General features: G+C 29.3%; 9 protein-coding genes and 1 long non-coding RNA gene across 23 annotated transcripts in view; 3 read left to right on the top strand and 7 right to left on the bottom strand.

The window, feature by feature from the left end:
• Nucleotides 1–22,729, top strand: part of LOC145942469 (octopamine receptor beta-2R) — a 118,334-nt gene extending 95,605 nt beyond the window's left edge. For 4 of the 7 annotated variants that reach the window (XM_083049216.1, XM_083049221.1, XM_083049220.1 and 1 more), the window contains 3 exons: nucleotides 5,109–6,433; nucleotides 8,474–8,704; nucleotides 16,886–22,729. In XM_083049216.1, the coding sequence (XP_082905342.1) occupies nucleotides 5,439–6,433; nucleotides 8,474–8,704; nucleotides 16,886–16,976 (1,317 nt within the window). In that variant the 5' untranslated portion in view covers nucleotides 5,109–5,438 and the 3' untranslated portion in view covers nucleotides 16,977–22,729. Of the gene's footprint in view, nucleotides 1–3,708; nucleotides 4,020–5,108; nucleotides 6,434–8,473; nucleotides 8,721–16,885 lie in introns of those variants that run through there. The other 3 variants (XM_083049215.1, XM_083049217.1, XM_083049222.1) reach the window with 2 other exon arrangements.
• A 7,755-nt stretch (nucleotides 22,730–30,484) lies between these two features.
• LOC145942417 (venom serine protease 34-like) lies at nucleotides 30,485–37,228 on the bottom strand. Its single transcript, XM_083049111.1, has 8 exons — nucleotides 37,125–37,228; nucleotides 36,063–36,277; nucleotides 34,070–34,279; nucleotides 33,295–33,493; nucleotides 31,255–31,449; nucleotides 31,023–31,174; nucleotides 30,736–30,892; nucleotides 30,485–30,644 (listed from the first exon to the last, which is right to left on the bottom strand). The coding sequence occupies exons 1-8, from the start codon at nucleotides 37,132–37,134 to the stop codon at nucleotides 30,619–30,621; spliced, it is 1,164 nt and encodes a 387-aa protein (XP_082905237.1). The 5' UTR covers nucleotides 37,135–37,228; the 3' UTR covers nucleotides 30,485–30,618.
• A 2,595-nt stretch (nucleotides 37,229–39,823) lies between these two features.
• LOC145942418 (uncharacterized) lies at nucleotides 39,824–40,708 on the bottom strand. Its single transcript, XR_014426355.1, has 2 exons — nucleotides 40,502–40,708; nucleotides 39,824–40,093 (listed from the first exon to the last, which is right to left on the bottom strand). It is a non-coding gene; the product is annotated as an uncharacterized LOC145942418 (long non-coding RNA).
• A 1,546-nt stretch (nucleotides 40,709–42,254) lies between these two features.
• On the bottom strand, nucleotides 42,255–50,357 carry LOC145942502 (F-box only protein 21-like). 3 transcript variants are annotated; one of them, XM_083049299.1, is made up of 9 exons: nucleotides 50,045–50,357; nucleotides 46,393–46,731; nucleotides 45,865–46,300; nucleotides 45,587–45,729; nucleotides 44,313–44,451; nucleotides 43,605–43,691; nucleotides 43,243–43,305; nucleotides 43,026–43,084; nucleotides 42,629–42,810 (listed from the first exon to the last, which is right to left on the bottom strand). In XM_083049299.1, the coding sequence occupies exons 1-9, from the start codon at nucleotides 50,197–50,199 to the stop codon at nucleotides 42,774–42,776; spliced, it is 1,458 nt and encodes a 485-aa protein (XP_082905425.1). In that variant the 5' UTR covers nucleotides 50,200–50,357; the 3' UTR covers nucleotides 42,629–42,773. The 3 variants fall into 3 exon arrangements, with proteins under 3 accessions (XP_082905424.1, XP_082905425.1, XP_082905426.1); XM_083049300.1 differs by having other exon boundaries at nucleotides 42,671–42,810; nucleotides 43,026–43,055; XM_083049298.1 differs by having other exon boundaries at nucleotides 42,255–42,810; nucleotides 43,026–43,305.
• A 5,827-nt stretch (nucleotides 50,358–56,184) lies between these two features.
• Nucleotides 56,185–66,265, bottom strand: LOC145942501 (uncharacterized). Of its 4 annotated transcripts, none has more exons than XM_083049294.1 (16): nucleotides 66,231–66,265; nucleotides 65,534–65,583; nucleotides 64,579–64,783; nucleotides 64,172–64,343; nucleotides 62,788–62,963; nucleotides 62,546–62,704; nucleotides 60,826–60,986; nucleotides 60,011–60,348; nucleotides 59,207–59,318; nucleotides 58,992–59,127; nucleotides 58,753–58,892; nucleotides 58,472–58,669; nucleotides 58,173–58,325; nucleotides 57,613–57,773; nucleotides 57,247–57,463; nucleotides 56,185–56,522 (listed from the first exon to the last, which is right to left on the bottom strand). In XM_083049294.1, the coding sequence occupies exons 1-16, from the start codon at nucleotides 66,248–66,250 to the stop codon at nucleotides 56,386–56,388; spliced, it is 2,535 nt and encodes an 844-aa protein (XP_082905420.1). In that variant the 5' UTR covers nucleotides 66,251–66,265; the 3' UTR covers nucleotides 56,185–56,385. The 4 variants fall into 4 exon arrangements, with proteins under 4 accessions (XP_082905420.1, XP_082905421.1, XP_082905422.1 ...); XM_083049295.1 differs by lacking the exon at nucleotides 66,231–66,265 and adding an exon at nucleotides 65,776–65,804; XM_083049296.1 differs by lacking the exon at nucleotides 66,231–66,265 and adding an exon at nucleotides 65,709–65,785.
• Nucleotides 66,266–67,456: 1,191 nt separating this feature from the next.
• Nup133 (nuclear pore complex protein Nup133) lies at nucleotides 67,457–72,641 on the bottom strand. Its single transcript, XM_083049293.1, has 4 exons — nucleotides 72,413–72,641; nucleotides 71,815–72,154; nucleotides 68,772–71,616; nucleotides 67,457–68,694 (listed from the first exon to the last, which is right to left on the bottom strand). Exons 1-4 carry the CDS (start codon nucleotides 72,505–72,507, stop codon nucleotides 68,561–68,563), a joined length of 3,414 nt encoding a protein of 1,137 aa, XP_082905419.1. The 5' UTR covers nucleotides 72,508–72,641; the 3' UTR covers nucleotides 67,457–68,560.
• A 2,831-nt stretch (nucleotides 72,642–75,472) lies between these two features.
• LOC145942677 (uncharacterized) lies at nucleotides 75,473–79,508 on the top strand. 2 transcript variants are annotated; one of them, XM_083049623.1, is made up of 4 exons: nucleotides 75,473–77,985; nucleotides 78,339–78,390; nucleotides 78,495–78,698; nucleotides 78,910–79,508. In XM_083049623.1, exons 1-3 carry the CDS (start codon nucleotides 76,142–76,144, stop codon nucleotides 78,696–78,698), a joined length of 2,100 nt encoding a protein of 699 aa, XP_082905749.1. In that variant the 5' UTR covers nucleotides 75,473–76,141; the 3' UTR covers nucleotides 78,910–79,508. The 2 variants fall into 2 exon arrangements, with proteins under 2 accessions (XP_082905749.1, XP_082905748.1); XM_083049622.1 differs by lacking the exon at nucleotides 78,910–79,508 and having other exon boundaries at nucleotides 78,495–78,901.
• Nucleotides 79,509–79,844: 336 nt separating this feature from the next.
• On the bottom strand, nucleotides 79,845–107,560 carry Hyd (E3 ubiquitin-protein ligase hyd). The gene is made up of 36 exons (XM_083049133.1): nucleotides 107,360–107,560; nucleotides 106,188–106,388; nucleotides 104,622–104,943; nucleotides 104,323–104,531; nucleotides 103,517–103,683; nucleotides 102,277–102,476; nucleotides 101,919–102,187; nucleotides 101,236–101,390; nucleotides 100,763–101,032; nucleotides 99,868–99,981; nucleotides 99,474–99,767; nucleotides 99,246–99,400; nucleotides 98,899–99,184; nucleotides 98,424–98,558; nucleotides 98,132–98,299; nucleotides 97,905–98,037; nucleotides 97,543–97,765; nucleotides 97,212–97,450; nucleotides 96,831–96,955; nucleotides 95,690–95,925; nucleotides 95,398–95,564; nucleotides 93,750–94,084; nucleotides 93,220–93,628; nucleotides 91,745–92,093; nucleotides 91,172–91,511; nucleotides 89,620–89,852; nucleotides 88,984–89,490; nucleotides 86,153–86,332; nucleotides 85,692–86,063; nucleotides 84,939–85,124; nucleotides 84,732–84,854; nucleotides 83,352–83,561; nucleotides 82,881–83,236; nucleotides 82,589–82,795; nucleotides 82,000–82,378; nucleotides 79,845–80,319 (listed from the first exon to the last, which is right to left on the bottom strand). The coding sequence occupies exons 1-36, from the start codon at nucleotides 107,419–107,421 to the stop codon at nucleotides 80,107–80,109; spliced, it is 8,529 nt and encodes a 2,842-aa protein (XP_082905259.1). The 5' UTR covers nucleotides 107,422–107,560; the 3' UTR covers nucleotides 79,845–80,106.
• A 1,696-nt stretch (nucleotides 107,561–109,256) lies between these two features.
• On the top strand, nucleotides 109,257–114,971 carry LOC145942408 (leucine-rich repeat flightless-interacting protein 2). Of its 2 annotated transcripts, none has more exons than XM_083049094.1 (9): nucleotides 109,257–109,715; nucleotides 110,413–110,576; nucleotides 111,556–111,682; nucleotides 111,841–111,980; nucleotides 112,138–112,401; nucleotides 112,517–112,661; nucleotides 113,924–114,049; nucleotides 114,182–114,396; nucleotides 114,505–114,971. In XM_083049094.1, the coding sequence occupies exons 2-9, from the start codon at nucleotides 110,493–110,495 to the stop codon at nucleotides 114,613–114,615; spliced, it is 1,212 nt and encodes a 403-aa protein (XP_082905220.1). In that variant the 5' UTR covers nucleotides 109,257–109,715; nucleotides 110,413–110,492; the 3' UTR covers nucleotides 114,616–114,971. The 2 variants fall into 2 exon arrangements, with proteins under 2 accessions (XP_082905220.1, XP_082905219.1); XM_083049093.1 differs by having other exon boundaries at nucleotides 109,257–109,832.
• Nucleotides 114,972–119,501: 4,530 nt separating this feature from the next.
• LOC145942407 (TOX high mobility group box family member 4-A) lies at nucleotides 119,502–141,255 on the bottom strand. The gene is made up of 10 exons (XM_083049092.1): nucleotides 141,156–141,255; nucleotides 134,123–134,254; nucleotides 132,447–132,562; nucleotides 125,523–125,829; nucleotides 124,398–124,516; nucleotides 124,046–124,181; nucleotides 123,608–123,919; nucleotides 122,447–122,539; nucleotides 120,815–121,086; nucleotides 119,502–120,585 (listed from the first exon to the last, which is right to left on the bottom strand). The coding sequence occupies exons 1-10, from the start codon at nucleotides 141,165–141,167 to the stop codon at nucleotides 120,519–120,521; spliced, it is 1,566 nt and encodes a 521-aa protein (XP_082905218.1). The 5' UTR covers nucleotides 141,168–141,255; the 3' UTR covers nucleotides 119,502–120,518.
• Between the last annotated feature and the right edge of the window lie 2,924 nt (nucleotides 141,256–144,179).

Raw genomic sequence — 144,179 nt, 5'->3', positions numbered from 1 at the left:
TTAATATATACAGGGTGTCCCATTCTAACTTTTGGGTTAAAATTTCTTAAAAACCAAGGCTTGCATCGAAAAATGTTTTATACAAAAGTTGTAGGATTTCGAGAGGACATTTTGTTGTAAACATAGTCTTATTCCAGGTGGAGGCATTTTCGAGATTTTGAAGTCATCATTACTTTTTTAAACGGAATCACTATAATTTTCTTATATAAATCGATTCATCATAATATATGGCGTAAAAAATTGTTAGAATTAAATAGTCGAGAATGAATGATTTACGAGATATTTTATGCTTTATTCTGACACATTTTGACAAAAAATATGAAATATCTTGTATATATTCATTTTTTAATCTTACTCTAATAATGTTTTGTGTAGACTGAGGTAAATCAATTAATGTAAGAAAAATATAGTCTTGTGATTAAAAAAATTTGTAATTTGCAATGTGCACTGCACATTTTTTTTTTAAATAACTATGTTTTTTTTGCACCAATTGATTTATCTCATTACTCCATGCAGAAAATTATTAAAGATTATCGAAAAGTGAGTATATTACGAGATATTTCATATTTTTTGTCAAAATGTGTCAGAATCAGTGTTGGGTAGTATCTAGATACCTACCTAGATATAATATCTAGATACATTTTGCATATCTGAGTCTGTATCTGAGATATATTCGAATTAAAATCTGTATCTGTATCTAGATACAAAACATATAGTATCTGAATTGCTTTCCTCAGATACATTTTTAGATACATTTTCACATATTTCTTTAAATTGATCAATTCTTTAAATTTTTAAAAGATGAAGACCTCGTAAGAAACAGCTGACAATGCTATCGACATTCTCTATTTGTTAGACAAGCAAAAATATATTGCGTCAATATATCACACGTTTTCCTCATATGAAACATTTGTTTTTAAGTTTAAAGTTTAACACAATTATATATCGTCATTAAAATACCGGTTGAATACCGGAATACCGATTATTTAGCATTGGTGATCAAATTTTAGTTTAATTTAAAATCACAGAGAAATAGTTTCAGTGTGTGTGACGATATCTTTGAGACATTTTTGATGAGTTAAGACTAATAAAATCGTAAACAAAAAATATTAATAAATAATAGATTTATTCAGTATATTTTGTGCATATTTATCATTATTATGATAAAATTTAATTTAAAAGTATCTGATATGTATCTGAGATATTTTTAAAATATCTGAGTATTTGTATCTATATACATTTTAATTTGTATCTGTGTCTAGATACATTTTTTCACGTGTATCTGTATCGAGATTTATTTTAAATATATCTTACTCATCACTGGTCAGAAAATGAAGCATAAAATATCGTATACCATTCACTTTTCGACTATTCAACTCTAACAATTTTTTACCATATATTACCATATATACGAGGAATCGATTTATGTAAGAAAATTATAGTGGTTCCGTTTAAAAAAGTAATGATGATCTCGAAATTTCGAAAACGCCTCCACCTGGAATAAGACTATTTTTACGACAAAATGTCTCCCTCGAAATCCTACAACTTTTGTATAAAACATTTTTCGATAAAAGCCTTGGTTTTCAAGAATTCAACTCGAAAGTTAAAATGGGACACCTTGTATAATTATTATATAGTTACATATACGAGGTGTGATCAAAAAGTACAGAATATCTGAATAAAAATAAATGTATTAAAATAAAAATTACAAACTGCAATTAGTTCTTCTCAAAATATTCTCCCCCGTTTTCCACTCATTTATTCCAACGTTTCGGCCACTTTCTAAAATAATATTAAAAGTCTTTTTTCGTAAGTGTCTCTAATTGCGCTTTCGTGGCTGCTTCGATCTTTGGAATTGACTAACGCTTCCCTCTCTTTCATTATTATTTTTACTTTGGGAAAGAGCCAACAGAAGTCGCACGGTGCCAAATATGACGAATACGAATAAGCATATATAATAATTTTTTATATATATTAACGTAGTTCACATGATCCATATTTACAACAAATTTTTAAAAAAATGGATTTTTACACAACCGATCTTTACGTAACTAAACTACTGACTGATCAAATCAAAACGAGTTGAAATTTGTCACATATTATAAGAAGAGGGAATCCAATTAGATTGCAAGAGGGAAAACCGAAATTCCCCTTTTTCTACTATACATATAGCGATATTCACGGATTTTTTGACACTTTAAACTTAAAATAAGAATTAAGTAGGATTACATCTTTAATCATGTAAAATTAGATTTTATTTCATAGTGACAAATATGTTTCATTATATTTTATTTCTTGTAAGATTTGCTGTGACAAATATTAAATAATGTAGAAATTATATTTAATAATTATCTACAACTAAATAAATTTTCGGTATACTTATAAGTTATATAATATATTAAATATATTAAAATAATTATATATTTTATTAAAAATTTTCTCTCTCTCTCTCTCTCTCTCTCTCTCTCTCTCTCTCTCTCTCTCTCTCTCTCTCTCTCTCTCTCTCTCTCTCTCTCTCTCATTCTCTGCAGAAAAAAATATGTGACAGAATGAAATTTATGTCGGTTTAACGAAATATTCATATTTAAATCTTTAATTTCGTATAAAGCTATTTATTCTACTTGTGTGTGTTGTTAATAAAGCAAAATTTTATCAAAAATGTATAGCATATCTTCTTCTCATATGATTTAGGGAAAAGTATGTTAAATCGTACTCTACAGGTAAATATTAAAATTGCAATAAAACTATCAAAGAATAAATTAAAAATTTTTTTATTTATTTGGAACTATAGTTCTTTGTCAACGATATACGCTAAACATTAACACAATTTATTATTGTTTCATATCGTAAATTAAAATTTTTTTTAAGTAGTATGTGGTATGATTTACAATACCGATTTGCTAAATTGTAATAAACCTATGAGTTTTTAAATCGTGCCTCTAACAATAAAATTAAAAAATTGTAACAAAAATAAAGTTTCATTTTCTACAAAAGTTCTCAATCTGCAACAGAACATATAGAATGTCATATTTATAATCATAATTCTCTTCAAAAATTTAACAAAATACTTTTTGTATCACACAAAAATATAAATAAGTATTATCTCAATATAATTATAAAGATATTTTGTTCAGTTGTCCATGTATGTAAATATAGAGAAAAAAAAGTAATGCCTAAGTAAAAAAATAAATTTTAATCGTACCAGTATGATATAGGAAAAAATTAGTGGTACGTTTTACCGAACTTTCATTGTTTAGTCAAAGTAAATTTAAAAAATCTTAAACCTTAAAAATTAAAACATTTTACCGATTTTTCAACGCTTTCATATACAGGATCAAATAAGATGAAGAAATGCTTTAATAATAAGTTTAATTATTTATCTTTCTCAATCTGATGGCTTAGGCCCGGGGTGCCGAATATTACATGAAAATCACACAAAATAAATTTATGAACGCCACTCATCAACGCATCGTTTGAGAAGGAAACAAACATTGCGGCATTTGAGCGAAACTAGCTGCGATACAACAGCGTTAACATCTTAAAGTATTTTAACTCTGTTTAAGAAATACAGTGGAGGTACGATTTACCGAACGATATGATTTAGCATATTTTCCTCTATATTGATTTTGAAGTCGGCACGCGCTCGTGGAAGAATAAAAATAATATCTTCTCGCAAATAACAAGTTTTTCTTCCGCTGTCTTCTGCAGGGCTGACCAATGCTACCGTCAGACTAATTGACCCAAATGTACTGCAAAAATAGTGGATCATAAATTACACGGTCTTGACGAGAGTGCACTTGACACAGCACTGTCGCTATATATGATTACTGTACAGAGAAAGAGACAGAAGGACATGGAGGAGAGAAACAGAGTGACAAAGAGGAATAGTGGGCAGAAGGAGGGAAAAAAGAGGACATTCCATTGAAGATTGCCAGCTCTCTTCCGACGTGTCCTCATTTTGAGTAGAAACGAATGGAAAACTGCCGTACCCTCGAAGAAATTATAACAAAGTCGAAACGGTTATATGTCAAATGATCATATAATCACATAAATTTGTTGCATTTTAGATAATTTAAATTGATTTATACCATATTTGACGAAAGAAAAACTGCAGCACTAAAAAGATTTTCATGATATTCACATTTTGTTTTAAATTTTAACAAATTTTACACATGTAAATTTTTAATAATTTTAATAATACTTAATAATTAATTATATAAAAATATGAAAATGTTATAATTTTTAAAATTTATTTTTTTCTGTCTATATTTCATATTCTTTTAAATTTATCTTCTGTTTAAAGTAATATTATGTTACAATACTAATTGTAAGTGTGCTAAATTCTTTCTTACATAAAAATACATTATACAAAAGCTAAATAGATTTAAATATAAAGTTCTTATGAAAATTTCTTAAACAATATTTGAAAGATCTAATAATGATATTTCTAAGATCCCCCCAATCCAATAGAAAAAAATCCAAATTATTCATCAATTTTCACATATTTAATTTATCAAGTATATAAACGAATTAATTACTTTATATATAAAACACTAAATCCATAACAAAACACAATTTAGAAACTCATTAACTACGTAAACTCGTCAAATTATAATATATACTAATTTCTGTTTTATTTTTATCATATAAATAGAAAATTATGAAATTTGATTTCATAAAGATTTCGACATTTTAATTAATAAAGATTTTATGTACAGTAATTAAATCGGACAAACACAACTCAATAATATTAATATAATATTAAATATAACGTTGAAAGAAAACTTCTCAATAATTTTACATATATCGTAGTATTAAAAATATTTGATAATGAAATATTATGTATAATGAAATATTTCTCAAATATTTTTTTAAAAGTGTTTTCATGTTTACTGCTATATAATTTTGTTTTTTATGATTTTTTTTGTCACGTTTAAATTAAAGTTACCTTGCAGCTGGTACACTTTAATAAAGAAAAAAGTGCTTTTCTGAATAACTGAATTACATCTACTCATCTACCCGCTTGCATCACAATATTTCTCGTAGATTAAAAAGAATCCCTTTTTTGATTTTCTTTTATATAAAATGTTTTCTTTTTTCATTTGCAGATATAGAAGAGTGCATGCGCAACAGCAAAATAAGATTGTACCAGAAGCTATAGCCAAAGCTTTTTTACGAGGCGCCTCTTCTAAACTAATTTCATGAATCTCGTAAAGCCAATTACAAATTGACAAATAAGGCTAAGAAAGACAAATGTGTAAGACTGGAACATTCTTTTCCTCGAATCAAAAATGAATGTCTGCCTTGCGCGTCGATTGATTGGGACTTCCGTCACCTAAAACCTAAAACCACTAATCCTAAAATTACCTTCTGGTTGAAGAAAGATCAACGAGTGGTCGACGCTCGGTGACGGCAGGGAAGACCGTCATTGAGCGAGAATGACCGCAAAAACGACATTCAACCCAACGGAGATCACTTCGTTCGATATGACATCGATGCTGGATGTTACTTCGACCGAGGAAAATCTCTACGCCAATAACACCGAGGTAGACGCAGTGGAGATCAACTGGCCGGACGTGCCAACAGTCATCATGAAGGTCTGCATCCTCGGTTCGATCATCACCACGGCCCTGTTCGGTAACCTCCTCGTGATGGTGTCCGTGATGCGACACAGAAAACTACGGATCATAACAAACTACTTCGTGGTCTCGCTAGCATTGGCGGACATGCTTGTGGCAATGTTCGCGATGACCTTCAACGCCAGCGTCCAGATAACTGGCAGGTGGCTCTTTGGCTACTTCATGTGCGATGTTTGGAACTCCCTGGATGTATACTTCAGCACTAGTTCGATACTTCATCTGATGTGTATCTCGGTGGATCGATATTACGCGATCGTGAAGCCGCTTAAATATCCCATTAACATGACGAAAAAAGTGGTGGCATTTATGTTGCTCGCTTGCTGGCTGGCGCCAGCCATCATCTCTTTTGTGCCAATCTTCTACGGTTGGTACACTACGGAAGAGAACAATGTGCATAGGCACAAGCATCCGGAACTGTGCGAATTCAAGGTCAACAGAATATACGCCATACTTTCCTCGAGTATATCCTTCTGGATACCCTGCACCATCATGATGGTCACATACTTTGCTATATTCAAAGAGGCTAACAAGCAGGAGAAGCAGATGCATAGCAGAATGGGCAATGCTATGTTGCTCAGTCATAGACCAAGCAAGGATCTTAATAATTTAAACGGAGAATTGAATAGCGGCGGATCATCGAAAACCTTAACGCTGAACGAGATTAACACCGAACATTTGCACACACCCACGAAAGATAAACACATGATGAAAATGAAGAGAGAACATAAAGCGGCAAGAACGCTAAGTATTATTATGGGTACCTTCATTCTCTGTTGGCTGCCATTTTTCCTTTGGTACGTGAATCCAAGTGTTTATTGGTAATAACTTTTTATGTGTTAAATTAATCCTCCCTTCCTTTTTAGTCCTTTCTATTATGAATTATTATGAACAATGGACTATCCTATGTAAAAATATTGGGAAAACAAAGATAGTTGAAAAACATTCTTTTTTTACTTTAAAAGAGACACAAAACAATGATATCAATTTGTTTAGATGGCGCCACTTTAGAAAAATTTACGAATTATCAATTTTTAAATAGAAATTTATATTTTTTTGACAAAAGTTACCGTAAGAATTATCGAGAAACATCTAAACTCATATGTATTAGTTACGAGTTTTCTTGATTTTTCCATGTTTCTATGAGTTACCATTTTTCCATGAGTTACACAATTTTTTAATTTTGGAATATTAGTGTTCCGCAAAGAAAAATGTCAAGAGATACTTTCTGCTTAAATTAAATTGTATTTTGTAGTTTTTAGTAGTAACATTTAATAATTATTGCATAATAATATTAAATCACTTTAATGAGATCAAAATGGGTTAACCGCCGCGAAAGATAGTAGATATGATCAAAATGGAGGGATTGTGTAAAAATAATTTCAGAGCTATTGAAAAAGAATATGTTCGTGTATCTAGGAAAGTGCTTCTAAGGAGACCTTACCTCTGTTTTATAAGTACTTCTCGACATCGGAACACTAATATTTTAAAATTAAAAAATTTTGTATAACTCATGGAAAAATAAAAAAAACTCTTAATTAATATATACAATAATAAAATGTTTCTCGATGAAACCTACAATTTTGTTAAAGAAATATCGGTTTCTATTTAAAAAAATGATGATTAGTGAATTTTTCGAAAGTGGCGCCATCTAAATAAATTGATATCGCTGTTAAGTATCCCCTTTAAAGTCAAACAACTTTGTGTGAAATATTTTTCTGTAAAAGACGTGGGAAAAAAGATATTTAAAGTAGGATATTAAGAGGATCCTAAAGCCGTCCTGTCTTACCGACAAAACGATCATTTTTGTGCACGCTTTTCTTTTTATTGGTTGAATAGAATAATAAATGTTTTTCACGATTAAAGTACACATAGAAACAAAGCAGGGACCTACCAATTGTATGTTAAAAACAAAACAATTTTAATATTGAAATGTTTTTGTTTTTAACATAAAATTGGTAGGTCCCTGCTTTGTTTCTATGTGTACATACTTTAATCGTGAAAAAACATTTATTCTATTCAACCAATAAAAAGAAAAGCGTGCACAAAAATGATCATTTTATCGGTAAAACAGGACGGCTTCAAGTCACCTTAAAATAACCGCGCGCGCGTACGTGCGTGCGTGCGTGCGTGCGTGCGTGCGTGCGTGCGTGTGTGTGTGTGTGTGTGTGTATGTGTGTGTGTGTGTAAAGCAATATAACAGATAATTTACTGAAATTCAGCGTAAACATTAAATTTCAGTAAATTACCTCTTATATTTTGCTTTCGAGGTTTTAACTAGATTTTAAGTTTAGAAATTGATTGATTTTCGTATTTTCATAAAGGAGAATGTGTAAAAGTTGTCGATGTGCCACACCCAGCCGGCAAGTAAAATATGTATGTTTTTTTTATAGTTTTATTTAGGCTGCAGAATTCACGAAAACTCGAAAAATGTAAGACGAGTGTCAGATACACGCGCGCGCGCAAACCAAAAGCGTATACATAACCGCAGACACATGATCACAGTTTCCGTAGGTTTATTTCTTTTTATATTCGAACTTTCTTACAACAAAATGTCATGTAGTTTTTGAGAATTAAAACATTCCGGAAAAAAAATCATTATGTTTCTCATTCTTATGAAACATTCGTGCGTTTATTTACTCACTTCTTTTACATTTTTACGTATATTCCCTTCATGTTTATGGAAAATTAATTGCACCACGTAATTCTGTGTGTGCAGCCTAAGAACTATAAAAAACATACAAATTTTACTTGCCGGCTGGGAGCAAAAATCAACGACTTTTACACATCTTCCTTTATATAAACAAATAATTCTTAAAATTTCATACAATTATCAGGTACGTCACTACGGCGCTATGCGACAAGTCCTGTCCATGTCCCGACATCGTGATTGCGATTCTCTTTTGGATTGGATACACAAATTCAGCATTGAATCCATTGATCTATGCATACTTTAATCGTGACTTTCGAGAAGCGTTTAAGAACACTCTGCAATGCGCTTTCTGTTCGCTCTGTAAACGGGAACCGTCGGATCTTGAAGCACTGGACTTCCGTCGGCCATCCCTCAGGTACGATCTGGTCTAATATCTAAAGATATGCACTCATTCTATCGCTTTTTTTTTTAAACTTTGATTGCCCGTATTACTATTGTTTATCATTTTCAATAATATAAAATCTTTTTCTCGATACATGGAGAAATTAATTAACAAGTACTATCATTTATAATCGAGAAGAATATTATTCCGGATTCTGATCAACAATTACATAAGTACGCAAAGCTTAAATTATTTATGTACACTAATATATTTAAAAATTTTTTTGTAATATTTATTTTGATTCAACTTTCAATTTGTTATACCTTATATAATCTGTTTTAACATAGGCGTTTTATTATTTTGTCTTTCATTATCTTGCAACTTTTTATACATATATAACTTTTTGTATAGAGATAACATATTTTTAGATTTTCAAACACTTCATGTAATTATATTTGCATATTTTTTCGTAAGTATAATACAATGTATGAAAATCATTTTTTGTGTTTTATATTGCATTCTATTAAAATTTTTTGTAATGAAGTTATTAATGTTTTGAAACTTTCTGTTGTGTATTTCTCAGAAATTTCTCCCATCTATTGTAATATCTTTATCGTAATATTGTATAGCTTGTTTATATTTTTTATTATAACATAGTATTAAATTTACAATTTTATTAAGAAAAAAAATAGAATAAACCAAAATTATTAAATTTGTTTTAATATTAAAGTAAATATAAATCACAATTTTCTAATTATACCTTTCTAATTATAATTTTTTTTTATTATAACTACTATCACATTGCAATAAAATCAGATTTGTTTTCAAATTTTAGATTATAGAATTAAAAAAGATATATATGTTTATCAAACAACATAAAATAAGATATAAAAATTTTATAAAAATATTATGTATAAAGTATGTATATTTGTTATAATCACTCTTTACCAACTTGATAATGAAATTATTTAATATATTCAAAAAAGACCTATCTTTTGATTTAAAAGTTTTTTTTCTATATAAGAAAATTTTTTTATAATATTTAATGCACTGCACTACACAAAATTATGCAAAATAAAAATGCATTTATTTATCGATTACATAATTGTAAATTTATTTCATCTATAAAGCTTTAATGAAATTTAATAATACAAATTAATCATATTCATATATATCTACCTATTTTTGAAACGGCATGAGGTATCTCAACACGTTATGATACTATAAATATAATACTATAAGTGCAATAAAAATGTATGTGTTAATTTTGTAAGACTTATTAAATAATTAATTATGAATCAATACTGAAATGAATCAATTATGAAAAAATCTTAATCTTTTCTAATTAAAATTATTAATATTATAATAATATGTAAATTTTTTTAGTAGTATACAGTGGTATATTAAGAGAAAGAGAGAGAAAGAGAATTATTAAAATTAGTTTTTATAATTTGAATATTATATTCATCAAATAAAAGTTATATAAGATGTCAAACGTTTGAAAACATCTCTCTGTGAATGCATCAGGATTACTTTATTAGCTTGTTATAGTTACATTCATTATATTTAGTGTGTTTATTCAACTACTATACGATGCTTTAATGAGAGATTTACATACTTAATAATAGAACGATGAGTACAGGACGATTATCATGAACACAAATTTATCTCAAGCATTCGCAATTCAGAGAAACGATATCATTAAACTCATAAATTAAACCTATTTTATCCGCGTGGATGTATGGCGTCATATATCTCTATTTTCAGTCTCTGCGCCAATTACTTCATTATTCTGTTCAATTACATACACACTGCGTATATCTCGCGCGAATTGCATTCGTAATATGATCCACGATGTGATGATTGAACTGACAATAAAAACACAAAAGAATAAACTGACATTGTACGATAATTAACGAATGCTAATTTTTTTTTTCTTTCATTTAGTTATGAATGTTTTTAATGCAATATTTTCCTTTAAAACATTATATATGATGATAAAAAATAATAACTTATCAATGTATATTTAAAAAGAGTTTACACTTAATAATTTTTTCATTTAAAACAATTTGTTTTATTAAATTTAGTTAGTTATTAGCTGCTTATCTTTTTTAAATACATCAATTGAACCTCGCACTCCGAGAGTTACATGGATACATATAAAAAATTAAATTAGTTATATAATTTAACTGTAATACGAATCGACATACAAGATTTATGATTTTATTTATATAACAATAAGTTAAATAATTTACAAAATTACAATATACGCAATTTTTTTAGGCTAGGCTATATTATATTATTTCCATTTGGATTAAAATATTGAATAAAATATACAAATTATTTTATTAATATTAATAATATCATTTTTCTACTTTTAGACTAATATTATTTTTCTATTTTTACACATGTAAAATTATTAATATGTAAAAATTAATAAATTTTATATTATTATATGTATATTAATTATATATATTTATTTATATATATTTATTATATAATTATATATATTATTATACATATATTAATTTTATATTATTATATATATAATAATTTTATATTAATATGTTAAAAGAAATGGAGGCTGTTCTTCCAAATGGGGCACACCTCCGATGGGGTCCAATTTTTTCAGGTCACTTCAGGAGATCATATTAAAGTCAGCTATCAAGGTCTAAACCGTGGCTTTTTAATAATTCAAAAGTTATAAACAAAAATATCACTAAAAATTGTTAAAATCGTTAATAGATTTAAGAAAATCAACCCTTAATGATCTTGACTTTGACATATATGTATATTGCCAAGATTACTATTAATTTTTCTATTTATTTATTCATTTATTTATGTTTAGTAAATCGAACATGTGTTTGCAACTTTGGACGCGAAGCAAGGTTTCACATGTCCCCCGCAGGGGGCCGGAACCCACTGTGTCCGCGCATACACTTTCCACGCGAAGCGAGGTTCCACATGGGTTTGCAACTTTCCACGCGAAGCGAGGTTCAACCCGAACCTATGTGTCTAGTTTTTTTATAGTGGAGCCCCCCACAGGGAGGCGGAACCCACTGTGTCCACGCATACACTTTTCCACGGGAAGCGAGGTTCCACATGGGTTTGCAACTTTCCATGCAAAGCGAGGCCATATATTGGAACTTCTATGCAGTACTGCGGACATGGGTTGGGTTGGGTTAGTTTTTGAGTGGGGTGGGGGTGCAGGGGGAGGGGCTCCCCCCCTCCCCCGCCCGGCGGAGCCCCTGGCTCCTTATTGTCGTATCCATATACGATTCCACATGGGTTTGCAACTTTCCACGCAAAGCGAGGCCATATATTGGGACTTCTACGCAGTACTGTCAGCCTTTGTAGTTTTCTACGTATAACGGGACTACGTATCTGTGTTTGACATGCTTTTAAATTTTCCAGTATTTGATAAAATAAATTCAAAAAACGTCAATTTTTGACGATTTTTTATGGTTTTCACCATGAAAATGAAAGTTGCGCCAATTTTCACTATCATATTCGTAATCAGCACGTCAAAATACGTAAGTATACGTAGTTTCAAAAAAATCGGAGCCGTTTTGCCCTTTTCGGAAGTTTATCCGAATTTTCTTTCAAAGATTAAGAATTACAGTTTTTTATGAATAATTTTTGTTCGTAACTCTTTCGTAAACAATGAGCGATGTTTAAAACTTTTTGAATGTTAGTCAGAACATAGTAATCTTGACAACATATGTCAAAGTCAAGATCATTGAGGATTAATCTTCTTATATCGATTTTAATAATTTTTAGTAATATTTTTGTTTATAACTTTTGAATTATTGAAAAGCCACGGTTTAGATCTTGATAGCTGACTTTAATATGATCTCCTAAAGTCACCTGAAAAAATTGGACCCCATCGGAGGTGTGCCCCATTTGGAAGAACATCCGAAATGGAATACACACAAATATTTTTATTTATTTATTATACATATATCATATATATTATTGTATATGTATATATTATATATACAGGATGTTTCTAAATAAGTGCAAAAATTTTAGGAAATGATTCTTTATCGAAAATTAAAGGGGGTTTTTTATATAAACATATATTCCTTCATTTATCCCTCCCTGAAGAGTACACTTCTCCAAAGGGAAGGTTAAAATTAGATTTTTAATTTTTTTTCTCAAAGTTTGGACAATAAAAAAATGAAATTTGGTGGATATTTTCCAATAGTAAAATGGATATTTATTAATATTTTTTAAATCTTTTCATATTATTATAAGGGAATGAAACTAACAACCCCTATTCAATTTTTTAATAAAACTTATTGACCGGAATGTGATCATCTAAAAATATGTGTTAGAAAGCTTGATTCTTTTAGAAACTTTTAAATTTCTTTTTTTTAGTAAAATCAATAGTTTTCAAGAAAAAAATAAAAATCTAATTTTTATCTCCCCCTTTGAAAAAGTGTAACTCCTCAAGGAGAAATATAGAAGTATATGTTTATATGAAAAACCTCCCCTAATTTTGGAACAAAAAATCATGTTCTAAAATTTTTCGCACTTATTTAGAAACATCCTGTATATACATATATACAATAGGATATCTCAGAATTCAACGATCAACTTTTTGTTTCTATGTTATATTTTATATTAAAAGTATTTCGTGTCGCCAGTGAAGAAAAATTAAGAGGTGAAATATTAAAACGACCCAACTGGCTAAGATGATCTTTATTAATTCGACATAAAACAAAGACTACGTTTCGACCTTTGGTTCAGGTCCTTTTCAAGTCTAAAATTAAATAAATTAATGATACAAATAAGAAAAATCACGGACAAAAATAATTATAATTTTGTAATTTTTTAGAAAATAGCGCAAACCCCAATTATACTTCAACAAGCATACCTTAATTAAGAACAGAAACTTTTTTCCAACATAATCACAGGTATAGATTGAATGTGTCGACTAAACGTTTCGTCGGGAATGAAAACAAACAATGCTAAACAGCTTTAATAATTTTATCATAAATGGGATTTAAACTCTCAGTGTCTTTTATAGGTTAATCGTGTTGTTAAGTTTTTTTATAAAAAACATTTCCGCTATCTCTCTCTTCCTAGTTTGTGTTTCACGATGTAAAATGCTAGGAGTTGTCCATTTAAAATCATGCATATATTGACTTCTATGTTTGCTTATTACGTTATGGTTACTAACATGCATTTTTATGTTGTTCATATGTTCTTTCATTCGAGTATTAAAGTGTCTTTTGGTTTGCCCTATATATTTTGCGTCACACTCATTACAATCAATCCTATATACAATTTCAGTCATATTTGTCAAAGGTAATCTGTCCTTTCCACGTTTAATTACTGTGTCTAGTTTTTTCGGTATCGTGTAAATTACATTTAAACCTGTTTTCTTGATAATTCTTGCGATATTATCACTTAAGTTTTTTATATACGGCATTAAGATAAAAGAAGAAACATCAAATTCCTTATTTCTGTCAACACCACTCTGCACACTTCTTAAAGAACATATTCTCTTACCGATATAACGCTCTATAATTTCCGTAGGGAAACAATTATTAGATAAGATTCTTTTAACAGTATGTAGATTCTTAGTGTGATAACGATCATCAGATAGCAAAATAGCGTGATCAACTAAATTGTTAATAGTGTTAACTTTGTATTTGAACGGATGATTTGAATAATAGTTTAAATATCTACCTGAGGAAATAGATTTCTGGTACCAATTAGTCAAGAGTTTTCTTTCGCTTCTAATAACCGTTGTGTCCAAAAAATTAATCATGTTATTCGTTTCGATTTCATGGGTAAATTGTAAACGTTGATGGTAACTATTGAAAGTAGTCAGAAATTAATCTTTTCAATAAGTTCTCGTCACAAATTGACTCATCTAAATTATCTGGGCCATTAAGAGTTAAACACAGATACTACGTAAATTTCAAGGAAAATTATTTTTCTTGAAACTATATGATTGTATACGGGGGAACAAATTTTACTTATGTTAATGCAATATCAAGTGCTTAAATATATATATAAAATCTCGAGAGTCTGAGATTTATTTTAAATATCTCTTATACTCTCTTAAAGAAACGTTAGAAAAATATTGAGTCCAAGTCGCTTGGGAATCAAACCCGAGTCTTGTAAGACTGCTTTTACCACTGATTGTGAGTTATTTAAAGACCCTAAACCTCGATACTTCTCATTTTGCCTATATATATATCAATAACACTATCTTTTGCCAACGTAAATTAACACTAAGAAATTGGTTCTCTTGCGAGTGTTAATTTTTGCTGACGAAAAATGGAAGAGAAATTATCATCAAATATAATTGTAGGCAAAATGAGAGAAATATCGAAGATGGGATGTCTGAATCAGTTCAGTGATAAGAGCAATCGCGCGACAAGCGAAAGACTTGGGTTCGATTTCCGATTCAACGAAACTTTGCTCCAACTTTCTTCTAGCCTACTCTTCTTTAGGGGATACGGGAGGTATTTAAAATAAATCTTAAACTCGAGATTACTTAAACCCTTGGTATAACGTCATGTAAAATTCGTGCCCTGTACACAATCACTTAGTTTCAAGAAAAATAATTTTCCTTGAAACACTACCATTTACATTTGGATCTTAATAGTCCGAGTAATTTAAATTGTATTTTTCACAAAAAATTCGTTTAAATTTTTTAGTGAGACTTTTATGTATTTAATGCATTCTCTCTTTTTCAGTCACAAGTAAAGTCGAGCTATAATTAAAAACATAACTAAGATAAATAATTATTATTAGATATAAATTGATTAGATAAATACAGAATGTTATTCTTACTTTGTTATGTACGTATTGTTCAATTGAGATTTTGTAATTTGTTTGTGTTTAATATTTTATTATAATTTTATAAATAAAACGGTTTTGAAACAATGTTTACATATAGGGAAAAGTATGCTAAATAAATCGTACCTTTACTGTATTTCTTAAAGAGAGTTAAAATATTTTAAGGTGTTAACGCTGTTGTATCGCAGCTAGCCTCACTCGAATGCCGCAATGTTTGTTTCCTTCTCAAGCGATCTGTTGATGAGTGACATTGATAAATCTATTTTGTGTGATTTTCATGTAACATTTGACACTCCGTGCCTAAGCTATCACGTTGAGAAAGATAAGCGATTAAACTTATTATTAAAACATTATCTTATTTAATCCTGTATATGGAAGCGTTGAAAAATCGGCAAAATGTTTCAAGATTATTTTTTTTATTCACAAATTTGACAAAGCAATGGAAGTACGGTAAAACATACCACTAACTTTTTTTATATTGTACTGGTATGATTTACTAAATTTATTTTTTTACTTAGACATTAGTTTTTTTTTCTTTATATTTAGATGGATAACTAAAGGAAATATTATCAAATTTTATAATTATATTGAGATAATGCTTATTATACTTATTTATGTTTTTGTATGATACAAAAAGTATTTTGTTAAATTTTTGAAGAGAATTTATGATTATAAATATTACTTTTTTATAGATATGTTTTATTGCAGACTGACAATGAAAACTTTTGTAGAAAATAAAATTTTATTTTTGTTACAATTTTTTAATTGTATTATTAGAAGTGCGATTTATAAACTCATGAATACAATTTAGCAAACTGGTATTGTAAATCGTACCAAATACTACTTTTTTAATTTTTAATTTACGATATGAAACAATGATAAAATGTTAATGTTTACCGTATATCGTTGACAAAAAAGCATAATTTCAAATAAATTAAAAAATTGGCCTTTCTTCAACAATTTTATTACAATTTTAATATTTAGGATTTATTTTAATTTATCTAAGGAGGTACGATTTAGCATGTTTTCCTAACATTTTTTTTTATCCATAGAAAGTACTAGCAAAGTGTAATTGTTTAACTTAGGACATTCTGTGTGTGCGTGCGTGTGTGCGTGTGCGTGCGTGCGTGTGTGCGTGTGCGTGCGTGCGTGCGTGCGTGCGTGCGTGCGTGCGTGCGTGCGTGCGTGCGTGCGTGCGTGCGTGCGTGCGTGCGTGCGTGCGTGCGTGCGTGCGTGCGTGCGTGCGTGCGTGCGTGCGTGCGTGCGTGCGTGCGTGCGCGTGCGTGCGTGCGTGTGTGTGTGTGTGTGTGTGTGTGTGTGTAGAAAGAATAAACGGATATTGTACAAGATCTTGTTGCTTTATAATTTAAAAAAAAAATTATTATTTGTTTTCAGATACGACGATCGTACTAAAAGCATATATTCGGAGACATACATGAAGCACATCGACCGACGAAGATCGAGTGAGTTTGGAAGCAGTCTTTGAGACAAAACTACGTGTTAGTGCTAAAAACAGCGTCTCTAAACATACAGTATGTAAACACACTTAACATATATCACATATATACATACACGCGCACTAATAAAAACGTAATCATATACGCACATGCATAAATTATATATATATAATTTACGCATGTATACACATATATAAAAGTTAACGTACAACAAACTTATCCCGCCTACATCTTCCGCTACTATGCTAAATGGACGAACACGGAGATAAAGAGAGATTCATCGTTTTTCTAACGATTGTCGACGATAATTATATGCGCGACATACGTTGCATGAAATCTCGAAACACGTATGTACATACATACATATTATGTCATATTGCCAAAGTTAGTTTTTTTAAGCAAGCTTTTGTAGCCAATGAGAAGTATGTCGTGTTTCGCGGGGATCAATAAAATCGTGCCCGCGGAGAAAGGAAGGAGGTTCTGACTGAATGACTGAACGTTGCTGAGCACTTTGCGAAAAGAGGCGTTCCGCTTTTGTGGATAGGATACCTGAACGAATATAACTTTGAGAAGCTCGAGAACGGAAAGCCTGGTTGGTCCCGTATATCTCTTAATGTATTTCTTGCAAGTCGAAACTGAACATGTATCTTTGAGGATCTTTTTCTGATATAAATAGGTTTCTTCGACAAAATTGAATCTTTTTATATTACATCAAGCCTTGTACTAAATCCGTTCTATTTTTCAAAAACGATCTAATTTACTACTGATTACTTACTATTGAGATATAAATACTATTAACATAGAATGTTTTGTAATTCGATGTTTGCGACAGGAAAGAAAATTTAATTGTGTGTGTGTATGTGTGCATGTATGTATACATGTATAGTATAGTTAAATCGAGGATAATAAATTTTAAATTAATGTAAATGCTCATTTATAAATATAAGATTAATGATTTAAAGTAATATAATAAATTTTAATTTTCACACACATATATACACACACACAAACACATGTATATACACATATATGTATATACATGGGATATTTCATAACATGTAGGATGCATTTCAAAAATACATTTAGAATTTTAAAATGAGAAAAATTATTGGACAAAAACTTATATACGTCAAAAATCGCTTCATTTCCCAATTACAATTATTAGGAAGTATTCAAAAATGATCTCACAAAGCCAGAGAATATAAGATTGGCAAGGTTTCATCATAGATTCCTCACCCTGTAAATATTCCAGATGTTTATCAAATTAATAACTTTGCTTCATTCATTGTTGGAACATTTAAACGTTGTCAATTAATATTGAGTGAACAATAAATTTAAGATAATTCCTGTACGAGAATGTTGGATCAATCTTGATCGAGATCATGCACACATATATATTGTTGATAAAAATTCGGGGATATTGAATTAATTAGGTACTTCGAATCCAATATACGTTTATCAATTTTCGTCCCACGTATAACAATGAGTCGTTTCACACCACAGTTTTTGATAGAGAGCGTGAGGTATAGCAGGGTCATCAGAATCTCTCCATTCTGCGCCGGAATCTCTGGCGAAAGAAGAAAATTTCCGGGCGAAATAGAAAATGTCCACCTCCCTGATAAAAAAAATCGATAGAAAACAACAGAAAACGATTACATCGTTTTTAATCGTAGTTATGAATCGAAAGTTAACGAAAGAATATCGTAAATGTACGATTGATTCTCTAGCGTTTCCTTTCGTAAGTATCCTATTAATATGTTATCGTTTCTTATCATTTCTTTTCACTAACCCATACAGCATTGAATGATTGTAGAAACATATTGCATAGATCTAACATTATAATATTGCATGTGAGTTGTGAAATATTCCTGCAATATTACTGCAAGAATGTGGCAACAGTAAAATTTCCGCTTTTAAAAAAATTACAATATAATGCTATGGTATTATTACGGTTCAATATATTAAAAATAATATTAAATAAAACTTTTTATTTCGATATATTACGCGCTTTCATCATTATGTTTACTTATAGTAATTTAATGTAGTAAAATATATATATTTCTATAATTATTAACTTTAATTAAGTAAATTCTAGTTTATGCTGATGTTATAAAACTTTATTGATGTTATAACATCAAGCGTTAAGTCTAGCATTTACTCGACATTTTAAAGTTAAGAGACAACTGTACCTTTAGTCTTAGAGCTAATTTCATCAACTTTATATAATTCTCCTGACTAAAACTTAAGTACGAGATAGATAGTAAATCGCGCGTCGCATAGCGGTAAATGAAGGAACTAACGATTTGACTGAATACTATTCTTTTATAATATTTTTGGAATGTTGCTGTAAGATTTTTCATAAAATATTACAGTTATATGTTTCTATAATGTCCCTACAGTATTACAATGCAACTTGCAAGATTGTAATATTACTGCAATGTAATTGCAATGTACTGTTTTTGCAAATCGTATCCTATTGTTTTCTATCGATTTTTTATCAGGGATGTTTTTGTTGTAACTTTACGATAATACATTTATAAAATACGTTTTTAATTGTTTATGGTTGATGCATGATTAAAAATTATATATATTTTTCGTAATTGTACGTTAAAAAACTTAAAATTTTTTTTATTGTAAATATACAATTGATTACGAATAGATTTTCAATCATTTTTTCTTGATAAATTCCAATAAAACAATAAAAAACAATATATCACAATAAGAATTTTATCGTATTCTAACGACTAAATCCGCTTTCAACAGAGAATGAAAGAAAACGATAAAAAACGATAACATTTCTTTCGAAATCTAAAAAGTAAAACAATAAGATACGATAAGAAACGATAAGATTTTCTACAGATCGTATCGGTTCCTATTGTTTTCTATCGATTTTTTTTATCAGGGCTGTGAATAGAAAATGTCCACTGAAAGTCCATAATTTTTGAACGGTTTTTGTCCCCTCTCTACGAGAACAGATAAAAATATTAGAAAGTGTGATAAGAAGAGATAAGTTTTGTCCTTAGAGCTCACCCCACTCATTAAACAAGATACGAAGTTATCAATATATAATATTAGGAGTAGTACATATATGTGAAAATCAAACAGGTACACTTCAATTACAGAGAGATTTTTATATATATATTATTAGACTGCTATAACTGTTTATGTACAAGGCGGCTAACTTCTTCTTATGTACATACTAAGCGACTATAATAGTCATTCATTCTGCGCATGCGCATAATTCTTAAAAAAGGCATTTTATTTTTGTTCATAGCGTTATTATCGCATATACAAATAGCATTGACTAGCATGACACTTGATTTTTACAATAATAATATATTTTTGGAATTTTTTCCGGCCACACTTTAGATGCGGATATAGTTCACACACAAATTAGAGTGAGGTTAGGATTCACATGTTACACCCATATGCATATGCAGTGCCGTAACTAGGCAGGGGCAACAGGGGCACAGGCCCAGGGCCCTGAACAAAGAGGGGGCCTTGAAATGAAATTGAAAAAAAAAAATTGTTCAAATATAATATTTTCAAATTTTAAATTTTAAATTGGAGAAGAATGATTATCCAATCTTTCCATAATTTCGATTGAATATAATATTGTTAAAGATATTAATTATGATGATATAATCAATGAATTTGCTGCAATGAAAGCCAGAAAAGTGCAATTAAAATAATTATTTTTATTTATAAATATGAAATAAATATGAATGATCTTATATATTATATCTTATCTTATTTCTTGTGTACACAAAAATTATTTATAAACAATTGTTATATCGTTTTCGTTTTATTATTATTTTTCCCCCAAAATAATTAAGGGGTTGAAAAATAAAACCTTGCCCAGGACACATAAAAAGCTAGTTACGGCACTGTGCATATGTACGCATTGACTGTTATATAGAATGTAGAAATGATTCATTCACTATATACGAGGTCTGTCCAAAAAGTATCCTTATGCACACAAAGAGAAAGATCCTCTTCTGGATCAGTGGCGATTATATCTCCTTGAAAGGATTCTTCTTTGGAAGCCACAATCTTCTCTCAGCGCTTATACACTTCCTGAAGCAGTTTTGGAATTCAGCTTTTGGAATACTCAACAGCTGCCTCGTCGCATTCTGTTTTATTTCCACCATTGTCAAATCTCTTTCCATTTAAGGGATTTTTAATTTCGAATACAGCCAGAAGTCACAAGGATCATTTCCGGTTCATATATGCATATGCGCAGAATGAGATATATATATTTATATTTATATTTTCTGCGGTCATTTTACATAATTAAAATTGAGAGAGTTAATAGTTTAATAATATATGTATAAAAATCTGGGAAAATTCAGTAATATCAATAACACTGTTTAACAATATAACGGTGTGATATATCTAATGAATTCCATTAGATGACGCAATCGATCGATTTATTAAGTGCGATTCGCAGATACTTTCATAAATTCCACAACAGTTTCACAGATAACAATTTAAATCACTTATTTAACAAGTTTTTAGCAACATTAAAATGCTTCGACAACGCGAGTTTAACAGAACTAACAACGAATCTGATAAATATCTGGAACTTTTGAATCAATAAAACGGTCTGTAAAAAAGTGTTGCTTAAATTCAGGTATAAGAATTATTTGGAATACTTTCTTTAAAGATAGACAGATAGCTAGAACAAGGAAAAATAACTGCAACTTTAAAACGAAGCGATTTTGATAAAAGCTTATAGATTATTTTTATTGTTTTTACGTTCTAAATGCGCCAAAATAAAATAAATCTTGATGTTATAAAATATCTTGTGTGTATATTATATATATAATCTTAATTATATTTGACGATTAAAAAAAAGTATTAAATTAAAATGTATTATATTTTAGGTTCAAAATTATTAAAATAAAAGAAAATTAAAATTAAATCACTATATACAGATAAAGAAATCACTATGTAGAAATCTAAAATTGACATTTCAATATTTAATACTAATCGATGATTATTGCTTATCTATGCGTTCACAATTAAACTGGCATGAGATTATTCGATTGTTTTCGCTTAATAAATTACAATTTTATGGGTTAAGTAAAATCTTTTCATAATACCTAAATTGTAATTCGTAAAATTGATTTTAAGTAGAATTTCTTTTTTTTGCGTTGAACGTTATATAATTACATTAATACTAAAACAGTGCATTAGAGAGTGCATAAAGCATAATAATTGTTATACTGTAATTATATATTATATTGTAATCTGTACAAATATATAATAATTGTAGTCTTATTATCGCGTTACACCTTAATTCCAAAAATCAAAAATCGCTCTTAATTATATTATTAATTACAAATTATTAGAAAGGAAGGATATCAATTTTTTTGAATAGTTTCTTGCCCATCCAGATATCAACACTAGGTTCATAATTTTTAGTTTTTATGTAAATTTATCAAGAATAAATCAATATTATCGAGCTATTCTTGATATACATATTAAAAATTAACATAAAAACTCTGATAAAAATTCTGAATATCTGGAATTGATATCCGGATGGGCCTTAAAACTATCCAAATTGATACCTTTCCTTTCTGTCCCAAACGAATTTTGTGATTATGCTATAATTTTAAATTTGTAGTGATATTTCATAGAAATCTATCTAAATTTATTGTCATGTGGCATTGTTACTCGAAAAAATATAATAATTTACTTAATATTCAATATAATTTTTATCTTAGATTTTTATCTCTGTATAATTTTGAAAAAATTGAAGTTATAAAACTGTAAAAAAAAAGGAGCATTTTAAATTATAAATAAAATTATAGTAATTTATTATGTCAGTTATTGTATATATGTAATGTATTATAAAATAATCTACTTTTTCTATAAAAAATTAAGTATATTTTTAATATTTTCAGTTTACAAGAAATAATTGTAAATATCAAGTTTAATTCAAGTATTGGATCCATTACTTTGTAAAATTAGTATAAAAAATAATCAATTTAACAAAAAAAGAACAGTAAAAAAATAATAATTCTTTGGTGTTCGATATAATTTTGACTTAGAAATACTTATCATTTTGAGAAAATTGAGATTAAAACTGTGAAAGACTATTTTAACATAATTTATGATGTAATTACTGTATGTGATGTATTAGAAAAAGTTTTATTTCTATAAAGTTTTTAGCTTTTACGAGAAATTTGTTAAACATTAAACTTAACAAGTAGTAAAATTAATAAATTTTCATTATCAAAAAAGTGTTGAGTCTATTTATCAGATTCTTATTTAGTTACGTGCATATGTGAATGTATATATGTGTACATATGTAGAAAAAAAATTTTTACGTATCAATTTTGACAAAAATTGTCTTTTCTTTATTTTTGTCTATTATTCATTTCATTATTCTAAATTTGTTTTGATACTTCTTATTTATGATTTTTTTTATAATTTTTCGTAATTTTTATCTAATATCAAATCATAAAAATCACATATTAATTTTAATCTATAATAAGTGTTTTTACTAAAAGAAAATACACACTTAATTTTGAACACAAAATAAAATTTATTTAGCATGTCACAGAATAGTTATAATATTAAATAAGTACTAAATATTAAATAAGTTAATAAGTTAATTATTGCAAAAATTTATTTTCAAATTTCTCGAAATTGTAACGTAATGTAATATTTAAGAAGTTCTCAGGATTCGTAGTCGTCGTAAGTGAAATTTTTGCACGTCGAGGAATCTTTTATAGGAATTATTGCGCTTATGTATTTAGTATAACAAGTCGTGACAGTATTATTACAGTATCGCTAATATATTATACGGGAATAAATTATCACATGTTATATCCTCAATATACATATATGCGTGATTCAGCGATCTTATAGTTAAACCGCTCTCTCTAACCTATTATCCAACCATTATCTATTGAATCTATTTCATAGATAATGACAAGATTAAGTTCCCATCAACGCGCTCTGTCGTCGAATAAAACGGTGCTGAATATGCAACATTAATGATTCTTAGTTCCTACAAATATATATAACTATGTAAATACTTAATCATTTCTTTTTTTTTCATTATGGCGATCAAACCGATTATTTTCCCGGTTACAATATTATCTAAAAATCGTGAAAATTTTTTTGAAAACGCGGCGTATACAGCAAAATTTACGAGTAATTCATTGTTATTTAAATATGTTAAATAAAAGAAATACTTATTCTCTTTCTTTATTTCTTCTTTCGCTCTTCCAACAAAACATGTAAGTTTACTTTACCCGCTTTACCGCCAGAGTGCAAGGCAGTCACTTTATATAGCTGCACTCTGGCGATCAAGTAAAAAAGCTAAGAAGTGTTCCAGCTGCAAGTCAGCACTGTATAACACTGTGTCACACAGTGTATGACTGTGTTCCATTGCTGGAAAGCAGCAACTTCTTATTGTTAATATAAGTAACACGCAAATATCAGTTTTTTTTTTTTTTTTTTTTTTTTTTGGGCCAGCCAAAAGCGATGAACAAGAAAGGAACGATTGAAAAAGCTTGCTTTCAAAAACGATGTGTAAACAAAACGATGATAATTATTGTAAAATCTTATCCGAATCCCTCAAGAAATGAGCATACGTTTTATTTATATTTTCCGCTTTCTCGCTGCGTTCAACAAAAATCATTTGTACATATCTTGTTCCCACGACATTTTTGAAATCCCAATCTAGAATCTAGTCAAGAAAATATATATAGAATCCAAAATAATACAATCTTTACTAATCGTTTATTAACATTGTTTGCACTGATCGTTGAGTAATAGTAAACAATTAAGTTTAATAATTATCGTTTAAGATATGTGCAAATATATGATTATCGCAATGTTGCAAAAAATTAGCGATTGCGATGAATTATACATTATTATAGCGTTTCTGTCAACTTGCGATGATACATTTGCACTCGAACGCATAGTATGACACAATAATCGAATAGTATTATGCTAATTGCCAATTATTATCATCAGTAATTAAACGAAAGAAATTATGTTTATATGTATGTATGTGCTCTAGTATCAATGAAATGTTCAAAAATGTTATTATTTTAGTTGTTTTCGGTGAGCGTAAACTTTAATCAGACAGTCTGATTACGGTCAAAGATAAGCAATTGTAAAATAACATTAAACTCGAACTATTGAGTTCTTAAACGTGAATATCATTGATTACAATAATAAAATTTCAAATATATTCTCTATATGTATATTCATATAACTAATCGAAATATTGTACATAATAACTTGCCTCATCTCGTTATATTTTATTATATTAAAATGTTTATTATATTAAAAACGTTTTTTGTCACTTTTAAATATCGAATATAACAATTGCTCATCTCTATTACCGTTATTGTAAAAGAAAACGTAACATATTCATTATTTCGAATTTAAATTTAAAAAATAAAACATAACGTTATCGGCAAAAAACTGAATCAATATGTTCGTAATATTGTTATTGTTAGAAAAATTCTGCGCAAGAGTAACTTTACGGTCTATATAAGTTTTTTTGCCGATAGTTAACTCGTAAAGCGCAATTATTATTACATATTAGAAAATAAAGTTTCTCTTGTTGGAGAAAAGAACTGTTGAATTGATGCAATAATGTTCTTTTGTTAAATCGTTTTCTATATCAATATAATAGAATTTGTGTAAAAGTATTGTTATTATAATTTCTTTCAAAGAGATAATACGTAGTTTTTATTTCTAATTGATTCAACTCTGTTTCAATGTCAATATTGTGTTTTTCATACATTTTACATTAGAGAACACACAATACAATATGCTATTTTAAAAGTTTGTTTTAATATTTTAAAATAATTTATATTTGTGCGTAACTATAATGTAAAGAAAAAGAAATAATAATAATTTGTTATAAAAATAGTAATAAGCTTATCAATTTTATAGATATTTGTCTATATGAAACTATAATGCGTTATTTGCTTTTCTTCTGTGATAACAATTAAGAATTATCGGATTTTATAATTCATTATACGTATACAATTTGTAAATATAGAGGATAGGGGCGAAACTATAACTTTAAAACGATTAAATATAAACAAATTTATAAAAGATAATTAAATATTTGTAGACATTTTACATTTCTATATCGCTTTTATGGATTTGTATGTATGGATAAAGTTGCGAATTGCATTTTTTTAAAAATAAAATAGCATATTTTTTGCATTAACACACAGATGCAGATTTTCAGTCTCCCCAGAAAAACTATTAAAAAATTATGACTAAAAATTGTCAATGTAGACATTATTTTAATTTTAAGTTTGCAAAATAATTTGACTCTATCAACAGTTAAAATATTTTTAAAAATTGTTATGCTGAATATATCGATATAAAAATATAATATCAGAAATATTTAAACTAACAGAAAAAAAAATTAACGATATCTTAAAAATATATTAAAATATACTAAAAATATATTAAAAATATATTAAACTAAAATGGAAAAATGTTGAAAATATGGCATAATGGATCGTTTAAATATCTTTTAGAATATAATAAATGTACAAAAAAGTTCAATGGAGAATCAAATTAATAATTCTTTTTCAAATAAATTTTCTTGTATGTGTGTGTTTTCTTATAAAATATAAATTAAAAATGTTTGGCAGATAGATTAATTACTTTTTTAACAACAAGATATGTATATCCTATTTAAAGTAATAGAAAGCAATTGACATTTACAAATATGATAAAACTACATCGATACTATTAAAGTGCATCCAAAAGTATAAGATTTCAATTAAAAAGAAATGCAATTGCACTTCGCAACTATACCTACGCATTAAAAAAATGCATTAAAGTGATGTAGAAATATGATAGAAATTATTTAATTTTATCTTATAATATTTTTTTTTCAATTTAATCGTTTTAAAATTATAGCTCTTTGCTTAGTTTTATATATAGATATGTATATATACACGTGTGTGTATGTGTGTGTGTGTGTGTGTGTGCGTGTGTGTGTGCGTGTGTGTACATGCGTGTACTATTTCGTAAGAAAAATAATTACCAAAAAGACTAGGTGTGCAATAATTATATTAAAAAATGTTTTGTCCTGTTTTCGTAATATATTTAATAATTTTAAAATGCGTATTAACAATCAAATAATACAGTGTAGTGATAGTAGAAAATATAAATTATAGATAAATAATGTAAAAAGAAATTACACATTTTTGCAATAGTTTTTTTTATTATGTCGCAATATGATAGTATCAATTGCTATCGAGAATACATCGTATCATTATAATTTTTCTTTAATTTTCTACTTATTTCTAATTTTTTTCTCAATTTTGTTTGAAAATGATATTGCAAAAAGAGAAACGATGAATAATGAGATGTTTGACTGTGACTGTTTAAATCTAAAAAAAATATTATTAATTTAATATTAAAATTGACGATACATTTCTAAAGAAATGTACTAGACAAGAATATATCAACGCAACGTTACGACAGACACTTTATAGGAAATATAATAGGCAAATATCGACTTGTTCGTATTTTAAGACCTATGTCACTCAAATTTTGACAAAACATATTGAATGTACCACAAGTTAACTGTAAATTAGAAACTAATATATCCACTAATTAAAAATATAAATCTTATATTCACATACCTTTTATTATATTTGATATCTTGTTGCTTCACTATTTTGTCTTCACATCATCACTATAAGATGTTATTACTATTATTTAACTCAAATTTAGTAATCTTTCACTAATGAATAAAAATATAAGTTTTTTGAGACTTAAGGTTAAAGTACAATAGAAAAAATATTAAGAATAGAAATAAATATTAAGCATTAGGCGTATTGCGAGACCAGGAAGACTTCTTTAGGGATTCCTCTCCCTACCTTATAGAACTTCCTTCCTTCTAATGCCCCCAACATTTCAATGCCCCTAAAGATTTAAATCTCTCAAAACTCGCTAATATTATAAAAATAAGGTATGTGGAAACACCAATACTGATTTTATACCAATCCTTTTCCAACATTACCTCATCTTAAAAACTCATTATTTATATCTTCATCTTTTTCTTCAACTGCTCAAAACTTCAAATCTTCCCCCTCCGCAGAACAAGTCTACGAATAATTTATTTAAAGGCACAAGAAATTTTACTAGTCTCCAGACATCCTAACTCAACTACCAAAAAATATCAAACAAAACTTAAACCCCATTACTGATTCTACTCAAACTAACCTCTTCTCTGACCATAATGGTGACTTCGCTAACTTAATTAACCACCCTCATTCTCACCCTCTCACCCTACCACCAAAGTTTATGTACTCTACCTTAACCCCCCTCCTTCCGGCCCCTGAAATCCTCAACATATGAGAATCTCTGCTAAAACAAATTTACATCAACAAAATTCCAACCGTAATGTTCTTATGAAAATGGGACATATTCTCCTCAAAAATGCAGTGTGCACATAAATATTCTCACCTCCAAGTTTTCCAACACCTGTCTGTGAATATTCTCCAGTGGAATACTTTTTTGCGGACAAAAAATTTAGAATCTCGCTATTACAAGATAATGATATTGAACAATTATGTAACACAAATGAAATAAAATTTCTCACGGGGTAAATTTGACTTGGACTGAACAAATATCTCTACATTAGCTTTCTGTATAATAATCGTCTTCGTGGCAATAACTATTCTATATCACTATAAAACACATGCTTGATATCAAATATTACATTATTGTTCTGCTTTTGATCCAGTAATCATCTGCAGGGAAAACATAAATGTAGAAAAAGTCCCTCTGGTCCCCTCAAATCCAGTAACCTGACTGGTGAGATAAGAAAACTAGAACTAACCGAAACACAAGGTAGCAATTTCTGCTGGAGAAGTTTCTGTGTAAGGTCAAGACTCGTCAACTACATACCCAACTCAATGTAATTCTGAAATCCCTAAGCCTACTTCCTGAGGGTTAATCAAATTAAACGATTTCAACTTTTTAGATTTAGATTTAGAATATCAATACGACATTCGTCATTTCAAATTAATTAATACTCATTCTAAATTTTATGTTAAACATGACATTAATATTGTAAGATCATTTAACAATCTGTTACAAAAATTAGACATTAATTTTACACTCTATTTATACTGACGATTCCAGAACATGCGTGGGCAACTTTGAGAGAATTAACTACGCGATAATTACTGAGTTACAACCAGTCAAACAACTCGCAAAGTCCTAATTTTTCGTGTTTGACTGGCTGTAAATCAGTAACCATCTATTATTTAGCTTTGAGCTTATTACATTTTTTGTTCAGCAAGTCATAAGTTACAACATGTGAGAAAATTAGCTGATTTTATTGAGATTCAATTTCATCTAGGATTTTATATAAGTTCAAAAATCCCGTACTAATCATATAAAATTGAATCTTAGTAAGATCAGCTAGTTTTCTCATATGTTGTAGCTTATGATCTGCTGAACAAAAAATGTAATAAGCTCAAAGCTAAATAATAGATGGTTACTGATTTACAGTCAGTCAAACACAAAAAACTCTGCGCTCTGCGAGATGTTTGACTGGTTGTAATTCAGTAACTGTCCATTATTTAGCTTTGAGGCTATTACATCTTTTGATCAGAATGTCTTAAACTACAACATATCAAAAATTCAGCCAATTCCACTGAGAGCCAAAATCCTATGTATTTTGTGCGGGATCCTTTGCATTCTAACAAATATATACAGGCATCCGACTACTCACTTTACTATATTGCGGATCAAGAATCTTCTTCTGTAATGTAAAAACGTAGGTCTTATAATTAAGTTTAAGTTATTGTGGATCCCCTGCGGTATTCCAGGTAAGTTGAACTTTGCTCTGGCAAAGGAATCTTTGCACCTTCCTGATCAAAAGTATTTCTTCTTTATAAGTAAACTACACCAATCTTTATTCAAGATGCAAACAACTGTATAATATTGCAGATATTCTATGCACAGAGAGAGAGAGAGAGAGAGAGAGAGAGAAAGTCGTCATAAAAGATACTTTGCAAAAATTGAAACTCCTCTTTTCTCTCTATGGTACACTGAAATCAAAGAAGACTTAACACAAATCGGTCATCACGATGATATCAAAGCTTAAATCTCATCATATCACGGTTTATTCTCATCTTTGGGAGAAAAACATTGTAAACTCTCTTGAATATTCTTGTGGCTTTGCATATCCAGACTTTAATTACATATTCTTTCATTGTCCAAATCAATCAAAGACCAATCAAATACTCTCATTACCTCCCTATACTGATTGTGAGTAAATCTTTTAATATTATTAGATATTAAAAACATTGTGTTTTACAAATGCACTAAAACCTTTAAAGCACTTTACGCTTGCATAAAAAAAAAACAATATATGTAATCTTTAATCCGCTAATGTTTAAATAGCATCAACTATACGTATAGGTAAATTCTGCATAGAACCCTAATCAGGTTAATAAAAAAGAAGAAGACGATATTAATCGTAATTAATAAAATAAATATTTTAATATAACTGTTTTTTAATGTATACACATTATTAATATTTACAAATATATTTTAAAATATATATTTTGCAAAAGTCGCGAACAGAAAACGGTGAATCAGATCCAGAAATTTTTAATCTTTCTCTTTGACTAAAGAGTTATGCAAAATTCATTCTACTTTGCAATATTGTACACCTACAATGAAAATACAATAAATATATTACCATTTTGTTATAGTAAAAAATTATTATATTGCTCTAATTCGTCTTTTTCTGCCAATTCTTACCAGGTGTTACAGACATTATCCAATCAATGAAAGCTCCTGTACGTGTTTCGATACCAGGTTCTCTTGAACCACAACCAATACCAGTAGATGTAATACCAACTAATACAAGATTATGTGTGGTAGGATTTTGCCATAAGACAGGTCCGCCACTGTCCATCTGTGGTAAAAGAAAAGAATTATTATATCTCTGAAATACTTTGTTTACTATTGTTCTTGAATTTTTTTAACATTACAGTTTGGTATTTTTATATTATATAATAATTATTTTTAAAAAATTGTTTCTTTACCTGACAAGAATCCTTCCCTGGAGCATAAGTACATATATGATTATTAGTTACTTTGGGATAATAATATTTGCATTGCCAAAAGTTTATTACATTTAATTTTACTTTTTGTAACGTAGTCGATTTGGCGCCGCCAAATTCTAGTAAACCCCAGCCTGAAACCCCAGGTTAAAAATGGAATTAGAAAATAGATAATAATAATCTATAACTGTAAAAATAATTAGAAAATACTAACCCAACACGTCCACAATAGTACCTCCGAATGTGTCTCGACTATGTTGAAATGGTAAGCAGACTGGGCCAACTTCAGCACTATATTCTATGGTACCAATAATCTTACAAACAGCTATGTCGTTGTGAATTTCATTGTAATAAGGATGCATTGTGCACTTGCTCACACGGAACAACTTAGTTGCTTTGGTCTCGCTACCTATTCGTAAAATGATATTGTTTAAAATTAAACTACACTGTTCAACAAAAAAAACACCGATACGAGATTAGTTATTTCTTATAGTTTTTTGGACACTGAACACGAATCTGGTTTCCAAATTGCTCCATCACGTCACAATTTTGAGAAATTTGCAATTAAAATTACAAGAAAAGGCTATTTTCACGAACTTTGTCATATTATAGCTATACAATATGTGACATGCTGGAGCAATTTGAAAACCAGATTCGTGTTCAGCGTTCAAAAAACCATAAGAAACGACTAGTCTCGTTCCGAAAAAAGTCTTTTTTTGTTGAATAGTGCTATTATTCTAGTTAGAAAATTTCGGAAATTTCTTAACATATTCGAAAAACATTTCTTTGATGCTTGTTTTCTCTTTTTAGAATTATCACACAAAATTATTAGACCAATCAAATATGAATACTACATATAGTTATTCTTTATTACTGAAAACTATCAGATTCGCACTGTTCCAATATCACCATTCTCGTGCATTGTATCAAACGCATCTATGAGAAGTCCGGAGCGAGAAAGGCAAATATATAGTAAAATCTATTTTAAATAAAAAATGAAACATTGCGTTTGCGAAAAAAAAACATTTTCTCATAATAAAAATTGAATATATATTTAAGTACTTAATAATTGAGTATATAAAAAGGTTCTTTTTCTTCTTTTCTTTAGATATTGCATTAAAAGATTTGCAAATATTTTATTTTGTTAAGTTATAATTGTCTTAAATTAATTTGTGACAGATACAATAAAAAAATTATAAGATTTTAATGTAATATTATTGCAATTATATATAAATAATCATATATAAACAACTCTATAATACATTTTACTTATTTTAAGTAATAATTAGATACATTTTAATAACATTAGTTTACAAAAAATTTTTTTTTTTATTATTTTAAATCAGACACGGTGTTTCTTATAGATTTTTAGATGCTGAAAACAATGCTGCAAGCCAATTTTCACCAGCACGTCAGGTTTCCAAAATAATTGAGATTTAACATGCAAAAAATGTTTTTTTTTTGCGATACCTATTTGAGATTTTGTTGTAAAATTGGTTAACGTTATCTAGAAATTCTGACTAGATTTCATGAATGTTTATCTCTTATAAAATGCATTTTTTTTATTTTGATTTTACTTTTTTATTTTATTTTTATTTTACTTTTTAGTCATATTAGGAAGACTTTAAATATAAAGTTTTGCTGAGATAGCAAATATTCCGCTTATAATGAAGTCATATAATTATACTCCCCTAATTTGTAGTTTAAGGCTATCGATATACATACACAGTGTAACTTATCGTAATAGATTCCACTAAATGTATATTTATATATAGGGTGTCTTATTTTAATTGCCCACCTAAATTTTTCGAAATGCATTTTCGAAAAAAAGTTTCAGACAAAAGTTGTATGATCTAAAGGGGGGCAAATAATGGTAAAATCAATTTTGGAAAAAATAATTTTTTTCAGAAAAACCTTTTTCCTCAGGACCATCTCCATATGAAAAATAGTTCCTAGCTTTAACTTTTATAGCATGGCTAAAAAGTAAGATATTGAAATTAAAAAAATGTATTTTATAGGGGATGAATAATATATTCATATTTGATCAGACTTTTCAGATAGCGTTAACCTTTTTTATAAAAAAATCTCAAATATCGCAAAAAAGGCTTATTTTTACATATTAAACCTTAATTATTTTGGAAATCTGACGTATTAGTGAAATTTGGTTTGCGGCATCGTTTTCGGCACCTAAAAATCTATAAGAAACACTTTGTCTGGCTAAAAATAATTTTTGGCTGTAAATTAGTGTAATTACCTGTTGTTACATCATGTTCGCCAACAATAACGCCGATCGTAGAGGTATCTCTATGCTCTACACAATGAGCTGCTGTTACCACGTATTCTTGAGATATTATAGTACAACCGCAATATATCAGTTTCATAGTACTATCAACGAGCCCACACATCATAGGATATTCATTTATCCCAGTTTCCGTACCACCTACTATTCTAGTCTAAACAAATAATATGAATTATTATCGACTTTATTTTAAACGTTTAATCAAATTAAAGTAGTTTTAATCAAATCAATTGTATACTTGCAATGAGACTTTAGTAAGGCTTTCAATGTGAAATATTTCATATTTAAATTTCAACGAGTTAGAAAGAGAGCCAGACACGAATGGTAAAACGTCAAGAAAATTTATTTTTCATCGAAACTGATTAGTTGTGCAGATGGCACAAATTTCCCTTCGTGCGATACCAAAAGTAATACGTTGCCGAATAAAATACCAAATTGTAAATAATAACTAATCTATTAATAAATATTTTACGAGGTACAGTTGTGGACACAGAGGTTTACGACACTTTATATTTATTGAATTTAATGTTTATTTATTTATATACGGCATTTAAATTTATATTACACACTATATACTATATACGCAAATTTAACAACATCGTGATCATTTATCGCGCATAAACACATGAAAATAATTCGCATCTTAAATTTTACTGCATATTTACAAATATACTCATTAAAAAAAAATGTCGCAACCTCTGTGTCCACGACTGTACATTTACATACTTACTACTTTTTTCCAACCACATTTGCAATTGTTTTCATCAAACGGTTTCTCTGTTCGAATTTCGCATAAAAATGTACCTCCTTGTGTGTAAAATGGTGAATCTAATGTTATAGTTGGATTTATTCCTTCAAGAGCGAGTGTACCGTAACCACAATATTTCTGTGCATTTCCTCCACCAAATTGGATAGAAAGACTATCTTGAGTACAATCATTCTATATAAAAGAAAATTATAATATATAAAATAATATAATAAAATATAAATAAAATAGATTATTCCTCGTTCTATTTCTAGCGAGTATAATATTGTAATTATTGATATGTCTGTACACTTCAATTAAATTGATAAGTTACCTTTTTTTTTTTTTTTTTTTTTTTTAAGAAAAAGTAAAAAGGAAAAGAATTGTTCCTTGTAGTTCTTTTTTGTACTGAATACAGAATTTAAAAAGTTTTATAACATTCCAAATTAAATATATTAGATTCTTTAGTTTTTAAATGGAACTTTCTGGAAATATTTAAAAAGATTTTCGTCATTAAATATTGTCTATTATAGAAAAATCTTATTAAACCATTCGTAAAGACAATCTATCAAACATATAAGGCGCATTTTTTAAGTAAGGTCCGTTTTAATTAAAAAAAAGATCTTAACATATAAAAATAATTTAGCCAAAAAACTTCCACAAGCTTACTTTATTTTTCCACATAATCATCATTGACTTCCACACATTTTTGATATCGTTTCAACAGCTTCCTAATTCCAAAAGTCTGCCGCCTGTGTCTTGAACCAGTTAGTAACGCCGTTCTTTAGTTCGCCGTTAAAAAATTGAATAAACAACTTTGTGAGGTTTTTGTACCAAATGTTATGAGTGACAGTAAAGTTAGGTAATGGTGTCGTTTGTTTAGAGTTTTAGAGAAAGACAAACAAATGTTTATGACGAAGAGCGTAGCGGTTGCCCAACAATGATGACAGAAAGTTTAATGGAAGAAGTGAATACAAAAATTATTGAAAATCAGCGGTTACGGTTTCAGAATTGTCTATTCAATTTCCTAAAGCGAACTAAAAAACGAAAAGAAAAACGAACTAAAGAACGGCATTACTAACTGGTTCAAGACACAGACGGCGGACTTTTACAACAATGGAATTAGGAAGCTGTTGAAACAATATCAAAAATGAATGGAAGTCAATGGTGATTATGTGGAAAAATAAAGTAAGCTTGTAGAAGTTTTTTTGGCTATAATAAATTATTTTTATATATTAAAATTTTTTTTTATTTCACAACGAATCTTACTTAAAAAATGCGCCTCGTATTTCAATAATTTATTTGAATTTAAGAATTTTTATATCATTGAATGAGAAAAATATATAATTATAAAATAAACTATATTAATAATGATATCAATATGAGAGATGTCAAAATTTTCAGATTTTTGTAAAAATTGATATATTAAAGTCTTTTAAGTTACTTACAAGTGTAAATTAATGAGCGCAATATGGTGAACATAGGCGGACATAGAGTAAATAATAAATACTAAATTAGATAATAATCACAATTGGTGTAATAAATAAAAAATATATTTGATGATACAAATTTTATTAAAATATACCTATATTAATCTTTGTGAATCTCAATCAATCTCTTTTTAGAGCTAAAAGTTTCAAAAGTATTTTTAATTTAAAACAGAAAATAAAATTTTTAGTTTTTTAATTTTTAACATGTCACATATTGTATAGTTATATTGTATACTATAGTATAGTTAAATATGAAAGTATAGTATAGTTAAATATGAAAAATTTTTTTATAATTTTACAAATTTTTTAAATTAACATTAATGAAAAATATATTTGAGGCCAAAATTATATTACATAACAAAAACTAAGAAATAATTTTTTTTTTCTTAAATTCTTTTCTATTAAATTGTGTTATGCTTGAAAATAGTTTATTTTAAGTCTATGCCAATTTTAAACAAGATACAAGATATTTATCTATCTTAACTTACACCAAACGCTGGCATATCAACACTGCAATTTATTTTAGTAACATAGCGACTTTCCATTTTCCACGTGCAATGATTTTCCTTTTGATACTTATAAGGAAAACCAGGATTATATACATAATATGTTTGTCCAGCTTCTAAATTTTGAAAGTAGTTGCAGGCGGATTTAATCACATTTAGCATCGAGAGAGACAGCAGGAAGCCAAATAAAACCTTGACTAATTGTATAAGATAATTAAGATTGTTTTTTTATTATACTATATATGTAAGCAATTTTTATATAAAAAAATTTCATTAGCTACTTAATACATATTTAAGTTTATTTATTGACATTTTTTGACAAAATTTAACATTTCCTTCTATAAAAGTAACATAATTTTATAATATTCTAAATTTTTATCAACTTCTGATTTTTAGAAAGCAATAAAATAGTATCAAAAAAATATATAAATACATCTAATTTTTTTTAATACTATGATAATAAATATTTTATAAATAATGAGAAGGTTATATATATATAAAATAAAAAAAAACAAATTATATAAAGTATACATTAATTATATAGTACATTGAGAAAATGTACATATATGTATATTGTTGTGAATTTTGCAAATTTGTAAAAATGAAAGATTGAAAATCTATATAATATAAGAATATCTATATAATCTAATAATAAATTTTTAAAGCTATTTGTAAAACATATTATTAACGAATAAAAATAAAATTTATTATACATATATTGTTATAGTTTATTGTTGTATTATTTATTGTTATAGTTGCTAGTTAATTTCAACTATTAATTATATAGTTTACTAATAATTATATAATAATTATTAATAGTTTATTATTTCTATAATTGATATTTTATAATAATTTTTCAAGATTTCTCATATTTTTTAAATCTATTATTTAAAAGTTTATTTACAAATTGTAAAAAAAGATCAATTAATTGCTTAGTTATCGACTTAGTGTTATGTACTTGTAGTCTTTTCTATAATTTCTTAGATCCAATTATTTCGAGATATACATATATGCACATTTTTTTATAAATACAGTTTGTAATACCTGCTTGCATGGTACATCTATCAAAATATTCTGGCACTTAAGAATTTAACTTATTTAACTTATTTCTGACAGACAACTACGCGCTATATCGTAGAAGTGTCTGCTTTTATTCCAACACAAAGATAAAATACACCTAAAACTGATAATGGCTCAGGTACCTTATCTTACAGTTAATTATCAAGTTTGCAAGCAGATTTATTGCAAAGGTGAATATTTTCAAAATGGCATTAATGTAATCCTAAGTTTGATAAGACGCGTGTATATATTAAAAATATTTCAAATACGCAAACATGTTTTAGATATTGTTGATGCGTTATAATAATATAATTTTAAAAAATAAATAAAATAAATAATAACATATTATTAAATTATGCTATATATTACTGAAATTATTGACATATACTTTGGCAATTAATTTAAAATTACTTTTTTTATAATAAGTAGAGAATGTGATCATTGCAACTTTTTCATTATAAATTAAAAAAACTTATAATAATTCAAGATCTCATTCTTTATTTAATCTGAAACAGGCTTTAAACGAAGTATAAAATTTAATTATTAACATATATAATGTGTTAGAAAATATAAAGTTATAACAAAAATGAAATAAAACAAAATCTTTTAAAATAAGACAAAATTTAATTAATTAATTTAATCTCAAAGAATATGTCAACAATTAGTTCGATAATTTATGTAGAATGGTAATACTCTTTAAAAATTGTAAAATATTTTCTTAATTAAATAAAGTAGAGTTGATTTAATTAATATTGAAATGAATTATTGTTGAAACACATTAAAAAGTCAATAATGATATCTTATCTTGCAGATGTGACATAAAAATAGAACACATGCTACTTTTCATATGATAAAATTGACGAGGTAATAATTAAAAAAATATATTATATTTTTATTATAAAAACAAATAAATTTAACTAGTATAAAAATACAATATGTGTAAAATCAATTTGTATAGCTAGTTTCTCTAATGCAAATTTAAGAATTTATAGTAATTTATAAAAGTTTTAAGATTCATTAAATTCGTGAATTCTTGATATATCACATTTTGTGTCTACACTGAATTAACGAAAAATAGTAATACCCTTCCTAAAAAATTTTTTAAATAAAAAATTCATGTATATGAAAGTATACGAAAGTATATAAAAATTGACAAAAAAGGACAGATTTTGTAGATACGATCAATAGAAAATTATATAAGAGAAAACAAGAAACTATTAGACATTCAAAAATTAACTATTCGAAAATGTAAATTGGATCAATGTATGTATTTAAATAAGTACCTACTTATTATAACAAATTACCTTTTTAAAAAAGGTAAAGAAAAGCATGTAATTTGCAACTAGCAGCATACTTTTTTTTACAAACAACTGTGTTTTCTTTATTATTAATTTATTTTCTTCATTACTTTATGTATAAAAGTATTGAGGTAAGATCGTCGAAAAATATATTTTACGAGATATTTCATAGTTTATGTAAAATTAGTGTCGAATTTAGGTATAAAATATCTCGTAAACTATTCATTTTTTTACCAGTTTATCCTTATAATTTTTTATGTCAAAAATTGCGAGAAATTGATTTATATTAAAAAATTATAGTAGGTCCATTTTAAAAAAAACATAAAAATGACTTTTAAATCACCTTGAAAAGCGCCCTTCAGAAAAAAGTCAATAGCGCCATCTTCTGTCCCCCTTCAAATCAAACGACTTTTGTGTGAAACATTTTGTTGTACAATTAAATATAAAAAAGTTCTTTTCTATATATTTGGCAAGCATATTCATGAAATATGAAAAACCAATATAATATTCGATTCTAAACTCTACATAAAAATGTGCACTTTGAATTTAAGAGTGCAGATAATTTTATTTTCTACGTGACTTATGAAAAAAATTCTCTTTTAATATGAACATAAACATTTTATGCCGCATCATATCGTATTTTATATTCAATAATTCTTAATATTCTAAATATGTATGTGTGTTTGCTACTACTGAATAATATTAAAGCACAAATTTTATTTCAAATCTTAAAATAATGTTGAAATAAAATGACAAATAAAGTTACAATAAAGTTTAAAATTTTCCGGATTATGTTTATAACATTTCGATTCTAACTTTTATATAAATTGAAGTATCATGATACTTCAAAATATAATACATAATTAAAATATTGGTTACTTAATATTAAGGAAATATGGATAGTATGGAGAAATATATACATATAGTTGTATGGAGAACTGTTATTTATATCACACATTTTACTATTACTTTCCAATAATAAAATTATAATAATTATATCAAATAAAAATTTTGTTTAATATATATATTAATATTTATTTAATATATTAATATATTAAATATTTATTATAATATATTAATATTTATTAAATATATTAATATATATGTATATATATTAATATTTAACATATATTAATATATTTTAATAATAATTATCAGTTTTTAATCAAATATATGCTTGGAATTTAAAACATATTATCAATATATAAATAATGATTTATATTATTCTAAAATATAATGTTTCAAAATTTGCATTTAAGGGGGATTAATAAGCAATTGATATAAATTATATAACATATTTGTATTGGTTACTATACTATAGTACTGAGATATTTATTAGTACAAGATTTTATTTTAATATAATACAAGGATGATTATACAAATTGTATTTGTATTTGTACTTGTTTGATTATACATATTATACTTTACATAATTTCGATACAAAAAATATTGTTTGAAAAATAGTGTAATTCTTCATAATATATATTAAATGATATATTATTATATATTATTACAAAATATTTGCATTAGTTAAAAAATCTGCTGATTATATTGTATTAATATTATTTAATATATCCATCATTTCATTATTTCCCACCAAGTTTTAATTGCAATACTATTGCAAACTTCCCATAAGAATTCTAAGGCATCCGTATTCTGAAAAAGAAAATATTTAATTTCCAGCTTCTTGATATATATTTTTATATCTTGCGAGCTGAAGAAAAATATTGTTACGCACTGTAATTTGTATAAAACACTCTTATAAGATCTTTCAGATAAACAATTATATATTATTTATAATGTAATAATTAATTTTTTTCCTGATTTTCTATTTTATATATATTATTTTTTAGGAATTACTCTATTTAGAGAGATACATACATATTGTATGCACAACGTTTATAATAATTAAATAATTAATAATTTAAATAATATATTGCACAATTTGAATATTAAAAAAATTGTCAAACATTAATGGCTGATACAATCTCTAAAGTGTATAAATATATTAAAAGATACAAGTTATATTATACGTATGTACACACGGAAAGCTAGCTTTCATACCAGTTCAGCCTGATGGAGTGCCATTTTTTCGGCAGTTTTAGTGTAATTCTTCATTTCTTCTTGAGCCACATTTTTATTAATTTCTTGAGCCATACTGGAGATCGTGACGATCGAAACAATTAACAAAGTTAGATATATTAACTTCATTGTTACTTATTACGTATATAACTTATAAAGTATCCAACATTTAAACTGTACATATCACACCTTCACCTCAATTTATACTATAAAATCGTGACAAAAATACTATAAACATTATCTAATCCAAAGAATTTTAAAATTTATTACGATTTTATATAACTTTATTTGAATTTTTTTTTTAATTTTAGATAAAGCAGTGTTTTAGTATTACTTTAATAATAGCAAACAGTATCATTGATCATAAAATTGCTTAAAGGAAATAAACACGATGTTTTATGTATTTAGATATTTAGATATTCACATACACATTTACGATGTAAAACATGTTTCTATTATTTATTACGCATACAGTTAAATAATATATTAAAATATATGAAAAGAATTATTTCACTTAATTTAAAAAAAATGTTAATTATATTATTTCTTAATTTTAACCTCTAAATATAATAAATTGCCTTTATTTATCGATGGTACAATTTATCAATGTTACCGCACATAATATTATCACTGAACTATTAATAATTGTTACAATAATTAAAGCTGCCACTGTGCCAATAAATATCATCGGTGAATAAAATTCAAAGTAAATATAAATGATAAAAGAGAATCATATTCTCCGATGATTTTGACCTTGACAAATATCATCAAAGTCATAATTCTGAATAATCTCCAAAAGGTGTTAACCATCGCTCATTGTTTTAACAAAAAGCTACTGACAAATAAAGCTTCGTACAAAGTAAGAGTCGAACGTAAACTGAACAATGAAAAATTCGATATTGAACACTATTTATATGGGTATCATTATCTATACTACTCGCATACACATACAGACAATCATTCAGAACTTTATATAAAATATTCAAAAATAGCAAAATTGAAAAATGAATTATAATCTTGATATTAATATGTCGCCAAGGTGAGTGATTATTCTGTGAGTGATTTTGAACAGAACTTTCAGCTTATTATTTATTTCGAAACTTATTTATTAATTAGCAAAAATAATTGATTATGCAAATGAATGTTAAATGTGATAATTTCAGTGTTATTGAGCATAAATTCTACATTAGTTGTATACTTGCATACTTAATACGTAGGGCGAAATAAAATGATAAAGTATATAAGTTTGCACGAAGCACAAAGTGTAAGATTAATTTATTAGATTATTAGGTGTAAGAGAATGAGCAGAAAAATGATCGTTCTGTCAGTAAGACAAGACGGGGTCAGTATTACCTTAAATCATTTTAAATTAGTTCAATAAAAATTGCAATAAAACGTTAATTTATAATTTTTATCTTTGCCATTTTTATTTTTATTTTAAATAAAAAATAATCGAGGGTCAAGTTCGATCAAAATTCATTTTTTGTTTACGCGTGTATATCTTGAACCAGAGCTAAAACAATGGTATATTCGAACTCTGCTTATAAAACTGAGTTCAAAATGTTCTCCGAAATTATTTGTATCGAAAAATTGCAATAGTTATCTATATCTGCATCTTAGATGAAAAAAAGTGTTATCTTTATTAAATCTAGAATAATGTTCAGATAATTTGATTTAGAGTAATAGCACATAAAAATACTTAAATAGTAAAACTTAAGCAGTAAGCGATGAAAACTTACAAATAAAAATATGAATATATTTTTATATCATCCCTTTTATATTTACAACAAAATCATCTTTATGTTATCTAAGATAAATTTACATATTTTTATTTCATCTTTATCTAGCTAATTTTAAAATTATTTTAACACAACACTGAATATAATCTTAATTCTGATAATTATTCTGATCACTGGCGGATCCTGGGGGGGGGGGGGTTAACCCCCCCCTTGCAAATTAAAAGAAACAGTTTTGCTGTATCCGTTTAAAAAATATAAGCAAAGAAAAACAAACGTTAAAGAGCTATCGTCGTTGATCCTGAAGTAAAAGCTAAGCATGAAACCAAAAATATTAAATCAAATAATTTTGCAGAAACCCCCCCCCATTATCGACGTCAGGATCCGCTAGTGATTCTGATATTGTTGTCTTGGTCTCCGCAGATAAAGCGGCGTCATGAGGATAATGTCTTGCCAACATTTGATTTGGTACGTAATGCGTGCCTTCGAATTTACAAAAATAGCGACCTATTTCGCTATTATCGATCCATTTTGGCGTTGTTAAAGTTATACGATCTGAAATAAAAAATTATGATTACTATGATAAACAAAATAATACATAAAATAAGATAATAAATAAAATAATAAATAATAATAAATAATTAAATTAAAAAGGGGAATATAAAATAAATCAAGATAAAATAAAGTATTATTTTACATCGTGTACAAGGATAGCTCGTAAAATAAATAAATATAGTTTTAAATGAAGACGTATCAAATGATATTCATACCTTCGCCAACATAACACATTTCGTTTCCTTCTGTAAAAATTATGTAATGTGTTTGTTGCCTAGAGGTATAAAAATTCCAGTGTCTAAAATACATTTGTGTGTTTATATTATGCCTCCAAAAACGATCTATAGACCATATATGTCTATCTACGTTTCGATGCCATCCGACTATCACTCCGATACAATTTGTTAATTGACATCTTATGATCATACCAACCGCAAATTTTACGTCTTCTGGTCTTGTATTAAACTGCTTTGTACTTCTAACATAAAAGGTGGACTGAAAAGTGTAAGATCTTGATTAATCTTTCTTGTCAAGTAATTTCTAAATAGATTTTTATAGCAAGTTAAATTATATATACAGCTAAATAAATTATAGATAAATTATAATTCGTACGTAACTGTACATGTAATCAGACTTTATAGAGATTATTTTTTAATATTTTATTTTAATATACAGTAAGTGTATAGTGCTAACATATCCTACATCTCTCTCTCTCTCTCTCTCTCTCTCTCTCTCTCTCTCTCTCTCTCTCTCTCTCTCTCTCTCTCTCTCTCCCCCCCCCCTCTTTCTCTTACCGTGTTTCTAGAATTATTTGGAATAATCTGGAGAGGTGCATCAGGTAATTTTGGAACTATATATAGAGATTTAATAACGTACCACAGCTGAAAAAAAGGATTAAACATGAACAAAAAGTCTATGTGAACAGAGCTCTAATTACAAATGTTTACTTATAATATACACACTCCTCAAAATAATTAAAGAATAAAAAAAGTTGTTTAAAAAATAGGCAAATCTTTTTTTTTGTTTTAAAAATGAGAATTTAAATAAAAAAAAAGATTTTAGAGCTTGAAATTTCTACTTTTTTAAAAGCAGTCATAAATATTTTTCACTGTCTTCAATTCTGATATTTTTTACATGCAGAAAATTACGAATTTAACAAAATAGAACATTTTCTTCTCACTTTGTGGACAGGTCGCATGCACAAAAAAATCTGAAAAAATTATTTGACTCTTTTTTGCGTTAAAGCCTGAAGTTTTCCGTATAACACCTTTTTTGAAATTTTAATTTTAATTTTTTCTTATCAAGTTTTCGAGAATTGAAGAGAAAATGATCATTTTTTAAAACAAAGTTACAGCTGTTTAAAATTTGCCTATTATTAGACAATTAATTCCTCAATTATTTTGAGGAGTATATAAAGCGGTCATTGAATTACAAGTCAAAATTACAAGTACATTAATTATAGTGATAAAATTATTAAAAATCATATATCAGTAATTGCCAACCTCTGCAGCTCTTATTTCAAGTAATTCTTTAGACTCTGAATACAGTTGCCTGAGCAGCTGTCTTTGGTTTACAAGATAATCCGGAGATTTTTTAGAAATTATGCTCAAACATCTTATATTTTCTGAACCCTTCGTGGCACTGTGAACAATATAAAATTAATATACGTGTGTGTACATAATTAAAGAAAAACTACCGAAATTTCAAATATTTCAAAATTTAATTATTATACCTACTATTTTAGTTTTCTAAATATACTTATTATACCTACCAAAAATTATTTAGGTAAATATGCATAATAACGGACCCAGCCCCAATCACCTTGACCTTGACATATGTTGTCAAGGTCATAGGCCTGAGTAACCTCCAACAAATTTTAGCCATCGCTTGTTGTTTAATAAAAAGTTATTAACAAAAGAAGTTGCAAAGAAAATATAAAATATTAGAAACGTATGTGCACATACACACACACACACACACGGGGGGTGCAAGGGGGGCCTTTGGCCCCCCTCCCGCACCCTCCCCGCCAGTAGGGGACGCATTGCGAAGAGTTCAATTACAATGGACACATGCTGTAAGTTGTAAAGCGAAGTCCACCCTGCCTACCGGCGGGGAGGGTGCGGGAGGGGGGGCCGAAGCCCCCCCTTGCACCCCCCCGTGTGTGTGTGTGTGTGTGTGTGCACATACGTTTCTGATATTTTATATTTTCTTTGCAACTTTTCTATATATAATGGAAAAGTATTTATTATAATGTTATTATAATGTCATTACAATGGATATGCTTTGCTCATTATATCGAAGAAAGCATCGAAACGCTGTTTATTACAGGTTAGATTTATAAATTCGTAAAGCAATATTTTCCGTTTAATTTCTATCTAGCCACCAAGAATGACGCAAATCAACTGAGAGGGATTTGTTATGATATGTCTTGTTATGATTTATCTTGAAGGGCATAGTATTATTATATGTAGTAAAGCAAACGCGTGAGCGGGGGAGGGGCCGAGCCCCTCCCCCTGCACCCACTCCCCACATTCACAGTACAGTATATTTAATGTATATGGTGTCACAAATATTGGTTTTATTTAGTAAACTTTTTTTGTTAATAACTTTTTATTAAACAGCAAGCGATGGCTAAAATTTGTTGGAGGTTACTCAGGCTTATGACCTTGACAACATATGTCAAGGTCAAGGTGATTGGGGCTGGGTCCGTTATTATGCATATTTACCATTATGGTAAATTTATTACACTTACTGTAACATTATTTATTACACTTACTGTTTTGGTTTCCAAAATATATTAATAAAGAGTCCCCTTCTAGTAATGTGTACTATTAAATCGCAACGTAGACCAAGTCTTCTGGCCACGCTATGATATATTATTAGTAAAATTATTTCTTGGCCACATTTATTTTTTAAGACCTGTACCAGATATTACAATACAGGAACTAATTAAAGCGAGAATATTTTTAATGTATAACAAATATACCATGCCATGGTCACAGCATAAAACAAGCCGTAATTATAACATATTATAATCTATCTACAATAACTTACATTATCTATGCACATGTATTCCACATTTGTGTCTTGCAATCTGCATGGTCGGAAGTTTAATTTGCCAAATATATATTCCTCGAGTGTATCTATAATCTGCGTTCCTTCCACTTCATTCCAATGGTTTTCGTTAATATTATTGTTTTTCCAATAGGAAAAAATTTGAGCGGATGTCGAGAATATCGAATGATCGGGATGTTTTTCTTTGAGGCAATTCAATATCTCTAGAGCGATATTATCTAGCGATGCTTTTATATGCGAGTAAAATACATCCTTTTTGGGTTTAATTGCTTGTGCTATAATAGTAGCCATCCGTTCTAAAAGATCGTCAGGATAGCTAAAGCTATTCAACTTATTCTTTCTCATCGAATGTTGCTTCATATAGGAAAGGAGTTTTAGATGGCAATATCTTTTAGTTAGATCACAGCCAGTTTTTCTAAAAAATGTACATATTAACTGTGCAATAAATACTATATGTCTATAAAGTTAATATTATTATAATATATAATATATATTGAGAATCCTTACTGTGGAGATTGTGTAAGTAAGTTTTCAATCCCATCAATGAAGAAACAGTATTTTATAAAATTTTCAGGCTTATTAATTATCTGATCAATGTTATCTCTTAAATGTTGATATTGATCTAAATGAAATACGTCTTCAAATAGTATTAAATTATCGATTGATTCATTGTCATAATAATGTTTATGAATGATTTGAGACACATAATCTCGTAATTCCCTCGCACAATTTATGCCTGTATCTATAAAGTCTGAGTTTTTTTCATCGTTTTGTTCGTTCTCTTTAGAGTCCTTCTTCTTATTTTTCTCATACTGTTTGTCATGAAATTTCTTCGCAGAAGGCCATCTGAAAAATGAAATAGAAAATATTTTAAACTATTGAAAATTATTACTAAACAATGCTATTGCATAAGTAATACATTTTCAGACCAATAAATTTTTTTAAACACATAATATTCAAAAATATTAGTTAAAATATAAATATTTTTGTTTTAATACAGAAAATATAAAATATATAAATATATGTATATTTTTAATTTTAAATTGTAATTAAATTTTAAACATTAAATATGCAATCCAATGAAGAAAACTATATTAACATTATAATCTCATCATTATGTAACTATAGCATATTATTTAATTTTTTATTCTATATTTGTAAAACAGTGATAGTTTATCAATTAAATTAATAAAATAATAAAATTAAATACATAATAAATTACATAATAAATAATTAAATAATTAAATTAATAAAATAAAAATGCAAAATTACTAATATATGATATATATTATTCTATTTTATTATATTATATTGTAATATTTCCGTATTCCTAACTCAGGCCCGAATTTGATAAAATTTAACTTGCATATGGCACTTACTAAATGTAATATTGAATGACAAAAATGTGAATAGAATGTGCGGAAACGTCTAGTTTTCAAAATATTCAAATTTTAATTATCTGATTAAATAAACAATTTTTAATATTTTTAATATTTCTATTTAACAAGAAATTAAAATTTTTTAAGAAATTTAAATTTTTAATTTTTAAAACTTTTCTTATACTGCTCGTCATAAAATTTCTTCGCAGAAAGCAAAGCATTTGAAATTGAAGCACTAAATATTTCAACAAACTTTTTAAAGTCACATTAAACAGTGCTATTGCATCAACAATAAATTTTCAGAACAAATACATTTTTTAAATTGCACATACTTAAAGTATTTAAATATCAATGTTTTAATGTAGAAAATATAAAATATATAATATTTAGTTTTAAATTATAATTAAATTTTGCACTAAGAATATATAATAACAAATACAATTGACAAAGCTGTATTTACTTTATATAGTCCTATTATACAATTATATCATTTATTAAATTTTTATATTATGTATTTACAAAACAGTATAGTTTAACAAATTAATTAAATAATAAAATAAAATAATTAATTTAATAAAATAAAAATAATGAAAACATTAAATAAAATAATTAAATTAATAAAATAATAATGTAACATTAATAACATTTTAATATATATTTATTCTTTTATTATATTATGTTATATAAATTATGTGTTTATATTATACAGGATGTTCTCGAGTTAAATGGCCAAATTTGAAATATGAACTTAAGACCTCAAAACAAAGAAAAATTTCTTCTGGAAGTATGCTAGCATACGCTTCATTCAAGAGTATTGACTTCTAAAGTTATAGAACTATAAGAATAAATATTAGGTTGGCCAAAAAGTCATTGCGTTTTTTTTTATGTAAATGAGGGACGAATTTTTCATGGGAAACAAAAACTTTAAATAATATATTGTCCACTTTGTTCGATTATCTTTTGCCATCTTTCAGGCAATTTCATGATTGGATTCGATCAATGCCTTAATTTTGTCATCATCAACTTCGATCAGCTTTCCTGAACGTGGTACACCTTTAACATCAAAATTTCCAGACCGAAATTTAGCAAACCAATTCTGACACTGCCGTAGTTTTAAGGCATCTTCACATAACTTTTTATGAGCTTGCAGTATTTTTTCCTTTTCGGAAGTAATACAGCAAAATATGACGAAAATGTTCTTTTTGATTTTCCATTTTGAAATTGACGGCAAACAAACAATTGTTAACGAAATCGTGCACTTTCTTTTTCTAAAACAAGCTTAAACTGTCAGTTGTCAAGTTACATAATGAATTTGCGGTTTAGAATAAAGTTAATTACATTTCAAGACATCCATTATTGGAAAAAAACGCAATTACTTTTTGGCCAACCTAATAATATCGAAGTGTTTTTTACTTTAAAAATCGAAGATCATTGACAGGTTTATGTGTAAACACAACAGGCTTTGTACTATAAACAAAGCTCCGTCCATTCGTATCAAATAATTGTTAATTAAATGCTTTTGCGGATTAAACTAATACAATCATGCCTCATACGAATGCCGTATTCGAATGAATATGATATGATATTGTATGTACATGGCTGTCAAAAAAGTAATGAGATTAATATGTAGTGCATTTTCGTTGTAATATCTATCATTTTTTTCATTAATCTATAGTTTTGTAGGTATATTTGGCTTTATAATTTTGTAAGCAACTTTTTTTCTATTCCATTATATATATATATATATATATATATATATATTTTTTTTATCGTATTATTTTGGAGATTATATCGTAAAAAAGGTTATATAAAAAGTCTACAATAAACCATTTTGAAGTGTAAACAATGAACCATGGTTTTCATTGTTAACAACAGTTTATTTTATTTTATTTTGTAACTGACTAGTTGCTACAATAAATAATAATAAAAAAAAATCTGAGAAAAAGTCTGATTAAAAATAATATGAATAAAAAATTTGATTGTAAGCGTCAAGTAATAAAAACAACATAATTAAGTTAGCTTTAAATTCATACCATCCTAATCTTATTTATCATGTCTTATAATTACCTCTTCTCTTAATAAACATTTTAAAACATAATAAAATAACTCTAACAATTCACAGTATAACATATGTGGTTTATTGTTTACACACCCCTGTACGCAATGTACCCATTTCACATTTTTTTAAATAAATTGAAATTGTGGTTAAACTTACAAAATAACTTATAAGTTATCTTCTATATTATGTAGCCAACTAAATTCATAAACTGTATGCAAAAACAAATCTCCAACTCAATAATTAAGAAAGATATAAGCCTCTGAAATTTATGGTTCATTGTTAGACTACCTATCCTATATTATAATTTTTTTATTATATTATAAAAATGGATAAGAAAAGAGCTAATAAAAGCCAAGGTGTAGAAACGATAATGCAAGCAGTTATTTAAAAAAAATTTTTTTTAATTATTAAAAAAACAAATTTTACTAAATTAAATTGTATTGAATAAACAGAACAATTGAAGGAAATGTTTTGAAGATAGGTACTTGCTCGCACTTTGTTCTCTCTACGTCATATATCTTATTAGTCTGTTTTCCTTCTTTTTTTTATTGAATTATTAAAAATTATATTTATTATAGATTATTTATCTGTTTGTTTTATTACGTTATATTTTTAATATTTTTTATTTATTTTATTTTAGTAAAATATATTTTTTGCATAAGTAATAGATTCTGCGATTAATGCAAAAAATTACAAAAAATTTACGCACAAAAAAGATTACCTCTGACAAAATATTCTTTCCCAAGGTTCGACATACTTGATAGAATGAAATTCCTTCCATACAAATCTGAAGCTAATGATATCATCAATGCTGATATCATTATAGCCGAGAATGATCTCTATCACATCGTCTGGTAAGTACATTATCGTAGCCATTACAAAAACAAATCAGTGAAACACAAGAAAATAATATAAAAAGTAATTATACTATTCGCATAATTAATTCTTTGCTTTTAAAAACACATTAATCTATTGCGATACTATTCTTATATCTCTCTCGATTGCAGAGAGCACAAATGCGTGTATTTTATGCACTGAACTATATACTATACTGAAATGCTCACTCATTAAGCATAGCCGGTCACTCGAATCATCTCGAGAAACAGAGATAGATTGATGGCAAACACATCTATCCTTGTCTGAAACATCTTCTGATTGGTGCTTTAGTTCGAGTGGTACGTTAGAAAAGGACGAGCTGATGGTGGTTTTCTATCTCTTCCTTCCCATTTGCGTAAGCATTCCAGTATAGTATACAGGGTGTCCTAGAATATTTGGGACTAAACTCGTATGCAGATAGAGCGGACTAAACTGAGTGGAAAAGTTTTTTACCATTTTGCAATTTTCGTAATAATTAAGGCTCCTGGGTGCTCACCGCGGCCATATTGGATTGTGACGTCAGAGGCGAGAAAGCACACGCTGAAAATTCTTAGATGCCATTTTTTAATGAAAAGATATTTCGATTAAACAACACTTCAGATGACTTTAGCACACTCTTAAAAAACCCCGAAAACTATCCTTTTCCCTTTATAATCAATCAACATCTGTAAAATGATCGAGATATCAGACTTTGACATGCGGAATGACTGCGCATGTGCAAAGACCAGATGGACTGGGCTTCATAATATTACATTTTACAGCTGTTCATTGATTATAAAGGGAAAAGGATAGTTTTCGGGGTTTTTTAAGAGTGTGCTAAAGCTATCTGAAGTGCTGTTTCATCGAAATATTTTTTTATTTCGAAATGGCATCTAAGGCCGGTATTCATAGTCCGTTCTCATTTCAAGACCGTCTTAAGTAATGTCTTAAGATGCAAATACGGCTCTGTGATTGGTTAATCACATCTTAAGATTGTACTTAAGACAGTCTTAAATATAAGAACCGACTATGAATACCGGCCTAAGAAACTTTAGCGTGTGTTTTCTCGCCTCTGACGTCACGATTTCGACATGGTCAGCAAGGAACCAGGAGCCTTAACCAACTATTAATTATTAAAAATCGCCGGATTAGCCCGGCTGGGTTGCTAGGCGCGCAAGAAGTTGTTTATTATAAGAGGCAATGTTTATTACAAATTACACGCAACCTCAATCGCTGGACGGCCGCATTTGACAGTAGATACTTCATAATTAATAATTCGTTAACTATTGCAAAAATTGCAAAATGGTAGAGAACCTTTCGATTCAGTTTAGTGCGCTCTATCTGTACACGAGTTTAGTTCCAAATATTATTCTGGGACACCCTGTATAGTTCAGTGATTTTATGTGTATAGATGTTTTTCACGCTCCGTCCACCCCTCTCTGAACCACATCCTCTGAAATTCCTATCTGAATATCTACCTAAAGGTCTTGGGTTTTTTCAAACTATAAAATTTTCGCGTGATGTGTCGTGCGTACAAAAGAAAAAAAGAAACTAGGAAACTAACAATAAGAAAGAACACATTTTTCATTCAACATGCGCCTTTAAGAAAGGAAGAAATAGTTGCAGAATAGCAGAATAATATATTACAGTTTCAGATTCTAAAATAGAAACATATTTAATCTTAGTTCAGCCAGTAATGCTAAACAAACAAATTTGACCTGCTTGTTGTACACAAAAACATCAATTTCAAATTCTCTCATAATTCTGCATATACATATATGTACATACAATATACATATATAATTATGTTATAGAACTATTATATTACTTTGTTACTTTAATGATTACGAATAGACTAAATAGCAATATAACTTGAATGTAACATTTTACATAACAAGTATTATGTATTATTTTTATTTATATATTATGTTATATAATCTTTGTTTATTCACAATATATATAACGGGTTTAAAATTATTATATTGCATTATTTATATTTTATTTTTGTAAAATTAATAAAAAGTTTTTTGACTTTGAAGTGAACATAAGATGCTGTCATTGGTTTGACCTTAGATTGTCATTTAAAGATCACATAAAGATCACCTTTTCTTAAATGGAACTTACTATTTTTTATTGCATATTCTTGTAACTTATCTCGAGAGCTTTCTGAGACATTATAATAAAGTTATTTTTCTCTTAAGTACTTTTTGAGTTATAAGGTTTAAAATTAACAATTTTTTGACATTAAATGTAAAATATCTTGTAAAATATTTAGTTTTCGGTAATCTTACCTTAATACTTTTATGGACGGAGACCAATCAATTGATATGAAGAAAACACATAGTTGCTTTTAAGAAAAGCACGCAGCTGCATATTGCAAATTACATAATTTTTTTTTTAACCATTATTTGAAAAATACTTTATTATAGTGTTTGGAAAGCTCTCGAAATATATAAGCTACAAGAATATGCAATTAAAAATAATAGGTTCCATTTAAGAAATTAAAGGTGACCTCTATGTGATCTTCACGATCAAACGACTATCCAACATCAAACCGATGACACCATCTTATGTCCCCCTCAAAGTCAAAAAACTTTGTATGAAACATTTTTCTCTATGACCGCTCTCTTCAAAGTTATAAAGGGCGATAGATTAAAATTCAACACACACACACATTTTTCCAAAATCACCTTTTGGTTGTGGTGTGAGTATGTATAGAGAGGATTTTTAGTGGGTGAGAGCATTTATTTATTAATGGATTGATTTTTTTTAAATCGATGCCAAAATTTTTTTTATTCTTTTGTATAACGAGATTTTGCCGAAATTTTGATTTTGTGTCCAGAGAGGGTTTTTAATTGTTGAGAGTCCTACACTCCCCCGCAACACCGGAGGTGCATAACACATTTTTTCCGTCTATTGTAAAAAAAAAATAATAATTTTGAAATATTTCCGCACGTAGCGCGGGCTTATATAAAAGCTAGTATATATATATTCTTATACTTCATTTAAATAACTATATTACGCGAAAAATGCGTTTGGAGACCTATTATCGTGAGATAATTATACACTTTAATTATAGAAGTCAATTACTAATTATTAATCATTTTATCATAGAAAATAATTTTCGATATCGATCGCAATAAACGTTTCAAAATAAATTCGACGGAATATTTCGCACTAACAACTTACCTGTTCGAGTGTCGGCGCGCGAACGACAACGCTATAGCGCGCTATTCTTGACAACACCAAGGCCGAATTTATATCCTTCCACCTTATTGATAATTCGTTGTCGAAATATTTTACGTACATATATATATATATATATATATATACGTACATATATAACGATCGTTATATTTTTTTGTGTGTAACGATAATGGTACCGTCATTACATTTTTACAATAACGACAACGAATTAGCTATTACTTTTATCATTACTAGTTCTCTATTATTTTTTTATCTATTTAATAGATTGCGCGCTACTCGCTAGTTCTAAAATTGGATAAAATTATTTCAATTATTTTAATATAAAAGCGCTGGAAAACAATGTCATATGAGAAGACACTGTAAAAGTGTTTATCAGCATGTGCAATCAATATCTCGATTTTTTCAGAATCAATCACTGCTGAAAAATTGAAAAGCTATAATTGGCTGCTTTACATACGATTGGCAGTGATTGTTATGGGTAATATTAGTTGAAACTAGAAAACATCAGCACGAGAAATCATGTACTTCTTATCAGAATTAGAATCATTAAATAAGTTTAATGTAAAAAAAGCTTGCTATATAGACTAGTTCAGAGTTTTTATAATTGTAACATAGATTATTATATTTAATATTGATCATTAAATAATATAATTTTATAATTTAATAGCTTACTTTAGCATAAATAACGAAAAAGTAACGAATCGTTACATTCTAAGTAACGGTAACAATAACGCGTTACTTCTTAAAATTAGTAATGGTAACAAGTTCCTTTCTATAAAAAAATAACGGGGTAATGATAACGCGTTACTTTATAAAGTAACGTCCTCAACCCTGAATCTAAATATAATTCGGATTGAGAATACACAGTAAAACGATCGCAGGATCAAATAATTAAAATAAGGATAAGTTCTGATACATCAATTTTTTTCTTTAAATAATTAATTAATCTATACTTTAAAATTTTTGTATAATTTAATGTTCCGTACACAACATGCAAATATATATATATATATATATATATATATATATATATACCAGGTGTCCCATTTTAAAGGACCCACTCAAATATCTCATTGTCAGAAACACTGCGTTAAATCGAAAAATGTTTCCTACAAAAGTTGTAGGGTTTCGAGGGGGACATAACATAGTAATATTCATTTGACCTTGGGCGGCGTCTCCAAGGTTAGTGAAGGTTAACCTTAAGTGAAGGTGAGAATGAATTTTGAAGAAAATAAAAAAATGCTTCAGATAAAAGTTGTTCAAATTAATTAGTAGAAAAAGATGTTATAATAAAAAATATGGGTTTCCATCAAAAAAATTTATTCTCACCTTTACTTGACCTTGGAGACCCCTCGAAACCCTACAACTTTTGTAGGAAACATTTTTTGATTTAACGCAGTGTTTCTGAGATATTTGAGTGGGTCCTTTAAAATGGGACACCCGGTATATATATCTATATATATATATATATATATATATATATATACAGGGTGTCACTTAAAGACTGCCCACTAAGAAGAACTTGAAATATATTATGTATTACCAAATATATATATATTATGCAAATATATTATTGTATATTATGCATTGTATATTATACAAATATATATACAGGGTGTCACTTAAAGACCATCCACTAAGTACATAGCGTTATTCCTTACCAAAAAATAAGTCGAAAAGTCCTAAACAATTTTTTTTATGAACACTTAATAATGAAGTAATAATTCAGAGCAATAATCATTCTATAGATATAAACTATAAGAAAAAGTAACTTTAAAATATATATATAATAAGTATTTGTAAACAAAACAGTCCACGCGTTTTTTATACTTTATTCATCTCATTTGTTAAAGTTCGATGAAATGATTTGTTAGTGAAAGTATATACTTAAACAGATTATTTACCTTCAGTTCTTTTATTAAAGATTTGCCATATGTTAGGCGTTATATTATCGCAGAGAAAAAAGTTATAAAATGCAAAGATCCAAAACATTATGTACTTGTTGGAAATTATATAGGTATATAGAATTAATATTTTATGAATAGTAAAATGTAAAATATATAATTTAATAGATCTATTCTTCGTTTAGTAAATAACTTTTATCCAATAAATATTAAACATTCATATATATTCTTAAGAATCGTCTAATATGCTTTTATAAAAATTTTTCTAATATAACTTTCTTTTTTAAAGCACTTTACACACACAAAATGTTTAAAAATAGGCATACACATACAACCCCACGGTAACATGATCTCACACTAGAATCACAAATGTCCGAGTTTGACTGAATATTCTCGGAGTATTTAATACATGAATTTTTAATATATTTATATAATATTATACAAGTTACTAAAGAGATTGTGCATTTTCACTCTTAAAAATTGATGATAAATGAAATACGGACTCGTGACCAACTGCATCTGACTCGGAGAGAGGTTCATTTGGACACAACTACTCATATCGATCAATGCCTAGAGTGCTTAGCACAATTGACCAATCAAAAAGTCCTGTGTTCAAATAATTAAACAATGTATTTGAATGTCTTCTTTTTAAATGAGAGATGTATGTGTGTATGTATACAAACCATTTTATTGCTCGTGAATCGATTATTCATCGATTAAGTATCGAAAGTATGATGAAAGAAGGGATACAATTTTAAGTATATAGGAACCATGGGTCGGCGAGGTTTTGTTACTTTGTAAATCTTAATTATTTAAAAATTGTAATACTTGTTATTATATACCGGTTTATTTATGTAAACAAGTTTAATTGTAATTTCTTGTTTTAACATATTTACCTTCATTAATACACATACACACAAATAATACAATAATTACAAAATGTTTTATAAACTCATTGCAAAAGTGTAATATATATTGAACTACATATATGATATGATTTACAATTAATTAAGCGTTTACTAATGTTGAACATCCATATGTTAATTAAACTTAAATTTTGCTTATTATAAAAGACAATTTATGTAATATTTTGATATTATGTATTAAAAAGCATATTCATACTTATGATTAGAACAGAAATGCTCAGCGTATTTATATGTGCACTACTTACACACACCAGGTTCGTATAGGAAACGGTATACTTTATCATGTGAGGGAATCTGCATTCTTTTTCTATAAAAAAAACGAATATTATATTAGGAAACACATAAAAAAAGAAATATACGCGATTGAATATTTATTTAATATAAAAATGTATATCTTTAAAAAAGTTATAATTAAAAATAACACTAGTTTATAGCGAAAAATTATTTTAAACCAGACAAAGTGTTTCTCATATGCTAAAAACGATGCCGCAAACCAAATACTAGCACGTTAAATTTCCAAAATAAGGTTTCGAAAAGATGTTCCAGACAAAAGTTGTATGATCTAAAGGAGGACAAATAATGGTAAAATTAATTTTGAAAAAAATAATTTTTTCCAAACAATTTTTTTTCTCAGGGTCCATCTCCATATGAGAATTAATTCCCAGCTTTAACCTTTCATAACATGACTAAAAAGTAAGATATTAAAATTTTTTAAATGCATTTTATAGAGGATGAACAATACATTCATGACATCTGATCAGAATTTTCAGATAACGTAAACTTTTTTCACAAAACAATCTCAAATATCGCAAAAAAGCCATTTTTGCATATTAAACCTCAATTATTTCCGAAATCTGACGTCCTGATGAAAATTGGTTTGCAGCATCGTTTTCAGCATCCAAAAATCTATTGAAAAACACCTTGTCTGGTTTAAAATAATGAAAAAAATGTTTCTTTTTTGTAAACTAGTGTAATTATTAGAGACAATTAATTCTTCAAATTTAAATTATTATAGTCTTCCCTGTTTTTACCTGTACACTGATAATTTGTGATTGAAGAATTGGCAATTATTGATAGATACAACGGATTACAAAGGTGGATTAATTCAGCTTCATTGCAAGAAAATGTAACAATATGCACATTATTACTTATTGATTCGCACGATACACTTGTATCTTCTGTAGAATTAAAATCTATGAAGTGTCGCGATGTGCATACTTTAAGATTACCCAAGCCAGATACTTCAATCTGAAAGTATATTTATTTATAATACAAAAATTAATATTTAAAATACATAAAAAATATTTATGTATAATTAAATTGAAGATAATAAAATGTATAAAAAAATATACATATATATATTATGTGAATAAAAAGTGACTTGAGAAAAAATTTACCTTTATCGTAGAAGTATGACTGCTATCGGTAGAGAAGAAATAATTAGGATGCATTTTATAAAAAACAACCGTAGCTGGTTCAATGTAATCGTTGAATGAATTGGATGATCCAACAGGAGAATAATCGGCTCCACATTGCGTATTGATTAAGCGCTGTGGAACTGCGAATAAAACAAAATGTGTAGCAAAATTATATTATGCAAAGAGTTTGAAAGAGTTTGAAAGGAATATATTAAAACTGTACGACACATTAGGGTAAATATGCTATTAGATAAATCACCCCCAATAATCTTGACCTTCACAACATACATAAAGGTCATGAATTTGAGTAACATCCAAAAGATATTAGTCGTCGTTTATTGTTTATTAAAAAATTATTAACAATTAAATTGATATGATAAGAACAAGTGTTAAATATGATAATCTTCTCTGACGACTAAAACCTCTTGAATGTTATTCAAGCTCATGACCTTGACATATGTTATCAGGAACAGGTCAAGGTTATTGAGGGTATTAGTCCCCTAATATGAATATTTACCCAAATTAGATCGTATATCTACCTTTTTTTATTCTCGAAATTAAATCAACAATTGCTGTCGAAATTCCTTGCATATTATCCATAGCAGTAATGGAAAATAAATCAGTTGTTTGATCATTCACAAGATCTGACCATCTATCCTTTGATCCATATGTCAATATAAGTAATGTAGCATCTGCAATATAATATCGCAAAGCATAATTAAGTAACTGATTAAACTTGTAATAATTTGAAAAATTAATAAAATATATTATGGTGAATTAACCTAACATATAAAATAAATTTTAGCTTTTGTAGTTTTCATAACAAGTAAGGATTTACCTGGTACTTGCTCCCTCATTTTCCTTATCTGTTCTATACAATATTCCTTGTCGATATTGGAAATAGATGATATATATGGAATAATCAAAATTACATCAGATTCTGCATGTCCAAGACCGTAACGTTCATCGTTTAATTTCACTTTTTGTAAAGTAATTAATTTCTCGAATAATTTAGGAAGATCAAAACCGCTAGTTACTAAAAAAAAAAAAATTTTTTTATTTTTAACGCATCCATCAATAGTATACATTTGACATAAATTTAATACCAAATATACATACCATTTTTATAATTTGTTATATTATAATAACCAAAATTTAAAATGGTATTGGTAGTATTGATAATGATACTACTGTCATAACCATTAATAATTGTAAATCGACTATTATATCGACTTATTCTCATATTATCCAATATATTTCTATAAAAAAAAAGTATACATAAAATATATATTTGTACATTATATAATTATATTTCTGTCTTTTTCTATTTTATATATTTGCATATCAATTATACTTACGCAATGATTGGTTGTATCAAATCAAAAGGCCACGTTGTATCGAGAATAATTGTTAGATCAATAGCAATTTGAATAACATTATTGAATATTTTTGTTTCTTCATCTTGACAGGATAGATCTTTGTTCATTGAAGACTCTGGGAAAAAATATTATATACTTTACATCTTCTACAAAAATATTTAATTTCGCAAAATATTAGATAACACAATACTTACGAACGTACAAAGATAATTCGTTCGCCGCTTGCAATGCAAATCTTTCGATTACATTGTCGTCCATTGTAGCTTTATGTAAATATTCCTCTAAGACTAAAGAAGCGCTATATGCCTATAAATTTATAAAGCACGAGTTTATTAAAATTATGAATATTATTTATTATAATATCACTAATATAATATTTAATATTATTATGTATTATTATGTATTATTATATAATTTTTAATAATATTATTTTTATATATACTTAAATATCATTTATAATACTATAATAACACTAGTTTACAAAAAATATTTTTTTCATTATTTTAAACCAGACAAAATGCTTCTTATAGATTTTTGGATGCTGAAAACGATACCGCAAGCCAATTTTCACCAGCACGTCAAATTTCCGAAATAATTGAGGTTTAATATGCAAAAATTGACTTTTTAGCGATATTTAAGGTTTTTTCGTGAAAAAGATTAACATTATCTGGGAATTCTGATCAGATATCATAAATATATTGTTCATTCCCTATAAAATTTATTTTATTTATTTCAATATTTTATTTTTTAACCATGTTATGAAAGATTAAAGCTGGGAACTACTAATATGGAGATGTTCCTGAGGAAAAAAAATTGTCAACATCCAAAAATCTGTAAGAACATTTTGTCTGGTTTAAAATAATTTTTGACTGTAAACTAGTATAATTCTTAAAAGCAATTTTGTATTAAATAATGTGCACATGTGTATACTACATTTTTATATTAATTTGTTTCTCATTAATTAGCTTTATAGTTTATAGTATTTTATAATATATTACCTGCTCAAACATTGTTGAATTTTCTGCAAGTTTTGTAAACAATGTTTTTCGATTACACGCTCTAATTGAAGGATTAAGCAATCCGCGGGCATTATAATACATATCTAAGATCTGCGATAATTTTAAAGTAGGTACTTTCGAATATAAAGATTCAATTTCGTTAGCGAGAATTAATCCATCGAGATCCCCTCTGATTTCTGCTGTCGTAAATTGTAATTTGTCATTAGATTTGAGAAAATACCAACGAGGCAGAGATGACGAATTCCAATTTCCATTCACACCCACACTAAGTCCTTCGTTTGTAGGGCCCTGTATTAAAGTAACCTCCGCCAAATCACCTGTATAGCATATATACTTTTTAGAATGTCTCGATCAAATGATATTCAATAATAAAAAATTAGTAAATGTAGTAATTTAATATGAGGTATTAAAAGATATACGAGCAGAGAGATTATGTTTATAATTAATCATTAATTTAATACTAAATTTCTACTGCCATTTTCTTGAAAATCTTTATATAAACTATTCACTTTTTGGCCATCCTATCCTTATAACTTTTTATGTTAAATATTGGAGAAATGGATTTATATTTAAGAAAAACCTAAATAACCTTCAAATGATCTTACTAATTAAAATTTAAGATTATCAACTTTCCCTCCTTCCCTCGAAATCTTTTAACTTTATAATCTTTTATATAAAATATTTTCTCGTTACAGCCATAGTTTCAGCAATATTCAACTTTAACATTAACTAAAATGGAACACCCTGTATTGCAAAAGCGTATAGAACACGAGAGAAGATAAATGTATCATTACCAGCCACGGTCGCAATCCATCTATTATCCAATGATAATCTTGAAAGATTTGATTTTCTCTCTACTGATTCATTAGGGAACACTTCTGAGAGTTTTACTGTCTCAGGTTGTAATCCAGCAGCTATACCAGCAATTAATGGCCCAGCAGAAACTGAACCCCAGCTGTAATAATTAACGATGGAATTAAGTATCTTATAATTAAGTATAGGTTCAAATTTGCGCGGTTTCGAATTCTCTATGATTACTTTTAAAAAAAAACAAGAGTAGACTCGAATTTGGACGAGATATACAATAGATTCGAACTTTCTATAAGTATCTCGAAAAAACAAAAGCAATATTTTCAAGTACTTTCGAACCTGGATCAAGTAAGTTCGAATCTTATATAAATACTTTTATGAGAAATTTTACGTTGTATACGGAGTCTCCTGGGATTTAAGCTACAATATATGAGAAAACTAGCTGATTTTTATCAAAATCCAATTTCATATAGGATTAGAGAGGGTGCAAGGTTTTTGAACCTAAACTTTATAGTAAAGCATTTCTAACCAAATTTTATAACACTATTTTATAACATTTTTTTTTTTTCTTATTTCCACTACTTGTACAATATGCTCCCGCAATTTGTCGGTTGAATCCCGGGACACCCTGTATATATTGTAGGATGGCTCATTTTAATCAATCCTCTGGAATATTTCAGAACTCTTAAGTTTAGGACAAAAATTTCAAACAAAAATTATTTGGTATTGAGAGGATCATCTGATGGTGATCTTTATTTGATCAAACTCCAGAAGGTTATTTTAAGATTAACTTTATTTTTTTTAATGGAACCACTATATTTTTTATATAAATCAATTTCTTCCAATATTTGGCACAAAAAGTTATAAAGGTAGGATGACCAAAAAACGAATAGCTTTATGAGATATTTTGTACTTTAATGTGTGATACAAATTTTACACAAATTATAGAATATCTTGTAAAATATTCATTTTTCAATGATCTTATTTCAATACTTTTATACATAAAATAATGAGAAATCAATTGGTGTAAAAGAAACAGTTGTTTTTAAGAAAACATGTAATTTGCCACTAGCAGCTATATATATTTTTTTTTTAAACAACTGCTTTTTTTACACCAATTTTGATTCCTCTCATTTTGTGTATAAAAGTATTGAGGTAAGATTATTGAAAAATACATATTTTACGAAATATTTTATGTAAAATTATGTCACATTAAAGTAGAAAAAATATCTCGTAAGCTATTCACTTTTTGATCATCCTACCCTTATAATTTTTTATGCCAAATATTGCAAGGAATTAATTTATATAAAAAAATTATAGTGGTTCCATTTAAAAAAATTAAGTTGACCTTGAAATAATCTTCTAAATTTTAATCCAAAATTAAATAAAAATTACCATCAACTGATAAAATTCCGAATGTAACTGTTGTAAAGTCAAATATACTTTGCAAGTACAATATATAAAATATTTCTTATGAATTTGAAATCCTAAAAAATGAAACTTGATTATTGGATTCAACTGGAATTTTGAAGTCATAAAAAATACATAGATCTTAATCTTAAATTCCTAATAATAATTCGTTCAGAACGCTATTACTATACATATACAAATTAAAAATTGTATAATAGACTCTCATTTTGTTGAAAATACATATGTGTCTCTATATATTTACACATACAAAAATTGAATATAAAATTTATATACTTAGTTTTTATAACACCATTTTCCACAGGACATCTGCTTCTCGGTGGCCATACGAAAATTCGGGCATTTTTTGGATGATTTGGGGGTAATTCTGGATAAAACGTATTTGGATCAACCGTATCTTCTGTAATCCCATTTTTGTGATTCGTAATAACGTCGCTATATGTATACAAAAAATTTATAAATAAATACAAACTCCATTGTATACATTATAATATATAATGACACTATTATGTATTTACATTTGTTCAGGCGTTAAGGTTTCTACTTCATCGTCAATATTGAAATTTGTATTAATAGAATGTTTGTTGTTTACACTTCTCGCATTTCTATACAAGTCAGCATATCTACATACTGTCCCTTCGTCACCTCTTTCAAACATTTCAATATTACTGGATAATATACCATGAAGAGTGCACTATAAAATAATATATCCGTTATAGATGATAAAAATTTACAATAATGCAATAATATAATAATAAATAATATAAAAGATGATTTTTGAAAATTACTTTTAAAAATTAATTCTTATTTTTATTTATTAATATAAAAACATATATTTTTATATACATATATTATATATTTATTGTATGTTTTTTTATTATTTTTATTATATATTTTATTATATACATATATATTATATATGTATATGTATATTTATATACGTTTATATATTTTTTTTATACAGGGTGTCTCAAAAGTTCTGCAACAGTTAATTATCTCGAAAACAAAGGCTTTTTGAGAAAAATGTTTCAAATAAAAGTTGTAGGACTTAAGTGGCGCATTAAGTATATAGCAATATTAATGTAACTATAAATAGTATTGTTAAGCTATGTAAAATTTACTTTAAAATTTTTTAATAGAAACCCCTATTTTTTATTATATTCATGTAGCTTATCTTAAGAGCTTTTCAGAATATTATAATAAAGTTTTTTTTCCGTTAAATATTTTTCGAGTTATGAGGCTTGAAAGATACAGTATTTTTTAACATAACAAATACAAAATATCTTGTAAAACATTCAGTTTTCGGTAATCTTACCTTAATAATTTTACGCATAAAATAATTAGACAAATCAATTAATGTAAAGAAAACGCATAGTTATTTTTAAGAAAATGTATACAATTTGCAAAATATTTTTTCTTAAAAACAATTATGCGTTTTCTTTACACCAATTGATTGGTCTCATTATTATGCGCATAAAAGTATTAATATCGAAAACTAAATATTTTACAAGATATTTTGTATTTTATGTTAAAAAAAAATACTGTAAAAACTTCAAGCATTATAATTCGAAAAGCACTGAATGAAAAAATACTTTATTATAGTGTTTTGAAAAGCTCTCGAGATAATCTACAAGAATATATAATCAAAAATAGGGATTTCCATTTAAAAATTTCAAAATAAATTTTACATGATCTTAACAATGCTATTTATATAGTCACACTAACATTACTATTTAATGCGCCACTTAAAGCCCTATAACTTTTATTTGAAACATTTTTTCAAAAAGCCTTTGTTTTCGAGTTGTTGCAGGATTTTTGGGACATCCTGTATATATTATAATATATATTATAATTAATATATTATAATTAATAGTAAAGTACGAATTTTATATTAAGCCTTACTCTTTCAATATCACTGATTATATTGTAGGGAAGGCTAATTTCTGAAACCGTCTTCTCTGGTACAAAGCGAAGTATTTGCAAATATTTTTGAGCTTGTCCAGCTGCTCTATATGGTATTATACCGGATTGTTGTTGGACGGCTGGATTTTTTTCTATCCCATCTTGGCGAAATCTATGGATTTTTTATGAAATACTTCAATGTGTATTTTAGTAAAATAAAATGTTTTATAACCGAGGCAAAAATAATAAGTATTTTTTTCTATTATAATTTATAATAGTATTTTTTCTATTATGATTTATAATTATAATAAGTATCATAAATATAAAAGTATAATTTATAATAAGTTTTTTTTCTATTACAATTTATAATTTTTGTCTTTTTCTAATATTATTACAAAAAAACTTACCTATGCATAATTCCGACGGCTAATTTTCGTAAATCCATGTTCAAGCCACGTTCTGTGTTCTCTGTTTCGATCTTATCGAGAATTGCAATTAATGTATTTAATGTATGGGGTAATTTATTATCTTTCTCTAAAAGATATCTATTTTCATAACATTCTCGAAGCGTTGGAGCAACATTTCGATATGTATTATCTTGTGCAAAAGTGCCTAAAATAGTTGATAATACAAAGGCAATATTATTATGAAGAAATAAATCGAAAATATAATTTTTTTTATATAAAGGTTTTGTTTTCGTGAAAATTTATAACTTAAAATTTAAAAAATTAATACTATAATTTTTTTAATTTTGGATGATCTCTAATTATTGTATGCTATATCTTTATTTCTATAAGAGTTTTTATAACATTATTTTTATAAAATTATACTTTTCATTTAAAATAATCACAAATAATTTAAGTGACACTGAAATAGTTATATAAAATATTTATTTATATGTTATTATAGATATATATGTATTAGATATATATTATTTTTTAATAAAGATATGTATAATAATAATACTAATATCAAAATATAAATTCGATAATGTATAATACAAGATATTATAGAGATTATTCAAGCATAAATTATAAAATGTGCTATCACTTTCACAATTTTCAAAATTAATTTTATCGAAAACAAAACTCTGCGAAAAATAAAAAAATTTATTCTACACATTTTCGATGACTCATTTTTTACATAGAATTACGTAGAATTATGTAGAATTCTTTCCCGCTTGTACCATCAATTACGGGACACTGTATGTATTAATATAAAACAACGAAAAAATATATGTATAAAATATATACACATGCATAGAGAAAGAATATCATCTTATAATAATTTTTCACGATTTTTTTAACAAGCACACTACACTAAAATTATAATCACAAACACTTGAAATAATATATTTCTTACCAAGAACACATAAAATAATCCAAGAGTATAATCTAATCATTTTGCGACCGCTGAAAATTGAAAATACAAAATATATTCTATTGCACTGTAATTTGAATCGATATTTTTCTTTAAATTAATAACGCGGAAAGAATATTTCGCAAATTTATATCGAAATAAACAACTTATTCAGCACTTTTGTCTCTTTTATGTAAGAATGATCTTATCCCTTTGGTTTTACTTAACACGATACTACACCACACCTTTTTAGAGACATAGTAACATATCACTATCAAAAGATAAGATACGATACGTTGTATGAGTAATTTACTCCCACTCGAGTTTGTAGAGATGATCTTTATTAAAGAATATCCCAATTATTTGATAAATATACGTATATTACGAGATTGTAATATCATAGTTATTATAATTAGTTATTACAAAAACAAACGTAAAATTTATTTCATGTTTATTCATATATGCATATATATATTATATATACGAGGGCAGTTCGATAAGTCAGTGACTTTTACAAGATATGGCACTCAAATCGCAATCTAATTTTATTTCTGATATTTACCATCTTATTTAAGTATACACACCAAGTTTCAAATAGATCTGTCAAATAGAAATTTTTTGACAGCGTTCTAAAGCGGATAAGTTTGTGTTTTTTGCTAAAATGGAAAAAAGTGAATTTCGTGTGCTAATAAAACATTACTTTTTGCGTGGAAAAACCATTAAGGAAACTGAAGAAAAGCTTAAAAAGTATTATGGGGACTCTGCTCCGTCGCATGGAATGGTTCACAAGTGGTTCACTGAATTTCGTTGTGGTCGTACAAGTACGAATGATGCTGAGCGCCCGGGACGTCCGAATGAGGTCACAACTGAAGAAACAGTCAATAAAATCCATGATATTGTATTGGACGACCGTCGAGTGAAGATACGCGAGATAGCCAAGATGGTAAACATCTCAAACGAACGTGTTTTTAATATCTTGCATAAACATTTGGGCATGAAGAAGCTGTCGGCCAGATGGGTGCCGCGCTTGCTCACAATCGATCAAAAACCACAACGAAATTCAGTGAACCACTTGTGAACCATTCCATGTGACGGAGCAGAGTCCCCATAATACTTTTTTAGCTTTTCTTCAGTTTCCTTAATGGTTTTTCCACGCAAAAAGTAATGTTTTATTAGCACACGAAATTCACTTTTTTCCATTTTAGCAAAAAACACAAACTTATCCGCTTTAGAACGCTGTCAAAAAATTTCTATTTGACAGATCTACTTGAAACTTGGTGTGTATACTTAAATAAGATGGTAAATATCAGAAATAAAATTAGATTGCGATTTGAGTGCCATATCTTGTAAAAGTCACTGACTTATCGAACTGCCCTCGTATATATATTGCTTTTCGATATGTGTATGTATATAAAATCAGATTAGAATTTTTTGTTGATATCGCTTGATAAACTAAAGAATTGTGATATACATTAATAGATAATATTGTGAACGGGTATTTTTATTTTGAGATATAATATTAATTATGTATATGTAAAAATATTTTTATTTAAAATATATAAAAGCATTTATAGAAAACATATATAAATTGTGCTCAGCCAGTTATATATCTTATCAGTATTAAAGTAGAACATAAAATCTCTTACTATATCTTCGTAAATAATGTGTGAATCATTGAATAGTATACGGATTTAGTAATGCAAGCAGCAATATTCAAGTAGCAATTGGATTAAAATGAAGTTTTTTCATAATTTTATTAATAACCAGATGAACTTAAGGAATGTTATGTGAATAACATATACACAAGATTTCCATCTTTCTCTAGGAATTTTTTTTCTATTAAAAAATTAATACGTGAAAAATAAATTAAAATGCTAATTTTTAACTTATTTAATTAATGTAATATAATCTGTTGATATATCTGTTATAAAATAATGTGTTTTGACATTCATGTAGATGTGTATAATTGATGACTTTAAATGCATCAACATATACTATTTTCACATATACAATACGAAATACTACTTTCTTTAATAAATATGCAGATAAGATTCTTTACCTTCTCTTAGAATTTAGAATAAAATCTTTTCTTTATATTATACATACATTTTTAATTACATTTTTATTTATATTTTACCGCATTTTGCATTCCAGAAATGAAATGTAAATATCATCGCCAAATCAAGCAAGAATATAAAATACATTATATTATGAAAATTCTAAAAAGATTTATTTATAAACTTATTTATATTTTATTTACAACTAATTCTATATTTAACATGTAAGATGATTTGCTCATAAACTTAAACTTAAAGTATCAAATTATATTGTGTATTTCATAAATGCAATATTTTATAATGTCAATTTATATATATGTATAAAAAAGTTAGATATAAAAATAATTGACATTATAATATAAATAACTATGGATGAATTTCAATACTCCTGACTCCTTGCCGACCATGTTGGAATTGTGACGTCAGAGGCGAGAAAACACGCGCTAAAAATTCTTAGATGCAATTTCGAAATAAAAAGATATTTTGATGAAACAGCACTTCAAATGGCTTTAGCACACTCTTAAAATATCTCGAAAACTATCCTTTTCCCTTTATAATTAATCAACAGCTGTAAAATGACTGTAATATGAGGCCCAGTCCGTCCGATCTCACGTGCGCGCAGTCATTCCGCATGACAAAGTCTAATATCACGATCATTTTACGATTGTTGATTGACTGTCAAGAGAAAAGAATAATTTTCGAGATATTTTAAAAATCTGCTAAAGTTATCTGAAATAGTGTTTCATCGAAATATCTTTTCATTTAAAAATGACATCTAAGAATCTTCAGCGTGTGCTTTCTCGCCTCTGACGTCACAATCTAACATGGCCGCGGCGAGGATCTAGGAGTCTTAATGTGAGAAATATATCACATAATACTGCTACTTCGATATCGTTAATAAATTTTTCTTTGTTACATAAGATATAAATTATATTATCATCCTCATGAATTCTCTCTCGTCGCTTCTCCTCGTCTAATAATTTCGATAAGCGTATTCGTATATCAATTTTATGAGAAACTGAAAGTTGTTCGAGGTAGCGAGTTCTCCAAGCTCTGGTTCCTTCAACAGCATATCGATGCATGGTAAAAATTCATCCGTTTTTCCACCTGTAAAAACATGCACAACATTAATATATACTAATAAATCACATCTCTTCTAAAGATCTCAAGAATATCGCGTTTACCCATAAAATACGTAAGATCCATCAGTTTGAAGAATAGCGTCTCTTGAACCTGTTGCTCGGGGTTCTTCTCTATGTTGTCCCATTGATTTCGCCGAGCTGCACGCGCCCAGATCTGTAATCTCAACGACGACCTGTCCTCTTCATTTTCCACGTAATCGAGCAAATCGAGGGCCTTCTTGAAATCATATTCGTTGGCTATAGTGTTATCGCTCGAGGTATACAGCATAATTAATTCCCTGGGTGCGAGCACTCGTAGATTCTTGATGTCGTAACCATACATGGCGAGTACCTGCGCCGGTAGATCCTCCTGATAGGCCACAAGGGTCAGCTCGTTGTTGATAGTCTTCGTGCATTCCGCTACTTTATCCTCCAGCTCGTCCGACGCGAGCAAAGCCAGTTTGGCCAGCGAGAGCATCGACTTCTTACGAACGATCAGCTCGTATTCCTGAGCCGCCAAGGCGAGAAGCGTATTGGCGGCAAGTTGCAGCTCGTCGGTTAACGCCGCTTGTACCCAGGACAAGGTGGGATGTTCCGACAGTTTCTCCGTCAATTCCGCGGTGCCGCCGCGTCTGCATCTCTCGATCAACTGTCCCTGACGTCCGTTCTTTATGTACCAGGAGAATAGAAACCCGGCGAAGTCTTGGGCCGCGAACTTTTCCACGTAGCCGTCGAGCCGATTCTTGTTGTTGGTCAATTCGCAAATCTGCACGAGCGAGGGAAAGTCGCAATATTTCTCAGCCAGCATCGCGGCGTTATCGTACTGCTCTTCTTTGATCAGCGGTTGTATAAGATTGGCGCGTTCCGTCTCGTACTGCTTCAAGAGTACCTCGAACTTTTCCGTGCCGCGAATGCTCTCCAAATGACACTTCTTCCCGTCCAGGATCAAGTCGATCAAACTGACCAGCTGTTCATACAATTCGTTCTTAACAGCGGAATCGCCGGTGCCCGTTATACCGTATTTAAGGGTGATGCCTTGCATCGTATTGAGACAATTCCTCAAGCCATCTCTGCCCGGCGCCGCCGTCCAAGGAAGGTATTCGGTTTCGTTGGAGAACTTGGCAGGAACGAAGCGCTCGGCGTTATACTGACGATACTTGACTACTTCGTATAATATAGTCAACAAGATAGTGTTGATCTGAACGATATACTGTCCAACTTGTTGCAGGGGTCTCTCGGACTGCGCGATCTCGCACGCGTTTTCCACAAGGGTCAACAGGAACAGGTGTATCGTGCTTACTTCGCGGTAGAAGACATCTCGTGCCGTGAGTTCATCGGACGCACGGGCCTCCTTCTGCTTCAACGTCTGATCCATGACCGGATCTACGATCTCGGGGTATCTATTTTGTAAATTGTACAAGATCAACGCCGCGACCACCTTCTCCGAGTACTCGCCGAGTACGTGAGAGGTGGACATGATGGTTCCTCGGCAGGTGACCGCGCAAAACTTGCTCCACAAGTTGTACTTCTTCAGGAATGCATCGAAGAGATCTAACGCGTTTTGCTTGCCTTCCAGTTGATGAGGTATCTGCATAGAAGTGACCGCGTTGATCGTCATAGACAAATCCTTGTGATTCGTCCATCTCGGATCGTTCGCCGGATAATCGTCAATCAAATCCTTCGCGACCTTCAGGACGAGTGTGTCGAGGATGGGATCAACATCCATTACCGGATCCTCTTGCGGAGAGAAGAGTTGAGAGAGAATCTCATTGCATTGCACCTTATTCTGTCGCAAACTCAGAAGAAACGCGGCACGCAACTGCGTAGTCGCATCGGAGCTGCAGTACATATCTTGAAGGTCTTCGTTGCTTATAAGAATGGAAAAGTTCTGCGCCGTCTGATGCGTCTGATTCATCTTGTAACTGTAATCCATACTCATGGTAGTACTGGCATCCGCATATCCCGTGCTAAAGTCCTGCACTGCAAAGTCCACCGGTGTAATGGAGACGAGGCCAACGCTCTTCGTGAATAGTACCGGGGTCGCCGAGCAAATGGCACCGCCGAGTATGCTGTCCTCGCCTCCTCTCACCAAGTCGATTTTATCCTGCTCGATTTCGGACGCAGTGTTAATTACGAGTACATTGTGCTGATTGTATATAATTGCCTCCCAGCCGCATAGCACAAAGTGATAAGACATCAGCGTAAACTCTATATCGTCGTGATAGAACAATAGCGGATCGATTTTAACCGGTATGAACCATTTGAACGAATGCGACAGCGTTGTGTCGACCAAAGGTAACAATCCAAGGGCAAAGTGAATGACGACTGTGTCGGCGAAGGCTGCCATTAAAAGGACTATCCCTTCCTCGCACGTTTGCATATCGATAAACCATGTGGCCATACTTTGAGGGCTGGATTCCCAAATCTTTCTCTGAAACGCCTGTTGAACGATGTGAGTGATGTCTTCGTCGAACTCCATCTTCTCTTGCTCGTTGGGAGAAAAAAACCAATATTGCAAAGAGGATCCAGCGAGGATGAGAACTCTGGAGCCTCCCTCGCTCAGCGATGTGCACGTAACCTTCACCAATTTTGTTTCTGCGACGGGTGATTGTGGTATCGCGCCAAAGATGAGGGAGGTCATTCTACGACCTATGCCACCAAACCATCCTTGACTCGTTCGAAGTACCTGGCAGGTGATATTGTTTTTTCCATTACTATACTGCAGCTGTAATAACGCCACTGTACACGTAGTCGTGGCCAGAATACACCCGTGACCTGGTACATGTATAAGACAACCCACTTCTTGTCCTGCGAGCTCAGCACTGGTTTCTACGGAAGATCCCTCGTGTGCTATACTAGCCCAGAAACGTACCACTCCCTCTGGCGAGACTGCCATGCAGCTAGGTACCTATTAAATAAAAATATATATAAGTACATATATACAATATTTTTTACAAAAACTTTGTATCCTCTTTCCATTACTCGATCATATTTATCCAAAATATATTAAAAATATATTAAGATAATAATCAATATATTAAGAATACATAAGAATATAGATTCCAAGATTTAACAGCCCCCTTACAGGGGTTTAGTCTTTAAGTACCTGTTGGTTAGGTGATACCCAAACTGCTATACAATTCGCTTTATGTGCCAAATCACTTTGAGGCAGCAATAGTTCACGACACTGTGTTTTGAAGGTTCTTCTTTGTTTAGGATCATGAATATTGGTTTTACATTGCCATACAAGTAGCTTGCGACCATATACCAACCAAGCCCAACCATCTTCGGATACATTTACACTAACGGTTGTGTTCCGATCTACAAATGTTAATGCCTCAGTAACTAAAACTGGTAGCGGAGAGCCAAAACTTTCTACTGTATGACTCTGCGTTCTACATATTACTTGTATAGATTGATTTGTACGTCCTGACACACTTGTCGAGCTAAAATAAATTATAATTATATAAATAACATTAGTATTAATTATATATATATATATATATATATATATATAATATATATGTAAGAAGTTTAATTTCCTAATAAATCAATAAAATTTAATTTAAAAAACAATGTTTTTTTCTTTTAAGATAAATTTTTTTTCAAAATTTTATTCTTACATATAAAGATACATATTCTTACATATAAAGATACATGTCTATATAATTATATATAATAGTATCATATACTAAAAAACTTACGAACTATTTTTCTTCAATGACTGAACTATCGATATTCGTTTTCTAGGAGAGGATATCATCCTTCCTAATGAACTTCCTATACTGCTTCGATCCATTTGTTTAAGATTGAGCTAATTACAATTAATTTTAATTTTATTTCAAGAATTAAGCAGGACTCTTCTTCTTCGCTTTGAATAGCACCGGGTATTTAAGGTTAGGGTTAGGTTAGGTTAAGGATCGGCAGGAGACCTCTTTCGGAAAGCCGGTAAATAACGAATAGTTTTCAACATAGAGGTAAGAAATAACATGAGGGTGGATATACCCTCCTTGACAGGCAAGCAGACGTAAGGGGGGAACACTAAGCGCCATATTGGTGTGGCCTACCGAAGCGCGACATTTGAAATAGTGATGAAAGCACACACAAAAAAAGGAAAAATTCATAAATAATATTTATAAATATGATATATATATATATATATATACATATATATATATTGTATGTATGATAGTAATATATATATTGTGCTATGCCACATAAGACTTTTCTATTCCTGCACTGGCTGAACTGTGCACACTGGTGCAATAAGTTAGAGTGAGACAAAATACACTTTATTGTCTCATTCTAAAGCGAGGAGCACACAAACTTGCATAGGCGCATAAGCGTATGCATAAGAAATTTGATTGGTTTATTTTCTTATGCACACGTTTATGGACCAATCAAATTTCTTATGCATACGCTTATGCGCCTATGCAAGTTTGTGTGCTCCCCGCTTAACTTATTGCATCAGTTCCATGTTCCATAAGCCGGTATTCATAGTCGGTTCTTACGCTGGGTCCACAATAGGTGATTTAAGCCTTAAGCCTTAAGAAATTGATCAATCGCAGTCAAGTATGAGGAGAAAACTCGACTGTGATTGGTCAATTTCTTAAGGCTTAGGGCTTAAATCACCTATTGTGGACCCAGCGTTATATTTAAGAATGTCTTAAGTACAATCTTAAGATGTGATTAACCAATCACAGAGCCGTATTTGCATCTTAAGACATTACTTAAGACGGTCTTGAAATAAGAACGGACTATGAATACCGGCCATAGACATATTAAATATAGGCCGGTATTCATAGTCGGTTCTTATATTTAAGAATGTCTTAAGCCTAGTCTACAATAGAGTCGTAAGGTCGTAAACGTAAGAAATTGACCAATCACAGTCGATTATTCTCCTCGAATTCAACTGTGATTGGTCAATTTCTTACGTTTACAACCTTACGACTCTATTGTAGACTAGCCCTTAAGTACAATCTTAAGATGGGATTAACCAATCACAGAGCCGTATTTGCATCTTAAGACATTACTTAAGACGGTCTTGAAATAAGAACGGACTATGGCCGGTATTCATAGTCGGTTCTTATATTTAAGAATGTCTTAAGTACAATCTTAAGATGTGATTAACCAATCACAGAGCCGTATTTGCATTTTAAGACATTACTTAAGACGGTCTTGAAATAAGAACGGACTATGAATATCGGCCTTTGTTTGGGCACCGTGAAACTTTAGAAAGAGTGAGCCTGATTTCATGGTAGTCTCCTCTTTGTCTAACGACGCGTGGTGGGGGAACGAAGCCTTCGTCGATTCGTAGAATAAAAAAGTAGGCTTTTAATTTAGATTATTTAAGTTTTGCAGAGGCTCAATCGATGCGGAATCGTTTGTTGGTCAAAAATATGCTAATTAGAACGTTTGTTAGATCGTCGTTTCTTAAATAAAAGCAAAAAGCGATATTTCGCGTGTCGCTAATCGCGCTGGTCTGCCGGAGCCATAACGCGTACCGCGTAACCAATCAGAGTCGTTCCGCGTTTTCTATTACGGCTCTGATTGGTTACACGGTACGCGTTATGGCTCCGGCAGACCAGCGCGATTAGCGACACGCGAAATATCGTTTTTTGCTTTTATTTAAGAAACGACGATCTAACAAACGTTCTAATTAGCATATTCGTGACCAACAAACGATTCCGCATCGATTGAGCCTCTGCAAAACTTAAATAGGATCAAAATAAAAAACCGGGGGCTAACTTCACGGTCAATTTTATTTTTTATTTTGCAGCGCGAGGCTAATCTAACAAACGTTTTAATTAATCTAACAATCACCTACAAACGACTTACAAACGATTTAAAAAAAAAAAAACTCAAAAAGTCAAAATTGGGGGGCCAAGTTCACGAAGCTACGTGTTTCTCACTTAGGGCGTTTTCCATTTGGTGACACAAGTCGACACAAGCATCATTCTATCTTTGTTCTCATAGAATGTAGAACAAAGATAGAATGATGCTTGTGTCGACTTGTGTCGCTAAAAGGAAAGCAGCCTTATTTGGTTCAGTTAGGTTAGACAAGATGAAAAAAAAAATACAAAACGCCATATTACTGTGGCCAACCAATCACATTTGGTGTTGTTACCCCCCCCCCTCTACTTAAAAGGCTTTACACTCCCTCCTGTTAAGCCCCTTACACAATGCTAAGCGATAGCGATAGGAATAGCGATAGCGATAGAATAATATCTAACCTCTGTTCCTATTGGTAAATATTTTTTATTCCACCAATAAGAACAGAGAATAGATATTTTTCTATCGTTATCGCTATTCCTATCGCTATCGCTTAGCATTGTGCAAGGGGCTTTATTTCTTACCTCTATGGGACGAATTTCATTCCGCCAATTCCACATTCCGCATGTTCCGCACCATGGAGATGAAAACCCATGCAGCGGAATAGTAGAACGCGGAATCAGCGGATCGCCAATCATGGAATTATTTCCATAGAGCTCGACGAAGGGCTCTATCGGAATAACTCGGTGATTGGCGATCCGCTGGTTCCGCGTTCTGCTACTCCGCCGCATGGGTTTTCACCCTGGGACTGTACCTTTTTAGAAAAAAAAGAAGAAAGCTGAACTAGTGCACACTAGTTGAGCTAAAAAAGAACAAACCCACTATTTTCGTTTCGAAGAAGCGACGGACCAATCAGGAGCAGAATCTCCTCTCGCCTCGAAGCGAAAATAGTGTCAAGCGGAGCAGCCCATAAAGTCGGCAGCCATTTTTAAACTGCCCGCTTATACATTATTATACAGTGTATAACACAGCGTACACACATGTATAAAAAGAACATGAATAATATACATATTTTACTCCCGAGATAGAGATAATTTCGAACGAACGGGACCCCGAATGGGATATACTGTCGCGTGATTGTCGAGGAAACGAGAGGATATATAAGGGCGCGTAGAGGTGGAGGAAGAAATAATTTTCGCGATATCGCAAAAAGTTAAACGAGGAACAGTCGGCACCTCCAAAGAAGACCTACCTCCCACTGCTCTCACATTTTCACGCGAGTGTGCGAAAAAAACAAAAACGGACGGACGGTGCTCCAGCGAATACACTCTCTTCCCGTAAAAAAAAATGCAATAGCGAACGAAGAAACTGTCAAACTCTGTCCGAAGAGACAGAGACCGACCTGAATATGTCTTCGAATCGTTATCTCGTACTATTTTCGACGAGAGAGTGAGAGAGAGAGAGGGAGAGATAGAAGGAAAGAGAAAGAGAGCGAGAGCTTAAAAATAAAAAAATTAGCAAGAAACATCATCCCTTAGGGTAGCATCTTAGACATCTTCCTCTGGATTTCAGAGAGAGAGAAAAAAAACGTATGCACGACGATGTCGGGTCTACCATGCGAGAGGACGGATGCAGCGATCGAATGTTAAGTTCCCATAATAATGGCAGATAATGTGCACAGAAAGTCGCACAAGCTGTCGTCCGATGGTAATAGCAGGAAGGTATCGAACCCGGTGCACCGCACGACCACGGAGACGATCCGTCTGGGGGAGATTGACAGACTGCACCAGCCGGTCGGTCTGATCAACGCGCCTGTCAACGCGGTGACGCAGGTGACAGGCGGCGGCGGTCAGTGCAATCGGAAGAAGACGTCCTCCTTTCAGATCACCAGCGTCACCGTAGGCTGCCGCATGAGCAATGACGCCGGCGAGGACTCCAACGACGACCTGGACGAGTCCCACACGGAGGACAACTCGGTGGAACACTCCAGGATCACGGATCTTGACCTGGAGACCCCGAGCTACTCCGAGGACACCTTCTCCAAGGAGGAGAACGTGTTCTTCAACACCAGCAACGCCGCCCTCAGCACGGCCCCGGTGATCCCCACCAGCTCCCAGTACGGCCTGGCCATCGTACCCTCCAGCGAGGGTGGCAGTGTCAATAATTCGGTCAACGATAGCAATATCAATACCCTGGACATCACGTCCGTCACGGACAACAACATAATCAATTTGTTATCCAGTAATGTTAAGCAGGACTCTGATCTGCGGGAGGTTCACTCTCATGGGAGGAACGAGAGATTCAAGGTGGTGAAGATCGAGAGTACGGAGCCCTTCAAGAGAGGACGGTGGACCTGCATGGACTATCTGGATCATACTTCAGTCAATCAACCAACGGCGATTGGGACTCCCAAGGTATCCGATCCCAACGAGGTGTGCATATCTTACGGAGTGACGGACAGCGGAATTGTTGTACCAGAAGCTGCGAAGCAATCTGTAGTGACCGATGATAAGGGAATTAGTATTGACGCTAATGGACCGGTGTCGTCTCACCCGGACAAAGTGCATTCCGCACAATCGGTTTCAAGTGCAAATTATGCGGTAAACAATTCGATATCCCCCAATGTACAGCATAATCCTACGCAGACCCAAGCCAATGTGCAGCAGCAGCAGCAACAACCACCTACGCAACAAATTCCGCAATACTTTCCATCTCAGACGCAGCCAATAGTCACTCAGCAGCAGCAACAGCCACCACCGCAGGGTGGTCAAGGATCTACGTTACCCTCCAGCCTGCAGGCAGCTCATCCTAACAGCTTAGGTCAGCCCCAGAGTATGCCGCAGGGCTCTATCCCTATCATAACTCAACCTAGTAATAGCGCAGTGACTTCCCAGCAAAGTATACCTCATTCGAACGAGGAAACATATGTGACAGTGAGCGCCCAGAATCAATCCTTACCGGTGCAGAATATCTGTCAGCCAACTTCGGTTCCCCCGACTTCCCAGACGCCGAACATTCTCGTTACGCAGCATCAGTCGGACGCGACTGTCACCAGCGGCTGTCAGCAGCCTCTGCAGGCACAGAAACCGCAGATCGCCCAGATTTCCGAGTCGCTAACTGCCATACCGGGGATACAGGGCATACAGAATATTCATAAAGTTCCTCAGACGGCGCAGCAGGCCTCGTCGACGATTCATCCTCCAGGTGCATCCGTGCAATCCCAAGTGATCGCACCCACGACCCAGCAAATACCACCGCAAACGTCCAACAGCACCGCTCCGGTGCAGATCACCCAAGTGACAACTGGCTGTCAGAATGTTGTGAGTGGACAACTGCAGCAAGGGAATATTGCATTTCACCAATCTGATCCGGAGCAAGAATCTATCTCTGGTATCGTTGCTAATCCTGCTACCATACAGTCCGCAGACGCAACTCTTCTGGAATCGTCATTGGCTGAAGTGACTCAAGGCAGCGATGAGCATCGTACTCTTGAAGATAATGAAAGGTATTTCTTTTTTTGCAAAGAAATTAATCACAAATCAACATAATCATTTTATATATATATATATATATATATATATATATATTCATTTTTATTTAATATATTATATAATATATTTTTAATTTCTAATAAAATATAATATAATAATAATATCTATTAATATAATATAATATAATATAATATAGTATAATATAATAATATATATTATCTAATATAATATTTTTAATATTAATTTAATTTAATTTGTTAAATATTTATAATACTTAATATACATAATATATATAATATATATATATATATAAAATATTTAAAATTTTGTCTATACATATACTTATATCAATAAATTTATATTGTAGTATGTCGGGGACAAGCGCTGTGGCAATTGATAACAAGATCGAACAAGCTATGGTAAGAGGCTATTATAATCAAACTACTATAATCAACCTATTTACTGCTTGTTAACTTATAAAGTATGATAATAGTTGGAATATATACATTATAATCTTTTCTAGGATCTGGTTAAAAGTCACTTAATGTTCGCGGTACGTGAAGAAGTAGAAGTGCTGAAGGAAAAAATAGCGGAGCTTATGGATCGTATCAATCAATTGGAGGCAGAAAATTCAATATTAAAAGCGCATGCGACTCCAGAAACTTTGACCCAATTAAGCCAATCGACAGCAAAATTACCCCAAAACAGTTCAGGAAGTGGTCAATAGGTAACCGTTGTACATACATAAGTTTCTATCTCTCTCTCGAATACTTTGTCAAGTAAATAATTGATAATATAATTATTGTATATAACTCTTTACGAGATTTTTAGAAATTTATAAATAATGAGATTTATTATATTATATATAAATATATATTAGCATTAGACCTTTTTTTTTAAGTAAATTAAAGATAATGGATTATTTTTTACTATTTCAGTTTACCATATAGGAAAAAATATATTTAAAACTATACAAAAAACTTGAATTTTTTTCTTTTTTAAAATAATAAATCATTTCGAAAATATATATTGTTATAACTCTGTGCAAAAAAAAGTGGAACATATATACACATGTGTATACCAAAAATACTAAGCAGCGCTACAGTGACAGAGTTCACATAATTTTATATTAGAAACATGATTTTCAACGCTAAAAAAAAGTAACAGTACAGCGGAATAAGCAGCTTGACATTCCTAGATTATTTTTCTTATTGTTTTAATGTTTAGTTAATTTAAATTATGAATTTTCAAATAAATACACATACACACAATGTAATTAACAAGATAAAGAGATTAATATTTAATAATATTTTGCGGTATTATTTATATACAACTGTTTACTTGTTAATGATTCTCTAGCTTCTGTGTTGAGACTGAAATACATATTGGTCGAAAATCTTGTCATACTGTTGAATATTATAAATCTCACATTTTATAATCTGATATTCATTTGTAATCTTTTAAGTTTTATATATATATACATACATATACATGTATGTATGTATATAGTAACTATATGTCAACTTTTGTTCAAAAAACACTGTTGATATACATAAAAAAAACCCTGTTTCTCAAAAGAACTTTGTCATTATTTTGTTACATTTTAAAACTGCGTAATAAAAATATTTTTATCACAATGTGAAAATTTTTAGCGAGATTAACAATTTTTATGTGAAAACAATATATGAAAAATAATATAAAAATGTAATTAAAATTATGTAACACAAGTGTGTTAAATTACTATTATTAAATTTATGTACTTTTTCGAATAGAAAACGTGCGAAATGTGTATATAAAGTAAAATTTAAGGTAAGTAAATAAAAGTCCTCGTATAATTTTAGAGAAAACTTTATTTGTTCACTATAAAGAGAGAAAGAGAGAAAGAAAGAGAGAGACTAAATAAGACATTTTATATAATATAAAGCTCTCTCTCTCTATTTACGAAGATAACTATTTTTTTCAAGAACAAAAAAAATCATACGCATAATTACACCTTTTATAAATTTATAAATGTTAAAAATTGTTTCTAGAGGGGAAAAAAATAACAACATATACAACTCCGGTCTTGTATCATTATCAACAATGTTGTGACTCTGTCTTGTGTATTATATAACATAGTCGCACAAGATATAAATTCATACGAATCCAAAATTTTTTGATTTAATAGCGAGAAGTAGCTTGTGTCGTAACACATGACGAGAGCTGTACAGTGGAACATATAATCGGGAGATACATGTATTCGCAGTTGGTAGATGCGCGTCGTCCGCCGGCCGAATTGTTACGGTCGGCATCGGCTGGAAACCGTCTTCGCTTGCAGGCAGCGCGGGAGAACCAGTCCAAAAATATACCTACGAATAAATATATATAAATAAATTATCATGTCAATATACAATTATAATTTATTTATTAATAATTTAATTTATTAATATAATTAATTTTAATATAATTAATTTTAATATAATTTTAATATATAATTTATTTAATTTATTAATATAATTTAATTTATATTAATTCAAAATAATTGTGTCAATTTATAAAAATTTAAGGCTCCTAGCTTCTCGCATCTATATATATGGCTTCTCGCCAACCATGTAGGAATTGTGACGTCAGAGGCGAGAAAACGCACGCTAAAAGTTCTTAGATGCCATTTCGAAATAAAAAGATATTTCGATAAAACAGCACTTCAGATGGCTTTAGCACACTCTTAATATACCTCGAAAACTCTCCTTTTCCCTTTATAATCAATCAACAGCTGTAAAATGATTGTAATATGAGGCCCAATCCGTCTAGTCTTTGCACATGCGCAGTTATTCCGCATGACAAAGTCTGATATCACGATCATTTTACGGTTGTTGATTGACTGTCAAGGGAAAAGAATAGTTTTCACAAGGTATTTTAAAGATGTGCTAAAGCCATCTAAAGTAGTGTTTTATCGAAATATCTTTTCATTTAAAAATGACATCTAAAAATTTTCAGCGTATGCTTTCTTGCCTCTGACGTCACAATCTAACATAGCCGTGGCGAGGACCCAGGAGCCTTAAGATTAAAGATATAAAGATTATTATTTATAATTATTATATACTACTAAGTATCACTGATTGTTACACATGTTAATACAATTATAATTTATTATATATATTAATTCGACATAATTATGCCCATTTAAAAATAAAGATTTAAGTTAAGATTAAAGATATAAAAAATCTTTGAAAAAGATTTTTGTTAAATCTTTGAAATGATTTTTTCAAAATTTTATTAATATGATTGAATTGAGATGTTCTTACCACGAAATATTTGTATAAAATATTTTTTGACATCTCGAATACTTTTCGAGATTTAAATTAAGATTAAAGATATAAAGATTAAAATTATTTATAATCAAGATTAATTTAGTTATTATTAATTGTAAGATAAGATATAAATATTAATTATAAATTATTAATCATAAATATATACTACAAATAAATTATAAAGATTTGAATTTTTAAGTAGGCACAAATAACACCAAAACTTATTTTTAACTAGATAAAGTGTTTCTTATAGATTTGTGGGTGTTGAAAACGATACCGCAAACCAAATTTTACTAGCACGTCAAATTTTCAAAATAATTGAGGTTTAATGCGTAAAAAATGGCTTTTTTGCGATATTTAAGATTTTGTGTAAAAAAGGTTAACGTTATCTGGAAAGTCTGATCAAATATCATAAATCATGGCTAAAAAGTAAAATATCGAAATAAAAAAAATGCGTTTTATAGGAGATCAACAATACATTTATGACTTCTGATCAGAATTGCAAAAAAATAGGAATTATTTTACAAAAAAAAATTAAATATTGCAAAAAAGCCATTTCTTGCACATTAAACCTCAATTATTTCGAAAACCTGATGTGCTGATGAAAATTGGCTTGCACCATCGTTTTTTTAGCATCCAAAAATCTATGTAAGAAATACCTTGTCTGATTTAAAAGAAAAAAAAAAAAAAAAAAAAAATTATAAACTAGTGTAATTAACGATGGACGAAAATTCTTACCAAGTCCTGCCTCTCTACGTGCGACATTTTTTCAACGATGGACCACAACCAACGTTTAAATTTGACCAATCGTTCCGTCGATTCGCCAGACTCGTCATTGAATGACGTATACGATATCAGAACCGACACGTTGATATCCCCGACTCCGTTCAAGAGGAGTCTCAAGTCTTCGGATGTCAAACCATCGAACGCTCCTTCGGGAAGGACGTCGAATACCCCGTCGCGCATAGCATGCAGAGCCTTTTCTTGTACCTTGATCATACGAACTTCAGCATATTTGCGTACGTAATCATATACATTATTTGCAGTCACTTCTATGTCGCGGCCGTTGGATATCAGCTCGATTGAACCACCACCTTCCTCGGGACATAAATCAATACTGAAATGCAAAATGACATTTGTGACGACAATAGATGGAAACAAGCGAGTCTTGATTTTACCAAAACTAAGAAATTTACTTGTAATTCTGACAGAATTTTTGATTTTTCAACCTATGTTTGCTAAATATTTTATTTAGAAGATTTGTATAATACTCATTATATATCAAGTAAAAAAAATATATGACTAGATAAAATATATAAAATTATACCTGAATGTAAGATCCAACGCCGAGAATAAACTATTACTGTCCTTCGTTTCAGCATCGATAACCAGTTGTCGCAAGCTTTCATAAATAACAGAATCGAAAAATGCAAGATCGTGGAAACGTATAGGCCTTCCTAGGATGTATTTAATTACATGACGATTTAAAAATAGTGGGCAAAGCTCATTTTGTAAGAGGCACAATCCTATAAGTCTGAAAAAATATATAAAACAAATTTTAATTATTATTATATGTGTACTTTTTTTCCATATATAGAATCAAGCACTTCAAAACTCACCTTCCTACATTCCTGAATGCATTTAATCGTTCGTAGCTGCCTCTGCCCTGTCTTGGTGTATAAAAACCGCGTTTACCAGGAGAATAAAAAAGCGGTGCGTTGTCCTCGGTGTCGTCTAAAATGCTATTTTCCATCTTCTTCTTATTCGCCGCGCAACGTTCGGTTAAGCTAAATACATCGAGATCTAGCATTTCGCTGGTCAAGTCTTGAGTATGACTGTGAATCAATTCAAATGCCTCTTCCACTTTCAGTCGAAGAGCGTCTTCTGAAGCCAATAACATCAGCAGTTGGGCCGGTGACAATTCCAACAACATACCAGTTATCTTTTCAGCCAATGCTGGTCGTAAAGCGTGTACCTATATTAACCAAATAATAATAATAGATCAAAAAATTGATAAAATGAATTTCCTTATTACTAAACAAAATATAATTTTTTAATATTTTTTTTACATGCGCATAATGTAAATATACTTTAGGATATAATCTATCGCCGAGCTGTTGTTGATGCATGGTCAAATGATCGTTATTAGGATGATTGATCGGCAAGGGGTGAGTGCTGGACGATGAGCTTCCAGGTGTGGAACTGTTGTTTCCTTCGATCGTATTGGATGGATGAAAGGAACGAGCATCGAAAGATAAAGTCCGGCGCGTCTCACGACATTTTCCAGAGGAACGTGTATTCTGAAATAAAATTGTATAAACTAATATATCATATAATATATTCGTATATTATAGAATGTTTCATTTTAAGACTCCTGGGTCCTCGCCGCGGCCATGTTAGATTGTGACGTCAGAGGCGCGAAAGCACACGCTGAAAATTCTTAGATGCAGTTTCTAAATGAAAAAATATTTCGATAAAATACTACTTCAGATGGCTCTAGCACACTTTTAAAATACGTCGAATCTATTCTTTTCCCTTGACAGTCAATCAACAACCGTAAAATGATCGTGATATCAGACTTTGTCATGCGGAATGGTTACGCATGTGTAAATTTTACAGCTGTTGATTGATTATAAAGGGAAAAGAACAGTTTTCGAGGTATTTTCAGAATATGCTAAAGCCATTTGAAGTGCTGCTTCATCGAAATATCTTTTTATTTCGAAATGGCATCTAAGAATTTTTAGCGAGTGTTTTTTCGCTCTGACATCATAATTCCAACATGATCTGTGAGGAGCCAGGAGCATTAATATAGTTGAATATTTGCTGAAACTATGACTGTGCGTGACGAGAAAATATTTCATACACAAGTTAAAAAATTCTCGAGAGGGGAAGGGGGGGAGGGGGAATTAATAATCTTGAATTTTTATCGAGCATTTTTCAAGGTCATTTAAAGGTCAATCTAGGATTTTTTTAAATAGACCCTAATTTTCCATATAAATTTATTTTTCACGATATTTGGCATGAAAAATTGTAGGATGGCCATAAAGTGAATAGTTTACGACATATATTGTACTTTAATATGGCATAATTTTATATAAACTATGAAATATGTCGTAAAATATTCATTTTTCAATTATCTTATCTCAATACCTATTTTATGCGCAAAATAATGAGAGAAATCAATTGATATAAAATATAAAGAAAACATATAGTTATTTTTAAGAAAAAGTGTGTAATTTGCAACTATAAAAAATGAAAGGATAATTCTATTTTAAAAAAACTAGGTTGACTTTCAAATAACCTTTTAGTTAAAATTCAAGATTAACAATTTTTTCCTCCTCAAAAATCTTTTAACTTTTATGAAATATAAAATATTGAGATATTTTCTAGTTTCATCAACATTCGACCATATTAATTAAAATAAAACATCTTGCATATAAAAAATTAGAGACTCTTTTCGATCGACATACTTGTCGTCTGAGATCACGATCACGATCTCTGCTTTTCAGTTTCTGCAAAACATTGTATTGCGTGTATTTCGATCCTACTTGTGCCGCTTCAAGATTCGGAAGTTTTTCATTCGCGAGTAATGCCTAAAAAATATAATAATAATGTAAATCCTTTTATTAACTGAGAACTGTCTTACGTTATTTTATATTTTACATCTTTTTACAAACCTCAGCAATTGCGGTATAAAAGCTTCGAGTAACACCGGCTCCCTCGCCAGGTTCATCCTTGAAAAAGACTTTAACTCGATTCACTGCCAAAGGCGGAGTATTTGAAGCTCTTCTATTATATATATTATACTGCGTATTCAACTCTTTCATCGTCTGCACCAATAATTGCGTTCTGTCTCGTTCCACCTGGCAAATGATGATGATGATGATTGGTATTCGATAATATAATTTTACATAATATAGTTTATATTAATACAGGATGTCCAATTTTAATCGACCACCAAAAACTTTTTTATTTTTGATTGTACAACAAAATGTTTCAAACAAAAGTTGTTTGATTTAAAGGAGGACAGAAGATAACGCTACTTGACTTTTTTCTGAAGGATGCTTTTCAAGGTCATTTAAAGATCATTTATGTTTTTTTAAATTTTTTGGTCATCTTACCCTTAACTTTTTATGCTGAAAATTGCAACAAATTGATTTATATATAAAAAAAAATATAGTAGTTCCATTTAAAAAAAACAAATGACCTTCAAATGACCTTGAAAAGTGCTCTTCAGAAAAAAAGTCAGTAGCGCCATCTTTGTCCTTCTTCAAATCAAACAACTTTTTTGTTTGAAACATTTTGTTGTACAAAATCAAAAATAAAAGTTTTGGGAGGTGGTCGATTAAAATTGGACACCCTGTATATAGCATAACTGTATATACCATATGTGTATTCACACAGACAAGTCGTTAAATCAACACGGTTACCTTGATAGTGATATCCTTTTGCTGCGAATTTCTCAGTTTCTCCATATCTCTACGGAATTTAGCCTCCTTCACGGGAAAGCCTCCTAATTCGGATACAACGGAACCAGCTTCCAGGCCTACATCTTCCATGAAGACCCGTCCGAACAGATCCAAGGCCAATCGCCATCGTCCTAACAAGATGTTATGCGAGATATTCGTCCCGATCGACGATACCACTTTGGCGGAGTCCACCGGACTCGTTTCGACGGTCTCGTGAGCAGATATCTCGTGACTCGAAGCGGCCGGGTCGACCTCTTCGGATACGTTTTGACTGTCGATAGTTGGAACAACCAATATCTCAGGCGCACCGGATATTTTACTCGTGTTTGATTCCTTCGAAGAATAAGTTTCCAATCAATAACAGACATAACGGTCAAAAAAAAATGTAAGTGAGACAAAAATTACATGTATGTATCACTTACTGATACTGTTCCAGCTCTGACTATGACGCTCCTATTATTTTTGCACACGTCTTTACCTTTGACGCTCGCTGTTGCATCATTGCTTTGATTATTCGTAGATACTATAATCGGCGCTCTATCAATTTGTTCCGCTATGATGGGGTGTCCCTCATTAGGGTGACTACATGATTTTAATTTATCCTGAAATTTTGTTAATTGTATTAATTATATTAATTCACAAATATATATATCGGGTGATTCATTTTAATCTTATAAACAAATATTTGGAAATCATAAAGTTTTAAGAAAGTTTTAAGAAAGAATGTATCTCAGGCAAAAGTTGTAGGTTTCGAGGGAAACATATAATATCGTGACCTAGAATTGCCTTTGGATGGCGTTTTTCAAGATTAAAATAAAGGTTAACCTATAGTTTTTTAAATAAAATCACCCTATTTTTTACATCCTTGCAATATTCAGCATAAAGAATTATGAGGATAAGATGGTTAAAAAATGAATAATTTACAAGATATTTTATACTTTATTTTATGATATAATTTTACATAAACTATAAAATATTTCGTAAAATATTCATTTTTCGATGATTTTACCTCAATATTTTTATGCATAAAATAAGGAATCAATTGTTGTAAAGAAAACACATAGTTGTTTTTATGAAAAAATACATAGGTACTAGTTGCAATTTATATATATATATACATATATATATACATACAAACAATTGTGTTTTCTTTACAATAATTGATTCCTCATTATTTTATGCATAAAAGTATTAAGGTTTTAGTAAAATTATCGAAAAATAAATATTTCACGAGATATTTCATAGTTTATATTTAAATTAAAATTACATCAAATCGAAGTATAAAATATCTCGTAAACTATTCATTTTTGGCCATCCTACCTTTATAATTTTTTATATCGAATATTACGAGGAATCCATGTATGTAAGAAAATAAAGTAGTTCCTTTTAAAAAAAAACCTGGATTGATCTTTAAATGACCTTGAAAAACGCACAAAATCAAACCAATGGCACTATCTTATATCTGTCTCAAAGTCAGAAAACTTTACTGATACAAAACATTTTTTTCTAAAATTCCGTGATTTCTAGATATTTAACTGTTCAAAATAAAATAAACACCCTGTATATACAGTGTTCCATTTTAAATGAGCCAAGCAGATATCTCTAAAAATATGAAAGATACGGAAAAACGTTTCAGACAAAAGTTGTTTGGTTCGAAGGGAGACGTAAAATGTGCATTGATGTGACCTTGGATAATCATTTGAAGGTCACATGAAGATCTTTCAATTTCTTAAATGGAAACTCTTATTTTTCAATGCATATTCTTGCAGCTTATCTCGAGAGCTTTTCAAAACACTATAATAAAATATTTTTTTACTCAGTACTTTTCGAATTATAATGCTTGAAATTCACAGTATTTTTTGACATAAAATACAAAATATCTTGTAAAATATTTAGTTTTCGTTAATCTTACCTTAATATTTTTTGCATAAAATAATTAGTCAAATCAATTGATGTAAAGAAAACGCATAGTTATTTTTAAGAAAATGTATACAATTTGCAAAATTTTGTTTCTTAAAAACTATGCAATTTCTTTACCTTTACACCAATTGATTGGTTTCAGGTTTCATTATTCTGTGCATAAGTATTAAGGTAAGATTATCGAAATGGTTTACAAGATATTTTGTATTTTATGTCCAGTGTTGGGTAGTACCTAGATACATGTATCTAGATACAGTATCTAGATACATTTTGTGTATCTAAGCCTGTATCTGAGATATATTCAAATTGAAGTATCTGTATCTGTATCTAGATACAAAATATAGTATCTGAATTGCTTTTCTTAGATACATTTTCAGATACATTTTCACATATTTCTTTGAATTGATCAATTCTTTAAATTTTTAAAAGATCAAGACCACGTAAGAAAAAACTGACAGTGCTCGACATGGAGTTTCTCTCTTATTTATCAGACAAGCAAAAAGATATTGAACTTTAAAAACAAATGTTTCATATGAGGAATATACGTACTATATATTACATCAATATATAGCACGTGTGTTCCACATATGAAATATTTGTTTCTAAAGTTTAACACAATTATATCAACACCGGTTAAGCGATTAATTATATTTAGCATTGGTGGTCAAATTTTAGTATCACGGCGAAATAGTTTGAGTAACGATATCTTTTTGAGGCATTTTTGATGTGTTAAGATTAACGAATAAAGCCGTAATGTAAACAAAAAATATTAATAAATAAAAGATTTATTCAGTATATTTTGTGCATATTACCAATATTATGATAAAATATAATAATTTAAAAGTATCTGATATGTATCTGAGTATCTGTATCTATATACATTTTAATTTGTGTATTTATATCTGTATCTAGATATATTTTTTCATATGTATCTGTATCTGTATCGAGATACATTTTAAATGTATCTTACCCTTCACTGTTTATGTCATAATACTGTTATCTTTCAAGCCTCATAACTCGAAAAATACTTAACGGAAAAAAACTTTATTATAATGTTTTGAAAAGCTCTTAAGATAAACTACAAGAATATGCATTGAAAAATAGAGGTTTCCATTTAAGAAATCGAAAGTGACCTTTATGTAACCTTCAAACGACTATCCAAGGTCACATCAATGGCACCATCTTATGTCCCTCTTCAAATCAAACAACTTTTATCTGAAACGTTTTTCCGTATCTTTCATATTTTTTTAGATATTTGCCTGGCTCATTTAAAATGGGACATCCTATATATGTATATACTTTTCCTTAATATTTCATTTGTATAGGATATTACCGTATATTTGATGGAGCTTAATTCCCCGGTGGAGTTTCTTCTCGACTCTAAATTAGAAGAAGTGGAAAGCGGTCCCTGTACAACCTGACTGAATGTCGGAGTTGTCAAGTTGTTACGATTATCAGTACCCCTTGCGGAAAGACCCAGCCTCGTTGGCAGACCTTCCAAAGAATTTTGACTACATCCTGCATTGGAAGCTGGCTGTCTCGGGATGCCGAAGAGATCTTCGCGTCTCGAGTGCGGCTGCAATAAATGCGGCTGATCAGCTAACGGCAGCGCTTCGCCTATTACAGTGTCAAATGGATCTAGAGGCGGGCAACCAAGGCACAAGGTAGAATCTGATCTTTGTAAGAAAGGGTGCTTCCTTCCTTTCGGCGTCGAATTGCCGTGATTTCCAGTTCCGCATATGGGTACTTGAAGTAAATCCGGATAATCTACAGAATCTGTTTCCATAGCAGTCGGTGCTGGCGAATTGTATTCCTCGCCCTCGTCATTGTCATTTTCATCCTGCGGACAAAGGATCGAAATTGATATCACATCATTACCAGAATGTTTACTGAAATCTTGTAAATAAAAATTTTGTATCTATTTATAAAAATAAAAAAATAAAATATACATAAAGCTACTTTCACACACCTGATCATTCCAACTGGAATAAGTGGACGATTCTTTCTGAGTTTCGCTTCTGGCAGCGAGAGGCTCCGAGAGAGAACGCATATAATATACAAGCGCATCAAACACATAAGCGACGTGTCTTAAAGCCGAGACGTCTAAAACCGGTAAACTGTCTCTATGTTCGCTGTTGTGGGCTCGCATTAAAGATAAGCAATATGATAAGAATTCGCGCCTCGCCGAGTGCGCATCGCCACCTGAAATATATCGTAAAATATATATATACAGGGTGTTCAATTTTAACTTTGCCATCGAAATATCTCGTAAAGTCTAAAAGATACGAAAAAATGTTTCAAACAAAAGTTGTGTGGCTTCAAGGGGGACATAAGATAGTGGAAAAGATTTGACCTTGCATAGTCATTTGAAGGTCACGTGAAGGTCACCGTCAATTGCTTAAATGGAACCTACTACTTTTCTTTGCATATTCTTGTAGCTTATCTCGAGAGCTTTCCAAAACCCTATATATGAGTTGAATTTCATTCAGAATTTCCTGAGTTATAAGGCTTGAAAGTTACAATACCCATTACTCAAGATGTACCACGCGGAGGTTGCCTAGTCGGATTTACACCTCTCTTGTGTTCAGAGAAAGATTGGAGAATGATCCAGCCAGTGAAGGCAAAATCGGTGGTTGATCCAGCCAGTAAAGGCTGTCAGAATTGACAGTTTATTCATAATGAAATATTATAAAATCCTTACTAAGAATAATAGTTTTTCTTAATCACTAAATATGCTTACAATAAACAGTCAAGAAGTACATTTTATGTAATAAGGTAGAGCGGGGCTTTTTTGTCCATGGGGCAACTTCGTCCAGCGATAATGTTTATGTTTCTAAACAGCGCAAATTTAATATTTGAAAGTCATGTCTATACATGCCTTCACTGGCTGGATCATTCTCCAATCTTTCTCTGAACACAAGAGAGGTGTAAATCCGACTAGGCAACCTCCGCGTGGTACATCTTGAGTATTGTAACTTTCAAGCCTTATAACTCAGGAAATTCTGAACGAAATTCAACTCATATATAGGGTTTTGGAAAGCTCTCGAGATAAGCTACAAGAATATGCAAAGAAAAGTAATAGGTTCCATTTAAGCAATTGACGGTGACCTTCACGTGACCTTCAAATGACTATGCAAGGTCAAATCTTTTCCACTATCTTATGTCCCCCTTGAAGCCACACAACTTTTGTTTGAAACATTTTTTCGTATCTTTTAGACTTTACGAGATATTTCGATGGCAAAGTTAAAATGAAACACCCGTATATATTTTTGTGTTGAAAAAATTTCGTCTAATTGTAATTGTCGAAAGAGACTCGCATAGACTTTACATGTAATCAAGTACAAGTTATGTACAGGTGTACAAAGTGTTGAAATCTCTTATTTTTAAAATTAAGCGGTTTCGACATCTTTTTTTATATCTAACACTCTGTATATCTTAGAGAACATGATGGAAATATAAACAGTCCGATATATAAAAATATATAACAAAGTTAAGGACTTGTAACAAATTACAAAGCGAACCTTCGCGTTCCCTACTGCTCCTCGGAGGTTCGCCAACGCCTGCAAAACCAACGGTGAGTCGTGTTGAAGCTTGAGGAGTGGAGATATTCGAGCTCGTAGCGATATTGCCGCGAGGGTTTCGACCTGTATTTCCTTGTAGAGTCAGCGAAAGCGCGGCCGTGTTCAATAAACCGCTAAAATTACCACTGGACAATGACGGAGTGTTATTGAGAGGATGTTCGGGATGAGTCGGATCTGCGCTACGCGTCAAAGATACCCCAAATCTCAATTGTGCCTCCGTAGCATCCATCACCGTGAGCAACCAGTCCCAGGTAGGCTTCAAGTGCGCTTCTAAATATGACTGTGGACAGGAGAAAAAAATAATTTGTCAACTTGACTTCTTCATAAAAGCTATTGAGTGTAATGTGATGTGAACTAGGGACCAAAAAAATAGATTCAAGTTTACTTGAAGATTTTTTTCTCGAAGTAATTATAAAGAATTCAAAAGCATGCAAGCAAACTCGAGCCTGCTCATAAGAGACACTTAATTCCATCGCTAAATAAAACTTTGGAATGATTGGAGCTTATATATACCTGTAAACTTAGAGCGTCCTGAAAGGTGATGTCTATCAATCGTGGCAGGGTGGGCGCTAGATTCTTATAATCCTGCATAATGACTAACAGATCGGCGATTTGCCGGATAACAATTCCGAATGCTCGCGCCAGGCAACTAGCAGTGGTCCCCATGGTTATAGGTTCTTGCGCAGTTGCGACGGCCGACGTGGCAGTGGTACGTCTTAAGGATGCGGGATCAATGAAGACCAGATTACTTCCACCTGTTACGCGTAAACCCGCCGTGCGCGTATTCGATTCGCGATTGCGTATCGCCCATTGCATGTACACAGGTGCAAGATTGTTACGATGCAAATGACCGGACGATCCGCTGAAATAACGTATAAGCAATTATTATACATTACCAAGTATACGGGGTGTCCCATTTTAAAAGAGCCACGCAAATATTTTAAGAAATATGAAAGATGCGGAAAAACGTTTCGGACAAAAGTTGTTTGGTTCAAAGGGGGATATAAGATGGTGCAATTGATGTCATCACATGGGCCTCATATTACAGTCATTTTACAGCTGTTGATTGATTATAAAGGGAAAAGGATAGTTTTCGAGATATTTTAAGAGTATGTTAAAGCCATCTGAAGTGCTGTTTCACCGAAATATCTTTTTATTTCGAAATGGCATCTAAGAATTTTCAGCGTGTGCTTTCTCGCCTCTAACGTCACAATCTAACATGGCCACGGCGAGGATCCAGAAACCTCAAGTATTTTTCGAGTTATGAGGCTTGAAAATATTTTACATAAAATACAAAATATCTTGTAAAACATAGTTTTTGGTAATCTTACCTTAATACTTTTATGCACAGAATAATGAGACCAATCAATTGGTGTAAAGAAAACGCATAATTGTTTTTAAGAAAAAATATATTGCAAATTGTATACATTTTCTTAAAAATAACTATGCGTTTTCTTTACACCAATTGATTTGACTAATTATTTTATGCATAAAAATATTAAGGTAAGATTAACAAAAACTAAATATTTTACAAAATATTTTGTATTTATGTTAAAAAAAATACTGTAAACTTCAAGCATTATAATTCAAAAAGTACTAAATAAAAAAATACTTTATTATAGTGTTTTGAAAAGCTCTCGAGGTAATCTACAAGAATGTGCAATAAAAAATAGGGGTTTCCATTTAAGAAATTGAAAGGGACCTTCATGTGACTTTCAAATGATTATCCAAGGTCACATTAATGGCACCATCTTATGTCTCCCTTCGAACCAAACAACTTTTGTCTGAAACGTTTATTTTTTATATTTTTTGAGATATTTGTCTTGCTCATTTAAAATGAAACACCCTGTATATTCTTTCCCTTCCTCATACTACTAGGATACATCATTCTTTCGTTCCGATTGTTTATGAATCATCTTATATGGTACCGTTATATTGGTAATAAATGTATAATGAGATCGACAAAAGATATTGAGAATAGTTTTTACCTTCTACGTTCCAATTGTTCATCACCAATTTGGAATTCCTCATTATCTTGCTCATCCGTTTCTCCGGCTTCGCTTTCATCGTCCTCCTGCTGGCTCGACTCTCCCGACTCGTCCTCGGGAAACAGTAATATCGATCCCATTCCACCATCAGAACCAGCAGTCGCACCAGTTTGCACGCTACGTTGCGCGGACGCTGCATCCTGATTGCTATGATTGTCATCCGAATCGGATTCAGTTTCCGCCTCCGCTAAAAGGTCCAGTTCTGTATCCGATTCACCATCTCCGGCCTGTTCCTCGCCTACACCACCGGCATTCGAATCAATTTCACCGAGTGGTTGACCAGCAGTGGTTCCAGAAACACCTGATTCCTCATGTTCGCTGATATCGCCATCCATGTCCATAGGTATTTCTATAGACCAGCGTAATAAATGTTTATAAAGTTGGAAACATGACAACACACATGTTATCTTACGTGCAAAGAAATGCATTCGTTATTAAAGAAAAAGAAAAACTATGATTTTTCCTTATACCTTCTCCACCTTCAGTTTCATCTACAGCAGAAACGTCTCCCCTTGAAATTGCTATATTATTATTCGCTTGTTGCGTTTGTAACGCTGCGTCCAATGATTGTGAACTAACACCGCTGTGAGGTATCAGAGGCTCTATAGAGAATAATTCCTCCGAACCGTTTATCACTTCAATATGGGAACTTGTTAACGTGAACGGTGCGGTTGGACGTGCTACGCCTAATCTGACTGGTGCTATTAATGAATCTGCTGTTTCACATAATTCTTCTACAGCTAATTTGATCAGTGCTTGAAAAACTTTTCGACACTTCATTAAAGGCTGCGAGGCTTGATTTGTGCTGTAAAAAAACAGTAAGCAATTTTTTTAATATGATATTTTTATACAGATATACATATATATATATATATAAAATTATATATAATTATATAAAATTTTAATATTAATTACATATTAATTATATAAAATCTTAATCTTAAAAAATATTTGGAGGAAAGAGAATTTATATATATATATATATATATATATATATATATATATATATATACAGGGTGTATTTAAATAAGTGCGAAAAATTTTAGGAGATGATTCTTTGTCGAAAATTAAGGAGGGTTTCTTATATAAACATATACTCTTATATCCCTCCCTAAGGAGTTACACTTTTCTAAATTATTGTTTTTTCTCAAATTTCAGATAAATTAACAAAATTAAACTTGGTGGATATTTTCCACTAATAAAAAGGATATCTATTAATATTTTTTTGATCTTCCTGTATCGTTATAAGGGGATGAAACCAACAACCCCTGTTTAATTTTTTATCAGAACTTTTTAACGGATAAGAGTATATGTTTATATAAGAAACCCCCCTTAATTTTCGACAAAGAATCATCTCCTAAAATTTTTCGCACTTATTTAGATTCTCCCTGTATAAATATAAATCTTAAGAGAGATAGATACAATAAAATATATATACAGGGTGTCCCATTTTAATTATATAATCAATATCTCTGAAATTATGATTGTAACGAGAAAATATTTCATACAAAAATTAAAGGGTTTCGAGGGAGAAAAAAGCAATAATTATTTTGTTGAGTATCTCGAATTTTAATCTTGAATTTTAGCTAAGGTCATTTTTTTCAAGATCATTTAAAGGTCAACCTAGTTTTTTAAATGGAATGATCCTAATTTTTTTTTGTAAAAATTAATTTCTCGCAATATTCATAAAAATATTATAAGGCCAGGATAGTCAACAGTGTATATTTCGTATTTTAATTTGACATAATTTTACAAACTATAAAATAACTCATAAATATTCATTTTTCTTGACAATTATAATTAATGATTTTAATGTATACTTTTATGCATAAAATAATGAGAAGAATCAATTGATATAAAGAAAACATAGTTATTTTTAAGAAAAAATATTGTAGCTGCTAGTGTCAAATTATATGCATACTTGAATTATATAAAATTTATATAAAATTATATTAAAATAAGTTACAATTCAAGAGTATCAACCTTTTTCACCTCAAATTTTAATTTTTATAAAATATTTTCTCGTTATAGCCGTATTTGAGACATTCGACTATATTAATTAAACTGAGACATCATGTATAAAAGTACGAATATTTAAAAAAAACGCGAAAACTTTACCTTCGTCTTTTCGTCGTGTTTGGTGCCATTTCTATAGTGAAAATAACAAATATACGTGCTACGGATCTCACAAATCGACGCGCTACATTATTTGCCTCTTCCTGTCGTCCAGGCACAGACTCATCTTGCAATTCTCTAATCAAAGTGGTAAGCAATGTATCTAGCATCTGTCAATAGATTATAAGATTCGTTAGGATTCTGTATAATAATCTACGCAAATAAAATACCTATACAGAAAAATAAAAAAAATAAAAAAAAAAAATTACAAGTTGCTCGATTTCACTATACTTACTTCGGCGCTACATTTAATAAGTAAGGAATGCGTAAATTTGTCCAGCAATGCGGTACCACTTTGCCGGCATAATTGTCCCTGGTCGCCGAATAACTGATTGGTTCCATTTTCAGAAACACCTGACATAATCATACATTGAACGGCTGGCCAGTCATTCAATAATCTCTCAAGTGCTTTTCGACTAAATCGAGGAGGCTCCAAATCATGATCCGGCATATCTGAATCTGTACCTAAACCTGTAGAAAAAGTTACGTGTGTTTATTTAAGTTTATCGATTACATGTATTCTACAAGGATGAGACAATTTTAAAGATATATTGTTTGTCGCGAGAAAGCTTTATATAAAACAAAATTTATGTAAAATTTATACACACTGTTTTAAATTTTTATTATACAAGGTATCCCATTTTAATTAATATAATCGAATATTAGAGCTATGGGCTGTAACGAAAAAATATTTCATACAAAAGTTAAAAGATTTCGAGGGAGAAAAAGTGGATAATCTTGAATTTTAACTAAAGGTCATTTTGCAAGGTCATTTGAAGGACAACCTAATTTTTTTTTAATGGAACCACTCTAATTTTTTTTATGTATAAAGAAAACATTCAAATTTCGATCATTTTATCTTAATACTTTTATGCACAGAATAATAAGATCAATCATTTATATAAAGAAAACGCATAATTATTTTTAAGAAAAAGTATGTTGCAAATTGCATACATTTTCTTTACACCAATTGATTTGTCTAATTATTTTATGCACAAAAGTATTTAGGTAAGATTATCGAAAACTATATATTTTACAAAATATTTTATGTCAAAAAAATACTGTAAACTTCAAGCACTATAATTCGAAAAGCACTGAATAAAAAAATACTTTATTATAGTGTTTTGAAAAGCTCTCGAGATAAGCTGTAAGAATATGCATTGAAAAATAAGAGTTTCCATTTAAGAAATTGAAAGTGATCTTTATGTGACCTTCAAATGATTATCCAAGGTCATATCAATGGCACCATCTTATGTTTCCCTTCAAACAACTTTTGTCTGAAACATTTTTCCGTATCTTTCATATTTTTTTAGATATTTGCCTGACTCATTTAAAATGGGACACCCTATGTAATGAAAAAGTTGTAAAATATATACCGTCCGATGTCGGTGCTTTACGACTAGCCGAGGTTGATCTTTGTCTAGGCGCTGATCTAAATTGGCGTTGTTCGACCAGTTGCCTTCCGACTGTTTGCACCAAGAATAACAAAATACTCTCACCCCTACAATACAATATAAAACATAATATTTATTATTTATTATATGTATTAATATATAAATTATTATTTATTATATGTATTAATATATAAATTATTATTTATTATATGTATTAATATAAAACATAATATTTATTATTTATTATATGTATTAATATATAAATTATTAATATATAATATTTTATATAATAATTTATTTAAGAAAATTATATAACATTTATGCACCATGTATATACATAGTTCGCCGGGGACTAAATTTTACCGTGAATTAATTTTCGTGGCGAGATCGGTGCTGTTTACGAGACGACACAGTAAATCGTATCTCGCACCTTGATGACCGGCGATTAAAGCACGACATTTACATTTTTCCCAACAATCACAGTATGCTGTAGGGGAAGTTATCTTGAGTTTGCAATCGTGGCCTCTGTGACAGACACGAGCGCATTCGGTGCAACAACACAAGGATCCCGTCAAACCGCAGGTTCTACATTCGAAGATGTCCTTAAAATAAAAAAAAGGAAGTTTAATTTAATTAATAAAGAGATTTTCCATGTAATTAACTTTTTTTACATATAGTATTATATTCAAAATACTTGATTAATATGTTCAGCTCCAGTCCATGTAAAACTACACGTATCATTGCAACAGGTAACAAATAGCGGAGATAGATCCGGACTGGCATCAGCTGGCAGTATCATGACTGAAGTATCCTTTGCATCTTTACCGACTTTTTGTATAGTGTCCAATAAAATAAGAGCTGCATGATATGCACGAACCGATACGGCAAGCATGAGCGGAGTTTGTCCTTGAGCATCCCTTTATAGAAAAAAAAATATATTTTATATATAAAAGGAATCGTTGATAAAAAATATATATTTTTTTAATAATATATTAATATATTAATATATTAATATATATACATATATATATATTTTCTTTTAAATTTTAATCATACTTTGCTGTTAACAATTCCTTCAAGTATGGTACTAAAATATTATTTTCGCACATATATTTTAATATAAGCAGTGCATTATGTCTCCTTTCAACAGAATCTATAATGTATGTATTATTTGACGCAGTCCCAATATCTAAAATAATAATATTGCAAAAATTTAATTAATTGATCATAATAATAGAGATTTCAATTATCTAAAGTAAATGTTACCAGTATAGATTACTTACTAGATTTATTCATCATAGATATGCTAGCAGCACCTATGCTTAATAAACTGTCCTCCTCTCCAGACGTATTATCAAATGCTTCAGGTGGCCAACTTAATGTCGGAATTGGCTCTTCTATAGGTGCAGAAGTATTGTCCACTGTGTTCGATACTAATTCACGTTCGATAACTTGAATAAAATAAAATCAAATGTAAAATCAAATGTACAACATATCAAAAGAAAAAAAAAATTACGATTCTTATTGTATACACAAGTAATATTAAAATTATTGCGCATCAAATATATATGTTACCTTGTTCAGCTTCTTTATTGGAAGTTGGGGAACACATGTTGACACAAGCATGAAGTATATTTCGATTGCCATCACAGCGTTCTTTTAATATCACTTGGATTTGCGAGTTTGCATTCGAATACGTCAAATTGTTCTCTATATAAAATAAAAAATATCTTACATATTACAAAAATACTTAACGGAAAAAACTTCATTATAGTGTTCTGAAAAGCTCTTAAGATAAGCTACATGAATATGTAATGATGAATATGTAAAAAATAGAGGTTTCCATTTATAAATTTCAAAATGAACTTTACATGGTCTTAACAATGCTTTTTAGTCACACTAATATTACTACTTAATACGTCACTTAAAGCCCTACAACTTTTATGTTTGAAACATTTTTTTCAAAAAGCCTTTGTTTTCGAGATATTTAACTGTTGCAGGACTTTTGAGACACCCTGTATATAGTCACATCTATTTATTATCTACTTACTTAGATCTTGCTCCAAATTACAAAACACTTGCTTTACACTCTCGTAATCACATCGCAGTATACGTGGCATGAGCAAAAGATTGTCGAATGCTAACGCAATAATTGCAACCTGATTCTTCAAGTTGGACGAATTGGAGCAGCTAGAAATAGGGATGGTTGCTGCACCTATACAATTTACTGGCACCAGATCCAGCCAATTTGGATCACGTATGGCATCAGCGCAATCTTTTGCGATGGGGTAAATGGTGTTATTACCATCTCGTAAAATCATGGAACACTCAATATTCTGAAATGCAAAATTATTATATATATTGAAATTATTATAAGTACTATTATTATCAACATACTTCTCCTGCACTTGTAAGATTGATATTCTGAGGTTGCAACCCCAAAAATGATGAAATATCGGATGGAATATAACGATCTTGAACGTATCTTCCTGTACTTAAATTGTACACGACGTAACTCAATTTGTTTCCATTTTTCAATATAGCATGAATGCCTATAAATATTTTTTTATTAATCTTCCGAATATAATTTGCCTCTACATTTTATTTTAATAGCAATAATAGTACCTTGTCCATCAATGGATATAGTCAACAAATTATCATTCGAACTTTCCATAATGTTAACTCTTCTCGGTGTTCTCTGGAAACAATCCGGAGCCCGTGGATTTAACGATGATTTAATTACTTGTAGCTCGTCTTTACGTAAAAGTCTACAATCTGCTAATAACTTCATTGGCTCTTCCGTTGTAAAATCTTTAAAGTCTGATGGACTAAAATCCTTTTCTTTAATCTCCTTTTCTTTCGAATCTCTTGAAAAGAATTTAACTGCTACGTAGCAACCATCAACTTTTATAACTTTTCCTATTAATAATATGAAAATAAAATTATATAAAATGTATTATATGCAATTTACATAAAAAAATATCAATATTTTATTGATAGCTGCAAATGATAATCATACCAATAGGTACAGTTTTCACATCTTCGACAAAGACAACATCTTTCAACTGCCAATCCTCTTCGTCCTTTCTCTCAAATTCTCCTTCACTTCGAGGTGTTATACGTTTTTGCCGTTCTAAAAAGGATTGCAAAAAACTTTATTGATAGATACATTAAATACATCTCGATGACTTCTCTTTCAAAGTCTTATAATATTTAAAAAGTTGTCCAACAGGGTGTCTACTCAAATTTTGTAAAAAAAATTCCCTGAGAATTCCCTGATAAAAATAAAAATATAAAACAAACAAGATAAATATATAATACAAAAAGTAATTTATTATAAACGTCTCAAGGAATACTAATTTATTTAAATTAATTATTTATTAAATTATTAAATTATTTATTAAATAAATAAAGAGTACTAATTTAGCTACACATTTTTCCTTGAAAATAATTGTGTTTACCAATCGATTCTTCTCATTATTTTGTGCATAAAAGTATTAAGATTATCTATTTAAAAAATTTATTGAACAATTTTCTATCAAATTTATAATTTATATAAGATCTTGATATTAAAAATAGATTGTCAATAAAAAAAAATCACATAAAATTTTAATAAAAACTTAAATGCTGCCAAAATATGTTAGACATTAAATATGTTAGACACGTTTCTTAAGTGCTAAATAAGAATAGAATTAACAAAAGAATCATTTTTTTTTAATTCCCTGAATCCAAATCAAATTCCATGATAATTCCCTTTCATTTTTCAAGATTGAACAATATTCTCTGACCAGGTTTTCAAGGTTTTTCCCAGGAGTTACACCCTGTTGGATTTCTGACATTTAAGGCTCCTGGTTCCTCGCCGACCATATTGGAATTATGATCCAGGAGCCTTAAATAAATAGAATGTATCTTACTGTGACTTGTTGTAATGCTGCCAGTGTCGCTGCAAGTACTCGAAGCTGGTGATGGTGGTGGAGGCATATCAAGTCTGTCAGCTGTTTCCTTATGATTCGGTTTGTTTACAACTGTAGTGTTTCCGTTTCCATTAGACTCGCGTTTATCAGCGTTTGCGTTAGAGGCATGCATACCAGCAGGTAATATTTTAAATCTACAAGTAGCATCTACGTTCCATGCTGCTGATAACAACTGTCCCACTTTTGGTACACCATTAGCTATTGTGAATCCTTAAAAATAAATTATTATATTGTTTAAAATTAATATATATTTATAAAATTAATATATATTTATAAAATTAATATAGATTATTTATAAAATTAATATATATTTATATAAAATTGTTTTATATATATATATATATATATATATATCATACTTAAATTATATAATATTCGAATTGTTTGTAAAAAATACGCGGAAGTTTTTTTACCAATAGCTCCTGGTTGGTAAACTGGACTATTTTTCATGCATACATGTGTCCCATAACTGATGTCGCTTGATAAAACAGTGGATGGCCTATGCTTGCGCGATTTTGCTTTGTATTTTTCCCACAGTTTCTTACGTTGGGCAAATGGCAAAACGCCCCTGAAAGAGAGAGACATTTGAAAATCTTAATCTTTAAGGCTCCTCGCCGACCATAGGCATGTTGGAATTGTAACGTCAGAGGTGAGAAAATACACGCTAAAAGTTCTTAGATGCCATTTCGAAATAAAAAGATATTTCAATGAAACAGAACTTCAGATGGCTTTAGCACATTCTTAAAATACCTCGAAAATTATCCTTTTACCTTTATAATCAATCAACAGCTGTAAAATAACTAATATGAGGCCCAGTCCGTCTGGGCTTTGCACATGCGCAGTCATTCCGCATGACAAAATCTGATATCACGATCATTTTACGGTTGTTAATTGACTGTCAAGGGAAATGAATAGTTTTCGAGGTATTTTAAAAGTGTGCTAAAGCCATCTGAAATAGTGTTTCATCGAAATATCTTTTCATTTAAAAATGGCATCTAAGAATTTTCAATGCGTGCTTTTTCGCTTCTGACGTCACAGTCTAACACGGCCGCGGTGAGAACCTAAGAGCATTAAAAAAGAAAAAAGTTATACTGACCACCAATACAACGCTCCACTTTCAAGTCTCGCAACAGTGTACAAAGCACATGTATAAAGTGATGCAATTTTATCCAATGTAAATTCAGTGAAAGCCTGTGCTGGATGCTCAAGACGGGAAGCAACATGTCCTAAGAGTTCATCAAGCCAAGTCGCTACTTTTCCAGTCTCCGTACTAACGGAACATCGAATTGCCGTAGCAGATATATTGATTACTTTTTCCGTTGCCAATGCCAATGGAATAGTTTTTGGATGGTGCACATTTGGATTCTACAAAAAAAATCAATAATATATATTTTGTGCAAAGATATGTAAAAAAAAAAGGATATAATTGCATCGTTAAGAGCTTGTAAAGTTACATCTGTATTTTTATACGGTTCCGATTCTGTCCATTTCCATTGGTACAATTGTCCCGATGCAGAGACTGCAATTAGCTCGCTGTAAAGCGATACGATTTGTACAAAACGGGGTACTGGATCGCTGCTGCGATCATGCCACCATTCTAATTCTTCAGATATCCATAGTGGGCTCTGCGAAGCTAATTCCTTTTTCTTATTATCTAGAATGTCAAAATACAAAATTGCAGCCCTATTCGATAAATTGGTACATATACACATACACAACGCACAAATTATAATATTAATAAGTATCAGGATTAGGTAAGTTAATTTATTTTTTTTAAACTATATAAGTTAAGTTAAAGTTAATGGCTTATAAAATTAATTTAGTTACGTTAAAAGTTGCATAAACGAAAAACTAACTCAGTTAAAAGTTGAGTTAAGATTACATTAACTTAAGTTAAATCAAAAGTTAATTTTTAAAAACATTAATATTTATATTAATTTAAAATACCATAACTTTAAAATTTTTTAATTTAATATTTTTTGTTAATTTTTTAAATTTTATATAAAATAACAAATAACAAAATAACAAAAAAAAATTTTTTTATAGGAATGTATTTTTTTCTTTGCAATTACAATTATGAAAAAAATAAAATCTAATAGTACCTTTATTTATTTCATAATAGAAGAATGTATGTAAGAATGAATCATAGAATGATGTTCTTATTAAAATTTGTTATTAAAAATTTAATTATCCAATGTTTAAGTTTTTATAGAAAAAAATAATGACATTCAGAAATGAAAAGTTTTTAACTTAGGAAAAAAGTTAATAAGTTTAAGTTTAAAAATAACTAGTTTAAGTTAAAAATTAACTCATTTAAAGTAATTAAGCTTTAAAAGTTATTAATTTTTTTCTTTAGGGGGGTTAGAGGGGATGTATGAAATAAAAATCTCAAGTATGAGATTATTCCATACAAAGACTTGGCAGTATACCAAGTAGTAAAAATTCGTGCCCTGTGCACAATTAATTTAATTCCAGCGAAAAATTAAATTTTCGTTGGAATACGCAGCAACATCCGCGTTCGGCTCTTAAGGCCTATCACTTATATTTATATTTGTATTTTAATACGGAAGAGCCTTAATAGTAATTCTTATTGTTAATTTTTTAAACTTTTTTATTTAACTTTTAACTAATTAACTAGTTACTACCCAACTTTGATAATTATTAATTTTGCACAAATTTTTATTTTTAAAATACCTGAATCCTTTTCCCACGAATCTTTCAGAGCAGTTTCCAACCAACGTCGCGGTCCATAATATTGACGATCTCGCCACCTGCTAAAACTATCGCGGTCTCTATCTCTTTCATGGGATGAACGCTCGCTCTCTCTGTCGTTTCCTAAGCGTCGCGAAGAACTTCCACGACTGAAAATGTTTTATTTTAAATATATATGTGAGAAATATGTACAAAATATTCCATAACTGATATTACAATTGGGAAAATAACAATTCTACATAAAAAAATAAGTCGAAATTTTATAATCCTTTGTTCTTGAGAAAATTGATTTTCAGAAATTGATAATATATTGCGTCTTTTTAAGCTTGAATCTTTTTAGTCTTGCACAATCTTATACCTTCAAATTTATATTGAGTTATTGAAATATGTATGTCAATCTCTCAAAGAAAAAAAAAATTTTATCCAGATACACGCAATTTTTCTTCTTAAGTGTAACTTAAATTAAATTAAATTATTTTACTAAATGGAAAATATTGTATATTTTTACATTTATATTCTATACTATACACTATACTTATATTAAGTATAGTATTAGTCGAGAAAATATGATACAAGATTATTAGAAATCATTTAGCTTAAAAAAATGTAATGTTATTAATTTTTCAAATTTAAAATTTTATTTTCTCAGAAACTATGGACGAAAATGTTTAATATTAAAAAATTTTATTCTATATTTTCATGTAAAATCATCTTCCTATTCTTGTATCATTAATTATGACACCCATTTATAAGTGCTCATTAAGATTAAATCTAAAAAAATTAATTACTGTCTTATTCCCGTGTATCCAAACATATCTTCAGAAAACATAGAATCAGCATCGATTATAACTGAATGCTCATTGCTAAAGCCGCCGTCTAATAATGATATAAGATCTTCCGGAACATAACTGTCTGCTGCGTCTTCCGCATCATCACCCTCTTCGTCCTCTCGTGACAGAAGATTGTTTACTGCTAAGTTAACGTCTAAATTTGTACGCTATAACAATAATATCATAATTATTTTATCATGTCTCTTGTTACCATCTCATTCTTTTGTAATAACAATAACAGTGTAATAATTATAAACCTGTAATTCTCTGATAATCAGATTACGACTTTTTCCTTGCAGTACTACTTGCGCCTGAGATATCAGATCTTCCGGTACAAATGGTGCTGGCACAGATGGAATCGGGCGTGAACTGCCGCTGCCTCCCCCTCCCATAATTACTCCTGGCGGTCCTATGCGACTACCAGCACTACTCCCTCCGGCACTGCTGCCTCCGCGAATTGCAGAACTGTTACGCATTATCCGTGCTCGAGAACGTGACATTCCTGTTCTACTACTACTGCTACTATTTCCATTTCCGTTTGGTGTAGAATTAGAATTTCCAACATGATTTTTACTTGTACTACAACAAAACACACACATATATATATTATTTATATATAATTTATAATATAATTTATAATATAATAATTTATAATTTATAATATATTATAATATAATAATAATTTATAATATAATATATATAATTTATAATATAATTTTTTATTTTTATTATATATATATATATATATATATATGTATATTTATTATATATTATATATATTTTATATATATATAATATATTATATATACATTATACATATATACATATTTTATATATATTATATACCTATATATATGCACACACAGTATTTTTCAATAGTTGCAACAAACTTAAAGGGATGGTGTAGCTCTCATTAAATGAAGTAACTCAAAGTGTCTACTCAAATCTTGTACAAAAGTTCCCTGAGAATTTCCTGATCTTCCAAGTATTTTTGTTTAAAATTCCAAATATAAATAAGAAAATTTAAATATATTTTGTAACTTTTTAAAATAAGTTTCTTTATTGTATGTGCTTTCTATTCATATTGTAAAGAAAGTACCAAGAATGTAATTTTTCTAGTATTTAATATTAATTTATTAATCGTAAAATTTATTTGGATAATATATAACAAAGTGCGAAATATTACAATTTATAAATGAACACTGAAGATATATGCAAAAATATAAAACAAGAAATAATTTATTATAAACATCTCTAAGGAATACTAATATATTTGAATATTATTAAAAAATTGAACTATTTTACAAAACTTACTTAAGACCTTGATACTAAAAAGAAATTGTCAATAAAATCACATGGGATTTTAATAAAAACTTAAATATTGTAAGGATATGTTAAACATATGTGTTTCTCAAATATTATTAGAAATATTAAATACAAGATCTTAAAAAAAAAACTAGCCTTAAATCTTTTAAAAAATTAATACGGCCTATTTTCAATTTAATAATAAATGCATTTTTTTTCTATTCTAAAAAACAAAAATTAAATAACATTTATAAAATTAAATATTTAAAAAAACAAAATATATATTATCTATTTTTTTAAATATACACATACAATGTTGCAATATAAAATAAAATAATTAGACATAAAAAATCGTTAACAATCCCCAGTTTTTCCAAAGAATAGACACCCTGTTACATAATCAATGTCTAGTAACACTTTGTAAAATTTTCCAGAAACACCTTGTATATATAGATTTTTCAATTGAACTATCTTTACATTTTAAAATATTATATTTGTTTTTTTCTTTCTTTACTTACTTTCTATTAGGTTCATTTTTACTCAAGTCCAATCTATCAGATAACACTGTAAATGCAACTCGACATACTCTATTGTCCTCTGTAAGAAGGGCGATATGCGTTGGTCCTACTACAACACGCTTTATAGATACTTTTAAGCCATTGAAAGCTGATGGCGTTACAAATCCATATCTATTGATTTTATCTGCTACTTCTCTCAGCCTAAAACAATAGAAGTATAAGTATAATAAAATATAATAAATATTATATAAAAAGAATATAATAAATATATGAAAAAATGGTAATTCTAAAATATAATTTTTTTAAACTAGATCATTAGAATAATATATATATATATATATATATATATATATATATATATATATATATATATATATATATCTCTCTATATAAACAAGATATAAATTTTGATTTGTATAATTATATTTGATTTGTAAAAATGATTTGTATAATTTATACATATTAAAATAGAAATATAAAATGTAATAAAAGTGACAATTCTAAAATATAATTTTTTTTAAACTAGATTACTAGAATAAACTAGATATAATTTTGATTTGTGTAATTCATATTAAAGTTAAATTTTTTTATAAAATATACTTTCTTCGCCATTTTCTCTCTTTCATAATAATATGACAATATATCTCAAAGGCTACGATCAAGACTGCGCTACAAATGCTTCGCAACATCATTCTATCTTTATTCTTCTGGAATGTAGAACAAAGGTAGAATGATGTTTCGAAGCATTTGTAGCACAGTCTTGACCGTAGCCATAGTCATTAAATTTTCAATAGTAGCATTAATTATTCATTTAATTGCAGATGCTGTTAAATATATTATAATCCTAAATTAATACCTGTATAACTTCACTAAAAAAATATTTAATATACAAGCGTAAAAACAAATTACATCACATTTATAGATTAGCCACAAAAGTATGGCATTATTTAGTGATCGAAGATGATATACGTTCATATATGTATACATGTAAATATAAACGCGATAAAGTGAGAAATGAGAAAAATTGAATATTGGAATACGACGTAATTATTGCAATGCATATTGTAATATATAAAAAGAAATATCTCTCGAAACGCTAAAAGAGAATATACGTGCACGATAAAAGATATACCCTTAATAGAAAACCGATAACGGATGGATATTCCTCCTACCTATCGATAAGTTGGTCGTCCGTTCCTGGCAAAGGATGAACAACGAAATGTATCGAAGTCATAATGCCTAAAATTCATATGTACCCCCGACCCGACTAATTGTCCCGAAATTGTCTTTTTTACTGTACACAAAATTTCACTAAACGACAGCAGAATTGATATTCGGCCATGTTTTTGCTCTGTTGTTACGTGTTCTCAAACGTAGATTTGTGGCACGAGACTTTCCGCGTTCCTAAAAGCATCCTCTTTCATCGCAGTATAAAGCCTGGGACTCGATTCTTGAATTCATTCGCAAGAGAAACATATACGCAAATTCGGCTCTTACAGAAAAGTTGCAAGTTGATTGGCTATTGCATGGCTTTTAGCCAATCAATTTGCAACTTTTCTGTAACGCTGGGTCCACAATAGGTGATTTAACAGTGGGTCCACAATAGGTGATTTAAGCCCTAAGCCTTAAGAAATTGATCAATCGCAGTCAAGTATGAGGAGAAAACTCGACTGTGATTGGTCAATTTCTTAAGGCTTAGGGCTTAAATCACCTATTGTGGACCCAGCGTAAGCCCTAAAGCCTAGTCTACAATGGCAGTAAGCAGTATAGAGTAAGCAGTAAGCAGTAAGCAGTATGAAATGGGAATTGCCCATTTCGTTACTCCCGGTCTTTACATCCACTAAAAACAGTATACTCTCTATTCCTACAGCCTTGTTATTGCCATTGTATACTGTTTTTAGTGGATGTAAAGACCGGTAGTAACGAAATGGGCAATTCCCATTTCATACTGTTTACTGCTTACTGCTTACTCTATACTGCTTACTGCCATTGTAGACTAGGCTTAAGGGATAGTCTACAATAGAGTCGTAAGGTCGTAAACGTAAGAAATTGACCAATCACAGTCGATTATTCTCCTCGAATTCAACTGTGATTGGTCAATTTCTTACGTTTACGACCTTACGACTCTATTGAAGACTAGGCTTTACAGTGGGTCCACAATAGGTGATTTAAGCCCTAAGCCTTAAAGGCTCATTCAGACAGGACGCGTCAAGCGTCAAGCAGCGAGCAGCAACCATTCAACAACCAATAAGCGAGGTAATATTAGCAATGGCGTAAAAAATATTGCCTCGCTTATTGGTTGCTGCTCGCTGCTTGACGCTTGACGCGTCCTGTCTGAATGAGCCTTAAGAAATTGATCAATCGCAGTCAAGTACGATGAGAATACTCGATCGTGATTGGTCAATTTCTTAAGGCTTAGGGCTTAAATCACCTATTGTGGACCCACTGTTACGCTGGGTCCACAATAGGTGATTTAAGCCCTAAGCCTTACGCTGGGTCCACAATAGGTGATTTAAGCCCTAAGCCTTAAGAAATTGATCAATCGCAGTCAAGTATGAGGAGAAAACTCGACTGTGATTGGTCAATTTCTTAAGGCTTAGAACTTAAATCACCTATTGTAGACCCAGCGTTAAGAAATTGACCAATCACAGTCGAGTTTTCTCCTCATACTTGACTGCGATTGATCAATTTCTTAAGGCTTAGGGCTTAAATCACCTATTGTGGACCCTGCGTTAAGGGTCATTCCACAATAGGTTGCAAATACCCCCGTTGCCAGTTGACAGTTGCGGATTGACCAATTAGCTGACAAGTTGCTTTGCTCTGATTGGTCAATTCGCAATTGTCAACTGGCAACGAGGACATTTGCAACCTATTGTGGAATGGCCCTAAGCCCTAAGCACAGTCACCGACGAGAAGAGTGAGAAAGAGAAAGAAAATAGAGTGAGAAAGAAGAGTGTCAAAACAACTATCTCACTCTGTCGTATTCTGACAATTTCCGGCTTCACTCCACAGATGGAATGCTTCGTCTTATATATATGTCATTGGTCTGTGGTCGCCGCATAGCATCACGGGTGCACGATCGTCGTGGTGGGGAAATGAGAGATATCTTAACCTTCTTATATATAACTTCAGAGAGACGTAGGCGCGGCGAGAGTTGTGCTTTTGCGTGTTCCGCATCATGTTCCCCTCGTTTTGCATACATTGTTTCGCGTCACCGTTATTCTCGCGATACGAAGTAGCAGTGCATGGACATAATATTGAGGGATGTACCTTTCGCTAAATTCGAACGCGGTACCGTCCGCGATCGTCGCCGTTTCTCGCGCTTAATAGAACCTTACCCATCAGTTGTGTGTGTCAGATCCTACCGGTTAGCGCGAAATTCTGAACGAATACGTATATATATACCGAGAGGAAGAATCTTGTGGCTCGTGTCTCCCTCGCGATCGCGATTGATAGCATTAAGGCCTCTCGCGAAGTAGTTTTAGATTAACGTTCCGCTGATTACGCAGATGGTCACACGGTGACGTTGTGAGTGAAGTTGTCCGTGATTATTTCTATCTATTATATGTTATATTTATAGAGCGCACTTGGTATTTATTTATTTTTTTCCCATTCGAGTCTGAAGAAAATATATACGTCCTAACCGTAAGTGACTCGTTTGTAATGACAGGATGACAGGAAGCAATGAAATAACAAAATGAAGTAGTAGTTGTAAAAATTGAAGAAAAAAAAAAAAAAAAAAAAAAAAACGTATATTCGCGAGATTCCGTCTAATAACGAATAAAAAGTATCATAACGTTTTATGTATTTTTCTATTATATTGATGTTTTTTATATTTTATTTTATATATATATTTTTTTATTTTATACATGAAAAATTATTGCGATACATTGATTTTTTATTCTTGCAAAAATATTTTATATACATATACGCATGAAAAAAATTATCAGATTTTATTTCTATGAAATAAAGTTTAACGAGTATAAAGTTTTTTTAAATTATGTTAATATTTTTTATTAAAAAATATAAAGATATGCAAGTTTGTTTCAAATCCTTGAAAACAAAGCAAATAGTTATAATTACAAAACAAAATGATTAAATTTAACATGGAAATTTAGCATGAGTTTATAGTGATATCAATAACTATATTTGTAATTTTATATAAATATAGTTAAAATGTATAGATTTGTATAAAATTGTTCAGCTAATTATTTTTATCTGTTAGTGTGTCGTTACGCATCGATTCTCCTGACTACTAAAGTTGTTACAATTGAAACACAAGTTGTAAGGACAAAGAAATTTAGAATGGAATCAACTATAGCTGGTCGAAGGAGGACTGCCACAAGGCATTCTGCGGAAGATCAAGCATTGGATCAGATAGCTAAGGAGGTATGATTTTGAAAAAATAAAATATGAATTTGTAAGAAACAAAAATATGTATAACTTTGTAAACTGTAATATGCACATATGAATATATGTAAGATTGTATTAAAATATTATATTAAAGAGTATTGATTTAAATAATTCAATTGGATTAAAATATTATATTAAAGAGTATTGGTTTAAATAATTCAATTATGAAAAGTAAAGCACACACAGTTAATTTAGTTCTTTTTATTTTGTAGACAAATATATATCTCTATGTGTTGTAAGAATAAAAGCTTTGTCATTGAAGAATTCTTGCTACCATTTTGCAATACTTTTTCTATATAGATTTATGTTAAAAATAAAATTGTTTAATGTGTCATGCTTTTCTTATATTAATGTCCTGTTAGTTTAAAATAATGCTTATGTATAAGTGTATTTTTATTTGATTGTTGACAAATGTTTCTAATATTTCTATATCGTTTAATATAATATTTTATTTATAATATATTCATTATTGAGAAAACAATATTTCTAATCACAAATTACAGAAATAACAAATTATAGAAATATTTTTTACTTTCATAATATGAAATGTTTACAAATAAATTTCTTTGACATTTAGTTTTAGATAATATATTATATATGTGCTAGTTTTACTTTCTTTAATTTTTATTTATGAAATCTTTATTAATTTACACATTCTTTTGGAAAATTACTATTTGAGTATTACATTAAAGAAATTGATACTTATTTCCTTCCAAATTTGATACTAATTGTATAATGTGCCAAATATTCAATTTGTACATAAGTAATTCATATCTTCCGATAAGAACAAATAAATTATTTTAATATAAAGAATTCATAATTATTATTTTGTTCTATTTGTATTCTAATATGAATGAATAAAAAGGAAGTTTATAATATGGTGATATATTAATAATGAATCCAAGGTGAACATATATTTTTGATAACAGGCTGGATTTTTCATACATACTTTTAGGCAGAAGCAAGACTTGCTGCTAGGAGACAGGCGAGAGCAGAAGCTAGAGAAATACGAATGCGTGAATTGGAGAGACAGCAAAAAGAGGCGGAGGAGAATGCTGATAGGGTTTACGACATGTGTGCAGGTAGTTTAAATGAATAAAAACAACTTTACATTAGTTTCATATTTTCAATTTTTTTATAAATTATTTACAGACTTACAGAATTATTTTCTTTACACGCACATTAATCTTTTATATAATAATTTATTTGCAAATATTTATTTATATATATCTAATTGTAGCTGATGTAAACAGAACCATGAGAATAACTCCAGATCCAGTACGTACATCGCGACTTCTTACAAATTCCAATAATTTTCAATCAAGTCGTAGATCTTCAGAAGATTCATTAGAAGATGCAGGATTAAATAGAGATATTAGGGTATGCTTATAAGCTCTATTATAAGCTCTATAATAATGATGATGATGATGAGAATGATGAGGATGATGATGATGATAATGATGATGATGACGATGATAATATTAATAATAATAATAATAATAATGATAATAATAATAATATACATTTTTTTATATAGTTGGAATTAAAAGAATTTGAAGAAAAATTCAGGAAGGCAATGATAGCTAATGCTCAATTAGACAACGAAAAATCATCTTATGTCTATCAAGTTGATTTATTAAAAGACAAATTAGAAGAATTAGAGGAAACAACTGTACAATTACGTAGAGAATTGAGGGAAAAGAATCGAGATGTTGAGCAATTTAAACGAGTCAATCAGAAATTAAAAGACGATTTAGGTATTTGTCGGGCACAATTATTAGAAAGAGATACACTTATACAAGTATGTATAATTATTGAATATTATTTGAAATAGCACATATAATATCGTTTATGAAAAAATTTCTTATGCATAATACTTTTATCTCGTCTAACAAACTTAAAACATAATAATTTAGGAAAATGGCTTAATTATCGTTGACAATGAAGAAAGCGAAGATGAAGATAATGAAAATATGGAAAATAGATCATATTGTAGAAAGAGGGTACTAGTCAGTACAGAAGCTGCAGAATTATTGGAAACAGCTGGTAGAGGTTCACTAGGTATATCAAATCATTTATTACTAAATAAAATGTAATATTAAATATAATATAGTAATTTTCGATTAGCTTTCTTAAAACAGATCGCACAATATGTTAAGCAAATACCTTCATATGTTGTAGAAAGTATTCATATATACACTTTTTTTAGTATTCTCTTATCATTATAGTGGAATTAGTTTTGATCTTTATTTAGGTTGTCCAATGGAGACAACTGATTGATTCAAACTCAACAATTTTATATAATATACAGGATGGATAAAATAAAGCGTTATGAATTTTTATCTCCAAAAATATTGTTTCTAAAGAAAAATGTTTCAAATAAAAGTTGTAGGATTTCGTGGGGGAAAGAAGTTTGGCGCCACTGATTTTTTCCTAAAGGGCGATTTTCAAGGTCATTTAAAGGACATTTATGTATTTTTTAAACCATTTAAATTTTTTTATATAAATCGATTCCTCGCAATATTTACTATAAAAAGTTATAGTGTAAGATGGCCAACAAATGAATAGTTTACGAGATATTTTATACTTAGGTTTGACATAATTTTACATAAATTATGAAATATCTCGTAAAATATTCATTTTTCGACAATCTTCAACACTTTCATGCACAAAATAATGAGAGAAATCAATTGGTATAAAGAAAATACATAGTTGTTTATAAGAAAAGGTATGTAATTTGCAACTATAGCAGCTATCATGCACTTTATAAACTTCTTATTTCTGAACGCCATTTTTATAAAATATAAATAAATAAAAATAACATATTCTTAAACTACAAACCAGTATTTGCAATCTTTTATCTCGAGATTATTTCACATAAAAACAACAAAGAATCTCAGGGTTAGAGATATCTTGAGATTGTATTTTTATTATTGAAAAAATAGCGGAATAAAAAAATTGTTATTCTTGAAAAAAACCGAAGTTTATAAGCGCAATAACGGTTTAAAAATATAAACATTTATAATAATTATAATAAATGTTTATAAGAAATAAGTATTATGCAAGATTGCTAAAAATAGTTTGAATTGGTTAATTGTTTACCGTTTATTGAAGAGAATTTAAGTAAAAGTCAAAATTATTTTCTAAAGAGATGAAAGAATTTTCTCCTATGTGGATATTTTTTTGGTAGGAAACAGATAGAAAAATATTAAAGAAGTGAGTGAGTACTTTCTAGTACATACAATGCTCTTATATTTACTTATCAAATCTGATCTAATGAGATTAACTTCTATATAATGTTTATATCTATAACTTTGTTTTAGATGTTAGATTAAGAAAATTTGCTTCTGAACAAAAGGAATTGCAAGATGAAATTCGACATTTAACATTGGAACTGGAAGAAACTAGAAATCGTGTGAGATCCGAAAGATCATCTGGCTCAGTATTAGGTTAATGTTTGCATATATTTGTTTTAATTAGATTATATATAATTATCCATATATATATTCCTATGAATTATTATTTTATCTATATTAATTATCTTTTTTTATTTATATTGATTAATGTATCTGCTGCAACAGGTTGCTTATCAGAAAACGATGATATTCAGCGTGAAGCAAACAAATTGTTGGCAGATTATAAATTTAAATTACAAAAAGCAGAACAAGATATGTCCACACTACAAGCAACAGTAGCTAGATTGGAAAGTCAAGTAATTCGTTACAAATCAGCTGCAGAAGCATCTGAAAAAGCAGAAGATGAATTAAAAGTGGAAAAAAGAAAATTGCAAAGAGAAGTATGAATATTGATTTTTATTATGGATAAAAGATCTGCATATATCAAAGTACTTTAGAGACAATTACATACATAGATACATAGATCAATTAAAAATTTTTATTTTCAGGTAAGAGAAACGCAAGCTCGTGTAGAAGAATTGGAGACTGCAAACACGCATCTTCAAAAACGATTAGATAAACTTAAAAATGCAAAATCGGCTCTTTTAAAAGAACTTTGACAGAATGATGTTTGCAAAGATGTACAATGAATGTCATTTACTTATATCTTGATTACCGTGTGCCGTTGTTGCCTCGATATTAATACTACTTAACATTTTGAATGTAGTTTACAAAGGCGAAGATTATGTATTATTGTTAACATTTCACATTGTAGTGAACGTCATTCGGACATAGAAAATTGTTATGGAAAAGATTTCTTTTTACAGTCAAATTTTTGATACCAATTCTTTATTACTCTCGCATTATAGGAATAATAGTCTTGCTTTAGTGAAATAACAAGACTTTTTAATGCAATTTATATGTTAAACTTTTCTATAAATTTACAAGGAGTTATGAAGCTAATTCAGAACTTTTATATAAATGATAAATAATATAAATAGTGTATTTGTTCCTGTTTTGTTGCAATAAATTTATGAAAATTACTTAAAATTAGTATATATATATATATATATATATATATATATATATGTATGTATGTATGTATGTATGTATGTATGTATGTATATATACACATCTTCAAGCATTAAATATTTATATGATGAACACAATGACCAATAATGCAAAGTACTCTTTGCCATAATAAATTTAATGCAGTACAGTATTTCAGTGGGATCTTTTATATGTATGTTTGTGATGGAAATATGATACACATTTAGGATAAGAGTATGAAATTCCAATTTCTAAATTAATGTAATTTGTATATTAAATCGAATTACATCTCTAAATTTTAAATGTACTATGCTAATTGCCATATTTTCAATGTAAGGAAGGTAAGAATCAACGCGCGAGAATTGCGCAGGGTTGATGTGATTCGCGCATGCGCAGCGTAAGTATTTAATACCATTGGATACTTTCCATTTAGTGACACAAGTCGACACAAATCCAAAGGTACCATTTCATGTGCTACCGTAACAGTTTGCATTGGTTGAAGATTTATTACTAAATAATGTAAAGGAGGATAAGAGAGGTGGAATATATGCAGTGTCCCATTAAAAATATGCTTAAATATATCAAAAACATTGTGTTTAAAAAAAAAATGTTTCGAATAAAAATTGCTTAAATTTGAGGGGGAAAGAAGTTGGCTACTGACTTTTTTCTGAAGGACGATTTTCAAGGTTATTTGAAGGGTATTTATATTTTTCTTAAATGAAACCACCTTAATTCTTTATATAAATATAGATTTCTCGCAATATTTACTATAAAAAGTTATAAGAGTAAGATGACCAAAAAAAGTGAATTAGTTTACGAGATATTTTATGACTAAGTTTGACATAATTTTATATAAACTATGAAATATCTCAAAATATTCATTTTTCGTCGATCTTATCTCAATACTTTTATGCACAAAAAAAGTAATTGGTATAAAGAAAATACAGTTATTTGTAAGAAAGAGTATGTAGCTGCTAGTTGCAAATTACATACTTTTTAAAAAAAATGGGACACCCAGTATATTCTGTCTCAACTGCCGGGGGGGGGGGGGGGGCTCCACTTCGTGTTGTTCTTTGTTCTCCTAAGAAGGGATAAGAAGCGCGAGAGGAGAAGACAATTCATCATCTATTTCTAATTTTTCATATTTTTATATATCTTATTTTCATTTTATTGTTGGTTTTATTATTATTATTTCGTTAGAAACTCAAGTTTGAATCAATAATTAATACTTTAATAAGTAGTCATCAATTTTTTTAAATAATACATTTTAATTTTTAATATATGGAAATAAATAATATTTAAATACAATTTTTGTAAAGGCCATTATATTTTAAAAAGAATATTTAAAATATTAATATCTTTTTATAGCTGTGCTATTAATTTATTACAAGAAAACATTAATTTTTTCACGAAATAAATTTTTTATACATATATGTACAATGTGTATAGTTACAAAATGGCATAAATATTTTTACATATAAATTTCTAAATATGAAAATGACAGGATAATAAATATCTTCGTAAACATAATGTTGGGACTGAAATTGTTTAATCATATCTTTGTACATAAAACAATAAAAATTTTACATAAATTTATTGGAAATTACTGTGATACATATATACATATATATATAACACAGCATTTATAATCTAGCACTACAATACATATGCTTTTGATACTTTCTAAATTTATTTCTTCTGATACAGATTTATATGATTATGATCAATATTGCAAAAGTTGCACTTTTTTTATGTTAAAATTTGAGCTCCTTGCATACAAATTTACATAGAAACATAAAATATAATAGATATATGTAAATATGACAAATGAATGGCCTGACAAATCATAATATGTATAAAGAATATAAATTCTGTGGAATTATGGCGAATTATAAAAAAATCAAAGTTTTTAAAAACTGAAACACTTTGTGTATACCAGATTTATATTTCTATGCAAATTTCTGTGCTTTATGCATAAACAATTGAGGATTTTTCTATATTTCTCAACGTTTATTCGCTAATAACGCAATAAACATATTTTACAATCTTATTATCTAAAAGGACTGTTTGAGTAATTAATATTCTATTTCTTATTGAAGCGATTAATTAAGTGTAATTATCTGTTCAACCCTATATGTGTACATACATACATACAAACAACATACATGTATGCATATACTATGCGCACACACACACACACATACATACACACGTTTTATAATAATAATATATACCACAAGATGTATTATTAATATAATACAATATCTAAGTTATTTTTACATTGTAACTTATAAGCTTATAGAATATATTTGTATATTTACAAGAATTTTAAACAATAACTAAGAATATAAAAAACATTCATTAAGTAAAAAAAAAAAAAAAATGAACTCGGTTTGTTCCTTAGAGCATATATTCTATATGCTCTAAGGTTTGTTCAGACAAATTACTAACAGATATATTGTCTAATAGGCATTCGTATATTCGCGTGAAAAATTATTGTAAAATTACTGTTGAATTTAATATATGGAAGAATATATGTTTTCTGCTTTATACATAAAAATGTTTCATATTGGTTTATTTCAAGGCCTGCATTACAAATGCATTTTAACCAGACACATGTAATTATTAATTTTGATGCTCAAATTCAAGAACAGTAAATGTATATATTTTGCATAATGCTTAGTTGTTTCATCACAACTGACCAAATCTCTGTATCCATCAAAATAATTTCAAAATTTCGAGGAGATTCCCGACAACACACAAGATATTCTATTCTTTTTTGTATATTTAAAAACTTAAAAATATAATTTTTTTCTTACCTATTAAATACATATATATATACTATTTGTAATAAATCATTGCAATTAGTAATCAATCATATCTAATGTAAGCAGCAGTATTTTTAGCAAATAAAGCAGATATTAAAATAAATATATGTAATAATGCTATTAAAATAAATAGAAATTATTTCACACAGTGTAATGTTGATATATGTTCAAAAAATATTGAATTTGCACTTATGTGTTGTCTCCAGCTGTTCTTAGATATGAAAACGGACTGTATTATTGACTGACTTTTTATAATATCAATATAAAAATAAATTGTGTAATAAAAATTCTGTTTTACATTCGTATAGGCCTAAAAATGCATAGTACTCCAAAAGTAACAAAAGTACTCAGTTCGATGTAATTTGATGTAATCATTTTGACATCATTTGATGTCTCTCAAATTACATGAAAATAACATCAAAATGACTACTCTTTTGTTACTCGAGACTTAACTTCTACAATTATGTATAATGTATTTTAATAGTATTATTATAATATATAGTATATTTAACTGTGAGAACGTTATTATATGATTATAGATGCTTTACGTGTTTATCAGTCGATTGTTTTCCATATTGTATGAAGTAAAACAATAAATTTTCCCGCAGAAACGAAAACGTAAATGCAAAATAAATCAATTTCTTATACTGTCATAAGAAAAAAAATATGTAATGTAACACAAAATATGAGTCTCAATTTTTTTTCTCAAAAATTACATATGTTAGACAATGAATTTTAAAGTTATATTGCAAAAATGGTCAATATATATCGTTAATTATCAGATAATCAAGAAAGTTTGTACGATTTTTGCAGAGGACGCAGCAGAAAGTCGCATAAATTTACTGGCCAGTTAATAGTTAATAATAAACAAATAATCATTACAAGCAAGATGTGTGTGCCTAATAAGAAATATATATTTTTGTATGCGTATTTTTTATTTAAACTCCATGTAAATTGAACATAAAAATTACTGATTTTAGCACATAATAAAAAATACATAAAATACAAATTCTTCTCCCACATCTTTGGTCATTGCCGTCATATTATGAACTGAACATACATTGAATATAGTGCATATTTATTTAAATTTTTACTGCTGCTTTCATTTGCTTGTACTGTGTTATTTGTTAATTTCATTGTTTTTATGATTTTAAAAAATTTAGAAACAGCTGAGATAATTATATTGAAAAACTATGTATTCTTGTGTGTTTATTTCTCGCCAATTTAATTATAAAAAAAACTGTGGCCTTTTAAAAGAAACATATTTGTACAATTGGCACATCTTGGTTATTAGTAAGGAATATCTGAAAATATAAAAATGCGATGGATGATCACTGACTTCTTATAAGTGTTTTGTATATATATATAAATGTGTGTGTGTGTGTGTGTGTGTGTGTATAAACGTATTATACTTATTTCTTTTTTTTATAAATTACTCAAGTTGCAATATACTTTTTACAAATAAAGACCAGAGAAATTGGCCAGAGTAATGCGTTTCTGAATAAGGCTTTTCACACAATAATATACATCCCAAGTTTCTTTTCTAGAAGAAACAATTTTATTTTTACTCCATGTATTTCTCTCTCTCTCTCTCTCTCTCTCTCTCTCTCTCTCTCTCTCTCTCTCTCTCTCTCTCTCTCTCTCTCTCTCTCTCTCTCTCTCTCTCTCTCTCTCTCTCTCTCTCTCTCTCTCTCTCTCTCTCTCTATCTTCAGCTTTCTTTTTATTTTTCCTTCCATTTTTTTCTTTCTTGCTTGCTTTGCTCATTGGCACGCATGTACGGCACAAAACATCTGTATATTATTACTATATATTTGTATATTATTATCTATCAATCTCTTTTAGTGTTGTATTTGTGTTCCACAAATAGCTTTGACACTCGAAAAAATTGTCATTTACTAACTAACTTATATATACATGTGTGCATATACTTACATACATATACAAACATATATACATATACATATATGTATGCATGTATATATATATGTATATACACATACATACACACACACACAAAATAGGCACTTTTTAAGATCTAAATTATTTTTGTTATGTATGCAATTAACGAGAATTATTTTTAACAAAAATTTCTTACAGTTTTAGAAGGAGGAGTGAAAAGGAAAGAATATAATGCATGTAATAGATTTCTCGTTATAACACATCTTATATTTTACGATTTATTTCCATTTTTTAAATGAGATCATATATTTTTTCTTATAATATATATACATATATATATATATATATATATATATATATATATATATATATATATATATAATATAGAAGAAAATATATAATTTTATTAAAAAATAGAGGTAATGTTAAAAATTTCCATAAAAAATGCATATTATAAAAAAATCTATTACATACATCATATATTTTCTTTTTAAAATTATGAAACTTTTTTGAGGATTTTTTTTGGTAACTGCACATATAATAGATAAAATTTAGATCACCAAGTTAAGTGCCTACATGTATGCATGAATACATATATATGTATGTATATGTGTGTGCATATGTGTATGTTTAAATATCTATTTCTATATATCTTTGTTTAAATATCTTACTTTACAAATTAATAGTGGGCCATTATTGTTGTGAGGCCGATTCTTATAGTTAGATGCCATCTTTTGCAAAACACTTATTTAACTGTAGAATAGTTCTGCTGAGGATTTTGATTTGAAGATACCCATGTGTTGAATACATCTCTGAAATAGATAATAAAATAGGATATAAATATAAAATATAAAGAAAAAAATTATAAATTAAAAGTATGCAAATAATAATCAGAAATATATTGCAATATACATAAATAATATAGAGTATAAAAATATATTATAATATTATTAAACCTTAACTGCTCATTTCATATATGTTTTCCACAAAATATAGAAATTAATCTAAAGTAGAGAAATTTAATGCAATGCTCACGCAAACCTGCAATGGCTGACCACACATTCGTTACTGCAATATTCATCTTCCCATTCATTATTGGATATAGCAGGATTGGGGCATCCTTGATGTATACAAGGTGGCGGTCCTTGTCCTGTCATAGCCACCTGTGAAGGATTCACTGGCGACGAACAACTCGATAAAGTTTCAGATTTTATTGATAAATCCTCTTTTATAAATTCTGCTCTAGATGGACTCATATGTATTATCTGTTGCTGCTGTTGTTGTTGCACTTGCTGTACTTGTTGTTGAGGTACCTATAATTACCATTATAGAATATTGTAAAATATATAATAAAGTTATATAAGCATATAATTATTTTATTAAGATTGTGTCATTAAGATTAAATTGTTTTATCAATATACATTTAATTAATATTATTTTATGTAGATATTATAAGTATTTTAATATAACTTTAATTAAACTCAGTTTATTAGTAAATTAATATTCTATAATTTTATTTTTCTTAGGTTGAATTTAGAGTACCGTCGAGTTCAAAACTTTTTTAAAATGAAAAATGTTTCTTTGGGAAATATATAAAAATTTATACATTTTCTTGGAAACCGAGGTCTATTTACATTGAAAAATACTTTGAATTATGATTTCGTGAATTTCTTATAATTTTTTGGTAAATTAGAATTCGTGTTCTGTTCATCAATTTTAACTTTTTGATGTTTCGGATTAATTTTTGAGAGAGACGATCCGTTCAATACGTCCTTAACATGGGTCCTATAATTAATATCGTCGAATATATAGGCGATATCTTTCTTGTATTTCAACTCTTTGTTCTTTTTTTTTATTGGTTATGTCCTCTCTAAAATATAATATCTCTAAAATATAATTTTAATATATATATATATGGAAGTTTGTGAGCACGCTACATTTTAAAGCCAATGCACGTGAAAAAGTTTTAATCGTAAATCGTAATAAAATATGTTAAGCAAATTGACCAATTACAGTCAAGTATTCCGACAACGTAAGAGTTACTAAGGTATTTTTCAACAAGTTACACATTTGTGTAACATAGTGTCATATTGCTCGACACGATAAAAACTTAAAGGCTATTGTCTATTGTGAAAGAATTTTTATAGTAACCATAAGGCCATAAGTAAATCAACTAATCACAGTCATATATTCTTATTACGTTGATAAATGCTCGACTATGATTGATAGGTTTGCTTAGGCCTATCGCACAATACAAAAATACAGATAAGAGGAACATGGAATAGAAAGTATCCATCAAGGAGCAGGGAATAGATATTATTCCTGCTTAGAAACAAATCACGTACACCAAATGTCCCAAGTAGCAAAATGACGTTGTCTACGTCAAAATGACGTCATTTATGTCAAAATGACGTCATCTACGTTAAAATGACGTCATCTACGTCAAAATGACGTACGCTTGCTACCCGAGCCGTGTTCCAAAATTCACTGTAGTGCCAGTACTGAAAATCTATAATATATGTGACGTGAACTATAGATTTTCAGTACTGGCAGTCAATTTTGGAACACGGCCCTGGAATGATATTCGCGAGCAAATTCATGTGTCAAAGGAATTTCTAACTCTTTGTGTATGTACATACATCAAATCGTAATAAAAAAGCAAATATTTCTAACCTGCATGTATTGCTGTTGTGAGATTTGTTGTTGCATATGCTGCTGTTGTTGTTGTGCCATATGTGATGATACCATTACATTGCCCATTAAGGCCTATAAAAAAACAAAAATATTTATAAAATATTGCAAAATTTATTCTTCTTCTTCTTCTTAATCTTCTTAAAAAAATATTACAAAAATAATAATCTTGAATTTTAACTTAGATCATTTATGAAGGTCATTTGAAGGTCAACTTAGTTCTTTCAAATAGGAACCAGCCTAATTTTTTTATATAAATTGATCCCTTGCAATAATATTAGGTATAAAAAGTTATTAGGCCACAAATGGCCAAAAATTTGAATAGTTTATGAGATATTTTATATTTTATATTTGATATAATTTTTACATAAATCATAAATTGTAAAATATCTCGTAAAATATTTATTTTTCGATCTTATCTCAATACTTTTTTTGCACAAAATAATGAGAGAAATCAATCAGTATAAAGAAAAAATATTCTTTTAAAAAGTATGTATAATTTGCAACTACAGATTGAGAGTCACGAATAGGCATATGTAAGCAAATATTGTATTTTTCGATAAGCGATAACAAGTACAAGCAGTTTGTGATTCATAATCCAATTTCAATAATTCAATTTCGATAAGCAATCAAGAATCGACATTAGTTTGTCACAAATTTAACTCTCTGATATAAAGTGAAATCAGAAAAAAAAAAAAACTAAAAAAAGGTAAAATCTTATTTGTTGCTCGAATAAAACTTCTCACTCTTGAAAACATGCGAGAAGCTAAAATAATCACAAATCTTAACAGATTTATCACACGAACATATGCTTTTTCTAATAATTGTAAAAAGAAAATCAACGTATATTTCTATATATAAATAAAAAAATAAATAAAAAAACGTGTGAAAAAATAAAAAGTTTTATATAAACAATATTTTATTCATTATATATTAATGCATGACAGACGAAACGATATTTACAAAATGATGAATAAATATGCTAATAAAAATATTTATGTAGTAGGATTTTTGCATGCAATATTTCTTCTATTAAAAAAAAAGTCTATTATAATTTTATTGAAAACATATATCTTTGTGTCTCTATTATGCTTATGCATATGTTTCTTTCGGAAATTCTATTCTGTATTTGTTAAAAAATACCTGTTGTTGAGGATTTCCTTGCATCGCTAAGTGATGGGACGATTTTTTATTAATAGCCATCTGTTGCTGCTGCTGCTGTTGAGGCGACGAAGGTTGATGCTGGGGACTATAGATTTGATACGTTACATTTCCTGGCGCATTGTTGCCAGCATAGCCTGTGTATCCGCTATATTGCATTTGCTGCTGCGGCTGTTGTTGCACTTGTTGTTTCTGTTCATTGTCACCTGCGCCTTTGCTCACCAAAGACGCTCTGTATGCCGCGAGAGCTTTCAGATATTCCTTCTTAGCTGCCTCGGTTTTTTTCTTGTAATACTAGACAAAGATTTATGTTAACTTTATGAAAAAAAAAAAAAACATTTTGTTTCTTTTTCTATTTACATCTCTATTAATAATGATACATAAAAATATGAGAAAGAGACTTAAAATTGTAATATTTACATTTTTATGCTCAAGTTCCAATGCGTCCCACATTGATGCAACGATCTTAGATACTTCGCCAAAGCTGGCATTTGGATGTTTTCCCTTAATCACTGCCTGAGTGTCTCTGAAGAAAAGGGCATATGCCGATACTGGTCTGAAAATCATAAATGTCAATATATAAAATTTAGACAAATAATTGTATTTAAAAGCTCATATAAATTTTAATATTCCGTTTTAATTAATATATAATAATGCAAGAAAAAAATGGGCGCTTTAAGTCGAGAAGTATGCGAAGAAGATTGTTTATAAAATATACAGATTACAAAATAAACTATATCAATTGTATAAGAACACGAGAATTGTTACTTACTTTTGTGGTTCGTTAGGATCTCTTTTCTTTTTTTTCTTTTGTGATTTTGCTTTCCTTTGATTTTTAGCTCCAGCATCGGCCGTTTCTGGCGACGGTGGCTCACGCTTGACTACTGTAATCTGGAAAACAAAACATATTTAAGGCCCTGCGCACAATAGAGAAAATATTAGGAATAAATATTAAATATTAGGAATAAAAATTATTTTAAAATAATAAAATCGAAAAAACTCTCATATACAAATACAAATTCAAGTATATAAAAGGCTCTTATTCGCTTTAGCCTTTATTAGTCCTTTATTATATCCGAATTTGTATTTTTATATTAGAGTCTTTTTAATTTTATTATTTTTAAATAATTCTTATTCCTAATATTTAATATTTATTCCTAATACTTTGTCTATTGTGCGCAGGGCTTAAGGCTCCTAGCTTCTCGCCGCGGCCATGTTAGATTGTGACATCAGAGGCGAGAAAGCACACGTTGAAAATTCTTAGATGCCATTTTTAAATGAAAAGATATTTCGATGAAACACTATTTCAGATGACTTTAGCACACTTTTAATTTTAAAACTTAAAATACCTCAAAAACTATTCTTTTTCCTTGACAGTCGATCAACAATCGTAAAATGATCGTGATATCAGACTTTGCGGAATGACTGCGCATGTGCAAAGACCAGACGGACTAGGTCTCATATTACAGTCATTTTACAGTTGTTGATTGATTATAAAGGGAAAAGGGATAGTTTTCGAGGTAATTTAAGAGTGTGTTAAAGCCATCTGTTTTGTTTCATCAAAATATCTTTTTATTTCGAAATGGTATCGAAGAATTTTTAGCGCGTTTTCTCGCCTCTGACGTCACAATTCCAACATGGTCGGAAGCCAGGAGCCTTAAGAAGCTCCAGAACGCGCTTCTTTTAGTAAAATGCTAAAAACTTTTGAAATTGTTATTTATCATTTATTAACCTATTCGACTTTTTTGGAAAAGAAATAAATATAAATATCGTTCACATAATATCGATGAACTAGATACTAGATTATAGGAAAAAAATTGTACATAGCAAAGATCTATTTGGCAAATTACACAAGTAACAGCTAGCTCTAAATATTATTATGTATAATTTGACTTACCATCCCGGAATGCGGAGTGCTGTCATCGCTATCTTCACTGGTTGTTGTATTGTTATTCGTTTCTGATATATTATTCACTTGCATAGCACTTGGGCTACCTCCGGTCGGACTTCTATATTGCATTTGCTGTTGCTGTTGCTGTTGTTGTTGCTGTTGCAATTGCTGCTGGGAATGCATGTATTGCATGTGTTGCATCTGAACTTGCTGCTGCTGTTGCTGCAGCATCAATAATTGCTGGCCACTATGTTGTTGTTGACGCGAGGAACTCATTGTTGCATATGAATCTTGGGAGCTGCCATATGCTGAACTGTGAACAGAAAAAAAAGAAATTTTGCTTCTAAAAATATTTCTTCCAAATACAGAAAATGTAGATTTTGTTTGCGTTTTCTTCACGTAAAACGTAAAGTGTTAAGTCGAGTTTGTAACAAGATGTGATCAAAAATACACCCAGACTGATTTTGTTGTTAACACAAAAACTTTATTGATTATCAATGCAAAACATTTAATCTCCTTTTCAAAGTATTCTCCTTCCATCTATACACTTCTGCCAATGTTGGAAACGTCTTTTGTACGAATTTTTTGGGGAATATTCTTCAGATTTCTATTTTTCAATTGAATAACTTTTAAGATATGGTTAGGCTAAGTAGCCATTAGGAATATTTACGACCTATTTCATATCATTTTTACTTTCTGTAGTTCTTCCTGTTATAAACCTGCTTATAATATAAATTAATAAAGTGCCTATAATATAATTTTGTTTCTTGCAAGTTTTTTCCAAAAAAAGATTGTCCATTTTGTTAACATTTTCTTCAAAACGATATAACTATATCAAAAAAGATCGTAGAAAAATGTTTAAAATATGGATTTGTTAAGAAATGAATGAACTTAAAAACTCATATATTTGTGTACCAGGATTTTCTTCATTTCTTAACGTTTATCTTCAACGTCTGTCATTTTCTAAAACATTTTTTGTAATTCAATTTTGGTTGTTAAGAGAAATGTTCAAGCTTTAATTTGAATTTTGTTTCATCTTAGTTTCATCTACGATAATTTTTTGCTGAATTATCGCTATTCAAAGATATTAAAAAATTATGCTAAAGTTTAGTGGCCCGTTTTCTTGAATGTATATAATAATTTATAATAAATTATTTACATATTACAACTTTTATAATTTTTATAGTTACATATAATAATTACGATGACAAACAATAATTCGCACAAATAAAAAAATTATACGTTTTTAAGCACTAAAAATAGAGCTAGCCGAACAAGGAAAAATCTCTTTGATGAGATATCAATAAGTTAATAGATACAATGATACGATGCAATAAATAAACAAATGTGCTTATGTAATCGCAAATCGATAAGGTGACATTGAAGCAGTAGTTTTATTCATGACTGCGTGCAAACATAATACGTTGCTATAAAAGCGTTTCAACGTTAACACGCATTATTATAAAATAAGCATTTCATCATTGTGAATCGAAATTAAAATGCAATATACGATTTCGTTTTGCCAATAGTTACGGTTTAGTAGTGCGAATAACTTATATATGTGTATACTAAATATATATTAATTTTCAAAAATTTGTATTAATGGCAGGAAAATGTTAGCCAAAATAACAGTTTTTCGCACAAACAAAATTTTAAAAAAATAAAAAAAAATTTTTAAATATTCTTTTTGCTAGCGGACTGCAAGTCATATCAGAGGTAAAATTCAGTTATGAACGGAATATCCAGCATATTTAGTGCGTCCGTTTCCTGGATAATATAATTTATATAAACAATCGAATATATTATAATTATGCAAACTATTAATATATTCAATTAATTATTAATTGTAATTGACGTTATTACAGTGATATCTAGGTAAATAGAATTTATACTGATTCCAAAAATTATTTATTTATATTTTATTAAAATAATTTAATGTAAAATTATTTTATATTACATTTAAATAATTATTTATTCTTTAAATAATTATTTTAAATATACATTAATAAATAATAAAATGCTAACAACTTTTAATGTAATATGTTTATTAAATCATTGTTTATTAATGTGTGTATATCAATTCTTTAAAAACTTTAATAATTTAACATTTAACTATAGAAATGAGATGAGGCCTTTTTGTTGATGGAATCTATTCAGCTGTTTATAAAGCTGTTTCGTTACATGATACCTCATTCTATAAGAGCGCGATTATTAGTAGTCTATGAGTCATGTTGTGCCTAAGATAATTGCAGATAACTCTTGGCAATATATTTGCTTCGATTCATGGCCTTGATGATAGCATACATATAAATCAAATACTTTTTTCAATGTATTTTCCTATCAGATCAATTTCAATATATAAGATGCAATATAAAGTATAATTTGACAAGCATACTATGCACACTTGATAATGTATGTAAAGTTAGCACCTCATTTTTGAAATTTTAAAAAATTCTAAAAATTGTTCCAGGTTGTTTTAGATTTGTTCTAAATTGTTCCACTTGATACTCTGAAGATATTTCTGAACAAAACACGAAGAGTTAAAAAGTATCCCCGCCATCTTCCATTTTGAAATACGTTAGTTCTTACTCTAACCTAACGCATGCATTAAGTTCGAGTAAGATGGCGTATATTTCTCTCTCTCTCGCAGAATTTTGCCAAGGCTAGCAGTTGGCCAGACTCTGATTATAGGGACTCTAATGTATACATCATTGAAGGTAAATCATAACCTTTTGCATAGCACGCATGCGCACCTACGCACACTCAAGCGTCACATACATCTGCTGTTCATTCTATTTATATTTTTATACCAGGTGTCCCATTTTAAAGGACCCACTCAAATATCTCATTGTCAGAAACACTGCGTTAAATCGAAAAATGTTTCCTACAAAAGTTGTAGGGTTTCGAGGGGGACATAACATAGTAATATTCATTTAACCTTGGGCGGCATCTCCAAGGTCAAGTGAAGGTGAGAATTTGAAGGTGAGAAGGTGAATTTTGAAGAAAATAAAAAAATGCTTCAGATAAAAGTTGTTCAAATTAATTAGTAGAAAAAGATGTTATAATAAAAAATATGGGTTTCCATTTAAAAAATTTTTTCTTACCTTCACTTGACCTTGGAGACGCCGCCCAAGGTCATATGAATATTACTATGTTATGTCTCCCTCGAAACCCTACAACTTTTGTAGGAAACATTTTTTGATTTAACGCAGTGTTTCTGAGATATTTGAGTGGGTCTTTTAAAATGGGACACCCGGTATAACCGATAATTTTCCTTCATTTTTTTGGAAGAAAGAATAAAGGACCTCTTCGTATGGCGGGAAAACAGTAAAACAGTAATTATTCAGATAGGATATATTGCTTGCAATAATTATGTTAAGATAATTCTACAAAACATACAGCTTTGCTAAAATAGAATTTTTTAATTATGTTGCATGTGTTTCATACATGTTTGATGCATTTTATCTTAAATTTTTAAATGAAATTTTAGATTATGTTTGAATAATAATTATATGTATAATTTTATATTGTAATAATTTTCATAATAATTACAAAATTAATTTCTAAAATATATTCAGCAATAATTGTGCTGATTCTCACTAATACTATAGTTATGTTAGCATTTATTTTAGGTGTCAATTTTATAAAGATTGCTCATATTAAAATAATTAGAATCAATAACTTCAAAATTTAAATATAAAATGATAACACAATATATTATACATTACATTTTAAAACGATGTTAAAATTTTTCTGTATGCTTTTCTATTTGGGTAAGAAATATTAACATCCCTGATAAAAAAAATCGATAGAAAACAATAGGAACTGATACGATCTGTAGAAAATCTTATCGTTTCTTATCGTATCTTATTGTTTTACTTTTTAGATTTCGAAAGAAATGTTATCGTTTTTTATCGTTTTCTTTCATTCTCTGTTAAAAGCGGATTCAGTCGTTAGAATACGATAAAATTCTTATTGTGATATATTGTTTTTTATTGTTTTATTGGAATTTATCAAGAAAAAATGATTGAAAATCTATTCGTAATCAATTGTATATTTACAATAAAAAAAGTTTTAAGTTTTTTAACATACAATTACGAAAAATCCTATAATTTTTAATCATGAATCAACCATAAACAATTGAAAACGTATTTTATAAATGTATTATCGTAAAGTTACAACAGAAAACATCCCCGATAAAAAATCGATAGAAAACAATAGGAACCGATACGATTTGCAAAAACAGTACATTGCAATTACATTGCAGTAATATTACAATCTTGCAAGTTGCATTGTAATACTGTAGGGATATTATAGAAACATATAACTGTAATATTTTATGAAAAATCTTACAGCAACATTCCAAAAATATTATAAAAAAATAGTATTCAGTCAAATCGTTAGTTCCTTCCTTTACCGCTATGCGACGCGCGATTCACTATCTATCTCGTACTTAAGTTTTAGTCAGGAGAATTATATAAAGTTGATGAAATTAGCTCTAAGACTAAAGGTACAATTGTCTCTTAACTTTAAAATGTCGAGTAAATGCTAGATTTAATGCTTGATGTTATAACATTAATAATGTTTTATAACATCAGCATAAACTAGAATTTACTTAATTTAAAGATAATAATTATAGAAATATATATATTTTACTACATTAAATTACAATAAGTAAACATAATGATGAAAGCGCGTAATATATCGAAATAAAACGTTTTATTTAATATTATTTTTAATATATTGCACCGTAATAATACCATAGCATTACATTGTAATTTTTTTAAAGGCGGAAATTTTACTGTTGCCACATTCTTGCAGTAATATTGCAGGAATATTTCACAACTCACATGCAATATTATAATGTTAGATCTATGCAATATGTTTCTACAATCATTCAATGCTGTATGGGTTAGCGAAAAGAAATGATAAGAAACGATAACATATTAATAGGATACTTACGAAAGGAAACGCTAGAGAATCAATCGTACATTTACGATATTCTTTCGTTAACTTTCGATTCATAACTACGATTAAAAACGATGTAATCGTTTTCTGTTGTTTTCTATCGATTTTTTTTATCAGGGATCTTCATATAAAAAAATCATTGTTGAGAAAACATAGAAAAAACACATCGAGTTCTTCGAACTTTCATTATTTAAGTTTTAATATATTTATGGAATAATATAGTTTATTAACTCTTAATGCAATAGATTTCTATTGAGGTCACGTATATCGTACATTACGAAATTAACTTTATCGAATTTCTTCTTCACTTTGTGTTACAGCAAAACGAACATATGTGACTTTTTTATGTGCTCAATTTTTTCGAATATAATGAAATTAAACGAAAATACTTTTTGCGAAAAAGGTATAACATAGGCGAACGAGATGTCAAGTTTCGTATGTAACAAAAAGGAAAAGAAAAACAGAATTGTTCCTTACAGATTTTGATGAACTTTGGATATGTTATAGAACAGCTAAAAATAAGAGATATTTATTTTTCTATATGGCCATTCTCGCATATTTAGGGATTGAAACTGAAACAACCCTTCGAAATTAATTCGGTATACATATAATTTCGATCGAATATCATGAAAACCGAGCCATATGAAAAAATATTTTAAACAAAAAGTTTTATGGCTACTTGTATACTTTATGGTTACATATTTAAATTTAGATTTTTCAAAAGTATTTATATTTTTCAATATATCTTTACTCTCTATAATTAAAATTAATTATTACAAAATTAATTGTAATTATATAATGAATACTTTAAATAATTCAAAAGTTTTAATTAACTGTGATAATTTAGAAAATGTTTAATTACACATACACACACAAAATATATGTATGTATATATAAAGTATCCCGAAAATTCGAGGATAATATAAGATTACAACATAAACGTGAAAAATTAAATAATAATAATTTTGTATTCTAAGAAAGTTTTTGAAATATACAAGACTAATAACAGACTACATTTAGATAGTTATCTGTTTGTAAGTTGCGTGTGCCCTAGATTAGTGTATGATTCACGAATAAGCGACTGTTTAAACGTAGCCTTGTGACTGTATTTTAAACGTAGCTAGTTTAAAATTCTTATATCTCAAAAACTAATGCTTATAATAAAAAATCGTAAATATTTTTTTAAAAATTAAACAATTTCTAAATTATCATAATTATTGAAACTTGTAAATTATTGAAAGTATTTATTACATAATTAGAATCAATATTGTTTAATTGAATTTTATTTATATTTATAAATATTTGTAATATTTTTATTATATATATAGAATTTTGTATTTGTGAAATACTAGTAATATTTTTTGCAGCTTCTTTCCTTATATATTATTGCGCAGATGGTCTAAAAATGAACTGACACATTTGTGATTATTTTTGTTTCATTTTATACATGTAAAGATTGAACATTTTTCCTGTTCTAAGTAAATTCATTGTGCTCCACCTATTGTGTCCTCTGGCTTTTATTTGTCTCTTTTTTTATATATTTGATTATAATTTCAAATTTTCTGTCGTGTCAGTCAATCTTAAATCGATTCTATAAAAATAAAAAATTAAAAGTTTTTTATCGCTTATTAATCCTGTTTGATTATATTTCTGACTGCATATTCTCCAATTATGGTCACTTGTTCAAACTTCATTTGAACTCTATTCAAACTTCAGGAATAAGGAAAGACGACTTTTTGTCGAGTGTCGCGGATATCTTTTGTTTCGCCTAATTCACAAAGTTATGAGCTAGAATTTAATTAATCAAAAAGTAAATTTTTTGTGTTAACCCCAATTCTAATGTTATATAGCTATACTTATATAGATGTATTAAAAAGTGCATGTAAAAAATTTAATGCAAAATCGAGATTTAATATGTTAAGATTAATAGTAACTCGGAGAATTTTGAATTATTATAATTACCTGACATTTATCGATTGCATCGAATGATCTTGCTGTAAATAGAGTTGTTGCTGATATCCATTAGTATCCAGATTCAGATTATCCGGTGATTGTTGCATACTATTACCCTGCATCATCTATAATGATTTAACATATATATAATGTTAATAATATTAATGCATAAAAAAAACTAGAACGTACTTTATAAACAAAATTTGATCTTTAATTTTTAACTTAATAAATATGCATTATTGTACATATAACATATATAAATAGTTATGATTATTCAAAATATATAAAAGTTTCTTTGATAGTATTATTAATATAAATATCATGGTTAAAAATCAGGAAATCTCAGAAAGAATTATTTCTTGACGCAAAGAAATATCACGAAAATTAATTCCTCCAAGTTTTTCTCACCGATAAGGATCATAAGAATTTCTAATGTGTTTGAATATTTCTTTATCTCTTTATCTCGAAGATAAAAGGAGAGAGAAAAGATCGTCGTGGACGAAGCATATATCTAAAAATAATGTCTTGAATGTTACATGAATAATGCCCGAACGCGGAAGTTGTTAAATAGCTGATACATCATCTGACATTCTTTTTTTTTCCAACCCAATGGCGCAATATGCATATATGTAGACATTATTATGTATGCGTTGTTAAGCCTAATACACATCTGCATATATTATCTACGGACAATTTGTAGACGATGTTCACAATCCACGAACTGTGTACAAACAATGTTTTCCATTTACTTGTCATGTGTTTTCAATAAGATTTAAAATCGTCTGATTTTAATGAGAATACTTATTTACTGCTGACCTTTGTTTGATCTGGGTGAGATCTGAATGGCTGAGATGGAATCAAAATAATCCAAGTAGAACGGAAAGTCAAAATAATGTCAATTTGACGTCATATTGATCAAATTTAGAGTCTAAATTTGGTCAATATGACGTCAAATTGACATTATTTTGACTTTCTGTTCTACTTGGGAACGTTCCTTTAATTGCGATTTCACTTTAGGGAATAGAAAATAATCAACAGATGCCAAATCGGGTGAATAAGGGTGGTTATAAGAACAGTAACGTGTTTCTTTGCTGTCTGACAATCGTCGAATTGTGACAAATTGTCATGCAGTTTCTTATAAAGGAACATGTTACTGTTCTTAGCCACTCCTCTTATTCGTCAGATTGGGCACCTGCTGATTATTTTCTGTTCCTTAAAGTAAAATCGCAATTAAAGGGAAGTCATTTTGATACCATCTCAGCCAGAAAAGCGTGACAAGTAAACTAGGCACAGTATTTCAGCATAAGAATGCCATAGAGGCATCCAAAATCTAATCGTACCAATCGATGTACAACACTAGGATGTGATTATATTAAATGTTAAAGACAAGACTAAGGAATTACTAAGTACTTTTTGAAATGAATTAATTAATTAATGTAGCCCTAGAATTTTGTAGACGCACTATATAAATGCATACTTATTGTTAGTTTAAACTTCGGTTTAAACTTATCGTTTGATAAAAAGAAATTTTGTATGAAAAAATTTGTTTGCGTATTTTAACAAGAATACATTTTAATCTACTTTGTCTGGCATTTTTCTTGTTTTGAGCAAAAAACAATAATCACTATCACACTTGTTTTATTGTAAACTTCAACACTTATTGATTCGTCGAAGTATATATATACCTGTGGCTGACCATATGCTTGCATGGAATCATGTTGTTGATGTTGTTGTTGCTGTTGTTGTTGCTGATGTGAATGAGGATGAATGGTTGGTATATCAAAGTCCTCGTCACCGAAACTCGGTGTATGAAACGTCTGAAACAAATAAATATATATATATATATACATATATGTATATAGCACAATTAATAAATATATCTTCCTTTTAGTTCCTTCTTTTTAACATCTTTATATATAAAACACCTCTCTATGATCAAAAGAGAATAAAAATGAAAATTCCAAGAAAAGATCTTTCCTTTTCGATGAAAAAAAGAAATCAACGTAAAAAAATAGAATCAAAGAATCAATATGATAAACAGCATTATATCGTTCAGAATCCTTTTAATAATTTATTCTCCTTTACAAAAGGGAAGAACAATTAATTTATCACAATGCACGCTTGGTAGAGAGAATAAAAGTTTTAAAAATGAATTTAATAGCATAAGGAAGAAAATTTTCCTTTGAAGAAACATGCCTGTCTCTCGATTGTCGTAGCTATAATACAGAAGAAATAGAAGTAAGATGCGTGACAACCTTAAAGTTTATCAATTTTTTCTAATTTCTATGATAATGTAAAAATAATAATATATATATTTTAAAGTCTTGCTTGTCATTCGTAAACATTAAAAAATTGATAAATTAAAATAAAAAAAAAATTAAGTTTTTAAAGACGTGTCAATTTTGTCATCTTGCCTCCATATTGGATAATATGACTTTTAATAATAGGTAAGATGACGAGAAAAATAAGCCAAATTAAGTTAAAATTGAATTTTTTATTATATGACTAGAAGAATTTATGATAATAATTTTTTCATATTATTTTGATATAATAGTTAAACACACAAGTAAAATACAAATAAAAATAAAACAAAAAATATTATTTATATGAGAGACTTAGACAAAACGAAAATTACTAAAACATTAAAACAAAAACAATTATTTATAAGTATATAATATAAAATTAAATTAAAGATAAAACAGAAATAATTATTAATTATGTAAGAACATTTAAAACCAATTTAAGTAAAATCAAATATTATATGGAATCAAATATTACATAAAATACTTCACTTATATATATATTATTACTTATTACATTATACGTATTAATTTTTGCATATCTAATATCTAAGATATAGTATCAGATACAGATCTAGTATCTAGGACATATATTTTTTTACATATTTGATAAGACTATTCGATTATTTTATTTCAAAAATGAAAAAAATCGATAAATTGCATATGATAAGATTTATCTATACAGATGACCGTATTACGCATTAAGTAATCATGAGCAATCACATTAACAATGCAGATTATTATATCAACAAACATAACTTATAATCTGCAAGTACAAATGCGTCATCTTGTCAACACATATTATCGTCATCTCACTCCACAGTGATTGTCATTATATTTATTTTTCCATCTCAAAAATGTCATAAAAATGTGAAAAATGGAAAATATTAATACGTTATTAAGTGCGTTTTTAATTATACCGTGATTTTGTAAAGACAATAAAAATATTTACTATAATTATGTAATTCCTTGTGAACAAACAAAAAAATACATACAGATACATTTATAAAATATTCTTCTTTTTTTTTTTATTAAAATTACTGTTTATTTCTTGTAGTTTGATAAATCAAACTACAAAAAATTATTTATTATTATCAAAAGTTTCTAATAACTTGAGCATCGGCTCCTCATCTGTTATTATCTTTAAAAAAAAGAAAAAAAATCGTTAGTTTATTCACTTGGTCATCTTACTCCCCCTTTTCTTCTATTCCATCTGTGGCCCCATTTTATTTAAACATCCACATTATTAAAGCATTGTGCCTAAGTGACGATTCAATAGCGTTGATTCAGAATCTGAGTAATTATATCATGTAATTCACGTGATCATGTGATGCAATAGAACGAAACAGTCATTGTTGTGCATAAACCGGATTTATAGATGCCATTAACTATTTTATTACAACCTATTCCGCGGATCGTTTATCGCGAAATTCATTTTATGTTTACGTGTTCGTGACACTATTATACTCGCAATACTATAACAATAGTGGACATTATGATTCAATTCGTATACAGGGTTGTCCTAATCATTACGCCAAAAAATCGCAGCTATCGCAAAAATCGAGTATTCTTGATTATTTTAACAAAAAAATTATACTAGTTTAAAAAAAAATTTTTTTTTCAATATTTTAAATCAAATAAGGTGTTTTTATAGATTTTTGTATACTGAAAACGATGTCGCAAGCCAATTTTCACCAGCATGTTAGGTTTCCGAAATAATTGAGGTTTAATATGCAAAAAATGGCTTTTGAGTTTTACTGAGATAACAAATATTTCGCCTATGATGATGAAGTCATATAATTATACTCATAATTTGTAGTTTAAGGCTATCGACACAGACATACAGTGTAACTTATCGTGATAGATTCCACTAAATATACATTTATATATAGGGTGTCTCAGTTTAATTGCCCACCTTGAATTTTTCGAAAAAATGTTCCAGACAAAAGTTGTATGATCTAAATGGGGACAAATAATGATAAAATCAATTTGGAAAAAATAATTTTTTTTCCAGAAAACCTTTTTTTCTCAGGAGCCTCATCTCCATATATGAAAAGTAATTCCCAGCTTTAATCTTTCTTAATAAGACTAAAAAGATATTGAAATTTAAAAAATGCATTTTATAAGGAATGAACAAAACATTCATGATATTTGATTAGACTTCCAAGATAACGTTAACCTTTTTTACAAAAACGTCTCAAATATCGCAAATAGGTCATTTTTTACACATTAAGGGGATGCTGACCTTGTCCTGTCTTACCGACAGAACGATATTTTTCTGCACCCTTTTCTCTTTATTGGTTGAATAGAATAATAAATATTTTTCCACGATTAAAGTACATATAGAAACAAAGTTAGAACCTCTCGATTTTATGTAAAAAACAAAAAAAATATTTTTAGTTAAACAACTTTTTTTTATTTTTTACATAAATTTGAAAGGTTCCGACTTTGTTTCTATATGTACTTTAATCGTGGAAAAGCATTTATTATTCTATTCAACCAATAAAAAGAAAACGGTGCAGAAAATTATTGCTCTGTCAATAAGTGTCAGCATCCCCTTAAATCTCAATTATTTTGGAAATCTGATGTGCTAGTAAAATTTGGTTTGCGGCATCGTTTTCAGCACCCAAAAATTTATAAAAAACACCTGATTTAAAATAATTTTTGGTTGTAAACTAGAGTTATTATTAATTAAATGTCTAGGGACATTTCATTATGTCTAATACTCTTGGACACACTTTATGCTTTATCATCGCCTATTTTTTGTTTCCGCTTCTAAATTGATATTAAATTTGTAAAGCGTATTAAACACAGGTAAATATAGAAAAAAAGAGAAGGATAGCGATAGTTCGGGACTATTGGTTAGGAGTGCGAAAGACGAAGAAATATCATCTTTCCTTTCGTCGTCGTTGTCATCCTTGTCATCGTCGTTTTTCTTTTCTTCGCTGCGAACTAAACTCGTTCCGCCATCTCGTTAAAACTTGTGCGCGACTCTCACAACTTGGTTCTTCTTCCTGAAGAAATATTATTTAGATGGTTTCCTGGTTATATAACTCACGATGTCTCATCATCCTCCTCTTCTGTATAAATTACATATTATTTCAATACAGATTGTGCGATTAATTTTTTTCTTTGTCCATACAATGTTCAAATACAAGTAATAATAAACAAAAACAAAATATTAACACACTCTTGCAACATTAAAAAAAAAGTTTAAAATAAAAATTAATTATTAGCTATTAGAATATTGGCAATTATTATTGAAAGAGTAATTTGCAACTAACAGTTACACATTTTTTCTTAAAAACAGCTATATTTTCTTTATACCAATTGATTTCTCTCGTTACTTTGCGCAAAGTATATATATTGAAGTAAAGTAAATTGAAAAATTAATATTTTATGAGATATATTTCATAATTTATAAAAAAGTATGTCAAATTAAAGTATGAAATATCTCGATAAACTATTAATTTTTTGGCCATACTATTCTTATGCCGAATATTGCGAGGAATCTATTTATATTAAACATTAGGATGGTTCTATTTAAAAAAAACTAGATTGACTTTCAAATGATTTTGAAAAATGAGTTAAAATTAGTTAAAATCAATTCAAGATTATTTCCCCAATTTTTTCCCCCCTCAAAATCTTTTAATTTTTGAAGTATTTTCTCGTCACAATTTATAGTTTCAGAGATATTCGACTATATTAATTAAAATGAAATATTCTGTATACGTGTGTGTGTGTGTGTATTCGTAAATGCATCACTAATTAAGTGAGTGTTGTTATGTATGCAATTTGATAATACTGGTCAACAAAACAAAACTTTTGTTTAGTTGTCAAGCATCTTTAAGTGAATTTAGGGTATTTTAGGGAATGCTAAATCCAAAAATGACAACAGTTTTGCCGTATTGGCTTCAGTTTTCGAGATAATGGCTACTCAAGTTACAATTTTACTCTAATACGACCTATAGTTGCTGACATATGCAGCAGGATTTAGTCTGTCTTTTTATTCTTTAACATTGTTTCTAGCTTCAACGTAATCCTGGATGACCCACATAAAAGAAAATTGTACAAACAGCATTTTTCTATGCATTAATTGTAATTATCTGAGTCAGCTTACTTTGTTATAATGTTATTTTACTGAATACAATGCCATTAGATATTTCATATATATATTTTTTTGTATGATTTGAGACAGTTTCCATATGATTTGGACTATGCCTGATCATTACATTTTTTCTGTTTTTCATAAAGAGAACATGTGTGTGTGAAGTTGGCATTTTATTTTGTGGAAACTCATAAATAAATAAGAGTTCTGGCTTTATTTACAATAGTTCTAGAGTTCCTGATAGTTTAAACAAATAGTTCTGGCCATTAAACAACGAAAATGTCTTAGGACAAACTGAGACGCCAACTCCACGTAGTGTCTCAGTTTGTCCTATGACATTTTCCTTATCAGTAATTATCAGAATTGAAAAGATTTATAGTTCTACAATCTGAGTTCTAAGAAGAGTTCTGCCTTATAAGAAAAACAATATACATGCCCATAACTATATGAGAACTGCTTTAGAATAAGCAGAACTCTTAAAAATCGTCTGGCGTCTCACCTCGATGTCTATATATATAGGTATCCGTTTGTCTTTATTTCAACTTAATCTATATTTTTTTGTTTTTAAAAGGCAGAACTCTTCTCAGAACTCAGATTGTAAAATTATAAATTTTTTCAATTTTGATAATTACTGATAAGGAAAATATTATAGGACAAAGTGAGACGCTACGTGAAGTTGGTGTCTCAGTTTGTCCTAAGGCATTTTCGTTGCTTTAATGGCCAGAACTATTTGTTTAAACTATCAGGAACTCTAAAACTATTGTAAATAAAGTCAGAACTCTTATTTATTTATACATCCGGTATCTCAAAAATTAGAGCCAATCCAGGAAAACCAATGCCATATTTGGAATCAGTGACACAAAGTTACCCTGAACTCGATCTAATATAATTGACAATAAAATCAGTGTTGACTAGTGTAATCAATTCTCTTGCTATTAATTATTTTTCTTGGGGATATTAGAACACCAATTAATCTCTGCTATGTCTAATATCTCGCGCAAAATGGAAACGCGATTTATTAAACAACGCTAAACAACAAAATTACAATTTGATAGTTATTTATCGCAGATTGGCAATTACCGGACACTTAGATTGGATCGAGCGACAGACGACTGATTGAATGCATTTCTACATTCGCTCAGAACATAGCTGCATTCACTAGCTCTCTATATATGTGTGTGTGCTATCCTATTCTCATATATATTTTTTCTATCAATATCAATATCTATAGACATATATTCTAAAGGACCCCGCACAAAATACATAGGATTTTGGCTTTCGGTAGAATTGGCTGAATTTTTGATATGTTGTAGTTTAAGACATTCTGATCAAAAGATGTAATAGCTTCAAAGCTAAATAATGGACAGTTACTGAGTTACAACCAGTCAAACATCTCGCAGAGCGCGAGTTTTTCGTGTTTGACTGGCTGTAAATCAGTAACCATCTATTATTTAGCTTTGAGCATATTACATTTTTTGTTCAGCAGAACATAAGCTACAACATATGAGAAAACCAGCTGGTCTTACTAAGATTCAATTTTATACGATTAGTACGGGGTTTATGAACTTATATAAAATCCAATGATATTGAATTCCGGTAAAATCAGCTGATTTTCTCACATGTTGTAGCTTATGACTTGCTACATCTTCTTATCAGTACTAATGTATCGGTATTACAAAACACTACATCAAAAATGTACAAAAATCCTACAATCGAGCATTATTAGATATTATTAGATTAGTAAGTATATATATTTTTGGTCTATTTTTTCGGTTTACTTCTCAGTTTCCCTTTTTTCTACTGTTCATCATTATTTTCATTAAATTAGTTAGCTGACTTATAAAAGACAGACTTCATTATTTCAATTTTATTTTATATCACTTATATGTTATAATTAAAAAGTTTCGGACAAATTGTTTAATTTTCTTATGCACTAGATAAATAATTTCTCTAATAATAATCAATGCAGCTGATGTATAATTGATGACAAAGAAATAAGTTAGCATTATGCGCTTATTCGCAATTCGCGATGTGTGATTTGCGATTCATATATATATATAATTTACAAAAAAAAGGGCAGGAGGGGGGGGGGATTTGTCAAATTCGCATTCGTGATTCATCATTCGTACTGATTTGCTATGGGAGCGGTTTTTGAAGGAACTAGAGTACGAATTATTTAAAAAAAAATCAGTGCATTCGTATTAATTCATATGTAATGTATATAAAAAAATTATCAATATAAAATTTAATTATGTTAAAATAAATAAAATTGTCTATAAAAGACTATCGATAGACAAGCGATTAACTCACCTGGTCAGACATATTGTAGCTGTCGTGATGGTATAATGCTTGATGATGTTGCGAAACGTTCAAGGATATGTCGAGATTGTCGTTTCTCTGTAACAAACAGAAATCGGAATTATTTAGTAATTGCAACAATCAATAATAATTACTAAATGCAGTTAAGTTTTTTTGTATATTTAACATTCTTATTATCAATATCACACACACACACACACACACACACACACACACACACACACACACACACACACACACACACACACACACACACACACACACACACACACCGTATTTTTAACATTTTCTCTTACAAAAATTTTTATATTTACTATATTATACATAATCATGTATAAAATGAGAAAGTGAATATAAAAAAATATAGCGTAATATTTTTATATTTTTACTCTATGCACGCATATGCAATTGAAATAGAATTAAGAATAACAAAATTGCACATTGTTCCAATATGTTAAGAGTACAATAGATGCATTATATAATAAAATTTCAATAATGTAATATAATTATTAATATAATTAGGGGTGACATGTGGCCTCGCGTGGAAAGTCGCGAACTACTAGGCAAAAGGTTCCAGGTTCGAACCTGGTTCGATCCTAAACCCCATATGTCTCATAAGAGGTTTTTTAGAAAAAGGATTATGGAAGAAGGAGAAGGCGGAGAAGATAGTTAAGGAGAGGAAAGGAGGGGAAAGGAGGATGAGAAGGGTGAGGAAGAAGAGAAGAGAGGAAAAAAAGGGCATTATAGTTGTAAGGTCGTCTATGGCCAGGTTTAAAAGGAGTTAAAGAGATATTATAAAAGGTTCTGGTACGCTCCTTGTAAAAAAGCGCCTTTGTAGCTTCAGGGGGATCAAATAAACGTTATTTTTTATTAATATAATTATTGCGATATTCGCAATAAATAATGAGAAATTAATTAAAAAAGATATATATATATACATACACACACACATATATATATATATATTGTATATATATATATATATATATATATATATATATATTGTGGGCGTATGTCGTGTACGCGCATGCGCGTGAACCGTGCATACATTCTTTTTTAACATTTTTACTCTATTGAATTATCATCTGTCGAGGATCAATGCGATGCGACATTGATAACCAGAGAATGCACGACGGAATTTCAGAAAAGCATTTATTCGTAATCAAGATAGTTGCAAGTGAGTTATGCCGATGGGCAATGTTTGACATTTCATAATAACGGCCAGATGTTAGGAAGGCGTTACCGCGTTTCCGAATACAGCAGCCACGGAATGAGAACAATGCAATGGACATAGTTATCTCCGTTCTACTCGAGGAATTTAACGTGTGTATGTGTGTGTGTATACGCAATTTTAAAAGAATATATCTCTTTAAGCCAATGGAAATATATCGAAACAAAATAGTAATCAATATAATAACTCCCATTAGTTATGTCGTTTTAAATTGTATTTGAATTTTATTGCTTGTTTCTCTTATGTTCATAAATAAAATAATGCAAAGCAACGAAAATAACTGAATCATCGATTATCATTTGTATTAGTGTTAAATATAGTATAAGAAAATATGAGTCATCGAGTCGAGAGAAAGTTACATGTTTAAAACATGTCTCTCTCTGTCATGAGCTTTTCATATTATGTTACGTAACAACAGAACATATAGAGAATATATAATCTTTATTAATCTAAAGATGTTAAATTCTGATTTTTTTTATACATTGCTATGCAATAATGAATGTGAAAGTACGAGTTACGTGATAAGCTTCAAGATACGAGTGATGCTTAAACCATTAATTTATGAAATATAATGCGCTCGTTGGGATAATTTACTTCGGTTTTTGTTGTTATATAGAATAATGCAGCATAATAATATATTTATTGTTGATTTATTAGTCATTAGTAATTTATTATTAGTTTATAATATAAAGAAACAAGTTGAAATTGTGCAATATTTAATTAAGGCCCTGATGCTACTAATCGACTTATCTGTCATTATTAAATTAGATTCGATATCATTGCATGCGAAACATTTCTAATCCTTTATCTTTTGCAAATTACTTTTCATTTCTTAATTAAGTAATAGATTATTAATAATTAAAATTGATTTTTCTTTCGTTTAATCGTCAATTGTTAAAAAATAATTATCAATATTAAATCTAATAAGCATAATGCATAATGAATTGTTGTTATAACTCAATCTTAAATTGAACAAAAATAACATTAATAGGAATAATGAAAGAAAATAGAAAAAAAATTATGATTTTGTAAAATGCAAAATTATACCAAAGTACGTCAAAGTATAAATAATGCATTTATGCATTGACGTTTAAAAAGTATATTTGCGTCGTGCCGTATTTAACAATGGAAAATGTATGCATGAATGACTGTGCACATGAGTGACCAATAAACAATAAACGAATATTGTTTCCTACTACCATCGAATTTCTTCGATGATTATTAATTAGTAACACCATAACATTAACATATTATACATATTTTTTTTATAACATACAAAGTATAAAAAATAATATTCAGTGCATTTTTGCAGAAATTCATATCTTTTTTACATAATAAATTGATTCTTCTAATTATTTGTCACAAAAGCTTAATCTTACTTAAATAAAAGATCAGATGAAATATTCTGATGAGATATAAAATATCTCACTATTCAGTTTCACATAATTTTATTTTATATTTTTATACAGAATGACGAAAAAAATATATTTAAGCAAGTGTTTACGAAATACTTGGATAAACTTCTAGGGCATATTCTTTACATTAAAGTAAAGAAAAAAATTTATATATATATCAATACCAAGAAAAAAATATGTAGCTACTAGTTGCAAATTACATACTTTTTTTTACAAACAACTATGTGTTTTCTTTACATCAATTGATTTCTTTCATTATTTTATGCATAAAAGTACTGAGATAAGATCATCGAAAAATGAACATTTTACGAGATATTTCATAGTCCATATATTTTTAAATATAAACTATAAAATATCTCGTAAACTATT

This window comes from Prenolepis imparis, unplaced genomic scaffold (genome assembly GCF_030444845.1).
Source record: "Prenolepis imparis isolate NDT839.2.m4 unplaced genomic scaffold, iyPreImpa1.0 SCAF_11, whole genome shotgun sequence".
In the NCBI taxonomy this organism is placed as follows: Eukaryota; Metazoa; Arthropoda; class Insecta; order Hymenoptera; family Formicidae; genus Prenolepis; species Prenolepis imparis.
This window is presented reverse-complemented; position numbering and strand designations above follow the sequence as displayed.

Bases quoted from the DNA above. Each gene is read 5' to 3' on its own strand.
- LOC145942502 (XM_083049298.1), bottom strand. From the start codon at position 50,199: ATGGCTACGATAATGTACTTACCAGACGATGTGATAGAGATCATTCTC. The intron at 43,306-43,604 runs GTAAGAGAAAGA...TACACTTTTCAG, and splicing joins CAAATAATTCTAGAAACACG to TCCACCTTTTATGTTAGAAG. The intron at 42,811-43,025 runs GTATGAATATCA...TTTTTATTTCAG, and splicing joins AATGTGTTATGTTGGCGAAG to ATCGTATAACTTTAACAACG.
- LOC145942407 (XM_083049092.1), bottom strand. The intron at 124,182-124,397 runs GTAAGTAACAAT...TATGATTTTCAG, and splicing joins GATCCTAACGAACCACAAAA to ACCAGTATCGGCATATGCCC. The intron at 121,087-122,446 runs GTTAGAAATATT...TGGTAATTATAG, and splicing joins CACAACAGCAATACATGCAG to GTACCTCAACAACAAGTACA.
- Nup133 (XM_083049293.1), bottom strand. From the start codon at position 72,507: ATGGATCGAAGCAGTATAGGAAGTTCATTAGGAAGGATGATATCCTCT. The intron at 71,617-71,814 runs GTACTTAAAGAC...TTTATTTAATAG, and splicing joins GGGTATCACCTAACCAACAG to GTACCTAGCTGCATGGCAGT. The intron at 68,695-68,771 runs GTAAACGCGATA...ATGTTTTTACAG, and splicing joins GGATCTTACGTATTTTATGG to GTGGAAAAACGGATGAATTT.
- LOC145942408 (XM_083049094.1), top strand. From the start codon at position 110,493: ATGGAATCAACTATAGCTGGTCGAAGGAGGACTGCCACAAGGCATTCT. The intron at 111,683-111,840 runs GTAGTTTAAATG...ATCTAATTGTAG, and splicing joins GGTTTACGACATGTGTGCAG to CTGATGTAAACAGAACCATG. The intron at 111,981-112,137 runs GTATGCTTATAA...TTTTTTATATAG, and splicing joins GATTAAATAGAGATATTAGG to TTGGAATTAAAAGAATTTGA.
- LOC145942677 (XM_083049623.1), top strand. From the start codon at position 76,142: ATGGCAGATAATGTGCACAGAAAGTCGCACAAGCTGTCGTCCGATGGT. The intron at 77,986-78,338 runs GTATTTCTTTTT...TTTATATTGTAG, and splicing joins ACTCTTGAAGATAATGAAAG to TATGTCGGGGACAAGCGCTG. The intron at 78,391-78,494 runs GTAAGAGGCTAT...AATCTTTTCTAG, and splicing joins ACAAGATCGAACAAGCTATG to GATCTGGTTAAAAGTCACTT.
- LOC145942417 (XM_083049111.1), bottom strand. The intron at 31,450-33,294 runs GTAATTACACTA...TTTTACGAATAG, and splicing joins CGAACATGATGTAACAACAG to GTAGCGAGACCAAAGCAACT. The intron at 30,893-31,022 runs GTAAAGAAACAA...CTTTTACCACAG, and splicing joins CAGGGAAGGATTCTTGTCAG to ATGGACAGTGGCGGACCTGT.
- Hyd (XM_083049133.1), bottom strand. From the start codon at position 107,421: ATGACTTCGATACATTTCGTTGTTCATCCTTTGCCAGGAACGGACGAC. The intron at 92,094-93,219 runs GTAAAAACTATT...ACGTTATTTCAG, and splicing joins GAACAATTGGAACGTAGAAG to CGGATCGTCCGGTCATTTGC. The intron at 85,125-85,691 runs GTAACCGTGTTG...ATCATTTGCCAG, and splicing joins AAAAGGATATCACTATCAAG to GTGGAACGAGACAGAACGCA.
- LOC145942501 (XM_083049294.1), bottom strand. From the start codon at position 66,250: ATGGTTTTTCCACGCAAAAA. The intron at 60,987-62,545 runs GTATATAAATTT...TAATTATTACAG, and splicing joins AATGGTGTTATAAAAACTAA to CTGGGGTTCAGTTTCTGCTG. The intron at 56,523-57,246 runs GTAAAAACAGGG...TTTTTTTTATAG, and splicing joins CACAAATTATCAGTGTACAG to AAAAAGAATGCAGATTCCCT.